Source organism: Hypanus sabinus, chromosome 6 (assembly GCF_030144855.1).
Source record: "Hypanus sabinus isolate sHypSab1 chromosome 6, sHypSab1.hap1, whole genome shotgun sequence".
Taxonomy (NCBI): Eukaryota; Metazoa; Chordata; class Chondrichthyes; order Myliobatiformes; family Dasyatidae; genus Hypanus; species Hypanus sabinus.
The window spans coordinates 139,020,991-139,142,886 of NC_082711.1; the positions used below are offsets into that span (position 1 = coordinate 139,020,991).

Below are 121,896 nucleotides of genomic sequence, written 5' to 3' on the forward strand. Positions count from 1 at the left end.
GTTTGTAGTTGGGGTGACTCAGGTCCCCATTGATCCTTCAGGCCCTTTTTATGCACCTGCCTCTGAAAATGTCCTGAATAGTGGGAAGTTCACATCTACAGATGTGCTGGGCTGTCCACTCCACTTTCTGCAGGCCTGTGATTGAGGGAAGTACAGTCCCCATACCAGGCAGTGATGCAGTCAATTAGGGTGTTCTTAATTGTGCCCCTGAAGAAAGTCCTTAGGATTTGGGGACTCATTCCAAACTTCTTCAACATTCTTCTTCAAAACTCTCTTCTGAAGGTTCACTGTGTGAACAAAGATTTTTGTATTTCCCAGTTACAGCTTCTGTGTGACTCAGTTTTAGTTCAGTCACAACAAAATGTGTCCTGATTTCTACACTGTCTCCATTTATTGGTATTGGTTTACAATGGTCACGTGTCCCAAGATACAGTGAAACGTTTGTTTTGCTCAATGCTTATACAGATCAAATCATTACACAATGCATGCACGAATAAGGTAAAACAATAACGCAGAATAAAGTGTAAAGCTACCAAAGGAGTGCAGTGCAGGTAAACGATAAAGTTCAGGGTCATATTGAGGTAGATTGTGAGGCATCTTAGTGTATAAAAGATCGATTCAGGAGTCTAATTATGGTGAGATAGAAGCTATTCTTGATCCTGATGGTATGTGCTTTTAGGCTTTCGTGTCTACTGTCCGATGGGAGGGGGAGATGAGAGGATCGGGTGGGGTCTTTGATAGTGTTGCGTGCTTTACTGAGGCAGGAAGTCTTATCACCAAACAGGCCTTCACCTCCCTCCCCACTTACCTCAGGATCGCTCTCTCCATGATTCCCTTGTCCATCCGTCCCTTCTGGCACTTATGCCGCCTACAAGTGGCCAAAATGCCACATCTGCTCATTCCCCTCCTCCCTCACCTCTATTCAGTGCCCACAAACAGTCTTTCAAGGTGAAGCGCTTTACCTGCAAATCTGCTGGGGTCGTCTATTGTATCCGGTGCTGTCGAAAGGCCTCTTCTACATTGATGAGACCTGTGGCAAATTGGGGGGCTGCTTCATCGAGCACCTCCACTCCATCCACCACAAGTTCAATTTCCCAGTGGCCAAACATTTTAATTCAGATTCACATTCCCGACAAGTCAGCCCACGACCTCCTTTTGATCTACAAATAAAGCCACTCTCAGGGTGGAGAAACAACACCTTATATTCCACTTGGATAGCATCCCCCCTTCCTCTTATTTCCTACTCTGGCCACTTACTGTTCCCTGTTCCCTCCTCCTTTTTCTCCTATGGTCAACTCTCCTCTCCTAATAGATACATTCCTCTCCAACCCTTTACCTTTCCCACAGTCAGGAACAGTTATTACCTGTCAACCATCAGGGTCCTGAAGCAGCATGGATAACTTCATTTCTGCACTGATTCCATAACCTATCGATTCACTTTCAAAGTTTCTACAATTCCTGTTCTCAGTATTAATTGTTTATTGTACTGTTAGTTGTATTTGCACAGTTTGTCTTTTGCACCTTGGCTGTTTGTCAGTCTTTGTCTGTATCTAGCTTTTTATTGATTATATTGAAGCTGTAGTTAATCAGTTATTGTTGTCTTTCTGATGAAGAAACTTAAAACACTAGGTGAAGAGAACGAGATTCTCTTGGATTCCTATCCTGGTTTGGTGTGTGAATAAAGGCTTCTATAGTTCCAAATTGAAGCCTCCGTGTGGCTCAGTTTTAGTCAGTCATTACAGGTGAAATGTCTCAGATTTCACAGTTAGACAGGCCTTTGTAAATTCAGCTTTCTCACAACACATTTATTTAAAGCCCTTGATCGTATTTTTGACGATGAAGAAGTTGAGAATTTCTAGTTTTAGATGTGAACATCCCCATCACAATCATGGACATACAGAGAGTAAAGGAGGGGGCTTAGGACACAGCCCTGAGGGACACCTGTGCTGAGGGTCAGGAGGCAGAGGTGAGGGAGCCCACTCTTGCCTGGGATGTTCATCAGAATCACAATTAGGTTCAATATCACCAGCGTATGTTGAGAAACTTGTCTTTGTGGCAACAGTACAATGAAGTACATGATAATAGAGAAAGAAAAACTGAAGTACAGTAAGTACAGAGGCCCAGGTTCTGGAGGTTTCAATCAGAACTGTAGGAATGATGGTGTTAAACGCTGGGTTGTAGTCAAAAAACCTTGTCTTCTCCTACGTCATTTTGATCGGACTGAATCAGACTGGCCTGCACCTGGTTGTTGGTTTAACTAGCCACAAAGTATAAGTTGGAAGTTCAGTTGTGTACAGCTTTTACTTCCAGGAGACGGGTTCTCATTTTAGTTAATTCATGATTATGCTATCCATAATTTCACAACTCCAGAATAATCCCCAACGCCAGCAGATCTGAACCTGAGCTATTTCGGTCGGCTGTAGAGCTGCTGCCTCACAGGCCCGGTGAAGCAGGTTCAATACTGAGTGTTGTGTCGATGTGCATGATCGCACTGTGATTACCTGGATTTCCCCAAGATTCTCCAGTTTCCCTCCCACATCCCAAAAACGTGCAGGTGGGTTGCTAGATTAACTACTGTGATTTGTCCCTCTTGTGAAAGTAAGCGGTAGAATCTAGCGGGAGGTGATGGGAATGCGGGATGAGTAAATTACAGGAAAGCAATGGGGAGTGAGAGTGTTTTGTGGACTGGCATTGACTCAGGTGGTTAAATGTTATGTTGAAATATGGAGCAGGATTGTTGAGAGACTCTTGTGCAGTACATGGATTCCTCCTTCCCTCAGCACCAATTGCTTTGAATATCCTGCACAACCATGGCCCCACTCTGCCCTGTATTTGCTGAACACTGTGCTGCTGGTTACAAAATTGATCCTTCAGCAGCACAACCCCCTTCAGTAAAAAGTTAAGGAATCCCAGTTGTGTGAAAGAATTGCTTATCTGAATTTCTCCGTAGCTGTCGTGCAGCTAAAACCCTGCAGCAAAAACGCCTGGGCCCGGTCTCCACCTTCTTTTGCACTTTATTGTGTACTCTTAATAACTTTTCTGTGGACTGCCTCAGTGCACTGTGTGAACAGTCTGAAAAACTAGTTTTCCACTCATCTGGTACACGTGACAATAATAAACCAATTCAAATTGTACAGGCACGGGATCCCGGAGACGTGATGGACCCTCACCCACCACCTGAAGGCATTGCAATTTGCAGGACTCAATACAGCCTTAGGTAATTTGCTCACTCTCTCTTTTGTTTTTGCCTAGTTTCATTTGTCGAATATTCTGAATCACTGGGCACGTCCCCATATGCCAGACTACACAACAATAGCAGCACAGTACGCAAAGCACTTTGAACTCCTTTTTATTCCAACCTATCAGAGATCGTCCTTTGACCCACCCATTTTCCCTCCCCCAGTGCTGTACTGACCAGACTGATTTACTTCTCTAAAAAACACAAAATGCTGGCAGAACTCAGTAGGCCAGACAGCATCTATGGGAGGAGGTAATAACGACGTTTCGGGCCGAAACCCTTCATCAAGAGGCTTCTGCCAGCATTTTGTGTTTTTTATTTATTTCCAGCATCTGCAGATTCACTCATGTTGATTTACTTCACTCTCAGTTCTGTTGAAGGATCCCAGACACAACACATTGTTTTCCTTTCCGCAGATGCTATCTGACCTTCAGAGCATTTCCATCATTTTCTGCCTTTCTTTACAAAAGTTTCAGGTCACAACACCACCCACTTCACAGTCGGGTTTTGCACTGAGCATTACAATCTCAGTAAAAACCGAGTCTCTCCTCGGCAAGGTTTCAGGTCAAAACATAAATAGCTCTATCTATTTGCTTATATAGGAAAGAGTAAACATACGTATTTTACCCATGAGAAAAGAGAATTTTCCAAAGCTATTTAACATGGAGTTAGTGTCATGATGATTTATTAACAGTATACATATATTACTGCTGGTTTTGCAGGCATTTTCGCTCCAGGGTTTTTGCTGTACAACAGGAACAGTGAAATTCAGATTAGTGTTTCTTTCATACAAAATGGATTCCTCATCTATTTCCTGATCGTAGTCTTTAACAAGGAGGTGGTGCTACTGTAGGATAGCAAGGTCAATTGTAAGCAGCAGTACAAAGATAATCAAATAAAGGGAGATAACAGTGCAGGGCCACAGTTATGCAGGATATTCAGTCCAATTAGCAGTGTGGGAAGGAGGAGATTATGTAAGAAAGCAGATACAACAAATGGGAGCAGGAATAGGCCACAGAATCCACTGTCGTTTGCCGAGCTGAAATCTAGTTTCCTATCCAAAAACTTCTCCAGTTTCACGTTGATAAACTTAATGGCTGATCAGTCACAGCACTCCAGCGTAGAGAATATCAAAGGCTGAAGCCACTATGAGTTAAGTAATTCCTCCTGACCCCAGTTCTAGCCGTCTGATCCACAATTACAAAGAGATCCACCCTGCATCCATAGCCAAGTTTTTTCAGAATCTCCTGTGTTTTAATGAAGCATAGAAGGTGACGTGATTTAGGGAGCATAACAATATTTTACAGCCTTTGGAAGGAAGGAAGAGATTATAATTGGAACTAAAATCAATAGCTAACTAAAAATATATTTTTAAACAGAATTTGCTTCTCTCCTGCTGAATGTGAATAAAAACATCTTTTGTCGAATGTTAGGGCGTATTTTGGAGATACAATATAGCAAATATTAATTCGATAGCAACCATCCTTCAGATCTCTCTCTCGCTATCGAAGGCAAAGGCTGCCTTTATTTAGGTGAGTGTCCTAAATAAAGACTTTTATATCAATGACCTGAGTCCCTTTGGAGACTTTGTTCATAGTTACAACACTGAGTAACATCATTTAAGCAATCGGATACAGTCCTCACTATGGGGAGGATCACAGGGAAACAGAACAATAGAAGAAACACAGGAAAACTAAGTTTCACAGAAACTGATCTGCAGGCATCTTTATTGTTCTTTCCTCTGTTACCCCAGCATCAAGTAGCAACTCTCAAGTAGGGTTCTCAGTAGTTGAGATTAATAGGATTTGGCTATTCTCACAATCAGGGGAGAAGGAGGTCTTGTAGAATTAGGTAGCATGTCTGCAGGGTTAGTGCTTTGTCCAGGGTGTCAGATGTGGGAACCCTGGGAGACCTCCCATCTCCCTGACGGCCACATCTGCACCAGGTGCACAGAGATGCAGCTCCTTGGAGACCGTGTTAGGGATCTGGAGCTGCAACTTGATGACCTACTGCTTATTAGGGAAAGTGAAGAGGTGATAGACAGGAGCTACAGGGAGGTATTCATCCCTAGGCTACATGGGTCAGAAAACTGGGTGACTGTCAGGAGAGGAAAGGGAAATGCCCGGATAGTGGAGAGCACCCCTGTGGCTGCCCCCCTCAGCAACAAGTATATCGTTTTGGTTGAAGTTGAGGGGGATGACCTGACAGGAGACGGCCACGGTGACCAGGTCATGGCACGGAGTCTGGCGCTGTTGTGTAGGAGGGAAGGAGGGAGAAGAAGAATGCGGTAGTCATAGGGGATTCCATAGTCAGGGGAACAGACAGGAAATTCTGTGAGCCTGATAGAGATACCCGCCTGGTGTGTTGCCTCCCAGGTGCCAGGGTATGGGATGTCTCGGATCGGGTTCAGAATATTCTGAAGGGAGAGGGCGAGCTACCAGCTGTCTTGATATATGTTGGTAGCAATGACATAGATAGGAAAAGGGAGGAGGTCCTGAAGAGAGATTTCTGGGAGTTAGGAAGGAGGCTGAGAAGCAGGACCTCCAGGGTAGTAATCTCAGGATTGCCACCTGTGCCACGTGCTAGTGAGAGCAAGAATAGAAGGATCAGGCAGATGAATGTGTGGCTGAGAGACTGGTGCAGGGGGCAGGGCTTCAGATTCTTGGATCATTGGGATCTCTTCTGCGGGAAGTATGACCTGTTGAAAAAGGACGGGTTACACCTGAACCCGAAGGGGACCAATATCCTGGCAGGAAGGTTTAATAGAGCTGTTAGTGAGGGTTTAAACTAATTTGGCAGTGGGATGGGAACCAGAACGATAGAGCAGAGGAGAGGGAAAACAGAAATAAGTCTAAGATAGTGAGCAATAAAGATGTCAGGAAGGACAGGTAAGTGATGGGGCAATTTTGCAGCCATTGGGATGAGTTGCAGTGCAATCAAAGCAAAAAGTACCAAATACTGGACTTAAGGTGTTATACTTAAATGCACGCAGTATAAGGAATAAGGTGGATGATCTTGTTGTACAGTTACAGATTGGCAGGTATGATATTGTGGACATCACTGAGACGTGGCTAAAGGATGCATGTCTCTGGGAGCTGAATGTCCAAGGACACACGGTGTATCAGAAGGATAGGCAGGTGGCAGAGGGGGTGGCGTGGGTTTATTGGTAAGCAATGATATTAAATCATTAGAAAGAGGTGACATAGGATCTGAAGGTACAGAATCTTTATGGGTTGAGCTAAGAAATCGCAGGGGTATAAGGACCCTAATGGCAGTTATCTACAGGCCTCCTAACAGCTGCAGTGATGTGGACTACAAATTACAACAGAAAATAGAAAAGGCTTGCCAGAAGGGCAGTGTTATGATAATTGAGGGGGATTTTAATATGCGAGTAGATTGGGAAAATCAGGTCGGCACGACCTCAAGGGGGAGAATTTGTAGCATGTCTACAAGACGGCTTTTTAGAACCTAGATGTTGAGCCCACTAGGGGATCGGCTGTACTGGATTGGGTATTGAGTAATGAACAAGAGGTGACTAGAGAGATTGAGGTGAAGGAACCCTTAGGAGGCAGTGATCATAACATGATTGAGTGTGAAATTTGAGAAAGAGAATCCAAAATCCGCGGTATTTCAGTGGAGTAAAGGAAATTACAATGGCATGAGAGAGGAACTGGCCAATGTTGACTGGAAAGGGACACTAGCAGGAAGGACGGCAGAGCAGCAGTGGCTGGAGTTTATGCGAGAAGTGAGGAAGGTGCAAGACAGATATATTCCAAAGAAGAAGAAATTTTTGAATGGAAAAAGGATGCAACCGTGGCTAGCATGAGAAGTCAAAGCCAAAGTAAAAGCAAAAGAGAGGGCATACAAGAAAGCAAAAATTACTTGGAAGATGGGAGATTGGGAAGTTTTTAAAAGCTTACAAAAGGAAACTAAGAAGGTCATTAAGAGGGAAAAGATGAACTATGAAAGGAAGCTAGCAAATAATATGAAAGAGGATACTAAAAGCTTTTTCAAGTATATGAAGATTAAAACACAGGTTAGAGTAGATATTGGACTGATAGAAAATGATGCTGGAGAAATTGTAATGGGAGATAAGGAGATGGTAAGTCAAGTCAAGTCAAGTCACTTTTATTGTCATTTTGAGTCACTTTTATTGTCATTTTGACCATTACTGCTGGTACAGTACATAGTAAAAATGAGACAACGTTTTTCAGGACCTTGGTGTACAAAAACTAGACTGAACTATGTAAAAAACAACACAAAGAGAAAAAAAACAACTGCACTAGACTACAGACTTACCCAGGACTGCATAAAGTGCACAAAAACAGTGCAGGCATTACAATAAATAATAAACAGGACAATAGGGCAGAAAGGTGTCAGTTCAGGCTCTAGGTATTGAGGAGTCTGATGGCTTCAGGGAAGAAACTGTTACATAGTCTGGTCGTGAGAGCCCGAATGCTTTGGTGCCTTTTCCCAGAATGCAGGAGAAACTGAACGAGTATTTTACATCAGTCTTCACTGAGGAAGACATCAGCAGTACACCGGACACTCAAGAGTGTCAGGGAAGAGAAGTGTGTGCAGTCCAATTATGACAGAGAAATTCCTTAGGAAGCTGACTAGTCTAAGGGTAGTTAAATCTCCCAGACCAGATGGAATGCACCCTCATGTTCTGAAGGAAGTAGCTGTGGAGATTGCAGATGCATTAGCAATGATCTTTCAAAAGTCAATAGATTCTGGCCTGGTTCCGGAGGACTGGAAGATTGCAAATGTTACTCCGCTATTTAAGAAAGGGGCAAGGAAGCAAAAAGGAAATTACAGACCTGTTAGCTTGACATCAGTGGTTGGGAAGTTGTTGGAGTTGATTGTCAAGGATGAGGTTAAGGAGTACCTGGAGGCATATGACAAGATTGGCAGAACTCAGCATGGTTTGCTTAAAGGAGAATCCTGCCCGACAAACCTAGTGCAATTTTTTGAGGAAATTACAAGTAGGCTAGACAAGGGAGATGTAGTGGATGTTGTCTATTTGGATTTTCAGAAGGCCTTTGACAAGGTGCTGCACATGAGCTGCTGAACAAGATAAGAGGCCGTGGAATTGTGGGAAAGTTACATATGTGGATAGAGCATTGGCTGATTGGCAGGTAACAGAAAGTGGGAATAAAGGGATCCCATTCTGGTTGACTGCCGGTTACCAGTGGTGTTCCACAGGGGTCCGTGTTGGGGCCGCTTCTTTTTATGTTTTGATTTTATGATTTATGATTTATGATTTATGATTTTATGATTTGGATTATGGAATAGATGGCTTTGTGGCTAAGTTTGCTGATCATATGTAGAGGGGCTGGTAGTGTTGAGGGAACAGAGAGTCTGCAGAGAGACTTGGATAGACTGGGGGAATGGGCAAAGAAGTGGCGAATGAAATACAATGTTGGAAAGTGTATTGTCATGCACTTTGGTAGAAGAAATAAACAGGCAGACTATTATTTAAATGGGGAGAGAATTCGAAGTTCTGAGATGCAATGGGACTTGGGAGTCCTTGTGCAGGATACCCTTAAGGTTAACCTCCAGGTTGAGTCGGTGGTGAAGAAGGTGAATACAATGTTGGTATTCATTTCTAGAGGAACAGAGTATAGGAGCAGGGATGTGACGTTGAGGCTCTATAAGGCACTGGTAAGACCTTGCTTGGAATACTGTGTGCGGTTTTGGGCTCCTTATTTAAGAAAGGATGTGCTGATGTTGGAGAGGGTTCGGAGAAAATTCACTAGAATGATTCCAGGAATGAAAGGGTTAACATATAGGAACATTTGACCGTTCTTGGATTGTACTCCTTGGAGTTTAGAAGTCTGGGGGGACCTCATAGAGACATTTTGAAAGTTGAAAGGTATGGACAGAGTGGATGTGGCAAAGCTGTTTCAAATGGTAGGGGAATCTAGTACGAGAGGACATGACTAAGGATTGAAGAGCGCTCATTCTGAACAGAGACGTGAAGAAATCTTTTTAGACAGAGGGTGGTGAATCTGTGGAATTTGTTACCACGGGCGGCAGTGGAGGCCAAGTCATTGGGTGTATTTAAGGCAGAGATTGATAGTATCTGAATAGCCAGGGCATCAAAAGTTATGGTGAGAAGGCGGCGGAGTGGGACTAAATGGGAGAATGTATCAGCTCATGATAAAATGGCGGAGAAGACTTGATGGGCCAAATGGCCGACTTCTTCCCCTTTTGTTTTATGGTCTTATGATGCAGGGTTTTGACCTAAAAAGCTGATAGCTTTTTTCCTCCCACAGCTGCTGCACGACCCACTGAGCTCCTTCAGCATATTGTTAGATCCACCCAACGTACACTTCCCCAGGACTGACTTTAAACAGGTCACAATCTGCCTCTTCACAGATCACAAGAACTGATTGATGCAGAGTTGAGTTCTCGTTACATTTGACAGTATTCTGCCAAAGGCAGAACCGGTTATCTTATTTATTATTCAAAACATCAGTCATTCATTGCAATTCACCGTGAAATTTTCTGAAACTTTACTTACAGATTTTAAATTTCTGGTTTATCTAAAAATTAGGTGAAAGTTGGTTTTGAGTTCAAACAATTTTCAAAAACGTTTAAGCTAAAAAAGTAGTAAGCAGACAGCTCAAATCTGATTGATTTTAAATGGAAACATAAGTATTGCAAATGTGAACGTGTTCTTTACCCTTCACATGCGTGTACACCCACACATGACTCCTTCCTTTTAAAAGGAACATCTGTTTAAAGCTTGCCCTGAGTAAAGCTGTTCTGCTCTCCTTTAAAAATAACTAAAATAAACAGATTTAGCTTCTGAGAATGAACCTGTTCCTTGTAAGGAGGTTGTGAGCACACTCTGGAGGTAATTAATGGGAATGTGAGGAGATTGAATTGGAGTGCGGGGTGGGTGTAAATGGGTGGTCAATGGTTGGTGTGGAGTTTGTGGGTGGAAGGGCATTTTCTGTGCTCTGTACTCTAAACTGACCTTTCTGTTGAATGCATAAAATTGAAGGGAGAAACAGCATTTTGTAAAAGTAAAGACATTCTCAACTCCACCTCTATCTTACAATAAACGTTGATTTTATGTCACTGTGTTAAAGGATTCAACTCTGATATCATATCACATCAGCTTTATGCACGTGGCTGGCCCAAGAGATTGTTTTCATTAATGTTGCTGATTTGTGTTTGGCTGCTTTTATAATCTCATTGGCCTCCTTTACTTCCCAATGAAACTTAGTTAAAGCAAAACCTTTGGAACTGCACTGTAAAGGAACATTTCTACAACACTCAGACTTATGAACAGATAAAGTCAATCCAGACCAAGGGCTCCCAACCTTTTTTTATGCTATGGACCAAAACCATTAAGCAAAGGGTCTGTGGACTGCAGTTTGGGAAGCCCTAATCTAGACAAAAGTTTTATTTCTTTTCAATAATGTTTGGTTTTGTTTGCAGAGGAATAATGGAGTATGGTTAAGTTACTAGACAATCATCCAGAATCTGGATCATTAATCCATAGGATCTTGACTCCCACCTTGGCAGCTTGTGAATATCAATTTTAAAAATAAATCCAGTTAAAAAAAAACATATTTTGTCCCAATGGTGATAACCAGCAAACAGCTGGATTGTTGTGAAATTTCTTTCAGTTCACTTATGTCTTAAATGAAGGAAATTTGCTACCCTCATATATCAATGTTCTTGATTCATGACCGGTTTGTGATCAGTGGTAAGTGAGACGAGGCAATATATAGTGACACTGTGGAAGATACCTACATCGCTAAATGTTAGTTTGTTTATTGTTATCTAGTGCCTGTAGACTTTGACCTCACCTTTAGACAACTTGCAAGAAGATTCTCCCCAAGCATTCATGACATTACTGCAGTTTTGCACCCCCTCATTCTGGTCATGGCTCACACTGGAATAGTATGGGTGTGAACCCGGGTTATATTCTCATAGTATTCGAGTCTAATTTGGAGAAGTGTTTCCTATTTCACTCACCTGGTTCTCAATAGAGTGTTTCTGTCGCCTGAACAAACTTGCACTCAACATTAAGGAACTGATTATGGACTTCAGGATGGGGAAGTTCAGGGAACACACGCCAGTCTTCATCGAGGGATCAGCAGAGGAAAAGGTGAGCAGTTTCAGGTTCCTGGGTGTCAACATCTCTGAACATCTAACTGGGTCCAACATATGGACGCAATGACAAAGAAGGCATGACAGTGGCATGGAGTTTGATGGGACTTGGTATGTCACCAAAGACTCTCACAAATTTCTACAGGTGCACCATGGAGGGAATTCTAACTGGTTACATCACCGTCTGGTATGGAGGGGCCACTGCACAGGATCATATAAAGGTGCAGGAGGTTGCAAACTCAGCCAGCTCCATCATGGGCACTAGCCTCCCCAGCAACCAGGACATCTTCAAAAGGCGGTGCCTCAAAAAGACAGCATCCATCATTAAGGACTCCAATTACCCAGGGCGTGCCCTCTTCTCATTGTTACCATCAGGGAAGAGGTATAGGAGACTGAAGGCACACACTCAGCGATTCAGGAACAGCTTCTTCCCCTCTGCCATCTGATTTCTGAATTGAACCTATAAACATTACCTCACTATTTTAATTTTGCTCCGCTTTTGCACTGCCTTCTTACATATATATATATATCTTGCTGTGATTTATAGTTTTAAAATATTGGATTGTACTACAGCTGCAAAACAACAAACTTCACAACATAGGCTATCGATATTCTGATTCTGCCAAAAACGAGTGTGCACTTTACTGTCTGGGTGGTGGACATATTTAAGCGAGCATGAAAATAAATGATAAATTGATTGTTTCTGTCTCAATCTGTTGCTGGTTCAAGTTGTTTGCAAGATTGGCATGCAAGTCAATAAAATAATACTATCATATCCATAACTACAGTTCTCAGGTAATTGCAGAAACAAATCTCCATACAGCAGCAACTAATTTTGAATAGAGAGGTCGATAGATATTTTATTGATCCCAAAGGAAATTACAGTGTCACAGTAGCATTACAAGTGTGCAGATATACTTGAAGAGAAGTAAGAAAGAATAAAAAAATGTTATCTCAAACAGTCTAACAGGAGGGGTCATTACTTCTCTGGCTGTAAGTTGACTCACTATAGGACCTAATGGCCGAGGGTAAGAATGACCTCATATTGCTTTCTTTGAATTGTCCAAGCCTATTCATTAAAGTGCTCCTCTGTTCAGCCTTCAGCCAAGGTAGCATGAAGAGGGTGAGAAACAGTGTCTAGGATTGCCAGGGTTTTTTGTAGGGTCCTTTGTTTTACCACAGCCTCCAGTGAGTCCAGTTTGACTCCTATAACAGAGCCAGCCTTTCTAATCAGTTTATTGAGCCTGTTGGCATCACCCGTGTTGATGCCATTGCCCCAGCACACCACCGCATAGAAGATTGTCTCTTACTGGATTTTTCATTGCATTTTTTCTACTTTTCATGTGAGTTGCATGAGACACAACAGTTGTCAGCATGTCACAGCTCAGGGAACTAAGTATGAACCTGACCCCGACCGCACTCTGTACGTTATCTGGGTGAGCTGGTCCCTCCCCTGAATGCCCTGCTTTCTTCCCAGATCTTATCAATGTACTGTCTGGCTGTTCACATTAACTCTCTGTGTAGGGAGGAACAAAAGAATTAGAGGGGAGTGTAGACTTGTGATAAAGAACGAAAATAGGGATATATAAGAGAGAAACTGGACTGATGAAAATGCTTTGCTGGGAGCTGGCCTGGTCCCAAAAGGCTGAATGACCTTTTGTGCTGTAATAAGTGAGAATATCTGCTGTCTTACGACTTGCCTCAATTATTCTGCCATGGTTGTCTCCAACACTTCTGAGCCTTTCTGAGCTTTGGACTGGGAGCCTATCTTGAAAACAGGAAGACACAAAAGGCTACAGGCATTGGAACCTGGATTGAAGCCAGAATGTTGCAAGAACTTGGCACGTCATCTCCTCTCTCCCATTGGACAGTAGGTACTGAAGTCTAAAAGAACAGACCACCAGGCTCAAAGACAGCTTCTATCCTATTGTTATCGGATTCTTGAATGGATCTCTTGTACAATAAGGTGGACCCTTGGCCTCTTTAAGATCCTGCATTTTGTTGTTTACCTGCCCTTTCTCTGTAGCTTTTACACTTTATTCTGCATTGTGATTGTTTTACCTTATTCAAGTGCAATGCACTCTGTAATGATTTGATCTGTATGAGCACTGTTCACGATAGGATTTTCACTGTATCTTGGGACACGTGACCATTGTAAACCAATACCAATAAATGGAGACAGTGTAGGAATCAGGACACACTCTGTTGACTGAACTAATAACTGTAACTGGGAAATATAAAAATCTTTATTCACACAGTGAACCTTCAGAAGTGAGAGTCCAAGAGAATCCAAAGGAATCTCACATCAGAGGAAAGAGGACGAACTACAAGGTGAGAGGCGAAGCCAGGTGCATGGAAAGGTAAAGGGTTGGAGAAGAAGGAATCTGATAGGAGAGTAGAGTGGACCATGGGAGAAAGGGAAGAAGGATGGACTCCAGGGGAGGTGATAGGCAGATGAGGAGAAGTAGCAAGAGGCCAGACTGGGGAATGGAAGAAGAGGGAAGGGAGAGGGAAAAAAAATTCCAGAAGGAAAATTCACTGTTCATGCCATCAGGTTGAGGCTACCTAGATGGCCTCTCCACCCTGAGAGTGGCCTTATCATGGCAAAAGAGGAGGCCATGGACCGACTGGTGATGTGGATAGGGATTAAAATGGTTGGCCACCAGGAAATTCTGATTTTCAGAATCAGAATCACTTTATTGCCAGTATATGAAAAAACCAGAATTGATCGTGATTCGGTGCCAAGGATAAAACACAGGACAATGCCATAACAGACAACACAATAGCAACCAGCGACTTACATGACAATAGTGCAGGTAGCCCTGAGCAAACAACAATTAGCAGAACACCCACATGCACAAATGTCAATAATCAAACTTAAATAAATGCAAACATAGGAACAGACTCGATCGTCAACAGACAAGGTGAGCAGGAAGAACCATTTAACGGATGTTGTGCAGGGAGTTAGGATATTACACCTGAGTGAGTTTTGTTGAGAAGCCGGACAGCTACAGGAAAGAAACTTTGGAGGGGACGTGTAGTCCTGGTGGTGTTGGACTTGTAGCATCTCCCTGATGGCAATTTGGTGAATAGGTGACTGCTGGGCTGGATAGAATCAACGGAATTTTTCCAGCTCTTTACTTTGCACTGGCAATGAACAGGTGGTTTAATGTTGGAAGCTGACAGCCAATGATCTTTGCTGAGTGGAATACTCTTTGAAATCTGGGTTTGGAGAGGGAGGAGGCAGTAGGAACTCAAATGGTGACAGAGGTGGTCACAACACTCTCAAAGATGGCAGAGTAAAAATTCATCAGGATTCACCCTGAGATCTTAAGTTTCCTAAGCTGGTGCAGGAAGAACAATCTCTGCTGGGCTTTCCCATTGATGAGTGTAATGTTCTTGTCCCACTTTAATGTATTGGTAATGGTAGACCTGAGAAATCTGAATGACAGCCTGACCATAATTTCCAGGTAGGGGACTGTTGGTGAAAGTCAATCCTCATTTCCACTTCACCTTTGATGGATGGAGCAGAGGTGCTCGACAAGGTGATACCCCAGCTTATCTACTGTAGAGGAGGCAGCACTGGGAGCACAGGTTGCTTTAGGTGACCCCAACAGATTTTCAACCAAAATGTTGCCTCACCTGGAAGGACTATTTGGGACCCCGAATGGAGTTGGGGGAAGAGGTGAATGGGCAGGTGTAGCATTTCCGTCATTTGCAGGGTTAAGTGGCAGGAGGAAGATCAGTGGGGAGGGATGAATGGACAAAGGAAACATTGATGGAGTGGTCCTGCAGAAAGCAGATGTGTTTGATGGTAGGATCCGGTGAATATGACAAAGTTTGCGGAGAATGATGTCTTAGATCCGGAGGTTCATGGGTGGTATGTAAGGACAAGAAGAACTCTATCGTTATTAAGGTGGCAGAAAGATGGGGTGAGCGCAAACATCCAGGAAACGGAGGAGATATGGGTGAGGGCAGCATCAATGGTGGAAGAAGGGAAACCCCATTTGTTGAAGAAGGACGATATCTCTGATGTCCTGGAAAGGGACAGCCATGTCTTGGGACAGATGTGGCGAAGATAAAGGAACTGAGCAAAGGGAGTAGCATTTTTATTGGAGACAGGGTGGGAAGAGGTGTAGTCAAGATAGCCATGGGAATCGGTAGGTTTATAAAAGATGCTGGTAGTCAGTTTGTCCCTAGAGATGGAGACCGAGATCTAGAAAGGGGAGAGAAGTGTCAGAATTAGAATGAGTGAATTTAAGGGCAGAAAGGAAGTTAGAGGAAAAGTTGATTAAATTGATGAGGTTGGCTTGAGTGCATGAAGCAGCACCAACACAGTCTTCAATGCTTCCCTAAAACTAACACATTATTCTCTAAAACTTCTGCCGCCTTCAATAGCATCCCACCACCATACACATCCTCTCTGCTTTCCACAGGGACCGCTCCCTCCGTGAATCCATGATGCATCCATCCCTCCCCGCTAACCCCTGCATCTGGCACGTATCCCTGCAAGTGACAGATAAGCTACATTTGCCCATTTATATCCTCCCTCACCTCCATTCAGCACCCCAAACACTCCTTCCAGGTGAGGCAACACTTCCCTTGTGGATCCATTGGGATTTGCCATTATATCCTGTGCTCCCTATATTGATGTCTTTACAATGGAGAGACACCTCTGCTCCATCAACCAAAACTGGAAATTCCTGGTGGCCAACCATTTTAATTCCTATCTCTATTCCTGTTCTGATATGTTGGTCCACAATGAGGCCACTCTCAGGGTGGAGGAGAGACACTTCATATCCTGTCTAGGTAGCCTCCAACCTGATGGCAAGAACAATGATTTATCCTTCCAGTAATTTTTTTCCTTCTCCCTTCCATCTTCTTCTATTCCCCACACTTACCTCCATCTTCCCTATCTCCCATGGTCCACTCACCTCTCCTACCAGATTCTTCTCCAGCACTTTACCTTTCCCTCCCACCTGGTTTCACCTGTCACCTTCCACCTTCAGTCCTGATGAAAGGTCTCGGCCCGAAATGTCGACAGTGCTCCTCCCTGTAGCTGCGGCCTGGCCTGCTACATTCCACAAGAATTTTGAGTGAGACCTTCCAGCTAGCCTCCTTCCCATCCCCCCACCTTTTTATTCTGGCGCCTTCACCTTTCCTTTCCTGTTCTGAAGAAGGGTCTTGGCCTGAAACGTCAATTGTTTATTCATTTCCACAGATGCTGCCTGACCTGCTGACATTTTGTGTGTGTTGCTCTGGATATCCAGCATCTGCAGAATGTCTTGTGTTTAGACCTCCTTATGAAGTGTTTAGGGACTGGACATCCATGGTAAAAGTGAGGCGGTCTAGGCTAGAGAATTGAAAGTTGTTGAGGAGATGGAGAGCATGTGCTGTGTCGTGGATGGAGGTGGGAAGGGACTGAACCAAAGGAGATAGAATGGAGTCAAGGTATGAGGGCACAAGTTTAGTGGGGCAGGAGCAGGCAGAGACAATGGGCCTCCCCGGACAGTTAGGTTTGTGGATTTTGCATAGGGGGTAGAAACAGGCAGTGCTGAGTAAGGGAATCTTGAGTTTGGTGGCAGTGGATGGGAGTTCTCCAGAGATGATGAGGTTAGTGACAGTGTCAGAGCCAATTTTCTGATGGTCTGGAGCCCTTTTCAAAGAATAAGTAAGAGGAGATGTCTGAGTGTGGCCGCCTGCCCTCAGCAAGGTAGATGTCAGACCGCCACACTACGACAGCACCCTCTTTGTCGGCGGGTTTGATGCTAAGGTTGGGATTGACGCAAACAGTGGAGGGCAGTGTGATAAGAGAACAATTGCAACTAGATGGGGTTGGGGAGTGTGAAGAAGATAAGCAGGAAGATAAAGTGCAGGAACACCATTGCTTTATTTAAAATTGTTTTAAAGTTAATTTATTTGATGTTGAATCTTAAATAAAAGGTAAAAGGAACACAGTATTGAGAGATACAGTTCATATCTGCGTTTAAATCTGAACCCCCACCTGTACAAAAGAGGTAGTTATACCAAAGGAATAAACTGATTTTTGCAGTAAAAATCCTCCAGCATTTTTGTGGCTTTAAACATTTAATCTCCCTGCTTGTATCCAGTTTGACAGATTTAAATTACTTATTTGATTAAATCAATAGAAAACAAGCTATCAGTGGCTCATAACAGTTGGAACTAATTAAGTGAGTAAGTGATAATCACTCCGGAAAGGATGTATTAGTAATTATGGAAATTTGGCCCAATGTACAAAGTGTTAAAGGGACTCAGCAAGTCAGGCAGCATCTGACTTACAATAAACATAAGAAAGTCTGTAGGTGCCGGAAATCCAAAGCAAAATACACAAAATACTGGAAAACTCAGTGGGTCAGGCAACATCTATGGAAATCAAAGGTTCATTTATTATCAAAGTGTACAACTTTGAAATTCTCCAGTTCTCCGGGTAGCCATGAAACCAAGAAAGAACAGAAAGGCAGCACGATCATCAGCCCCCAAATCCCCCGTCCCACACAAAAAAAATTAACAAAACAGATTAGGCACATTGACCCCAAATCCCCCTCACTGGCTCTCCACTCTGCCTTGCATCACCTGGACATTACCTACATTAGGCTGTTGTCTATTGACTACAGCTCAACATTCAATACAATTGTACCCTCAGTTCTAATCAACAAACTCTAAAACCTGGGCCTCTGTACCTCCCTATGCAACTGGATCCTTGACTTCCTCACTGGGAGACCACAGTCTAGGGATACCTCAAACACATCTACAAATCTGTGGATGACCCAACTGTTGTTGGCAGAATTTCAGATGATAACAAAGAGGTTTACAGGAGTGAGGCAGATTAGCTGGTTAAGTGGTGTCGCAACAACAACCTTGTCAATAACACCAAAGAACTGATTGTAGACTGCAGGAAGAGGAAGTCAACAGAACAAACATCAGTTCTCATTGAGGGATCAGCAGTACAAAAGGTGAGCAGTTTTAACTTCCCGGGTGTCAACATCTCTGAAGATCTATCTGGGGCATAACATGTTGATGCAATTACAAAGAGGGCACAACAGCAGCTATATTTCATTAGGAGTTTGAGGAAACTTGGTATCGAAAGTCCCTCTAAAATGTGTGTGTGTGTGCACACACATCTTTTGCTACTAGCGCACAAAGGAATTTAAATTGCGCGCAAAAGGTTAAGAATATTTGTTAAGTATATTTCAAAATTACAACTTAACAGGTTAAGTATATTTCAAGATCGTACACAATCCGGTTGCTGATGCGGACGGTGTTGACAATGTGGAGTTTGCAATGATTTGTCTGCAGATTTCAGAACGGGCCTATTTGTACTGTCTTTATTGAAGAAATTATTCAGTGCCAATATCAAAGGCTGTAATAAATCGAGTCAAGAAAAAAAGAAAAGCTTACAAAAGATTCAGAGAACTAGGTAATGTTAGAAATCTAGAAGATTATAAGGCTAATAGGAAGGAGTTTAAGAAGGAAATTAGGAGAACCAGAAGGAGCCATGAAAAGGCCTTGGTGGGCAGGATTAATGAAAACCCCAAGGCATTCTAAAAGTATGTGAAGAGCAAGAGGATAAGTTATGAAAGAATAGGATCTATCAAGTGTGACAGTGGGAAAGTATGTATGGAACCGGAGGAAATAGCAGAGGTACTTAATGAATACTTTACTTCAGTATTCGCTATGGAAAAGGACCTTGGTGATTGTAGTGATGACTTTCAGCAGACTGAAAAGCTTGAGCATGAAGGTATTAAGAAAGAGCATGTGCTGGAGCTTTTGGAAAGCATCAAGTTGGATAAGTCACTGGGACCGGATGAGATGTACTCCAGGCTTCTGTGGGAGGCAAGGGAGGAGATTGCTGAGCTTCTGGCGATGATCATTGCATCATCACTAGGGATGGGAGAGGTTCTGGAGGATTGGAGGGTTGAGGATGTTGTTTCCATTATTCAAGAAAGGGAGTAGAGATAGCCCAGGAAATTATAGACCAGTGAGTCTTACCTCAGTGGTTGGTAAGTTGATGGAGAAGATCCTGAGAGACAGGATTTATGAACATTTGGAGAGGTATAATATGATTAGGAATAGTCATTATGGCTTTGTCAAGGGCAGGTCGTGCCTTACGAGCCTGATTGAATTTTTTGAGGATGTGACTAAACACATTCATGAAGAAAGAGCAGTAGATGTAGTGTATATGGATTTCAGCAAGGCATTTGACAAGGTATCCCATGCAAGGCTTATTGAGACAGTAAGTAGACATGGGATCCAAGGGGACATTGCTTTGTGTACCCAGAACTGGCTTGCCCATAGAAGGCAAGAAGTGGTTGTAGATGGGTCATATTCTGCATAGATGTCAGTGACCAGTGGGGTGCCTCAGGGATCTGATCTGGGACCCTTACTCTTCGTGATTTTTATAAATGACCTGGATGAGGAAGTGGAGGGATAGCTTTGTAAGTTTGCTGATGACACAAAGGTTGGGGGTGTTGTGGATAGTGTGGAGGGCTGTTAGAGGTTACAGAGGGACATTGATAGGATGCAAAACTGGGCTGAGAAGTGGTAGATGGAGTTCAATCCAGATAAGTGTGAAGTGGTTCATCTTGGCAGGTCAAATATGATGGCAGAATATAGCATTAATGGCAAGACTCTTGGCAGTGTGGAGGATCAGTGAGATCTTGGGGTCGAGTCCATAGGACGCTCAAAGCAGCTGCGCAGGTTGACTCTGTGGTTAAGAAAGTGTATGGTATATTGGCCTTCATTGATTGTGGAATTGAATTTAGGAGCCGAGAGGTAATGTTGCAGCTATACAGGACCCTGGTCAGACCACACTTGGAGTACCGTGCTCAGTTCTGGCCACCTCACTACAGGAAGGATGTGGAAACTATAGAAAGGGTGCAGAGGAGAGTTACAAGAATGTTGCCTGGATTGGGGAGCATGCCTTATGAGAATAGGTTGAGTGAACTCAGCCTTTTCTCCTTGGAGCGTCGGAGGATGAGAGGTGACCTGATACAGCTGTATAAGATGATGAGAGGCATTGATTGTGTGGATAGTCAGAGGCTTTTTCCCAAGGCTGAAATGGTTGCCACAAGAGGACACAGGTTTAAGGTGCAGGGGAGCAGGTACAGAGGAGATGTCAGGGGTAAATTTTTTAACTCAAAGAGTGGTGAGTGCGTGGAATGGGCTGCTGGCAACAGTGGTGGTGGTGGATACGATAGGGTCTTTTAAGAGACTTCTAGATAGGTACATGGAGCTTAGTAAAATAGAGGGCTATAGGTAAGCCTAGTAATTTCCAAAGGTAGGGACATGTTCGGCACAACTTTGTGGGCGGAAGGGCCTGTATTGTGCTGTAGGTTTTCTATGTTTCTATGTTGTAGTCACCGGCAAAAAATTACATAGCACAGGATTTTTACGCACTCCAGTCATCACAAGTTAGAGGGACTATTGCTTGGTATGTCCCCAAAATTTCTAAAGACATACCTTGGAGTGTTCTAACTGGTCGCAACACCGTCTGGTCTGGAAGGGCCGCTTCACAGGTCTGGAGAAAGCTGTGGAAAATCGTAAACTCTGCCAGGTACATCATGGGTGTTAGACTCTCCAGCATCAAGGATACTTTCAAAAGGCGATGACTTAAAAAGGGTGGCATCTATCATTAAGGACCGCCGTCACGCAAGACACATTCTCTTATTGCTACCATCAAAGAGGAGGTACAGAAGTCTGAAGACACATACCTTATGTTTCAAAAACAGCTTCTTCCCCTCCGCCATCAGATTTCTGAATGGGAAATGAACCCAAGTTACTAACTCAGTAATTTTTATATAATTTAAATTTTTATATATTCTTTATTCGTAGTTGTTAAAATGTATTATGTAATGCACTGTAGTGCTACCGCAAAACAACAAATTTCACAACAGATGCCGGTGATACTAAAGCTGATCCTGATTCACAGTGTTTACTTGAACTTCAACAGGATGTTGGTGAGACCACATGGGAAACACTGAGTATTTTTATTTCCTTACTTAAAGGGTATTTTTGCTACAGAGGGAGTGTAGTGAAGATTCATCAAACTAGTTAATGTGATGGCAGATCTTTCAGATGAAGCCAGAGAGTAGGCCAAGCCTTATATCTCTCAAAATAAGCACAAGATGTTATATCTTGCTTTCATTCCCAGGTCGGTGAGTCACAGGCAAAGCCCTCCCCATCATTGAGCACGTTTGCATGGAGAGCTGCCACAAGAAAACAGCATCCATCATCAAGGACCCCCACCATCCAGGCCATGCTCTGCTTTTGCTGCTGCATTTGGACAGGGAGTACAGAAACCTTAGGTCTCACACCACTAGTTTCAAGGACAGTTGTTACACTACAAGGAGGAATAAGCCAGAAATCCTTGAGCCAGTCTTCATTAGGATACTGGAGATGGAGAGGGTTAGTAACTTCATATTCTTTGGTGCTATTATTTCAGAGGATCTGTCCTGGGACCAGCACAAAGAACCATCACGAAGAAGGTACAATAGCACCTCTAACTTCTTAGATGTTTGCGTAGATCTGGCATGTTCCCTAAATCTTTGAAAAACATCTGTGGATGCACAGTGGAGAGTATCCTAACTGGCTGCCTCATGGCCTGGGGTGGAGAAACCGAAGTCCAGCAGTGAAAAGTCTGTACAGAGTGCTGGATGCAGCCCAGTCCATCACAGACAAATCCCTCCGCACCACCGAACACATCTGCAAGGAACGCTGCCACAAGAAAGCAGCATCTGTCATCAAGGACCCCACCATTCAGCCCATGCTCTTTTCTCACCACTACCATTGGGCAGGGAGTACAAGAATCTTAGGTCCCACACCACCAGGTTCAGGAACAGGTATTACCTTACAACCATTGGGCTCCTGAACTGACATGGATAACTTCACCCACCTCAACTGTGAACTGATTCTGCAACCTACAGACTCATTTTCAAGGACTCTACATGTTCTCAGTATCATTTTTATTTGTTCAATTTGTCTTTTGCATGTTGGTTCTTTGTCGATCTTTGTTTATGTATAGTTTTTCATAAATACCATTGTATTTCTGTAACCGCCTGCAAGAAGTGAACCTCAAGGTAGCCTATGGTAGCATGTACCAAATTTATTTTGCTTTAACTTCAATTTTGATTCTCTTAGTTTGGGTAAATGGTTCCGGACTGAAAAACTTACTCTTTACATAAATGCTGCCTGACCTGATCTGGATCAGATGGCATGACTATCAAAGTTTTTGACAATCTTCTATAGATGTGTATTAGAGAGTATCATGGCCTGATCATGAAAACATCAATGTGATTGTTTGGAAAAGCCTCCAAAAATTAATGGCTACAGCCTAGTCCATCATGGGTAAAGCCCTCCTTACGACTGAGCATATCTACACAAAGAGCCTTTGCCTCCAGTTCCTGCTCACTTCTTGCTGCTGTTATCAGGAAGAAGATACAGGAGCCTCACAATTTGTACCTCCAGGTTCCGGAACAGTTGTTACCCCTAAACCGTAATAACCATAATAACCAAAGGGGGTAACTTCACCCCATTGCTGAACTGCTTCCACAACCTATGGACTCACTTTGAAAGGCTCTTCATCTCATGTCTTGATATTTATTTATCTATTTATTTATTTATCAATTTGCCATTTATTTATTTGCTGACTATTTATTTATTTACTTGTTATTTTCTCTTTCTTTTTGGATTTGCAGTTCGTTGTTTTTGTTTTTGCACATTGGCTGCTCTCCGCCCCGTTGGTGTGATTCTATTGCGATTCTTGAATTTACTGCGATCTTTGAACCTTAAGCTTACCTTACCTAGCATTTAGTTTCAAACAAGCCAGGTCGGACCTGTTCAGTACAATGAAAACAGGATAAATTAGTAAGTAAAAACAAAATTAGTAAGTAAAAACTGGAGATCTGAAATAATAAAAGCAGGAAATATTGGAAACTGAACACACATATGATTTCTGAATTTCAACAAAACGGATGAAAAGAGCACACAATGTCTGTGAGAGTGGAGAAGGAGGCTGGATGGTGCTGATGAAGGCTCACCTACTTCAGCTAACCTGTGTGCTGGAGCTGGGGCACACTACCGCTGGTGCTGGAAATCAGAAATGTACTGCAGACCAAGACAGCATCTGCGAGGTGAGGTACAGGAGATTCTGTAGATACTGTTTTATCTATTGATTGATACGGCTTGGAACAGTCTCTTCTGCCCACAAGAACCTCACCGCCCAGCAACCATCTCTTTAACCTTAGTCTAATCACAGGACAGTTTACATTCACCAAATACCCTACTAACTGGAATGCCTTCGGAACGTGGGAGGAAACGGAACTCGGCAGGAAACCCATGTGCTCACGGAAGGACGTACAAACTTCTTACAAAAGGCGTCAGAATTGAACTCCAACCTCTACACTCCCATTCTACCTCACGACTGTCTTCAGCAACACACACACAAAATTCCCTCCATAGTTCCTGACTGACCTGCTGAGTTCCTCCAGCAACTTGTGCACTCCCCATAAAACGTCAACAGTACTGTAGGTGATCTTTCATTAGAACTTGCCAGTACAGACACAAACTGGAAATGTCACTGTGTTCAAAGTTCAAAGTAAATTTATTATTGAAGTATGTATACGTCACCAAATACAACCTTGAGATTCATTTTCTTGCAGGAACTCACGGTAAGTGCAAAGATACACAACAGTATCAATGTAAAACCACAGACAAACAACCATTGTGTAAAGGACAATAAACATTGCAAATAAATAAGTAAGCAAGCAACTAATATCAAAAACATGAGAGGAAGAGTTTTTAAAAGTGAGTTCATAGGTTATAGGAACAATTCGGTGTTGGGGTGACTGAAGTTATCACCTCTGGTTCAAGAACCTGATGGTTGAGGGTAATAACTGTCCTTGAACCTGGTGGTGTAGGTCCTGAGGCTCCTGTACCCTCTTCTTGATGGCATCTGGATGGTAGGGGGTCCTTGATGATGAATGCTTCTTTCCTGCGACAGTGCCCCTTGTTGATGTGCTCAATAGTGGGGAGGGTTTTACCTGTGATGGACCAGGCTATATCCACTACCTTTTGTAGCTTCTCTGTTCAAGAGCATTGGTGTTTCCACACCAAGCCATGATGTAACCAGTCAGAATACTCTCCACTGCATATCTATAGAAGTTTGTCAAATTTTTAGGTGACATGAAAGAAAGTAGAGACATTTATCTGCTGGACTCAGGACCACTCCTCTGAAATTATAATGCTGAGGAATTTTAAGTTACTGACCCTCTTCACCTATGACCCCCTGATGAGGACTGGCTCATGGACCTCTGGTTTCCTCATCTTTAGTCAATAATCAGTTCTTTGGTTTTGTTTACATTGAATGAGAGGTTTTTGGTGAAGAAATTGAGGATCCAATTACACAAAGAAGTACTGATGCCTAAATCTTGGAGCTAACGATTAGCTTTAAGGAGATGATTGTATTGAACGCAGAGGTGTAGTCAATGAAAAGCATCTTCCCTGTCCAGGTGTTCCAGGGTTGAGTGGAGAGCCAATAAAATGGCATCTGCTGTTGACCTGTTGTGACAGTAGGCAACTTGATGCAGATAAAAGTCGGACTCAGGCAAGATGTGATATGTTTCATCACCAACTCTCAAAGGACATGGATGTGAGTGCTACTGGACGATAAACTTTGAGGTAGGTTACAACATTCTTTTTGGGCACTGGTATAGTTGAAACCTGGTTGAAGGACTCTTCCTCTCAGATGGTCAGAACGAGATGTTAAATTTATCAGTGAACTTCCTAGTCAGAGCTCAAGTCAACACAGATCTTCGGTACTCAGCCAAGTACCCCATCTGGGACAGACTGCCATATAAATCACCAGCATCAGCCTACCCAGCATCAAGTAAATATGTACAAAAAGGTATTGGGAAAAGGCCAGCAATATCATGAAGGATCCCATCCACTCTGCTGATGGACTGTTTGTCCCACTCCCATTGGAAAAAGACGTTATGCGGCATCCATGACAGGATCATCAGGCTGAAAAAAAGTTATTTCCCCCAACCCATCAGGCTGATCAACACCGCCACCCATTAATCAGCCGCACCAACCAAACCCCCATCACCACTACTTTATCATTTCCTGTCAGTCATCTGATGTACAGATACTCCTCTACCTAACCTCACTTCATGTACAATCAGTCTATGTATATAAACTAATCTTATATATTTATATGTTTTTATTGTGTTATTCATGTTTGTTGTGTTTAATTTTTTAGTTATTCATTTACAGGATGTGGCCATCGCCAGCTAAGCCCGCATTTATTGCCCATCCCTAATTGCCCTTGAGAAGGTGGTAATGAGCTGCCTTCTTGAACTACTGCAGTCCCTGAGGTGTCTGCCAGATCATATCCAGAGTAACAATCATTGTATTCTCCCTTACACTTCTCTACTGACAAATGACCATAGACAATCTTAAATCTTGACAACGATTAAATTCATTGCAGTGTTCTTACAATGAATGTACCTACGAGTTGGGTGAGATACTGCTACTCAAATTTAAATTGGACTCTGTTGCAACTGGACAAGGGACAAGTTGCATGAAATGGAAGAATTAGTGACAAGTATTGGGAAGCTTGGCTTGGACTTGCATATTCATGAGACAGTACTACCTAATCACTCTGTCCGCCAGAGAAAGCAGGATCTCCCAGTGGCCACACATTTTAATTCCACGTCCCATTCCCATTCTGATATGTCTATCCATGGCCTCCTCTACTGTCAAGATGAAGCCACACTCAGGTTGGAGGAACAACACCTTAGATTCTGTCTTGGTAGCCTCCAACCTGATGGCATGAACATTGATTACTCTGTTAATGCCCCTCCTCCCCTTTATCCCATCCCTGAGTTATTACCCCCCTTTTTTTTGCCCTCTCTCTGCCCAGCACTCTTTGCCTGTTCTCCATCTCCCTCTAGTGCTCCCTTCCTCCTTTCTTTCTCCCGAGGCCTCCCGTCCCATGATCCTTTCCCTTCTCCAGCTCTGTATCCCTTTTGTCAATCACCTTTTCAGCTCTTAGCTTCACCCCACCCCCTCCTGTCTTCTCCTATCATTTCGGATTTCCCCCTCCTCCTCCTACTTTCAAATCTCTTACTATCTTTCCTTTCAATTTGTCCTGATGAAGGGTCTCAGCCTGAAACGTCGACAGTGCTTCTTCCTATAGATGCTGCCTGGCCTGCTGCGTTCCACCAGCATCTTGTGTGTGTTACTACCTAATTTGCATTTGGTTTCCACACACAACGCCCAGTTGTGGTCACAACCTTCAGCTTCAATTGCTTGTTTCTTTAATTCTGTTGGGGCTGTGAGAGTTAGTGAGGACGAATGTACCAGACCCAACTCTATTATGAAGCAATCCAGTTTATTGTATGTAAAACCATATTAATACTGGCAATGGTTATCACAAATATAGTAGTGTTAAAGATTGTAATCAAGTAGGCTGACAATTGTTTAAATACACTGCTGGTGAAGTAGTTTGCACACATAGTTCACAAAAGTGCCACCTGAAACAAACCACATAATTACCTCTGGTAGGGTATTAGTAGGGAAATGTGAGCTTCATATCTGCCTGGGATACTTGGCCAAATGCAAAGGATACAAGCTGGAAGAGGTCACCAGGATTGTTTAATGAAACTTCCTGTTTGCAAGTGTAAGGAGAACAAAGTAATTGTTGCTTTTGGATCTGATGCAGCACGGAAAAAAAGCTCAAAGGTAATGAACAAATAATAAATTTAAAAACACAATAAATATAAATACATAAGATAGCTATGCACAGAGATAGACTGTATGTCAACAAAGTGACCCTGGACTGTACATAGGCGACTGATAGGAAATAATAAAGTAGTGGTGGAGTCTTACTGCTTGGGGAAATTAACTGTTTTTGAGTCAGGCTGTCCTGGCATGCATGCTCAGTAGCCCCTTCCCTGATAGAAGTGGAACAAAGAGTGAATGAGTGAGGTGTGTGGGATCCTTCATGGTGTTACTGGCCCTTTTCCAGCACCTATGTCCTTGATGGCTGGTAGACTGGTGCCAGTGATGTGTTGGGCAGTTTTGACTACCCATTGTTGAGCCTTCCTGTCTGCCGCAGTGCAGTTTCCATACTGAACGGTGATAATGGTTGTTAAGATGCTCCCTACTGGGCATCTGTAAAATGACGTGAGTATGGATGTGTAAAGTCCAGCTCTCTTCAGCCTCCTCAGGAAGTAGAGACATTGGTGAGCTTTCTTGACTGAGAATGATATGTTCTGGGACCATAAGAGTTTGGGTAACAGGAATGTATCTTCAAGGACATTAAGATTCACAGCTAGGAACATGGTAAGGGGATGACAGTTATAAGACATAGGAGCAGAATTAGTCCATTTGGCTCATTGAGACTGCTCCAGCATTCTATCATTGCTGATTTATTAACCTTCTCAAGCCCATTTTCCTGCCTGCAATCTTCGATGTAATCAAGAATCTATCAACCTCCACTTTAAATATTCCCAATGACTCGGCCTCCACAGCCGTCTGTGACAATGAATTCCACTACATTCCAGCTAAAGAAATTTCTCCTCATTTCAATGCATCTCACCAGCCCCATTCTTCTACACTCTGTCAGTTTATTCCAAATAGGCAACACCCATTGTATGAAGGAGCAGCCCCTAATGTCCCTTTTAAATAACTCGCCTCTGATCTTAAACCTCCACCCTCTTGCTGACTGCGCCCCCACCCTGTGGAAAAAAACCTACATGCTTTCACCCTGTCTATGCCCCTCAGGGAAACATAGAAATCTACAGCACATTACAGGCCTTCAGTCCACAATGTTGTGCTGACCATGTGACCTACTCTAAAAACTGCCTAGAATTTCCCTATCGCATAGTCCTCTATTCTTCTAAGCTCCATGTACCTACTTAAGAGTCTCTTAACAGTCTCTATTGTATCTGCCTCTACCACCTTCGCTAGCAGTGCATTCCACACAGCCAGCACTCCTGTGTAAAACACTTACCTCTGGCATCCCCTTTGTACCTACTTCCAAGCACCTTAAAACTATGTCCCCTCGTGTTAGCCATTTCAGCCCTGGGAAAAAGCCTCTGGCTACCCACATGATCAATGCCCTTCATCACCTTATACACTTTGATTAGGTCACTTCTCATTCTCTGTCGCTCCAAGGAGAAAAGGCCAAATTAACTCCGTCTATTCTCATAAGGTATGCTCTGCAATCCAGGCAACATCCTTGTAAATCTCCTCTGCACTCTCTCTATAGTATCCATATCATTCCTGTAATGAGGGGATCAGAATTGAACACAGTATTGCAATGGAGTCCGACCAAAGTCTTACATACAGTATCTGTAACATTACCTCATGGCTCTTGAACTCAATCCCATGGTTGATGAAGGACAACACAGCAAACGCCTTCTTAACAACACTGTCAATCTGCACAGCAAATTTGACTGTCCTATGGACATGGACTCCAAGATCTCGCTCATCTTCCACAATGCCAAGAGTCTTACCATTAATATTATATTCTGTCTACAAATTTGACCTACTGAAACGAACCACTTATCTGGGTTGTACTCCATCGGCAACTTCTCAGCCCAGTTCTGCATTGTATCAATGTCCCGCTGTATTCTCTGACAACCCTCCAGATTATCCACAACACCCTCAACTTTTGTAACATCAGCAAACTTACTAACCCACCCTTCGACTTCCTCATCTGGGTCATTTATAAAAATCACAAAGAGGAGGGGTCCCAGAACAGATCCGCGTGGATCACCGCTGGTCACCATACACCATGCAGAATACGAACCATCCACAAACGCCCTTTGCCTTCAGTGGGAAAACCAATTCTGGGTCCACAAAGCAAGGTCTCCTTGGATCCCATGCCTCATTACTTTCTGAAGAATAAACCTCGCATGGGGAACCTTATCAAATGCCTTACCAAAATTCATATACACTACATCCACTGCTCCACCTTCAGTGTGTTTTGTTACACCCTCATGATCAGATATACCTCAATTTCAAAGTTCAAATACATCTGTATGAAAGTATGGGCTGTATACTTTATATAACCTTGAAATTCATCTCCTCACAGGCAGCCAGAATGTAAAGAAACACAATAGAACCCATTAAAAAAGACCATCAAATACTCAATGCGCAAAGAAAAAGAACAAGTCATACAAACAATAATAAGTAAGCAAATAACATTCAGAACTAAAGTTCATGTAAGTGAGTTCACACCCACAAAGCCAGTCATCACTGTAGCTTGTCCAGGATCGTGTAGGTTGTATGTGACAGGTTCAGTTCAGCACAGGGATGAATAAACTCTGCTGAGCAGCGAGCTCAATGTTGGCTCATCCTTTGCCTCTGGCCCCAATACCCTGACCATTTCAATCTAGCTTGGCACTTAAATCAGTTTGTTTCTCACTCTCGGTCCCGGGCCCTGCTGCTTCGATATGCTTTTGGGCCCATACCCGACCTTTCCAATCTGTTCTGATACTTAAATCGGCCAAATATTGATTTTTTCTTCACTCTTGGGCCTGGGCTCCACCACTTCAACTCTGTGTCTCCTTGCCTCGGATCTGTCGGTTCGAATTGGCTCTAAGTCTGCTCCAAATATTGGCTCCATCCTAGTCCCCACCACCTTGACTCGGCTTGTACACACTGCGCTGCAACTATCTGGCACCTTCGAGACTTCACTTCACACCACAAGAATGCCAGGTTGACCAGGCTGGTTCAAAATCTCAGTTCAGAAAGGGAAGTTACAGGCTATTGATTGTGGTGACTGTTGTCCAGAATATCTGTGATTAATACAGTAGTTAGTAGATTCATTTGCTGCCAGTAAGGTGTCGCTGTGTTTCACCAGCGCCATCTTAAACCGCTAACTTCCTACGTTACTGAGAATGAAGTCCTAGTCTCCCCTTCTGTCTTAGGAAACATCTTGGTAAAGCTTTTTGGCATTTTGTAATACCTTTCCTTCAAAGGGGTGATCAAAACTGAACACAATGTGGTGAATGCAGCCTCACCAACAGTTTCTAGAACTGCAACATAACTTCCCAACTCCCCTACCCATTGCTCTGAGAAGAAATGCCAAATGCCTTCTTCAGCACCCTGCTGACCAGTGTTGCTATTTCCAGTGAACTTGTACCTTTTGGTGCCTCTATTCCATAACACTCATCAGGGCCCTGCCATTCACTGTATAAATCTGACCCTGGTTGGATACAAGAGGACCACAACCTTGTTGTGGTTAGGAGGCCTGGACTATGTTGGCTTTATGCTTTGGCTCTTGGTGGTGTCACCCTTGCCAGACAAGTCAAAGGTCAGTGGCAAGACTAAATCTGCTCTCAGGATGAGGCTTTTCATTCCAGGACGAAGGAGATGTCTTTCTTTTTTAAACAAAGGGGCTTCCCTTCTTCCACCATCAACTCTGCTCTCAAATGCATCTCTCCTATTTCCCACACATCTGCCCTCACCCCATCCACCCGCCATCCCACTTGGGATAGGGCTCCCCTTGTCCTCACCTACCACCCCACCAGCCTCCAGGTCCAAAGTATAATTCTCCGTAACTTCCGCCACCTCCAACGGGATCCCACTACATAGCACATCTTTCCCTCCCCACCTTTCTGTTTTCCGCAGGGATCGCTCCCTACGCGACTCCCCTGTCTACTCGTCCCCCCCATCCCTTCCCACCGATCTCCCTCCTGGCACTTATCCTTGTAAACGGAACAAGTGCTACACCTGCCCTTACACTTCCTCCCTCACCACCATTCAGGGCCAAAGACAGTCCATCCAGGTGAGGCAACACTTCACCTATGAGTCGGCTGGTGTGGTATATTGTGGCCGGTGCTCCCGGTGTGGCCTTTTATATATTGGTAAGACCTGATGCAGACTGGGAGACCATTTCGCTGAACACCACGCTCAGTCCGCCAGAGAAAGCAGGATCTCCCAGTGGCCACACATTTTAATTCCACGTCCCATTCCCATTCTGATATGTTTATCCATGGCCTTCTCTATTGTCAAAATGATCCAAACTCAGGTTGGAGGAACAACACCTTATATACCGTCTGGGTAGCCTCCAACCTGATGGCACGAACATTGACTTCTCTAACTTCTGTTAATGCCCCTCCTCCCCTTCTTACCCCATCTCTGACATATTTAGTTGTTTGCCTGTTTTTCATCTCCCTCTGGTGCTTCCCAACCCCCTCTCTTTCTCCCGAGGCCTCCTGTCCCATGATCCTTTCCCTTCTCCAGCTCTGTATCACTTTTGCCAATCACCTTTCCAGCTCTTGGCTTCATCCCACCCCCTCTGGTCTTCCCTATCATTTCACATTTCCCCTTCCCCCACTACTTTCAAATCTCTTACTATCTTTCCTTTCAGTTAGTCCTGATGAAGGATCTCGGCCTGAAACGTCAACAGTGCTTCTCCTTATAGATGCTGCCTGGCCTGCTGTGTTCCACCAGCATTTTGTGTGTATTGTTTAAATTTCCAGCATCTGCAGATTTCCTCGATTTGGGGGATCAGCTCAGCATTAACGACCTTGGCATGGTGTTGCACTTTGAGAGATTAAACGATCAGTGAACAGTTAACTGCAGGATGCTCAACAGCACTGACGTACAGAGCGATTTTGTGCTTGTTCAAAAGACAGGGTTGTAAAGAAGGCATACTCATGTTTGCCTTTGTCAGTCGATGGAGTGAAGTGAGACTCATTTTATGTATAAAATGTGTGAAATGTATGCAGCACACACAAAATGCTGGAGGAACTCAGCAGGGGAGGCAGCATCAATGGAAAAGAGTATAATTGACATTTTGAGCTGAGACCTTTCAAGGTTGCAGAAAAAATGATGAGAAGTCAACATTAGAAGGTGAGGGGAGGGAATGAAGAATCACAAAGTGATAGGTGAAACGAGGGGGAGGGGGTGAAGTGAAGAGCTGGAAAGTTGATTGGTGAAAGAGATACAGGGCTGGAGAAGGGGGAATCTAGTAGGAGAGGACAGAGGATCATGGAAGAAAGAAAAGGGGTAGGAGCAGCAGAGGGAAATAATGGGCTAGTAAGCAGATAAGATGAGAGAGGGAAAGGGAATGGGGAATGGTGAAGGGTGGGGTCAATACTGGAAGTTTGAGAAATCGAAGTTCATGTCATCAGGCTGGAGGCTACCCAGATGGAATCTAAGGTGTTGCTCTTCCAACCTGACTGTGGCCTCATCACAACAGTAGAGAAGGCCATGGACTGACATGTTGAAATGGGAATGGGAAGTGGAATTAAAATGCTTTATCTGGCGGATGAAGCATAGGTGCTCAGTGAAGTGGTTTCCCAATCTATGTTGGGTCTCACTGATACACAGGACACCACACCAGGAACAGTAGATGACCCCAACAGACTTACAGGTGAAGTGTCTGGAAAGACTGTTTGGGGCCCTGAATAGTAGTGAGGGAGGAGGTGTAGGGGCAGGTGTGGCACTTGTTCCCCTTACAAGGGAGATCAATGGGGAGGGATGAATAGGCAACGGAACATCATAGGGAGTGATCTCTGCGGAAAGCAGAAAGTGGGGAGGGAGGGACAGATATGTTTGGTGGTGGGATCTTTTGGAGAGGGCAGAAACTACAGAGAATTATGTGCTGGACGCAGAGGCCGGTGGGGTGGTAGCTGAGGACAAGAGGATCCCTATCCTTGAAGGGGTGCTGGGAGGGTGGAAGCATTGTGGTTGAGGGTAGTGCTATTGGTGGAGGAAAGGAAGCCCCTTTCTTTGAATAAGGAGGACATCTCCTTCGTTTTGGAATGACAGATGTGGTGGAGATGGAGGAATTGAGAGAAGGGGGTGGTGTTTTTACAAGTTATAGGGTGGGAAGAGGTGCAAGACCATAAGATATAAGAGCAGAAGTAGGCCATTTGGTCCAATGAGTCTGCTCCACCATTCAATCATGGGCTGATCCAATTCTTCCAGTCATCCCCACTCCCCTGTCTCCTCAACATACCCTTTGATCCCCCATCTAATCAAGAACCTATCTATCTCTGCCTTAAATACACCCAATGACTTGGCCTCCACAGCTGCTTGTGACAACCAATTCCACAGAGTTACCACCCTCTGGCTAAAGTAATTTCTCTGCATCTCAGTTCTAAAAGGATGGCCTTCAATCCTGAAGTCATGCCTTCTTGTCTTAGAATACACTACCATGGGAAATAGCTTTGCCATATCTAATCTGTTCAGGTCTTTTAACATTCAGAATGTTTCTATGAGATCCCCCCTCATTCCCTTGAACCACAGGGAATACATCCCAAGAGCTGACAATAGACAATAGACTAATAGGTGCAGGAGTAGGTCATTCGGCCCTTCTAGCCAGCACCGCCATTCACTGTGATCATGACTGATCATGCACAATCAGTACCCCGTTCCTGCCCTCTCCCCATATCCCTTGACCCCGCTATCTATAAGAGCTCTATCTAACTCTCTCTTGAATGCATCCAGAGACTTGGTCTCCACTGCCTTCTGGGGCAGAGCATTCCACATATCCACCACTCTCTGGGTGAAATATTTTTTCCATATCTCTGTTCTAAATGACCTACCCCTTATTCTTAAACTGTGGCCTCTAGTTCTGGACTCACCCATCAGCGGGAACATGCTTCCTGCCTCCAGCGTGTCCAATCCCTTAGTAATCTTATATGTTTCAATCAGATCCCCTCTCATCCTTCTAAATTCCAGTGTATACAAGCCCAGTCGCTCCAATCTTTCAACATATGACAGTCCTGCCATTCCGGGAATTAACCTTGTGAACCTCCGCTGCACTCCCTCAATAGCAAGATTGTCCTTCCTCAAATTTGGAGACCAAAACTACACACAATACTCCAGGTGGGGTCTCACCAGGGCCCTGTACAGCTGCAGAAGGACCTCTTTACTCCTATACTCAATTCCTCTTGTTATAAAGGCCAGCATGCCATTAGCTTTCTTCACTGCCTGCTGTACCTGCATGCTTGCTTTCATTGACTGATGTACAAGAACACCTAGATCTCGTTGTACTTCCCATTTTCCTAACTTGACTCCATTTAGATAGTAATCTGCCTTCCTGTTCTTGCCACCAAAGTGGATAACCTCACATTTATCCACATTAAACTGCACCTGCCATACATTTGCCCACTCACCCAACCTGTCCAAGTCACCCTGCATTCTCATAACATCCTCCTGACATTTCACACTGCCACCCAACTTTGAGTCATCGGCAAATTTGCTAATGTTACTCTTAATCCCTTCATCTAAATCATTAATATATATTGTAAACAGCTGTGGTCCCAGCACCGAACCTTGTGGTACCCCACTGGTTACAGCCTGCCATTCCAAAAGGGACCCGTTAATCGCTACTCTTTGTTTCCTGTCAGCCAGCCAATTTTCAATCTATGTCAGTACTCTGCCCCCAATACCATGTGCCCTAATTTTGCCCACTGATCTCCTATGTGGGACTTTATCAAAAGCTTTCTGGAAGTCCAGGTACACGACATCCACTGGTTCTCCCTTGTCCATTTTCATAGTTACATCCTCAAAAAACTCCAGAAGATTAGTCAAGCATGATTTTGCCTTCATAAATCCATGCTGACTCGGACTGATCCTTCTACTGCTATCCAAATGTGTCGTAATTTCCTCTTTTATAATTGACTCCAGCATCTTTCCCACCACTGACGTCAGGCTAACCGGTCTATAATTCCCTGTTTTCTCTCTCCCTCCTTTCTTGAAAAGTGGGACATTACCCACCCTCCAATCAGCAGGAACTGTTCCTGAATCTATAGAACATTGGAAAATGATTACCGATGCGTCCACGATTTCTAGAGCCACCTCTTTAAGTACCCTGGGATGCAGACCATTGGGTCCCGGGGACTTATCAGCCTTCAAACTCAACAGTCTATCCAACACCGTTTCTTGCCTAATATAAATTTCCTTCAGTTCATCCTTTACCCTAGTTCCTTTGGCCACTATTACATAGATTCCCTAGTGAAGATAGATCCAAAGTACCTGTTCAACTCATCTGCCATTTCCTTGTTCCCCATAATAAATTCACCCGTTTGTGTCTTCAATGGCCCAACTTTGGTCTTAACTATGTTTTTGCTATTCACATATCTAAAGAAGCTTTTACTATCCTCCTTTATATTCTTGGGTAGTTTATCTTCGTACCTCATTTTTTCTTGGTGTATTGCCTTTTTTGTTATCTTCTGTTGCTCTTTAAAAGCTTCCCAGTCCTCCGGTTTCCCGCTCATCTTTGCTATGTTATACTTCTCTTTTATTTTTATACTGTCCTTTACTTCGCTCGTCAGCCCCTTACTCCCCTTAGGATCTTTCTTCCTCTTTGGAATGAACCGATCCTGCACCTTCTGCATTATTCCCAGAAATATCTGCCACTGTCTTCCCTGCTAGGGTATTGTTCCATTGAACTTTGGCAAGCTCCTCCCTCATAGTTCCATAGTTCCCTTTGTTCAACTGTAATACTGACACATCCGATTTTCCCTTCTCCTTCTCAAATTGTAGGTTAAAACATATCATATTATGGTCATATCATATCATAATCCATCTCGGAGGCACTCCACAAACTCCCTTTCTTGGGGTCCAGTTGTTCCTCATACGGTAACCCTTTCATTCCTGGAATTCATTCTTGAGAATCTTCTCTGAACCCTCTCCAATGTCAGTATATCCTTTCTAAAATAAGGAGCCCAAAACCACACACAGTAGTCCAGGTAGCTGTGAGTCAGTGGGTTTATCATAGATATCAATAGATACGTTGTCTCCAGAGACAGAGGCAGACAGATAGAGAAAGGTGAGGGAGGTGCCAGAAATGGACCAGGTAAATTTTAGGGCAGGGTGGAGGTTGGCCGATCAGACTGAGAACAACCATCAGTAGGAGAGAGATGAGTGTGAATGGATGAATATTTGGGAAATACTAGGCAGCTGGGCTGAGGGGTTCCAAGAGATTCTCTGACTCACAATTCAGCATAGAAGAGATGGTGCAGGTTGATATCTGCCCATCAGGCTTGTTCCAACTTGGACATGATTCTCAATCATTTGTGAGTGATTACCAGAGTTCCAAAACAATACTGTTGAAGTGAGTCTCTGATTCAAACTTCCTTGTGTATTGAATATACTGTTCACAATGTGCTTTGTCCCACTCCCATCTGTTTCACCTTGCGTCTAATATCACTCCATCAAAACCTAACTTACATATAAGGAACGTACTGACTAGACATGTTACAAGCCTCAGGTTGCTGCTTTCAACAGTTTTAGGTAACCAGCCTTTCTCATTAGTGTCATTTCTGATGGAAGGTAATCCAGCTGTGATGTTAAGTTTTCATAGAGAGACAGCACATAAATGGGCAATTTTGAGTTTGCACTAAACTTCAACAACTCAAACAAAATGCTGGAGGAATTCATCAGGTCAGACAGTATCAATGGAAAAGAGTACAGTTGACTTTTCAGGCCAAGACCCTTCCTCTTTTCCATAGATGCTGCCGGCCTGCTGAGTTCCTCCAGCATTTTGTGTGTTGCTTGGATTTCCAATATCTGAAAGATTTTTTCTTGTTTGTGACTGAATGTCATCAACCCATTTACACTAATCCCACATACTTAACAATTCTCCCTGGATTCTACCAGTCACCTACACAATAGCAGCAATGTAAAGTAACCAAGAAACCTATTAGCTGATGCGTCTTTGGGATGCAGGTGGAAACTCATTTGTTCTCAGGGAGAATGTGCAACCTTCTGGAGGTCAGATTCAAGCCTGGTTCTCAGGTGTTGTAAGTCAGCAACTGTTCTAGCTGTGCTACTGTAAAGTTTTCGAAATCTTCTTTCCAAAAATAAGAAGTTAAGAAAGAAGAGCAGCAGTAGATCATTTGGCCCTTCAAGTCTGTTTTATTATTCAATAAAATCATGGCTGATCTGACTGTGGACTCAGTTGCACCTACCTGCCCTTTCCCTGTAATCCTTAATTCCTGTCATGCAAAACTCTATCTAATAGTGTCTTAAGTAGATTAATTGAGGAAACCTCTTAGCTTCCCTGGGTAGAGACTTCACTCCTCCCTGGGAAAACTAGTTTCTCCTAATCTCTATCCTAAATCTACTCCCCAAATCTTGAGGCTGTGTCCCTAGATCTTGTCTCATCTACAGTGCAAACAACTTTCCTGCCTCTATCTCATCTACACCTTTCATAATTATACATGTGTCATTCTTTGAGTATAGTTCTGGATGACTCAGTCTCTCCTCATAGGTTAACCATCTGCTCTCTGGAATCAACCGTCCTCTAAATCCAGTAATTCTTTTCTGGAATAAGGAGACCAGAATTACACCTAGACATCTGGGTATGGCCTTGCCAGCACCCTGTACTGTTGCAGCACAAGGAAACATTTTTCCCTCAAGCTGCGGCAGCAAGTTTCTTTTGGTGTGCAGCATAGAACTGGGGTCTCAGGGTGAACAGCTAACAAAGAGGATTTTCTCTGAGTGCTGGAGGAGCTCAGCAGGTCAGCCAACATCTATGGAGGGGAATAAACAGTCAACGTTTCAGGCTGAGGACCCTCCATCAGGACTGGAAAGGAAGGGAGCAGAAGCCAGATTAAGAAGGTGGGAGAGTACAAGTTGGACCGTGAGGCAGCGGGAGTATTTAAAGAGAGCAGTTTGTGGAAGTAGGTTATTTTCTTCAGTAGTTTAACGGGGGCACGACTGCGCAAACGCGTGTAAGTCCGACCATGAGGGAGCGGGAGTATTTAAAGAGAACAGTAGACGGAGCAGGTGACAGAGTAGAGGGAGAAAGAGTAGGAAGGCTTTGTCTCCAGAGGCTTCGGCCAGCAGAGGCTGAGGATGAGCTTCACTCCAAGTGAGGTAAGGCTGGGTACGTTCCTTTCAAAGGAGAAAGTTTCAAAAGTTGAGGCAAGTATTGGGTAGGTCATGGCAGCTGAGATCGGCCCTGTGGTTTGTTCATCCTGCAGCATGTGGGAAATCAGGGATACTTCCAGTGTCCCTGACAACTATGTGTGCGGGAAGTGTGTCCAGCTGCAGCTTCTGGCAGACTGCATTGAGCGTCTGGAGCTGCGATTGGATTCATACTGGAGCATCCACGATGCTGAGAAAGTCGTGAATAGCACGTTTAGTGAGTTGGCCACACCGCAGGTAAAGGCTACACAGACAGAAAGAGAAAGGGTGGCCACTAAACAGCGTAGCAGTAGGCAGGTAGTGCAGGAGTCCCCTGAGGTCATCTCTCTCCTAAACAGATATACTGTTTTGGATACTGTTGGGGGAGATGTCTCATCAAGGGAAGGAAGCAGCAGCTGAGTTCATTGCACCATGGGTGGCTCTGCAGCACAGGAGGGAAGGAAAAGGAGTGGGGGAGCTATAGCGATAGGGGATTCGATTGTAAGGGGAATAGACAGGCGTTTCTGCGGCCGCAAACGAGACTCCAGGATGGTATGTTGCCTCCCTGGTGCAAGGGTCAAGGATGTCTCTGAGCAGCTGCAGGACATTCTGGAATGGAAGGGTGAACTGCCAGTGGTCGTGGTTGACATAGGTACCAACGATATAAGTAAAAAAAGGGGATGAGGTCCTACAAGGTGAATTTAGGGAGTTAGGAGATAAACTAAAAAGTAGGACCACAAAGGTAATAATCTCTGGATTACTACCAGTGCCACATGCTAGTCAGAGTAGAAATAGGAGGATATTTCAGATGAATACGTGGCTTGAAAAATGGTGCAAGGGGGAGGGATTCAAATTTCTGGGGCATTGGAACCAGTTCTGGGGGAGGTGGGACCGGTATAAACAGGACGCTGTTCAGTAGGATTTAAACTAATGTGGCAGGGGGATGGGAACAAGTGCAGAGAGACAGAGGGGTGTATAATGAGGGTAGAAGCAAAAAGTAGTGTGAAAAGTAAAAGTGGCAGGCAGGCAAATCCAGGGCAAAAAGCAAAAAGGGCCACTTTTCAACATAATTGTATAAGGGCTAAGAGTGTTGTAAAAACAAGCCTGAAGGCTTTGTGTGTCAATGCAAGGAGCATTCATAACAGGGTGGATGAATTGAATGTGCAGATAGTTATTAATGAATATGATATAGTTGGGATCACAGAGACATGGCTCCAGGGTGACCAAGGATGGGAGCTCAACATCCAGGGATATTCAATATTCAGGAGGGATAGACAGGAAAGAAAAGGAGGTGTGGTAGCATTGCTGGTTAGAGAGGAGATTAACGCAATAGAAAGGAAGGACATTTGCCTGGAGGATGTGGAATCGATATGGGTAGAGCTGCATAACACTAAGGGGCAGAAAACACTGGTGGGAGTTGAATACAGGCCACCTAACAGTAGTAGTGAGGTTGAGGATGGCATTAAACAGGAAATTAGAAATGCGTGCAATAAAGGAACAGTAGTTATAATGGGTGACTTCAATCTACCTATAGATTGGGTGAACCAAATTGGTAAGGGTGCTGAGGAAGAGGATTTCTTGGAATGTATGCAGGATGGTTTTCTGAACCAACATGTTGAGGAACCAACTAGAGAGCAGGCCATTCTAGATTGGGTATTGAGCAATGAGGAAGGGTTAGTTAGCAATCTTGTCATGCGAGGCCCCTTGGGTAAGAGTGACCATAATATGGTGGAATTCTTCATTAAGATGGAGAGTGACATAGTTATTTCAGAAACAAGGGTTCTGAACTTAAAGAAGGGTAACTTTGAAGGTATGAGATGTGAATTAGCTAAGATAGACTGGCAAATGATACTTAAAGGGTTGACGGTGGATATGCAATGGCAAGCATTTAAAGATCGCATGGATGAACTACAACAATTGTTCATCCCAGTTTGGCAAAAGAATAAACCAGGGAAGGTAGTGCACCCATGGCTGACAAGGGAAATTAGAGATAGTATCAAGTCCAAAGAAGAAACATATAAATTAGCAACAAAAAGTGGCACACTTGAGGACTGGGAGAAATTCAGAGACCAGCAGAGGAGGACAAAGGGCTTGATTAGGAAAGGGAAAAAAGATTATGAGAGAAAGCTGGTAGGGAACATAAAAACTGACTGTAAAAGCTTTTATAGATATGTGAAAAAGAAAAAGATGTAGGTCCCTTACAGTCAGAAACAGGTGAATTGATCATAGGGAACAAAGACATGACAGACCAATTGAATAACTACTTTGGTTCTGTCTTCACTAAGGAGGACATAAATAATTTTCCGGAAACAGTAAGGGACCGAGGGTTCAGTGAAATGGAGGAACTGAGGGAAATACATGTTAGTAGGGAAGTGGTGTTACATAAATTGAAGGGATTAAAGGCAGATAAATCCCCAGGGCCAGATGGTCTGCATCCCAGAGTGCTTAAGGAAGTAGCCCAAGAAATAGTGGATGCATTAGTGATAATTTTTCAAAACTCCTTAGATTCTGGATTAGTTCCTGAGGATTGGAGGGTGGCTAATGTAACCCCACTTTTTAAAAAAGGAGGGAGAGAAAAACCGGGGAATTATAGACCGGTGAGTCTGACATCAGTGGTGGGGAAAATGCTAGAGTCGGTTATCAAAGATGTGATAACAGCACATTTGGAAAGAGGTGAAATCATCGGACAAAGTCAGCATGGATTTGTGAAAGGGAAATCATGTCTGATGAATCTTACAGAATTTTTTGAAGATGTAACTAGTAGAGTGGATAGGGGAGAGCCAGTGGATGTGGTATATTTAGATTTTCAAAAGGCTTTTGACAAGGTCCCACACAGGAGATTAGTGTGCAAACTTAAAGCACACGGTATTGGGGGTATGGTATTGATGTGGATAGAGAATTGGTTGGCAGACAGGAAGCAAAGAGTGGGAGTAAACGGGACCTTTTCAGTATGGCAGGCAGTGACTAGTGGGGTACCGCAAGGCTCAGTGTTGGGACCCCAGTTGTTTACAATATATATTAATGATTTAGATGAGGGAAATAAATGCAGCATCTCCAAGTTTGCGGATGACACGAAGCTGTGAGGAGGATGCTAAGAGGATGCAGGGTGACTTGGATAGGTTAGGTGAGTGGGAAATTCATGGCAGGTGCAATTTAATGTGGATAAATGTGAGGTTATCCACTTTGGTTGCAAGAACAGGAAAACAGATTATTATCTGAATGGTAGCTGATTACGAAAAGGGGAGGTGCAACGAGACCTGGGTGTCATTGTATATCAGTCATTGAAGGTGGGCATGCAGGTACAGCACAGGCGGTGAAAAAGGCAAATGGTATGTTGGCATTCAAAGCAAAAGGATTTGAATACAGGAGCAGGGAGGTTCTACTGCAGTTGTACAACGCCTTGGTGAGACCGCACCTAGAGTATTGTGTGCAGTTTTGGTCCCCTAATCTGAGAAAAGACATTCTTGCCATAGAGGGAGTACAAAGAAGGTTCACCAGATTGATTCCTGGGATGGCAGGACTTTCATATGAAGAAAGACTGAATCGACTAGGCTTATACTCACTAGAATTTAGAAGATTGAGGGGGGATCTTATTGAAACGTATCCTAGATGCAGGAAGATTGTTTCCAATGTTGGGGAAGTCCAGAACAAGGAGTCACAGTTTAAGGATAAAGGGGAAGCCTTTTAGGACCGAGATGAGGAAAAACTTCTTCACACAGAGAGTGGTGAATCTGTGGAATTCTCTGCCACAGGAAACAGTTGAGGCCAGTTCATTGGCTATATTTGAGAGGAAGTTAGATATGGCCCTTGTGGCTAAAGGGATCGAGGGTATGGAGAGAAAGCAGGTACAGGGTTCTGAGTCGGATGATCAGCCATGATCATACTGAATGGCGGTGCAGGCTTGAAGGGCTGAATGGCCTACTCCTGCATCTATTTTCTATGTTTCTATGTTACAAGTTGGCAGGTGATCAAGCATAATCAAGGCTGAAATGGGTGTATCTTTGGACTAGTGGGGAGTTAGGATCATTGGGCATGGAGTAGGAATGTTTGAGATGAGGATGGGACCTGATCAGCCACAATCTTGAATGTGAGTTCAAATGTGAGGGGATACATGACCTGCTCTTCACTTTGCTCTTGGTTCTCATGCACTTCATGATCCAGTTGATCCAATGCCAGTTCTTTTTAGAAAGGCAATGTGTAAGAACGCAAAGAAAGTAATATTCTTAGAGTCTTAATCATAAACTCAGTCATATTAATAAGTTACAAAACTCCAGAACTTTTTTTCTAGCATTAATAACTAGATAATCCACTTGGAACAGGTTTCTCTGATATTTTAAAGTCTGATGTACAAAGCTCTAATTATAAAATGTATGTGACTTAGTAAATACTTGTATCTTTGAAGCTTATTTCAGTTGAGCAGGAAGGCATCAGTCCCCTGCACTTGGCTTTAAACCTTTTGGGAATAAAGCTGTGTGCTTGAATCTCTGTTGTCCTAGTGATACCTTCGGGCAGGGAGGTTCAGGAATTCAACAACCAACAATAAGGAAACGGCAACATATTTCCAACTCTGGATGGTGTGTAACTCAGATGGGAACTTGCATATAATGCTTCCCCTGCATTGTCACCCTTATTTTCCTTGGTAACTGAGGTCACAGATTTGGGATGTGCTTTCGGAGTAACCTGAGAGAGCAATAAATTGTGTAGATGATTGCACAGTAGCACTGTACACCAATGGAGGAATGCACAAGTGGTTTAGGTGAGTAGAATTACAATCAAATAGATTGATTTGTTCTGGATGGTGTTGAACTTCCGGAGAGCTGTTAGTGCTACATTCATCTAGGGAAGTGGAGAATATTCTATTATAATCCCGTCTTGTGCCTTCTAGATGGTGGAAAAGCTTTAGAATATCATGAGTCACTTACCACAGGATAGGCAAAGTCAGGTGACCTTTGAGGTGCAAATTGCCAGTCTCTGATGCCACAGATGTAAATGTGGCACCAGGGTCTTGAATGGTTTAGTTTAGCCTTGAACAGTTTTCAGGGGCAGAGATGGAGGGTGGGGTGACTAGTTATGGAGTTTATGGAAAGATCTAAAGCAATAATTTATACTTGCCTAATTTGTTGTTGTTCGTCCTTTGGAGTCAAAGACGACCACGACTTCTGTCAGGTGGAGAGTTTGTGACTGTGGGTCCGGAGGTGACTGGTGAGGCCAATCCGGGCCCTGAAAGCTCGCCCACATGTGGGACACGAGGGTAGGTGCTGCAGTGGAAGTGGAGGTAGTTCGAGCCTTGCGCGCAGCACGTTTCCTCTGAGCCTCTGTGTTGTGTCTTATTTCTGCTGCATACGCTCCTTTAGTGGTCCTGCTCCACTAGGTTGGGCGGTCCAGAGCAAGCGATTCCCAGTTACTGGGATTGATGTTGAGGTCTTTGAGGGACACTTTGAGGCAGTCTTTGAAATGTTTCTTCTGCCCTCCAACTGAGCGCTTGCCCTGGCTCAGCTCTCCATACAGTAGCTGTTTTGGTAGCTGACTGTCAGACATCCTGACGACATGGCCAGCCCATCTGGCTTGGGCTTTCTGTAGGAGGGTGTAGACGCTGTGGGTGCTAGCCCGCTCCAGGACCTCTGTGTCTGGGACTTTGTCCTGCCATCGTACGTGGAGAAGTCTGCAGAGACAGCTCAAATGGAAGTGGTTGAGCTGTTTAGCGTGTCTGCTGTAGACAGTCCAAGTCTTGCTGGCATAGAGGAGGGTGGTGAGAACCACTTAGGGTGTATGGGGTGTCAGGAAGAGGTAGTACCTCTGACGGGGAACACGTCGTACTCTTCTGAGTAGTTCGTCTGCATTGGTCCTCACCTGACACTCAGCTCTCACCAGTGGTTCCTTGTAGCTGTTTGCATGCAACAGCAGCCACACCCTGGGCAATGGCTTCGACTGGCCGGCAAAACCTGGTGAGGGTAGCCGATGGGCCTCAAACCCTCGGTGAGTTAGGGCTTGTCTACCTCCACATGCAAAGACTGAATTCGGCAGACTAGCCTAATATTCACAATATAACACCAGAAAGCCTCAATAGGACAACCAGTCCAAAGGAATAGGTAGGATCTATGATGAGTAGAATGGCATGTTACTAACTTATACAAGGGAGGCATAAAACACTACTGGAGACAAGAGATCGCAGATGATAAAATCTGGAGAATAAAAAATTGACTGCTGGAAAAACTCAGTGGGTCAGGCAGCATCAGTAAAGTGATACAGGCAATCAATGTCACTTTCCTCTGCAGATGCTGCCTGACCTACTGGATTCCTCCAGCAGCTATTTTTTTGTATGAAAAGTGACACCAACAAATGCAATCATGACCAGTGAGAGTGGCAGACGACAGTCCAATGAGCTAAAATAAGCTGGTCCAGACAGACAGCCTGTTGTGCAACGAGGAAGTTAAATGCGAAACGATTTTAACAGAAGTGAACTTTCTTTCGGTTCCTCTCTTTGTGAATTTCATTTGGAAATGTGATAGCCTCATACTGCCTACAGGATGTCCCTCTGACCACCCCTCCCCCCAAATCACCGAATGTCTAATGTTACTGATACATCATCAGGTTTCATCATTTCTCCATGAGAGTCACTGCAAGGGACTCCTCAGCACTGTTTATTGCAGGAAGTTCCTGGACATGCCAGTAGTTCTAAGAATTCCTCAGAAGTATCTGCTACAGGGATTCCCTGAAAGTATATCAATAGTCACCAGATAGCAGTGGAAATGTTACGACAGACACAGGAGAAGATTCTTCCAGGGAAACATTATGTTCCAGGGTTTCTGTGAATGTCACCAGTTGTACATTGTGTAGTTTTGAAAATTGTTTAGTTCCATGTAAACATTATAACAAATAATACAGTATATATCTATAATAAACATCAAATGGCGTCCTTGAAATATTATGATATTTAACAATACCCATTAAACAACCTGATAATTGCTTTTGGCATCAAAGTGGAATTTGCCACAGCAAAGGTGGATGGACAGGTGGCAGCAATGAAAGAGTTATCACCATTTATTTAATCAAAAGTTAATGTTAACTCAGAACTTCTCCCAGAATTTCTGCTAGTGAACACATTCCTCCAATATTAATAACGTGTATTTGTCTTTGTGTTTCATCTCTGCCTCTGCTGATCCGTGCTTATCAATTCATTATTCCAAATGATGTCTGGCTTAACTATGGCAACTTTAAGGCCAAGTTCCATCGCATTCCCCTGAACCTCCAACAAGGGGCTTGGGAAAGTTTTGCCCTTTTTCTTATTTGACCAGCACCTTGGCACTCACCAGGAATTCTGTGGAGGTTGGGCATCCACTTTTGGAGCATGGAACTTAGCGACAGGTACTGGAACAGTAACAGTTCCACATTTATCCTCCTGCATGGGGGGGGGGGGGGGAGCGTGAGAACTGTTCCTACAAGTGACCAAGCAACACACACAAAATGCTGGAGGAACTCTCATGTGACCTAACTATTTTATGGAGCAAAACTGGCTGCAAAAGAATGCAGCTTATGTGCAGGCTCATCATCTGAATGTCATGCAGTGTTTGAGAATATGTAACTGTGGTATAGCAATGGCGAACGATTTTGAAAGTGTGAGCCCAAATTGGCGATAATCTTCGAAAAATTTATCTCATGTGCCATGATAATTCTGAGCAGAGATTATCAGTGGTTAATGAATTAGTAACAATATTATTGACTTTAAGCGAAAAGGATAAGTTCTGTTGCTTATTTACATATATTAGTTGTCTTACTATTAAGAAATAAATGAAGCATTTTAGAAAACCTGTTCAAAATATTTTTAATATTTCAAAAAGACTATTGAAAGTATTTCCAAATAGTATTGTTATTGTACTTCATAAGAAATGTGAACATGAAATTACAAGCTTTGCTGCATACTTATAAAAGATTAAGGAAAGAAAAATAAACACACTTTATTCAGTGGGACTCCTGTTGCTGCACCAATGATGACAAATATTTTATATCCGGTTTGTATTTGGTCGTCTTAAGGGCTATGCATGTAGCACTAATTTCATCATTAAGTCCACTCCAATAATTAGGTTCCAAGTCCATCATTGAAAACAATGACTCACATAAATATGTTGATGAAAATAATGTTAATATTGCCATTGCAAGATCTTTCAGACAGTCAAAAGTTTCAGGAATGGAATTCCAGAGCTTCAGAATCTCATTGTCTGGATTTTTAAGTTTTGATCCAGTCACTAACCGATCTCTTTCAATATTTTCTAGTTCAACTCTTAAGTCAACAAATTTTTGCCTCCAAATTGAGCTGCTTTGTAAATCAATCAATTGCATTTCAAAATTAACCAAATCAATCCACTGTAGTATTTCCAAATTCAGTTTGTCTAATGTAACACAGTCTGCATACTTAATGAATTTTGCAGTTTCTTCAAACAACCTGAGCTGAGTGAATCTGAAAGAAAAGTGTTCAGCAGTTGAACCAATGATGCTCAAAAATTGTATCTGAAGGCTCTGAATGTCTGTCTTTTCAGGAATTTCAACGCCTGTCATATGTTTTTTTAGGTTAGGGAAATATTTAAAAGTGCCATTTTCCACATCACGTTTAAATACTTCCAATTTTATTTCAAAGGCTTTTATATTATCAAACATGACATCAAGCGTTTTGCCACATCCCTGTAATTTGGTGCTCAAATCATTTAAATGTGAGGAGAAATCTGCAAAAAACATCAATTTACAAATCCACACAATGTCATATAATTCTTGACAAGCAAATTTTTCATTTGTCAAAAATAGACGAATTTCATCCAGACACTCAACAAAGCATTTCAGGATAGAACCTTTACTAAGCCAACGAACACTATTGTACATAAGTAGCCCAGTGTACACTGACTGCACCTCGCTCAATAAATTCTGAAATCGTCTTTTATTAAAAGAATGTCCAGAAATAAAATTAATTACCTTGGTTACAATTTTCATCACTTCTTCAAGTTCTTTAAGGTGAGCTTCTGCACACAGAGCCTCCTCGTGTACTATGCAATGAAAGCCTACCAGTGGATGTCCAACATCATTTTCAAGCAGATCTACAAAACCTGCCTCTTTAGCAATCATGCTAGGTGCACCATCAGTTGTCACAGAAACTATTTTGGAAAGGTTAACTTGTCGACCAGACAATGCCTTTACTACTGCCTTACAGATTTCAACCCCTGTGGTGTGTTCAGGTAACATTATCAAGTTAACCAGTTCTTCGCGTATTTCATCGTCCCTACAAAATCTAGCAATGATGGCTAGCCTAGCTGGCGATTTAACATCAATGCTCACGTCAAGACAAATGGAAAGAAATTTACATGAACTAATATCTTTTGTTAGTTGTTCTGCTACGTTTGTTCCCATCATTAATATTCTTTCTTCTATTGTGTTACTGCTCACTGGCAAACCCTTAATGCGCTGAATGATTTTTTCCTTTTCTGGAAAACCATTAAAAAGGAAAGGAGCACACTCTAGCCATGATTCTTTTACATATTCTCCATCACTGAGTGGGTTTCCATGTTTAACAATAACCTTTGAAACCTCAAAACTAGCAGCAACTAAATTGGGACCATCTGAAATGAACGACTTCAAAATCTGTGACTGCATCTGTTTTTTGCAGATTTCTTGAGAAATGTGTTCTTTTTGTTCTTGCTCACTTTTATTGCAGAGTTGCTTATGAACAGTTTCATAATGCCGCTTTACAGAAGAAGTCCTGCACACCACTGTTTCAGAACAAAAGTTGCAGAATGCTTTATCACCCTTTTTAATCATGCCAAATCTTTCACTCCACCATTCTTGAAAATCTCTGCTGCTTCTCTCATCACTTGAATGCTTTTGTTTCCTTACTGGTGTATCTGACATTCTGAGCAAGCTGAAAAGGGTAAACACAATTTAAAAATATTTTACAAATAAACTTAAATAATAGTTTACCTTTATTGTGGGAAAATATTCATGGAGGCCAATGCTAACTGGCCCAACCATTTACAATCCAAATACTGATGAGTACACCAGGTCTGCGAGGATTTCAAAATGTTACTTGCTCTCCCCACCATCTAGCTGGCACCAAGTCAGTAGATGTTTTCTGTGAAAATATTTCACTGCTCTTGGATGTCAAAAAGTAATTTACTGTTTCATTTTGCAGTAATGATAATCATTATGTACCTTTTTATTATGGGTGGATTTTGAAGGATTGAAGGGTGCCACTATATGCCGCATGCCTCTCGAAGTCCAACCATACATCCCTGTTGTGAGAGGAGGAAAGGGGTAAGGCAGGCCAACAGGGCTCTGGTGCAGCTGTATAGGTCAAGCTCCTGTATAGTGGACACAAAGGATTACAGAAATATTGATGAACTCCAATCATACCATCGACTTTAGATGATGGAGATGGGAGAGCATCAATGGCCCATGCTCCACTGGAAGCTAAGGGCCCAAGAAGAAGAAGAAGACTGTATGTCGTGTACCAACAAAAACTTTCTTGCACACTACTTTGAGCATGCATGCCATAAGCTCATCACCCCTGCCATCCTGTGACCGCATAGATTTCTGTCAGGTTCTCCAGTTTCTTTCAACATCTAAAACATGTGCTGGTAGGTTAATCAGCTAATGCCAATTTAGCCCCATTGTGGATAAATGGCTAAAAGATTAAAAAGAAGTAGATGACCTTCCAAGAGAACAAGTTGCATGGCCACAGAATACAAATGATGAATTGGACTGATTGAGTTGGTCTTCTGGGAGTGATCATTGACTTGACATGATATCACAAGTGAAAATATGTGACTACTGCAACACAGAACTCTGTTTACTGAAATACGAGACTTTAACAATTTTAAGAATATTTCAGTAACATAACTTCAACACAACCCCCCCCCCAAAAATTACTTATTTTCACTCAGCCCACTTAATAAATTTCAATCATGCCCAAAAGCAGAAGGCTGATTTTGATACATTATAGACTTTACTGTAAAGGACTTAAGTTTTTATAACACTGCTCAAAATCCTCAGTTATTCCAAAGCCCTTTGCAGTCAATAATTCTATTTTAGGAAAACTAGGGAGTGATTTACAGTGGGCAGTAAGATCCACTTATGTTGCCATTAAATCATATCCTTACTAAATCCATACCTTTTTATAACAAATTTTATCTTGTCTTTTGCTAGAAGAATTCTTTCTAAACTTGGAATTCCATAGGTGGATGGCCTCCTAAATGGAATCCCTTCAGGTAAGCCATCAACACAAAGATCTTCAGAATTGGACTGGAAAAGTTTATATGGGATCACAACTGGTCCAGTAGCTAGAGTTGCTTCAGCTGAAAGATTACACAATGTAAAACTTAGATCCCATCACAACAGCTTTTTGCAATACCTGCTCTAAATTCCTGACATTCTACTTTGCAATGAACATATTTTAACAGTGGTGAATGGGAGGATTACCAAATTGCAGAATGTTATTTCTCAATAGAGAAGTGGGGAGATGTTTATTGGAATTGTAAGATATCCTAAAATTCTCATAACAGAGAATAAAGCAAGTCAAACAATCTTGAAAACTTTACTGGACTTACATTTTACTAATCCACAAGGTCTAAGCTTGTGGGGTTAGAAACCTGTAGTTAATGACTCTTGCATATAATAAGTGCCCTCAGATTTTCAATGCAAAAATAAATTTCTAAGTTACTGACTAGTGACAATGAGAAATACAATTAAACTCTATACGTGACTAAAACAAAACTGTAGGCTTTGCTCTTTGTGCTATTCATGTTCAATACCCTCCCAAGACCTTCGTACAGTAAAATTCCAATAAGCCAATATCCAAAAGTCTAGAAAATCTGTTAGTATACATTGCCAAATTCAGAAGGAAATTCCTGGAGTTTAACTGTTTTAAAGACTATGTATGGAAATAAATAATTTAATGTTCAACAAAGAAACAGCAAGCTTTGTCAAAAACAAGATAGGCAATTTGGTACTTTTAGTGCACAAAAAGTAGAAAAGCATTGCTAAAATACATCTAACTCAAATTTAAGCAAATAATTACATGATACAAGCAGACACATGCAGTGGAGTTAATTAACCATCATTACAGCCAACTCATCCAAACATGAATAGGATTTCAAATCCTTATTTCTAAAAAAAAATCAACACTTACCTGATAGGTACTTCATAAAAGATTTAAAATAGTTACCATATTTTCTTTCAAAGAGTTCTTCCACTTGCTTTCTTAAATCAGTAATCCTAGCATTGGATTGCTCTGTATTTAAGAAAAGGTCTCTAAATTAATGAGAAAAACTTCAATATTGTATATTCCTGGATGCAAATTGTAGTAACTAACATTCAGGTATAGTTAATTTTATTGATTATATATGGGAATGATGACAACAAGCAGAACTGAACTCAGGAATTTTTTAAACCTTAGTGTGTCAAACGTTGTACACTACACAACACTGCTAAATATATATCCACAGTGAACTTCAGGAAACAAACAAAAGAAATCAAATATCTGGTTTCAACACAAATATTTGACAATTAAATTTTGAAATTATTTTGTACAGGTTTCCCTCACTATCTGAAAGTAGAGCATTCCTATGAAACCTTTCGTAAGCTGAAATGGTGTAAAGCCAAGAAGCAATTACCACTAATTTATATGGGGAAAATTTTTGAGCATTCCCAGACGCAAAAAATTACCAACCAAATCATACCAAATAACACATAAAATCTAAAATAACACTAACATTTAGTAAAAGCAGGAATGATAATGATAAATACACAGCCAAAAGACAGTGAGCACACTGGAAGGTTCATACCATACAGCTCTTTGTAAGCACTCAAAACATCCCGCAGATCTGCCCTAAATCTATGTGCCCTTTCAAAATTAAAGTCATTTTTCTGCAATCATTGCATCAATCGTAGTGAAAATCTCATGAAGTTCAAAGCTATGGCAGCTTGCTACTGAGTGTAGTTTCCCGGGGAAGGAACTTGGTGACGCTACTCTCGCTGCTTGGGGTGAGCAGCTGCCTCTATAACAGCACACTTCAAAACAAACGCTGAATGCTATTTTTGCTTTTCGCCACTCTCGCTGCTTGGGGTGCGCGCTGCTTCTATAATGGCTCACTGCAAAACAAACACTGAACACTATTGTCGCTTTTTGCCTTTTTTCGTAAAAGTGAAAATCCTCTTCGGATTTCTTTCGGTTAGTGAAAATGGGTACTAATGTAGGTCTTTCATAAAAGCGAAGTGGCATAAAGCGAACTTTTGTAAAGCGGGGTTACCTGAACTTGTATTAGAGGTGTTAAATCAACATGGCAATCTCAACCTAATTTCTTTCCTTAAAATCACCCTAAATGTTTTAAACAGAAATTGCTGATACATCATCTCAGTTAAATTAATTTTCCTTGGAAAGCTGCTGGATTTAAAACTTAGTTGTCAGTGTAAAACAAATGTATATAATGCAAAACATGGGCAGCTTGTCAGTGAATTATGCCAATTCAATTTGGAAAAATCTAACCACATTTGCAAAAACTAATGTTTTGTTGTGTATACTTGGAAATTATGGCCCAAATAATAGGCTAAATGCTGTTGTGAGGCCTTCACTGCAATAATGGCTAGCCCAGTACCAGCCTTCAGAAATAGACCAAATATGCAACCCTGCAGACAAACACTGCATTCCCTGATATTCGTTTCTGCTCCATGACAAACTATTTCTTTAGTTTCTTCAAATAACTGAAATCTTCCATCCTCTATACCTTCTCATTATATCCATTCTTATGATATCAAAATACTGCAATGCTCTATTAAGATTTTATCACAGCATCCTTACTTAATGTCCTTTGCCTTCATTTTAAAATCAAGAATTATTATTTTTTTTCCATTTAGAGATACAACATGGTAACAGGCCCTACAATTAACATTATGTTAATGAGCCTGCAGCACCTCATTACTTCCATGTGTCCAATTAACTTAATAACCCACACATCTTTGAAATGTAGAAGGAAACACGTGGTCACAGGGAGAACATAAAAACTCCTTACAAACAGTGGTGGAACCATAGTCTGTGATAGCATTATGTTAACCACTACACTACTGTGCCAGCCCTATAGAGAATAAAAATTCACAATATTTACAGTTAAATATTAAAATGTACAATTTATTTAACCTCTGCATAATCACATAGTATCCAGCAGGTCCCATTTCTCAAGCTATTGATCCAAACCTTTTCTGGACATTGAAATGGCATTTTAACTCACCAAAATTGAATTCCCTACTTTTCCGCTTCACTGTGGCCCCAGCATCTGTTGCCTGTACAGTATTCTTTGGTCGCTTATTTGATGGGAAATATTCATCATCTGAAAACATAAAATACAGCTTCATAAATTTCCCAAAACCAAAAAACTTACCCCTCATACTCGTCCAAATAGCTCTTTGCAGAGTGCCTTTCAGCTTCAAGGATTCAACAACACTATTTTTGCTGATGCATTCATTATAGTAAAGACCACTGATAAGTTACAGACTGGCTCCGTTTATACAAGTTGGAAAATACACAAAATCACCTAATGTAGTTTTGCAATTGTGTTGATGAGGACCACCTAACGAGCGATTATTGACCAGATTCCCCTCACTAGTTATAATGATACAGAATAAGGATGCAAAAGTTCATTGCTCATTCTGATTCATCAGTGGATGTTACATTGTTTAACAGGATACCACTTTACAGGTATCAATGGAAGTGACTGCTTGTCAATTTTCCAAAGAGAATCTTTCAAGCGGTCTACCCCAGTGAAATTGGCAAAATTCAAAGATCAAAGCTCAAAGTAAATTTATTATCAAAGCACATATGTCACTATATACTACCCCGAGATTCATTTCCTTGTGAGCATATACAGTAAATGCAAGAAACACAACAGGATCAAAGAAAGACCCTACCCAACAAGACAGACAAACAACCAATGTGCAAAAATACAACACAAGCTGTGCAAATACCAAAAGCTAAAAAAACTTGTAGAGCGGGAGGCTAAGTGCACAACCTTGTGGTGCATATTAGCTGATGAAGATCATGGAGATATTGTTGTCAATCTGAACAGACTGGGGTCAACAAGTGAGGAAATCGAGGATCCAATTGCACAAATAGGTACTAAGGTCTTGAAGATTATTGATCAGTTTTGTGGGAATGAAAGCATTGAATGCTGAGCTGTAGCCAATAAAAAGTGTACTGACGTATGCATTTTTGCTGTTCAGAGGTTCCAGGGTTGAGTGAAGAGCCAATGACATGCCCTCTGCTGATGACCTGTTCTGATGGTTGGCAAACCGGAACAGATCCAAGCTGCTTCTCAGGCAGGAGTTGATGTTTCGTCACCAACCTCTCAAAACACTTCATCACAGTGGATATAAGTGCTACTGGATAGAATCAGAAACATAAGAACCTACAGCACATTACAGGCGCTTTGGCTCACAATGTTGTGTCGACCATGTAACCTACTCTAGAAACTGCCTAGAATCTCTCTACTGCATAGCCCTCTATTTATCTAAGCTCCATGTACCTATCTAAGAGTCTCTTAAAGGACCCTATTGTATCCGCCTCTACCACTGTCGCTGACAGTGCATTCCACATACCCACCACTCTGAGTGAAAAACTTGCGTCTGACATCCCCCTTGTACCTGCTTCCAAGCACCTTAAAACTATGCCCCCTCATGTTAGCAACTTCAGGCCTGGGAAAACCCTCTTGCTATCCATGTACTGATAGTCATTGAAGCAGGTGGGTACCTCAGACTGCTGCAGCAATAGGTTAAAGATATCAGTGAACACTCCAATCAGTTGATCAGCACAGGTCTTTCATATTTGGCCAGGTACTCCATCTGGGCTGGATCTTTTTTGTGAGTTCACCTTCCTGAAGGCTGCTTGCACATCGGCCTCAGAGATTGAAATAACAACATCATCAAGGGCTGTCAGAATTTGTGAAAGTTTCTCCATGTTCTGATGGTCAAAGCAAGCACAGAAGGCATTAAGCTCATCTGGGAGCAAAGACTTGTTGTCATCCAAGTTGCTTGGTTTCACATTGTAAGAGATCTCACATTTAAGCCTTGCCATAGCCTTCGAGCATCCTTCTGTGTTTCAGGTTTGATCTAGAATTGCCAATTCGCATGTCAGATGGCTTTCCGGAGATTGTATCTGGACATCTTGTATCCTGCTTGGTTGCCAGACCTGAATGCCACTGATCTGGCATTCAGCAGATAACAGATCTCATGGTTCATCCAAAACTTCTGATTGGGGAAGATGCTAAATGATATGACTTATCTATGATTGCTTTTATAAAGGTCATGACAACTATGGTGTATTCTTTCAGATTCTTTGATGAGTTCTTGAACACGGCCCAATCAATTGATTTGCAGCAACCACATAGCAGCACCTCTATCTCCACCTTGTTGCTGTTCTTATCTCCGGAGCCCTGCTCTTTAGCTTCTGCCTTATGCAGGTAGGAGAGGATCAGATCTCCTGAAATATGGTCTAGGTATGGAACAGTATGTGTTCCTTGTTGTAGTATAGGAGTGGTTGAGTGTGCTGGGACTTTGGTACAGCAGGGTATATCCCAATAATAAATGGGCAGAGATTTCAAAAAAGCCTGATGGAAGTGTCCAACTCTGGATTTGAAATGCACTGGGGTGAGCTGTTTCTTGTTTGGTGATGGCAGCATTCAATATTTTGAGTGCCTGATTAATGATGGCTTTTGGCAGTATGTAAGCTGAGGTCAGGATCACAGAGGAGACCCCTCTTGGTAAGTGGAATGGTTGGTACTTATGGTTAGATGTTTCAGGTTGCGGGAACAAGAATGTGACAGATTCATATTTTTGCCTTTTCTGAATCAGCAGTCCAGTCTATCCTGCACATCAGGTCTTACCAACATATTTAGTGTGTCCGCAGTGAGTGATGTCTCCATGAAACACAGAACACAGCAATTCCTCATTTCACTTCAATACAGTAATCTTGCCCTTAAATCCTCAATCTTGTTCTCCACTGATAGACATTTGCTGACAAGATGCTGGGTAGGGGAATTCCATTGCTTGGCATTTCAGTCAGGCTTGGAGTCCTCCCTTGTTCTTCTCTTCCAGCCAAGCTGACGTACCCTCATCCGCTTCAACATGCCGCGTGCTTGAGAGTTAAGTTTGCCAAATCCTTCAGAAGATCATGAAATATAGGCTACAGAGAGCAGTAAGAGTTATTCAGAAGAGGTACATTTAGAGGTTTTGTAAGCAGCCCGCACGACATTGCTGAGGTTCACTGGCACCTTCTTGAAGCACTTGTTCATCTTGGCAGCCTATGTCTGATTACTGAGATTTTTCCACGTTATCTCACTTAAGGGCCATCTTTGCAACAAGATTGATTCTAATACAGTTTAAAGGCTTTCACAGTGCTACTTTTACCCATACAAATACATTACCTACACCATTCCATAAAGAGCTACCTTCCAGATATCCGGCGAAATCAAAGCTAAGAAACTAGAAAAGTAGCCCTCTTCATTTAAAAAGCTTTTGATTTGTTATTTTCCAACTACGATTCTGCATTATGAACTACCAATTTTACACTTCAAATGCAATTTGCATAAATTTGAGGGACAAATATATCAGGTCAAGAATGTAGGGATAAACAAAATTGAAGGAAAAGAATAAGCAGTTCAGAAATTCAAGTTCACCAGCCATCTGTCCATCCCCTCCTATGGAGACACACACAATCACTTTAGATTATAATAGGAGAAACTAAAATTGAATACCAACTAAACATCCAAAAATGCTAGTTATTGTGATTTCTGTGGATTCTACCAAATAAGTTAAAGACCAATGCTTGCCTTCAAGAGTAACTTCTACTTCTGGGTAGTCACTAGCTTCAGAATGCTCTTGCTGCATTGGATCTAAAGAAAACAAAACAAATGTGCATCGTTTAAAGAAAAAAAGACTTAAGACCAATTCATGTTCTAAGTTATACACTGCACCTCACATAACCATAGGATGGTAGTAAGTATTCCACAATTTAGAAAAGCTTTTTACTCAGATAAGGTTACCCTATATGTCGTTACTTACGTGTTCAATAGTTCTATTCAGATTTTAAAAATAATTGGAAGTTAACTACAAATTTAATGGAAAATGCTTTTTTAACTTCTAAAACTTCTAAATTATCAATGAGCAAATCCCTCTGTAATATTGACTTCAGTTCTAGGAAGTTCTATAATGTATGGAACAATTTCTTTTAAAGCACTGACCCCCCCACCCTCCCCTTAGCACTACATATTGATCTGTTGTCTGCAGGCACATTATTCTCTCTCTCTCTCTCCCCCTCTCTTGCAGCAAAGCAAATACACCAGTTAAATCCATCCCCTGTGAGTGTGCTTTTATTTAATTGCTATGTAGTTGTACCACCAGCCATTTTACCCTCAGATATAATGATGGTCACTGCATCAATAATGTAACTCATTGAATTCGCTAGGTCCTAAAGAAAAGGCACAATCATTATGACAGTGAGTTTATCCCACACTATGTGAAATCATTAAAAGATCAATTCAATGCAAAAGTCAGTTGATTTGTCACTTTAAAGTTTGCATTACTTTCTCAAAATATTCAGTTTCAGAGCAGCCTCTCACTCATACACTGTCTTTAAAAATACCGATTGTTTCAGTGAGTGATGCACGTTAAATATATTTGATTTTGCTTTTTGTAGAGTACATAATAATTACTTTAGTAGAGGTCACGGCAGGCTCTGCAACCATTTTATATTTGTTAAGGACTGTAGTGTTCTCGCTCAGGTGTAAGAGAACACTGAACTAAACACTGAGGTAAACTGTAGTCAATGAAAACAGGATTGCAGTAAGATTAACCGTTTACTGTTCACTCTTCCACATTAATGTATGGTGAAAACTGTTGATAAAACAATACAAAATGTATACAGTATTTGTTTCCTTCTTGATATCACGTTTACATCGTAAATACTTGCAAAAGTAAAACTACAACTACATTAAAGTGCAGCATAGTCAGAATCTACCTACGCTATTGACTGCTTTAAATACACTTCAACACAAACTATCCGCAACTCTTTAGCTAACGAAAACATAAACCTTATCAACCGTCATTACTTTTAACAGAACCAGCGTTAACATTTTTAATTCAACACATCAATTATCTCATGAACTTATGGCGTTGCTTCACTGATGTTTCTAGTGCGTAGAAAGAAAACTTTTCTTGAGCTGATCCTGCACATGTGAGCCCCCTCCTTCCCATTTCTCCAAACCGGTATTTTCCCACAAGACGGGGCGAAACCAGGTGTGACGTCATCGCATGCCGCGATATATCACAGACAACGAATTTACTTTAAACAATCCTAACTTTAACTAAAAAATGTTAACAAACGAATTACTAAAGCGAAAATATTATAAACTAAACAAATGCCATAAAGGCAACACACTCCCCGCTTGACCTTCATAAGGTCACAATGAACATAATACAAAACTTCAGTCTCTAAATCAGTCCTTAGGTAGAAGTAGAATGACTTCTGTAACTGGCCTTTGGTAAATTTTCACATCACCTTGGTCGGTAGTTTTCAACTCAACCTTCCTGACATGTCCATCCCTACTAGGGAATGTGGCAGTGATTCTGGCCATTGGCCAGCTGTTGCGGGAGATTTGCTTGTCCCTGAGCAGGACTAAATCTCCAACTTGAAGATTCTTGCAGGGTTCTGTCCACTTTTGTCTGTGTTGCAACAAAGGTAGATATTCCTGTCTCCAACGAGACCAGAACCGATTTGCCAGAGCCTGGACCTGTCTCCATTGCTTTGTGTACAAATCCTTATCAGAGAAGTCCCCTGGTGGAGGGGGGGCTCCTGCCTTCTGCGTAAGGAGCATTGATGGCGAGTGTATGAAGGGGTTTTCCGGGTCAGAAGACACAGGTAGGAGTGGTCGTGCATTTATAATGGCTGTGACCTCTGCCATTAGTGTGCACAGTACCTTGTGGGTCAATCGGGTGCGTTGCTGCATCTCAGGTTTCTTTTTCAGGGTTTTTTGCAAGGACGTGAACCGCTCGACTGCCTGCTCTTTTTTGTTTGGCAAGCACTGGCGTGGTTCTCTGAAAGGTAGTGGGGCGACCCCATTATTTGCTTCATCTCTGAAGACCTTGGTGTCCATTATTTTTAAGAAAATGGCGTCTTGAGCTGATGGAGCAAGTTTATTATCATGCTCAGTTTGAGCGAAGACTGACTGACCCAGCGTCTCGTCAGTTACTTTACATTTGTTAAAGCCTTGTCGTGCTTCCTTAATACACATGACACTTGTGCGGGGTTGAAAAATTGAATGGCGGCCAGGCTCTAGCACATTGGTCTTGAATGTGTTAACCGTCGGTTTGTGTACATTGCCAGGGCACACCCCTCCTATCACCACCCAGCCCAGATCCAGGCATTGCGCAAAGGGGGCGTCATGTGGTCCATTGACCTGCTGCCTAACCTTGTGCACCCGGAGAACATCTCTTCCTAATAGCAGGAGTATTTCTGCTTTTGGATCCAGTTCTGGGATGTGCTTGACAATGTGGTGGAGATGTGGCTGGTGTAGCACTGCACTTGGCGTCGGGATCTTAGTGCGGTTATTCAAAATTTCATTGCACTCTAAGAGTGGAGGGAGACAGATGACGACTTTACCATCCAGGGACTCGAGCTGGAAGCCTTCTGTCTTCCTTCCATAAGTTTCCACGCTGCCTGAGCAAGTTCTAAGGTAGTATGGGAACTGATTACTCTCAATGTGGAACAAGTTAAAGAACTCTGGACTGACTACTGAGCGGTTGCTCTGATCGTCCAGAATTACAGAGGCTTTGATGGCCTTGTCTTCGGCTCCCTTAGGGTATACCTTAGTGAGGCAGATCTTTGAACAAGAACGGCTTGACTGAGCTTGACTGCAAACTTCTGTACAGCTCGAGCTGACAACAGTTGTCCTGGAGTGAGCCTCTCCCTCACCGCCGTCCTGTTGTGGGGGTGAAGGAGCTCTGTTGGTTTGCGGTAACGGGCCGGGATGCATGGTCCCATCGTGATTAGTGCTATTACATTCCGGGCACTTCACAGCGATTGAACACTCTCTAGCAAGGTGAGAGGTAGAGGAACAGCATTTAAAACATATTTTTTTCTCCTTGAGAAGGGCCATCCTCTCTTCAAGGGGTTTGCATTTTTTGAGGGGGTGGGATTTGTTATGCAATGGACAATTCTTGCTAGGGTCGTTGTTAGTTGTAAAGGCTTCAGTCTTAAGCACTGAGACAGGTTTATTAATGTTGAAATTATTCGAAGTGGATTTATCTGGCTTGGTGTAAATTGTACTGCTTCCTGGACCCATGAGGCTAGGGTCGTTTCGCTTCTTCGCCTCCTTGCACACAAACCTCGTGAAATACTCGAAGGGAGGAAATCGACCATTGTTCTCTTCCTTGTACTCTGCGCCAACGGACACCCACCTTTCCTGCAGCCCAAATGGAAGTTTGTCCATGATTTGTCTAATCCCGTATGTAGGTATAATAGACCAGTTGAGTAGTCATCTTCTTTGGCGCCTTGAATCTCCATGAGTAAATCTCCGAGCTCTCTTAACTTAGTGTGGTCCTTGGCTGACACCTTAGGAAAATTTTCCAGACGTTGGTATAGTGCCGCTTCAATAATTTCGGGGGCCGCATAGCCCTCCCGAAGTCTCTCCCATGCTTTGCTTAAGGCTAGCTTGGGGTTGTTGATGTACACTGAGCGTATGCATCTCACCTGTTCGCATGATTCTTTTCCCAGCCATTTCGCCATAAGATCCAACTCTTGGGTTGCTCTGAGCTGGACTCCGTCGATAGCGTTGGTGAATGTGGAATACCATGCACAGTAATTTTCAGTTTTATCGTCAAACTGGTATAGTCCTGAAGTGACGAGATCTCGTTGTGCTAAATACTGTGCCATGGGTTCAACTGCAAGTGGCATGCAGACTGTGGGAATATGTCGGCGGGTATATGACTGAAGGCGTACATCTGTTATGGGATTTGCTGTTCTGAATTCGGCCTGTGCCTCTCTTCTCGCCAAATCTGGTAAGTTTGGTGTCGAGAAGTATTTGTCATCGGCCCTTTCATTCTTGAATTCATTGCGGAGTTGCAAGGGTAAATTGTCTTCCTCGGATGGATGTGATGCAATCGGGCCTCTCTGAGACTCCTCATGAAATGGGATGTTATCAAATAAGTACGGAGAGGAAGAACGAATCTTCCAGTCTATTTGAGATCGGACATAGTCGCTTGTGCGTTCCAATCTGATCTTTTCTGAAGTAGATGTCAACTAGATCATACATTTCTTCAGCATCTTCTATGAACTCTGCTTCTCGGTGTAGTGTCAGCACATCTAACTCTGATGCTAACCTTGCCCTTTCCAACTGGTTTTCGGCTTCTCTGGTAGCCTTTTCCATTTCTCTGGCAGCTGCTTCCTTCTGATTTTCGGCTTCTCTGGCAGCTGCTTCCATTTTCAATTTTGCTTCTTGTTTGGCGTAGAACACTCGCACCTTGGCGGCTTCTGCCTTAGCTCTTGCATGGGCAGCCTTACTTGATGATGCACTGCTGCCCCTGTTGCTGGATGGCAACGACTTGATGCTGGATCGAGTTGTCATTGCAGCACTTGAAACACCTGATAATGCTGCCTTTTCTCTGTAGTGTTCTCGCTCAGGTGTAAGAGAACGCTGAACTAAACACCGAGGTAAATTGTAGTCAATGAAAACAGGATTGCAGTAAGATTAACCGTTTACTGTTCATTCTTCCACATTAACGTATGGTGACAACTGTTGACAAAACAATACAAAATGTATACAGTATTTGTTTCCTTCTTGATATCACGTTTACATCGTAAATACTTGCAAAAGTAAAACTACAACAACTACATTACATTAAAGTGCAGCATACAGTCAGAATCTACCTACGCCATTGACTGCTTTAAATACACTTCAACACAAACTATCCACAACTCTTTAACTAACGAAAACATAAACCTTATCAACTGTCATTACTTTTAACAGAATCAGCGTTAACATTTTTAATTCAACACATCGATTATCTCATGAACTTACGGCGTTGCTTCACTGACGTTTCTAGTGCGTAGAAAGAAAACTTTTCTTGTGCTGATCCTGCACATGTGAGCCCCCTCCTTCCCGTTTCTCCAAACCGGTATTTTCCCACAAGACGTGGCGAAACCGGGTGTGACGTCATCGCATGCCGCGATATATCACAGACAACGAATTTACTTTAAACAATCCTAACTTTAACTAAAAAATGTTAACAAACGAATTACTAAAGCGAAAATATTAGAAACTAAACAAATGCCACAAAGGCAACACAAGGACTCAAAGCAATAGATGCAAACAAAACTTTACCAATTAAAGTAATTCTTATATAATATGTTTATGGGGTGTTTGGGGTGTCCAGGAAGGGCTAGCACCTCTGGTGAAGGGACTTGTCATGTCCAGTCTGGGGCAGCTCACTCATCTTTGGTCCCCACAGGACATTCAGCTCTCACCTGTGACTCCACATAGCAGTTTGCATGTCACAGTGGCGACACCCCAGAACACTGCTTCAACAGGCGGGATAAACCAGCAGAGGGCAGCTGGTGGCCTCATACCCCAGTGAGTTAGGGACATACCTGCCTCAGCATGAGAAATCAGCCCCAGCGGACATGATGGATGAGATCTACAGGGAAATCCAGCAGCTAGGGTCTGTAACGCTGTGTAGTGAGCAAAGGACATGAGAATGCAAAAAGACATCATGGTTATCCACTGCAACCCAGGAAGACCCCACCCAGTATATGACACTTGTTCATACTATTGGACTCCCTCCTGGCACTTATCCTTGTAAACGGAACAAGTGCTACACCTGCTCTTACACTTTCTCCCTCACCACCATTCAGGGCCCCAGTCCTTCCAGGTGAGGCGACACTTCACCTGTGAGTCGGCCGGTGTGGTATACTGCGTCCGGTGCTCCCAGTGTGGCCTGTTATATATTGTGAGACCCGATGCAGACAGGGAGACTGTTTTGCTGAACACCTACGCTCTGTCTGCCTGAGAAAGCAGGATCTCCCAGTGACCACACATTTTAATTTCATGTCCCATTCCCATTCCAATATGTCTATTCATGGCCTCCTCTACTGTCAGGATGAAGCCACACTCAGGTTGGAGGAACAACACCTTATATTCTGTCTGGGTAGCCTCCAACCTGATGGCATGAACATTGACTTCTCTAACTTCTGTTAATGCTCCTCCTCCCCTTCTTACCCCATCCCTGATTTATTTATTTACCCCCTTTTTTTGTCTGTCTGCCCACCACTCTGCCTGTTCTCCATCTCCCTCTGGTGTTCCCCTCCACTTTCTTTCTCCCTAGGCCTCCCATCCCATCATCCTTTCCCTTCTCCAGCTCTGTATTCCTTTTGCCAATCACCCTTCCAGCTCTTAGCTTCATCCCTCCCCTTCCTGTCTTCTCCTATCATTTCAGACTTCCCCCTCCCCCTCCTTATTTCAAATCTCTTACTATCTTTTCTTTCAGTCAGTCCTGACGAAGAGTCTCAGCCCGGAACATTGACAGTGCTTCTTCTTCTCGATGTTGCCTGGCCTGCTGCGTCCCACCAGCATTTTGTGTGTGTTGCTTGAATTTCCAGCATCTGCAGATTTCCTCGTGTTAACACTTCAAGTTAGTGTCTGTGGAGCGGAAATCTCTTCCTAGTAGGGTCATGTCCCAGGGGTAGATAACAGGAGGTATCCAAGAGCTTTTAATTCCAAGATGTGAAAATTGGTATGTCACAAAATGCAGGATAAAAGTTGTCACCATTAATGACATCAAGCAGTGCTTACACATCAATAATATAGTCAACACCCCAACATCTGCTCTGGCTTCTGCCAAGTCTATCTTGCTCTGGATAGCATCACAGCCCAGGTCCAAACATGAAATAAAGAACTTAATTCTAGAGTGACTACTCTTGACATCATGGCAGTGTTTAGACAAGTGGCAAAGTGACATCGAAGTGTCTTGGTAAGATAAATTAACAGTATCAATGGGAACACCTTCCATAAATGAAGATGGTTTAGTTGTCAGAGGTCAGTCATTCCAACCAAGGACCTCACTACAGGAGTTCCTCAAACCAGTGTCAGAGCTCCAACTAGCTTCAGATATTTCATTAATGACCTTCCACACTGTCAGGTAGATGTCAGTGTTGCAGTTTCTCTCAAAACAGCTTCTCCAAGGGCACAAATTCTGGAGCAGAAGACTTTGGTACTATTGCTGGAATGTTATCAGAGCCCATAGTGATATACCGTGCCTTTAGCAGTTTCTTGATATCACAAGGAGTAAAGCAAATTGGCTGAGAACTGGCATCTGTAATGCTGGAGGCTGAGATGGGTCATCCAATTGCAATTTCTGGCTGGAGATTCTTGCAAATACTTCAGTTTCCTCTTTCGCACTAATGCGCTGGGCTCCCATATCATTGATAATATGTCTCAAGCCCTCCCACACTCATCATTGAATGCGGGTTGATCCTCTGGTTTGTAGGTGATTGTGGAGCAGGGCTAGGCCATAAAGGGTTCAGATGTGATTGAGTATAAATCTGCTGCTGGCCCTTAATGTCTCATGGGTACCCACTGATGAACTGCTAGACATTTGTAGTCTTCCCCTGTTTAGCATGGTTGTATTTCCACACGACATGTAGTTTCACTGTAAAACTGGATTTCAGCTCCACAGGACTGTGGAGTGGTCAATACTGTGTTGACAAATGTATCTACAAAAGGTAGGTTTGGTGAGGATGACATGAAGTAGGAGTTTCCTTCTTGTTGGTTCCCTCAAGAACCAACCTAACAATGATGTATTTTAACATTTTGGTTAAAACAAACTGGTCAGTAATGGAGCTACCAAGCTATCCTGGCAATGCACGTTGAAGTCTCCCATCCACAGTATATTCAGCACCTTAAATGGCATTCAAAGTGGAGTAGTACTGATTCAGCAGCAGGAGGAGGATGATAGGCTACAGTCTGAAGGATTCTTTGACTAGGTTTAACCAAATGCTGTGACATTTCATGAGATCACGTGCCATTATTGAGGAATCCAAGGGCAGCTCCCTCCTGTATCCCACTATACCCACCACCTCTAGTGGATCTCTCGGTGGTGTAACTGTCACAACCACGAATTTTGCAGCGCAGTAGATATGGCAATTGTGCTTGTGAATATGCATGTGTCAGCTAAATATTATTTAATTGTGATAGCATTTAATTCCGTACTTGTCATCATAGTGGCTGTCGAGACTTGGACAGAACACAGCAAAGCTTTGCTGCCTGTCTGTATTCGGACTTGCCTAGGAAATTGGACTATCCAGTCAACGGACTCTGAAGATTAGCGGTATTCTTTTTATTCTTAGTTGCTCTTTTCAGCTGCAGTGTAGGCTTTGTTTTCCATTTGAGTTTTAGTTAACAGCCCTGTTTGGCCTAGCATTTACTGTTTTCTTTTCCCTTTAACACAGTTCGCATTAAAGTCTGTGAACTATCATCCTGCTTCAGTGTCTCTCACTCTGCACTTGGGCTATATCCAAACCTGGTGACAGTAACAGGACATACCCAGGGATGGAGATGGTGGTACCTGGATTTTTGATCGTAAGCGATGATTTAATGAGTCTGATTAGTCTGGAAAACAGTTTTCCCATTTTGGCACACGCTCCAAGATACTGGTGAGAAGGAATTCATGAGTTCAGATCTCAATACTCAGAACTGCTAACCTCAGATGGCAACTCTTCTCCTGTTGGCAGATGATACTTTGAATTACTTTTGAATATACTTTTGTACTCCTTAATGTACTCCTTATTTAAATTCGAGGTGCAGTTCTACTGCTAAGTTTTGTACATCATGCTGCAAGTAAATAGGAATCTTTCCTGAATTACGTATAAGCTTATATAATACAACTTCCGCAACACAAATATCAGTATTGATGATGTAATTATGTAAATTAAACCTTTTGAACAAATGAAGACGAAAATTTAATCGAAGGAAGGTAGTGTTTATGAATTGTCGGTTGGACTAGACAAATAAACTGACAATCAGCAAAATACTGCATACAGATGCAGTTTCCTAATAATCTGTATCCTCAATCCAAATCATTCAATAGTAAAAATCCTCTGTATATAAATCGGAGTTATTATGTCTACTACATCTACTTACTATAATTACTAACCATTGACAAGGACGTAGTACTCTATAATGAAATACTACACACAATAGTCTGATCAGAGATAGTCAGTATGACTTTGTCAAGGGCAAATTGTGCATGACTAGACTGATTGAATTTCTTGAGGATGTAACAAAACAAATTGATGAAGGCAGAGCACTGGATGTAGTGCCTATGGATTTCAGTAAGGCATTTGATAAGGTTCCCTATGCAAAACAAATTCAGAAAGTAAGGAGGCATGGGATCCAAGGAGACATTGCTTTGTGGATCCAGAATTGGCTTGCCCACAGATGGCAAAGGATGGTTGAAGATGGTTCATATTCTGCATGGATATTGGTAACCAGTGGTGTTCCGCAGGGATCTGTTCTGGGATCCCTCCTCTTTGCAACTTTTATAAATAACCTGGATGAGGAAGTCGAAGGGTGGGTTAGTAAGTTTGCTGATGACACAAAAGTTGGGGGTGTTGTGGATAGTGTGGAGAGTTGTCAGAGGTTACAGCGGGATATCGATAGGATGCAGAACTGGGCTGAGAAGTGGCAGATGGAGTTCAACCCAGATAAGTGTGAAGTGGTTCATTTTGGTAGGTCAAATTTGAAGACAGATGATATCATTAATGGTAAGACTTTTGGCAGTGTGGAGAATCAGCGATCTCTTGGGGTCCATGATCACAGGACGCTCAAAGCTGCTGCACAGGTTGCAGGGTTGTTAAGAAGGTGTATGGTGTGTTGGCCTTCATCAATCTTGGGGTTGAGTTCAAGAGCCATGAGGTAATGTTAAAGTTATATAAGACCTTGGTTAGACCCCACTTGGAGTACTGTGTTCTGTTCTGGTCAACTCACTACAGGAAGGATGTGGATACTACAGAGGAGATTTACACAGATGTGGCATAGATTAGATAGCATACCTTAAGAGAATAGTTTGAGTGAACTTGCTGGTGAGAAGGAATTCATGAATTCAGATCTCAATACTCAAAACTGGAAACTCCAGATGCTTGTACATGAAACACCAATCTCACCAATACAATTTTACCAAGACACCAGCAGAAATTAATTCATAAGGTTTGCTTTAAAAAAATGTCAAAGAATCAAACTACGAGTCCACAACATTTGTAATTTTTATGATATCAAATTGCTAATCATTATTAATAGTCTACCAATGATTGCAGCAATTTACTAGTGTAGAAATTTACACTTTTATTTCTATGCATTAAAAGTTAACCACATTGCCAGTTCAAAAACTTCTGCATTAATATTCTGTTATTTCTCTGGGACTATGACAGGTGAATTTAAAGTTCTGAGGGGGCTTAAGTCAAAAATGGAAGGTTACTCCCTTCATACCATCAGTCGAAAACTCCTCTTCAGTCTCTTCACTTGATGCTTTGGCTTCATTCGGCAACTCTTCTGTTGGCAGATGATACTTTGAATTACTTTTGAATATACTTTTGTACTCAATGTACAATACCATTTAAAATTGAGGTGCAGTTCTACTGCAAAGTTTTATACATCATGATGCAAGTAAACAGAAATTTTTCCTGTATTATGTATAAGCTTATGTAATACAACTTTCATAATACAAATATCAGTATGAATGATGTAATTAGGTAAATTAAAACTTATGAATAAAGAGGATAATTTAATTGATGGAAGGTAGATTTTTTTATGAATTGTTGGTTGGACTAAACAAATAAACTGACAATCAGCAAAATACTGCATACAGATGCAGTTTCCTAATAATCTGTATCCTCAATCCAAATCATTCAATAGTAAAAATCCTCTGTATATAAATCTAAGTTATTATATCTATTACATCTACTTACTATAATCACTAACCAATTAACAAGGATGTAGTACTCTATAATGAAATACTACACACAATAATATGATTAGAAACAGGCAGTAGGACTTTGCTAATGGTAGGTTGTGCCTTATGAGCCAGATTGAATTCTTTTGATGATGTAACAAAACACATTGATGAAGGCAAAGCACTGGATGCAGTGTCTATGGATTTCAGTAAAGCATTTGATAAGGTTCCCCATGCAAAGCTCATTCAGAAAGTAAAGAGGCATGGGATCCAAGGGGACATTGCCTTGTGGATCCAGAATTGGCTTGTTCACAGATGGCAAAGGGTGGTTGAAGGTAGTTCATATTCTGCATGAATACGGTGTTCCGCAGGGAACTGTTCTAGGATCTCTCCTCTTTGCGACTTTTATAAATGAACTGGATGAGGAAGTCGAAGGATGGGTTAGTAAGTTTGCTGATGGCACAAAAGTTGGGGGTGTTGAGGATAGTGTGAAGGGTTGTCAGAGGTTACAGCGGGACATCAATAGGATGCAGAACTGGGCAGAGAAGTGGCAGATGGAGTTCAACCCAGATGTGTGAAGTGGTTTACTTTGGTAGGTTAAATTTGAAGACAGAATATAATATTAATGGTAAGACTCTTGGCGGTGTGGAGAATCAGTGAGATCTTGCGGTCCATGTCCATAGGACACTGAAAGCTGCTGCATAGGTTGACAGTGTTGTTAAGAGGGTGTATGGTGTGTTGGCCTTCATCAACCAGGGACTGAGTTCAAGAGCCGTGAGGTAATGTTAAAGTTATATAAGACTTTAGTTAGACTCCACTTGGAGTAACATGTTCAGTTCTGGTCACCTCACTACAGGAAGGATGTAGATACTACAGAGAGAGTGCAGAGGAGATTTACACAGATGTTGCCTAGATTGGAGAGCATGCCTTATGAAAATAGGTTGAGTGAACTTGGCCTTTTCTCCTTGGAGTGACAGAGGATGAGAAGTGACCTGATAGAGGTATATAAGATGATGAGAGGCATTATGTGGATAGCCAGAGGCTTTTTCCCAGGGCTGAAATGGCTAACACAAGGGGGCATAGTTTTAAGGTGTTGGAAGTAGGTACAAGGAGGATGTCAGAGGCAAGTTTTTCACTTAGAGATAGGTGGGTGTATTGAATGCACTGCCACCGATGCAATAAGGTCTTTTAAGAGACTCTTAGATAGGTACGTGAAACTTAGAAAAATAGAGGGCTATGCAGTAGGGAAATTCTAGGCAGTTTCTAAAGTAGCTTACATGGTTGGCACAACATCGTGGGCCAAAGGGCCTATATTGTGCTGTAGATTCTATGTTCTAATAAAACATATTTCAGCTTTTAGCCATTCCGATTTATTCGACTGTGTGTTCCATTTCATCATTGTCATGCATTTAACCGCAGCATCTAAATCTGCAATCCAAACAATTCTGCAAAATGAGTGACAACTATTACTACCGCAACACAGACAAGATGCTGCAGGAACTCAGCAGGTCAGGCAGTATCTATGGAAATCAATCAACAGTTGACACTTTGGACCAAGACCCTTCTTCAGGAACAAAACAGAAAGGGAAAGATGCCAGAATAAAAAGGTGGGTGCAAAGGGGAGAGCACTGCTGCTGCTGCTGCTTTGCCTTTCTTCTATTCACCATTTCTCTTGACCCTTGCAGCTGTAGCAGGAAATGGCCGAGCAGCCCATCATATTGTTCACCAAGTACTGGTCGTCCGCCAAGTATTCCATACAAATCAGAAGGTAAATTTTATTGAGATTGCACAAAAGTGGGACTGGAAAATGGGTGAAAGATGAGTGTGTAATACAAGAAGTAACAAAACAGAGCAGCACCGAACTCTTTCTTCCAGAAAGCAGCTCTCTAGGGTCAGTAGCTAGCAGTTGGACTATTGTTCATTAAAAAAAAATCAGCTTTAAGAATTTTGGTGATAGAAAGACAGACTCGAGAGTAAACAGTGAAGCACTATTTTCCCTGAAAATCAGTGCTTCACATCATGAATTATTCATCAGTACAATCTCAAAATGCTTCCAGCATCTTGCGCTGGATATTATTTTTTGATTCCTATATCCACCAGTTAACGGTCCCCAGGACATCTGAATCATTGGATCCAAGCTCATTTGTCACATATTTTCACTCTTTCCTTAATTTCCAATCTAATAATTTCTTTTTTTTTGCTTTTAATTTTAGTGGAACATTTTGGCAAAATATTTTATTGGATTAGCTTGATAATTTCACTGCAAGCACCACAGCACCATCTGGTGTGATTAAGTAACAGGTATACAGATAAACTGCACATTTTCAAAATGAATGGCACAACACAACAAAGTAAATTCAAGCAGGCTCAAAGGAGCAGGGACACTGCAGCATAGAACAATAGAGTACAGTACAGACTCTTCGGTCCATGATGTTGTGCTGACAATTTAATTTACTGCCAGACCAATCTAACGCTTCCCTGACGCATAGCCCTCCATTTCTCTTTCCTCCATGTGCCCATCTAAGGGCGTCTGAAGTCACTCTACTGCATCAGTCCTACTAACATGTTCCATGCACTTACCACCCTCTCTGCAAAACACCTATCCCTAACATCACTCCTATACTTAACTCAAAACATTTAAAAATTAGTAATATGGCATATTAGCCATTTCTGTCCTGGGAAAAATGTGCTGGCTCTCCACTCTATCTCATGTCTTTTATCATCTTCTATATCTCTATCAAGTCACTTCTCATACTCATTCGCTCCATAGAGAAAAGCTTTAGCTCGTTCAACCTTTCTTCTCAAGTCATCCTTTCTCTAATGCAGGCAATGTCCTCGTAAATCTCCTCTGCACCCTCTCTAAACCCATGAACAGAAAAGCCTACAAAAGGTGCTGGACACAGCCCAGTCCATCACAGTCAAAGCCCTCCCTGCCACTGAGCATATCTACAAGGAACGCTGCCACAAGAAAGAAGCATCCATCAAGGACCTCCACCATCCAGGCCATGCTCTCTTCTCACTGCCTCCATTAGGAAGGAAGAATAGGAGCCTTAGTTCCCACACCATCAGGTTCAGGAACAGCTATACCTTTGAACCATCAGGCTCCTAAACCAGCATGAAAAATTCACTCACCCCAACTCTGAATTAATTCCAAAACCTCTGGATCATTTTCAATGACTCTATAACTCATGTTTTCTGTATCAGATATTTATTTTATATTTACAGTTTGTCTTATTTTGCAAAATGGTTGTTAGTGTTTGTGCGTAGTTTTTCACTAATTCTATTATATTTCTCTGTTCTATTGTGAATGCTACAAGAAAATGAATCTCAAGGTAGTATAGGGTGACATATATAAATTTTGGAAATATATTTACCTTGAACTTTGAAAGCTTCCACGTCCTTCCTATAATGAGGTGCCTGGAACTGAACAGAATTATCCAGGTGTGGTTTGACCAGGGTTCTACAGAGCTGCAACATTACCTCGCAACTTTTGAACTCAATCCCTGACTAATGATGGCCAATACATAATACATCTTCTTAACCGCCCTATCAATTTGCGCGGCAACTTTGAAGGATCTATGGATGTGGCCACCAAGATCCCTCTGTTCTTCCACATTGCTAAGAATCCTGCCATTAAATCTGCAATCTGCTTTCAAATTCAAACTTCCAAAGTGTATCACTTCACACTTTTCCGGATTGAACTCCATCTACCACTTCTCAGCCCAGCTCTGCATCCTATCAATATCCTGTTGTACCCTATAACTTTTTACACTATCCACACCATCAAGCTTTGCACCATCTGCAAGTGTACTAAACCACCCTTCTACTTCCTCATTCAAGTCATTTATAAAAATCACAAGGAGCAGAGGCCCCAGAACAGATTCCTGTCAAACTCAATTGGTCACCAACCTCCAGACAGAATACACTCTATCTACTACCACTCTCTGCCTTCTGTTGGTAAGCCAATTCTGAATCCACATAGTCAGGTTTCTTGGATCCCATGCCTCCTGACTTACTAAATGACTCTAAATGACTCTACCATGAGGAACCTTATCCAACACCTTGTAAAAATCCATATACACCACATCCACTGCTCTGTCTTCAGATTCAGATTTATTATCACTGGCACGTGACGTGAAATTTGTTAACTTAGTAGCAGCAGTTGAATGCTATACCATAATCTATCAAAGAGAGAAAAAAAAGTGTAAATTCTGGTGTTTAAGCCGAGAATTTGGTTCTAAATCTTAGTCCTAAAATTGGGGGGGGTCCAGCTTATACAGAGGGTGCCAACATTGGAAAAATGAATACATGGAAGACAGGTCGCACTTATAGGCTGTTTTTGAATCAAATTCGTTCCACTGTCGACGCATGAATTCTTTGAATGGTTTGTTTATGCTCAAATCTAGTGGCCGGAGTACGGACATCAAACCACCGTGGATGACTGCAATGTCCATATTTTCAGCTTTCAATGCTGCTTTTGTCTCACTTGACATGTGCGCCTTTGAACATGTCCCAGACAAGTAGCAACTTTTCCTTCCTGAAACTTTCGGGACGTCGATGCCACACCTCTTTAACCCACTTCAAGCAACCCGCTTCATCCATCCAGCAGCGTTCTTGAACGTAAACAACACCCCACAGGAATTTTCTGAGCAATCTCTGTTTTTTGTCTCAACACAAGATAACGTCTATTCATAAATCGGGTGCACCAACTTCGCATAGCTTTGAAATTTTCGCTGTCCTCACGGTGTTTTTTGGCCCGTTTCAACACTTGAACTCGAATAATTTCTCTGATAACAATGTATCTAAATGATTGTTGGTGATTCACTTTTTCTCCCAGTTCTGGCCACTGGCATGTTTTCCCGCGGTTTGCATATTTCACCTTTGGCATTTCTCTCAGCGAGTCCTCTGCCTTTCTCTCCACTCTCTCACCTGTTTCTTGTTTACACTAAACTTCTTAGTAGCTGCAGAATTATTTGTTCCTTTAGCAAAATCAACAACCTTCAGCTTGAAGCCAACATCATATTGCATTTGTTTTAATCTTTTGTACATGGTGGTTGCAAACTCAATACTGAGTACACATTCTGATCCCGCCACCCCATGTTAGGTTTTAATGAGATTACGATGGGCGCTAAATGGTTTCATGGAGGTTACATTTCAAAGGATTCTTTACCATTGGGAATCTAATCCAAAACTTCCCTCCCTGATTTATTTATTAAGAATTCACTCATAACGCTCTACAACGTGTAGGCCTATTTTCTTAGCAGGTACTGGTTACACAAAATTTCCAGGTTCCGGATCCAGCAAAGCTGAGTACCAGCATGTGAGATCTTGTGATCTTTCCTTGTTAAATCAAAAACCTCTACAAAAGGGGTTAGCTTATACAAAGGTAACATGAAAAAGTCACTTTTTTAACCTCGAAAATGGGAGGGGGGGGGGGGTTGGCTTAAACACCAGAATTTACGGTAAAATAAAACATAATAATAAACAAGTAAATCAATTACATACATTGAATAGATTTTTTAAAAAGTGCAAAAACAGAAGTACTGTATAGTTAAAAAAAAGTGAGGTAGGGTCCAATGCTCCAATGCCCATTTAGGAATCGGATGGCAGAGGGGAAGAAGCTGATCCTGAATCGCTGAGTGTGTGCCTTCAGGCTTCTGTACCTCCTACCTGATGGTAACAGTGTTTTGTAATGGGCTCATGAGGCACAACCTGCTCCTCAAAAAAAACAGGCTGTCTGTTCCTAATCACACTATGCTTCTCTAAAATGTACATAAATCTGATCTCTAAGAATCCTCTCCAGTAGTCCGCCCACCAATGAAATAAGACTCGCTATCTATAATTCCTTGGATTATCCTTATTACCTTTCTTGAACAAAGGAATATCATTGGCCATCCCTTAATCTTCGAGTACTACTCCTGTGGCCAGGGAGTACGCCAAGATCATTGTCAAAAACTCTGCATTCTCTTTCCTCACTTTCCGTAGCAACATTGGGTGTATCTTGTCTGGCCACATGGATTTATATATCCTAATGTTTTTCAAAGGTTCCAGCATATCCTCTTTCTTAACATCAACAAGTCCTGGTATATTAACCTGTTCTACACTGTCCTCACATTTGTCAGGGTCCCTCTCACTGGAATACTGAAGCAAAATATTCAAAGTTATATTTAATGTCAGAGAAATGTATACAATATATATCCTGAAATTCTTTTTCTTCACAACCATCCATGAAAACAGAGGAGTGCCCCAAAGAATGAATGACAGTTAAATGTTAGAACCCCAAAGCCCACCCCCACCCCCAGCTCTAAGGATCTCCCTTAACTCCTCCATCTCCAGGCATGTTTCCTCTTTTATCCCTGATCAGTCTTATTCTCACTCCTACTCTTCTGTTCTTCACATATGTGTATAACGCCGTGGGTTTTTTTTCCTAGTCCTACTTGGCAAGGTCTCACATCCCTTCCTAGCTCTCCTGAGAACCTTTTTGAGTTCCTTCCTGGCTACTTTAACTTACAGTAGCCGAATCTGATCTTTACTTCCTGAACCTTAAGGCATCCTTTCTGTTTTAATTGGACAAATCTATCCAGAATCCCATTCAAATTCTCCTTAAGCCTCCACATTTATATCATAGAAAAGTACAGCACAGAAACAGGCTCTTTGACCCATCTGGTCCATGCCATATCATATAAACTGTCTACTCACATTTCTGCCGGGCATTTTTCTGAGTACATCTGTTCCCAATTTACGCCTCCCAACTTCCTGCATAATAGCATCATAATTCACCTTCCATTCAATTAAATACTTTCCCATACAGTCTGCTCCTACTGCTGTTCAATGCTATGGTAAAGATCAGGGAATTGTGCTCACTGTTTCCAAAAACCTCACCCACTGAGATGTCTGTCACCATAACTAGGTTTATTTCCTAGTATTAGATCCAGTATGACTGCTCCTCCAGTTGGCCTGTCCACAAATTGTGCTGGGAGTCCTTGCTGGAATTCCCAAGCTTGGTTGTGGTAGGAAGATAACTCATCCTATAAACACCCAGTGATACAGAAACACCAATTTGAAAGAATGGCTCAGGACAAATTCTGCTAGGATTGTAGTATTTTCCCTGGCGAACTTGTGTCCTTCTTTATCTTTATGTACGGAGATGAGTGACAGAGGACCATGTCTTGTTGTCTCGTGGATAGTTTTCTCCCCATCGGTCCTACATATCATTTGGGGCAGTCTCCACATGGTAATTGGTATATTATGCTTGTTCTCTCCATATGGGCTGTTGGATAAGAATTTTATTTCAGGCAACATGGAGACAAATTTGAGAAGCAGAGTGATGAATACAGTACGGAAGGTGTTATATTTGAATGCACATTGTAAATGAAATAAGGTAGACGAGCTTATAGTGCAGTTCAAAATTGGCAGGTACAATGTTGTGGGCATCACAGAGATGGGCCAAAAGAAGATAAAGCATCCTAAACACCCAAGGATACACAACCTATTGAAAAGATAGGCGGGGGGCAGAGGGGTCAGGTGGTTTTGCTCTGTTGGGAAACTATGAAATCAAATACGAAGAGTCTCGGCTTGAAATGTCGACAGTGCTTCTCCCTATAGATGCTGCCTGGCCTGCTGCATTCCACCAGCATTTTGTGTGTGTTGTATGAAATCAAATCTTTATCATGAAGGTGCTGAATTGTTGTGAGCATAGCTAGGAAACTACAAGGGTAAAAGGACCCGATGGGAGTTATATAAAGTAGCCAGGATGTGAAGTACATATTATAACGGGTGATTAAAAGGCATTTGAGAAAGGCAGTGTTAAAATGCTCATTGGATCTTCAATCTGCAGGCAGACTGGATAAATTTGTAGAATGCCTATGAGATGTTTGTTGTTAAGAACAGGTTGTGGTTGAACCCACCAACAATTGTGTATTTAGTTGTGCAATGAACTTGATTTCATTTAGGATGCTTAAGGTAAAGGAACCTTTAGGAGACGGTGATCAAAACATGATAGAATTCACTCTGCAGTTTGAAAGGGAGAAACTAAAATCAGATACACTGGTGGTGAAAAAGAAACTTAAAAGCATAAGAGTGGAGCTGGCCATAATTGATTGGAAGGGGACTCTAGCAGGAAATTGAGATATGCTGGAGTTTCTGTGAACAATTCAAAAGATGCAGGATCATTTCATCCCAAATTAGCAGCATTCTAAAGGGAGGGTGAGGCAAGCGTGGTTGACAAGGTATGTTAAAGATAGCATAAAAGCGAAAGAGAGTGCATATAATGTAACAAACATTAGTGATAAAGCAGAGGATTGGGAAGCTTTAACAAACTAACAAAAGACAACTAAAAAAGCAATAAGCCATCTGTGGCAATGAATTCCACAAATACATCACTCTCTGACTAAAGAAATTCCTCCTCATCTCTGTTCCAAAGAGACATCCTTGTATCTGAGGCTGTGCCCTCGGGTTCCAGACTCCTGCATTATAAGAAATATCTTCTCTACATCCATCCTATCTAGATCTTTCAATATTTGATTGGTTTCAATGAGATTCCCCCTTCATTGTTCTATATTCCCTTGAGTATAAGGCCTGCAGCTATCAAAAGCTCCTCATACATTAATCATTTCAATCCTGGGAACACTTTCATGAACCTCCTCTGAACCCTCGCCAATGTCAGTATATCCTTTCTTAGATAAGGGGCTCAAAACTGCTCATAATACTCCAGGTGCAGTCTGACCAATGCCTTAGAAAGCCTCAGCATTACATCCTTTTATATTCTGGTCCTCTTGAAATAAATGCTAACATGGATTTGCCTTCATTACCAATGACCCAATCTGCAATTTAACCTTTAGGAAATTCTGCACAAGGACTCCCAAGTCCCCCTGCACCTCTGATTTTTTAAAATTTTCTTCCCATTTAAAAAATAGTCAACATAATATTCTATCTGGCACTTCTCTGTCCATTCTCCCAATCTGTCCAAGACCTTCCTCAACACTACCTGTTCTTCTATGTATCTTCATAGTGTCTACAAAATTGGCCAAAGCTATGAATTCCTTCATTCAATCATTTAAATATAATGTGTAAAGAATTGGTCCCAACACTGAAGCCTGCAGCACATCACTAGTTACCTTCAGCTGACTAGAAAAGGCCCCTTTTAATCTGACACTTCGCATACTGCCATCTATCTATTCTAGTATTTTTCCCATAGTATTTTAGGCTCTTATTTCGTTAAGGAGCCTCATGTGCAGCACCTTGTCAAAGGCCTTCTGAAAATCCAAGTAAACAACACCCAATGACTGTCTACCCTGCCTATTATTTCCTCAAAGAATTCCAACAGATTGTGGATACAATAGGGTCTTTTAGAAGACTGCTGGATAGGTATATGTAGCTTAGAAAAATAGAGGGCTATGGGTAACCCAAGGTAATTTCTAAGTTAATTACATGTTTGGCACAGCATTGTGGGCTGAAGGGCCTGTACTGTGTTGTAGGTTTTCTATATTTCTATGTAGATTTGTTAGGCAAGAATTCCCCTTCAGAAAACCATGCTGACCTTGGTGTATTTTATCAGGTGTCTCCAAGTAGCCCAAAATCTCATCCTTAATAATAAGACTCCAGATTTTTACCAACCACTGAAGACAGGCTATCTGGCCTATAATTTTCTGTCTTTTGCCTCTTTCCCTTCATAGAGAGCAGAGTGACATTTGCAATTTTCCAGTCCTCTGAAACCAATCAAGAATATAATGTTTCTTGAAAGATCAATACTAATGCCTCCACAATCACTTCAGCTACAGCTTTTAGAACCCTCGGGTGTAGTCCATCTAGACCAGAAGACTTATCTACCTTCAGACCTTTCAGCTTCTCAAGCACCTTCTCCTTAGTAATAGCAACTACAGTCACTTCAGCCTCCTGACACTCTTGAATTTTTGGCATGGTGCTAGTATCTTCCACAGTGAAAACTGATTCAAAATACTTAAGTTCGTTCCTCCACCATTTCTTTACCCCCTCTACACTGGCATTTTCCAGCAGATCGATATCCACTCGTCTCTCTTTTACTCCTTATATATCTGCAAAAACTTCTGGTATCCTCTTTTATATTATTGGTTAGCTTACTTTTGTTTGATTGGACTGTATGATTGTTACTTTCTTTGAATTTTTTAATATAATAAATTATGCATGTATAATTGCTATGTTTTTGGTAGTGGCTGCAGTTTCAATGGTGGATATTGCATTATTTGAACAGGGGCCTTCTCACTGGTTAACTGTTATCTATGAAAATTCAATGCAATTAGCAATCTGGTATAAGACGACCAGACCATATTAGATCAGTCTCATTTTGCTTTCTTTGTCTCAGAGTTCTTTCCACTGCCACTAAGGTCTCTTTTGTCTCTGTTCTTTCTCTCCCACCCCTCATGCCTTTTTTTCCCTTGTTTCATTCCTGTAACACTTTATAAGCAATTAGAAACATTAAATTTTATGCCTCATTCTTGACTTAATGTGGATAAAAAAAAATCTGGAAGCAACAACTTTATATTTTATCTTATCTCTCCTTATTGCTTTTTTTCTGTGGTCTTCTGTTGGTTTTTAAAAGCTTCAAAATCCTCTAGCTTACAGTAATTTTTTGCTATATTTTATAACCTCTCTTGATTTTTTGATTCTTTCTCTGATTTCCCTCGTCAACAACAATGGCAGTCTCATTTTTCCTTTACAATATTTCTTCTTCTTTGGGATGAATTTACCCTGCATCTTCAGAATTGCTCCCAGAAACTCCTACCATTGAAGTTCTGCTGCCATCCTTTCCAATAACCTTTGGCCAGCTCCTCTCATGCCTCTGTAGTTCCCTTTACTTCACTGTAATACTGACATATCTGAGTTTAGCTTCACCCTTTCAAACTGTAAGGTGAATTCTATCATATTTTGATCACTGTCACCAAAGTGCTCCCCCACCTTATGTACCCTAATCCAATTTGGATCATTACATAACAACCATTCAGAAATGCCTTTTCCCTAGTGGGCTCAACTACAAACTGCTCTAAATAGCCATCTCATAGGCATTCTGAAAATTCCTTTTCTTTGATCCAGCACTAACCTGATTTTCCCAATAGAAGTTTAAAGTAATTATTAAAGAACATATACGTCACCATATAGAACCCTCAGATTCACTTTCTTCTGGGCAATTACAGTAAATATAAAGAAACAATAGTATCAATGAAAAGACTGCACCCAACAAGACAGACAAACACCAGGGTGCAAAAGACAACAAATACAAGTAGTAAAAAAAAAACAAAAAAATAAGCAATAAATATTGAGGACATGAGATGAAGAGTTCTCAAAAGTGAGTCCATAGGTTGAGGGAACAGTTCAGTGATGGGGTGAGTAAAGTTGAGTGAAGTTATCCACTCTGGTTCAAGAGCTTGATAGTTGACAGGTAATAACTGTTGCTGAACTTGCTGGTGTGGGACTTTACCCTTCAGTATCTCCTTTCTGATGGCAGCAGTGAGAAGAGAGCATGGCCTAGATGGTAGAGGTTCTTGATCATGGATGCTGCTTTCATGCGATAGTGCTCCATGTAGATGTGCTCAATGTGGGGAGGGCTTTACCCGTGATAGACTGGGCTGTATTCTGGTCAAGAGCATTGGTGCTTATATATCAGGCTGTGATACAACCAGTCAGTATACTCTCCACTGTGTATCTAAACAGGCTTGTCAGAGTTTTAGATGTGATGCCAAATCTTCTTAATCTTCTAGGTGGAGAGAGGTGCTGCTATGCTCTCATTGTAATAGCACTTGCATTCTGGACCCAGGACAGACTATCTGAAATAATAACAATTTAAATTTTCTGATCCTCTTTACCTCTGACCCCAATGTGCACTGGATCTTGGACCCCCGGTTTCCTCCTCCTGTAGTCAATAGCTCCTTGGTCTTGCTGACATGGTGTGAGAGGTTGTTATTGTGACACCAATCAGCCAGATTTTTGAACTCCCTTCGATATGCTGATTTGCCACCATCTTTGATTCAGTCAATGACAGCGGTGTTTTCAGCAAACTTAAGTAAGGCATTGGAACTGTGCTTATAAAATGAGTAGAGCTGGGAGCTAAGCACATACCGTTGTGGTACACCTGTGTTGAATCTATCTGCATACTAAAATCCCCCATGCCTATCACAACATTGTCCTTTATGCATGCCTCATCTATCTCCCATTGCGATTTGTACCCCACATTCTGACTACAATTTGGAGGCCTGAATGCAACTTCCATCAGTTCTTTTTACCCTTGCAATTTCTTAACGCTACTCACAAGATTTCTGTACCTTCTGATCCTATGTCACCTCCTTCTACAGATTTGACCAACCAAGCAACCCCACTGCCTCTGCCTACCTGCCTTTCCTTTTGATGCAATGTGATCTAGTTTTACCCAGGACTCAGTGATGGCTACAGCGCATACCTGCCAGGTTCTAACTAAATTACAAGATCATCTATCTTAGTCTATATTAGCATTTATTTTGAGAGGACTAGAACATAAAAGCAACAATATAATGCTGAAGCTATACAAGGTGTTACTCAGATTACATTTGCAGTACTGTGAGCAATTTTGGACCACAAATCTAAGGGAGGATGTGCTGGTACAGGAATAATCCAGAGGAGGCTTACAAGAATGACAACAGGGATACAATGGTTAATGTAAGAAAGGCATTTGATACCTCTGTGCCAGTATTCACTGGCGTTCTGTTCTGAAAGACTGGGGGTGGGAAACTCCTGAACGTACCAAGTATGGAAAAACCTGGATAGAGAGAATGAGGAGAGGATTTTCCCAATATTGGGAGGGTCCAGGATCAAAGGGCACAGCTTCAGGATAAACAGATTCCTCATAGAGCAGATGAGGATGAATTTCTTATCCATGAATGTGGTGCAATGTCCGGTTTAAGATGGTGCTACCGAAGACGTGCAACAGCTTACTGGTAGTTCGAAAGCAAAGGAATTAAATTAAAACCATTATTGACAACACTTTTTTTTTAAAAAAAAAGTAAATGTGGTAAACTATCACTGCAAACAATGAAATCTCAAGATTGTATAATTTATACATTCTTTGATAATAAATGCACTTTGCACTTTGTAGTTGTGGAATTCATTGCCACAGATGGCTGTGGAGGCCAAGTCACTGACTATATTTAAATTGGAGGTTGACAGGTTCTTGATTAGGAAGAGTGTCACAGGGAGAAGGTAGCTAAGAGATTAAAAAAAGGGAAAAATCAAGTCATGATTGAATGGGGGAAGGTGATTCGATGGGCTGAATAGTTTGTTTCTACTCCTATGTCTTATGCTTTACTTGATTTGCTCCCATACACCTCAAATCCAGAAATCTCTCTCCATATTTTAAAATATAACAGCTGCTTGAGAAGATGGACCTCCAGATCAAACACAAAACATAGCAAGAGATATAAATTTCAAGCTGACAGCAGTCAATAAGCCATCGCCATTCAATTAATGGAGGAAACTAAGAAAACTATCTGAGTGCCGCATCAATTGGGCCCAAAGAAATGTTGCTTACAAAGAACAAGGACACAGTGAATCCTCTGAAGAACCATGATACAAGAGAACACTGAAGATAAACAGCTGTGCCAGAGAAATTAGTCCTCCAATAGGAGAAAATATCAATGATGTTTTCATGTGCTTTGCTTCTGTGAACAGTGCATCGATGCCTAGTGGGACAGCTGATCATGTACCTTGCAAATTTTCATGCTTTAGTAAATTAGAAATCAAGTTTTCTTGACGTTCTTTTTGGTTATTGGAATGCATATGCTCCTAAAGACTAGCAATTCAAAAAATTACCAGCATACATGAGGAAAGAAAATTTTAAAAGGAAATTGCTCTCTCACTTTATTAATAAGATCAGCACATTGATGAAGCTAGCCGTAATCTCAAAAGTGTAAGAAAGATTTTAGTCACCACAGTTCAAACATATGGGTATATGTCACAAAGTTCTATATAATAAAAATGACAAAACATAGCTGGTAAGCTAGTTGCTCTTTAACATTATAACCACGATAAATGCATCAGGAGGGAGTTGGTTAATGGATACCACACTACAATCAGTATAATTAACAATGTGATTTAGCAGTGGATGCAGAAATGAAAATGGTATAACCATGAAGTTACTTAAACAAAATCAATCATTTAATTAAGAGGCATTGGGGAAAAACATGTCAGAGGTGACACAAGAGGCAGTGAAACCATGTCAAAACAGTTTCAAATGCTTGATTAATTATCAGCCACAATAAAGTATCAGCTAGAGCTTTAAAAGAGAAAGCAATTCATCCCTCAACTTTCCAGTGTTACAAAGGTGGAGAAACTCTGAGGGGCCGAAGGGTACAAAGTCGTCCCCTCCTTTTTGAGAATCGCAAGATTGCTATTATTTCAGGTCTGAGACCCAGGAAATGAGAGAGAGAGAGAGAGAGAGAGATACACACAGAATACACAACCAGGTGGAAAGTCTCCTGACATAAGTGGAACGGAACCACTGATTACTGCCATTGTCTCTTGGAGAAGGAATTGTGTATTGAGTACTGTACTATTCATTGAAACCCCTCAGGGGTGGTCAGGTTGAGGGATTGCATCATCCCAACCTGACTGACACCTGAGAACCCGTGAGTGAGGATAAAAGAGGGGTCTGAGGAACACCCCTTTAGATGCACCAGGAGAAACGCTAGAAATCCAGTGACAGCGTTTTATAGCGAAAGCCGGTGGGAGCTTGTGTGCGTCCTCTCTTGCCTGGGTGGCGGGCTCATCACGGAAGAACGGTTTAGCTAAAGGAGAGGTCACACTTGAACGGCCACACCAACGAGACCCCCACGGATCAAAATCATAAAGGAAGGTTGGGAAAAACCCGTAGCGGTAACTGTTCCCATTCTCCTATCTCCCTCTCTCTCCAACAATTGCAGCACAGCGACAAACGGTGATAGCCTGTGTGAACTGCGGCGAACTTTATATTTCCATCGGACAATTCATTATCCCCTAGACAACGATAGAGCTAATTTCTTCTTGATTATTATTATACCCGCACTTTTAAGTTTAGTATTGACGTATATTATCTGTATATTTGCATTGATACTATTTTTGTGTATTTTTACTAATACGGTTAAAAATAGTATCATCAGACTCCAACGGACGTCTCTATCTTTGCTGGTAAGTGACCCAGTTACGGGGTTCGTAACAACTTGGGGCCTCGTCTCGAGATTTGATACCAAATTGGAGGGCCAGTAAATCAGGCTTTTAAGTCCAAACTTGGATCTGGTTACGCGGGTAACCAGACGGGAAACCAGCAAAGATGGACATAGACAAATTTATAAAAAACCCAACTCCGGAGGCGCTAGAGGCTGCCACAAAGTCGGAATTAATAAATATTGTGAAAGGACTAAATCTCGCAGAGGTGAGGTTGTCAATGAAAAAGCGGGAGGTGCGGAGGGCCATAACTCAGTATTAAATTGTGAAGAATGTGTTTTCCGCTGAGGTATTGGAAAATATCCCTGAAAAGGTACCAGCTAGTGGGACGGCTCAGTTAGAGTTGAAAAAATTAAGGTTGGAACATGAAATTAAGTTAAAACAGCTGGAAGCAGCTGAAAAGGAGAAAGAAAGAGCTGAAAAGCAGAGGGAGCATTAAATTAAGTTAAAACAGCTGGAAGCAGCTGAAAAGGAGAAGGAAAGAGCTGAAAAGCAGAGGGAGTATGAGGAGAAGGAGAAACAGAAGAAACATGAGCTGGACATGGAGAAGTTCAGGCAAGAGCAAAGAGCTCAAGGACCAGACCGAGAGCAGAGATTTAATGTTAGTAGGGAGTTTAGGTTAGTACCTCCGTTCGAGGAGACGGATGTTGTTAGTTATTTCTTGCATTTTGAAAAGGTGGCAGTGAGTCAGAAGTGGCCCACAGATCAGTGGGTGGCGCTGTTACAAAGTGTGCTAAAAGGGAAGGCACAACGGGCAAATGCGGTGTTGTCCATGGAGGAGGAGGAGTCTGAGAATTATGAGGAAGTAAAAGAGGCCATTCTTCAGGCCTATGAATTGGTACCTGAGGCCTATAGACAAAATTTCAGAAATTTAAAGAAAGGGTGGAATCAGACTATGCAGAGTTTGCCTATGAGAAGGGTGTGCTCTTGGATCGTTGGTGTGCAGCAGAAATGGTGGAAGAAGATTTTTGGCGCTTAAGGGAGTTAATTCTGATTGAGGAATTTAAAGGTTGTGTTTCGGAAGATATCCGGATGTATTTGAACGAGAAGCCGAATAAGTCCATATCCAAATTTGCCAAGTTTGCAGATGAATATGTCCTAACCCACAAGACAAAGTTTTCCTCGAATAAGAGTTACCAGAAAGACCGTGGGAACGGTAGAGAAAGCCTGCCGGCTCAGACAGAGATTCAGCCAGGAGCTAGTGATAAAAATAAGGAGGAAGAAAGGCAAGACGGCAGGAGGGGTCCTGGCTTGACCTGTTTTAATTGTGGAAAGGTGGGTCATATTGCATCTAAGTGCTTTGCTCCGAGGAAGGAAACAGGAAAAGGGAAAGCAGCAGTCCCTACAGGGTGTACTGTGTTGATCAGTAAATCGATGAGAAAGCCCCAGGTAGATAGAATACGAGGGGGCATGAGAAGTTTATTTCAGAAGGGACCGTGTCTGTGAAAGAGGGAGAAACCCCAGTTCCAGTGTGGATCTGGAGAGACACTGGAACTGAGCAGTCATTGATTCTCAGTAAGGTACTAGATTTTGGTCCCGAGACTGGAGAGGTAGCTTTGAGAGGCATAGGAAAAGGGACAGAAGCTGTGCTTTTGCATAGGATCATTATAAATTGTGAGCTGGTACTTGGACCAATTGAAATAGGGGTGCCATCAGAATTTCTGTGAACTGTCGTAGATGTCCTTCTGGGTAACGATTTAGCTGGTGGTGAAGTTTGGTCGGCCATGGAGCTGACGAGCCAGCCTGTAAGTGTTGAGGACCCACTCCTAGATTCCAAGATCTATCCCGCATGCGCAATCACTCGCAGCATGTCGAGAAAGGCAGCTAAGAAAGAGACCAGTTTAATTCGGGCCAGTATCAATTTGGCTGAGATGTTTTTACCGACCCTGTACCAAGAGGGGTGAGAGGGTGGTAAAACAGAGAATAGGGAGGTGAAAGAGAGTAAAGGAGAGGAGGTAGACCTACCCTTAGCCAGGAGGAGATTTATAGAGGCACGGAGTAAAAATGAAAAACAGATAAGGCTGTTAGAAGTTCCCGGGTTGGACATGGATGATCTGTCTGGCTTGACAGAACTGTTTGAAGAAGTTGAAAATTTTAAAGGTGTTCCCGATAATGAAATGAGGGCAGTCCTAGATGAAAAGGATGCCATTACCTTGAAGTAGTCTGCTGGGTTGGCAGATGAGGTTGTTTCAGCCCACAGGGTTGAGTTTACTCCAGAAGGGAGTTGCCCGGAGAGTAGCGGTGAGGATCAGGGGAACTTAGAATTTGAAAAGGGGACGGGTATTGAAAGCCTGGAAGAGGCAGATGTCCCATTAGAGTGTGTTCAAGATGTGGATGCACGTGGTACTGAACCTAGTAATGGAACTCAGGAAAAGTCTGAGGTATTTGATTCCGTTAAAAAGGAATGCAGTCCTTGTGGGTCAGATGGACTTAGTTCAGTGAAGAAAGGGTTAACCTTGGTACTAGTGGGAAGTGAGAATTCCCAGTTGTTTGTGTTCGAAGGTGTGTTAAAAGTTAGTGAGGAGATAAAAGGTGGCGATGTGGATATTATTATTGAAGGAAAAGGGAAAAGTGTAGTTCCTAAATTGAATGAAGAAAATTTAAAGTCTGGATTGGTGTCAGAAGCAGTAACCAGGCTGAAGGGACAATGGCTTGTTAACAGGGTGCCTGCAAATCAATTACAGTTTGATTTGGAATGTAAAGGTGCCCCACCCGCTAATGTTATTCAAGGGTGTGCTGTGAAGAGGCAGAATTTGAAACATTGTTTGGACAAAGAGGGATCGCTTGCAGATATTAAACTGACAACTGATAGAATGAAGGGTCCTGAAGATAAAACTAACGACTTGCTTGAAAATAAAGAATTGTGTGGACGTTCAGAAAATGGGCTACGTTTGGAAAACATTGTTGATAAAATAACTCCTATGCAAGGAGCATGCAAAAGCCTATTCCACACTGGTACGCAAGCTAACCATTTGGGAGTTAACTGGAAAAGGGGCGAGGGTTGACGGGATGCCACTTTAATTAACAGGATCCGTTTTAAGAGATTTCGACAAAGCATGTAAATAATAAAGATAACACCATGGAAGATTGCCTGCTAAGTTTGAAAGTAAAATAAAGATTAGTATTTGCATGAACTTTTGTAATATACACGAAAGCTAAGATCACAACTCTGTAGTTTTGTTTTGCTGAAGAAAAGGAATAAAAATAGGTGGTTATTAAATAGGAGTCTGATGCTACAGGAATTTATTAAGGTACAAGTTATTAAGATATTAAAGGAAGTGACAATGTAATCGCTAACTGTTTAGATGCTGAATTGAATGTATAACAGTATTACTCTGTAGTGAAAAAAAACTCTTTTGTATTGTGTTAGATTCTGAAATTCTGTAAGACTCTGTATTAGTTAATTTTTACCTGTGGCAAAAATCCTTAGAAGGATGGGGGTGTTACGAAGGTGGAGCAACTCTGAGGGGCCAAAGGGTACAAAGTCGCCCCCTCCTTTTTGAGAATCTCAAGATCGCTATTATTTCGGGTCTGAGACCCAGGAAATGAGACAGAGAGACACAGAATACACAGCCAGGTGGAATGTCTCCTGACATAAGCCGAACAGAACCACTGATTACTGCCATTGTCTCTTGGAGAAGGAATTGTGTATTGAGTACTGTACTATTCATTGAAACCCCTCAGGGGACAACCAGAGTGGTCTGGTTGAGGGATTGCATTATCCCAACCTGACTGACATCTGAGACCCCGTGAGTGAGGATAAAAGAGGGGTCTGGGGAACACCCCTTTAGATGCACCAGGAGAAATGCTAGAAATCCAGTGACAACATTTTATAGCGAAAGCTGGTGGGAGCTCGTGTGCGTCCTCCCTTGCCTGGGTGGCAGGCTCATCACGGAAGAACGGTTTAGCTAAAGGAGAGGTCACACTTGAACGGCCACACCAACGAGACCCCCACGGATTGAAATCATAAAGGAAGGTTGGGAAAAACCTGTAGCGGTAACTGTTCCCATTCTCCTATCTCTCTCTCTCCAACAATTGCAGCACAGTGACAAACAAACGGCGGCAGCCTGTGTGAACTGCAGCGAACTTTATATTTCCATCAGATAATTCATTATCCCCTAGACAACGATAGAGCTTATTTCTTATTGATCATTATTAAACCCGCACTTTTAGGTTCAGTATTGACGACGCATATTATCTGTATATTTGCATTGATATTATTTTTGTGTATTTTTACTAATAAATACTGTTAAAAATAGTATCATCAGACTCCAACGGACGTCTCTATCTTTGCTGGTAAGTAACCCAGTTACGGGGTTCGTAACACCAGGAACAATGCAACTTAGAATCAGATATATATTGTCATTAATTCAGATGATGTGAAGTTTACTGTTTGCAGCAGCAGTAGAATGTAAAGATATAAAATCACTATGAATTACAAAAAAAAACAACTGGTGCAAAACAGGTAGTCTTCATGGATGGCATCTTCTTAAGATGGTGGAGAAGGTTGTGCCTGTGATGGAGCTCACTCAGTCGGAATAGTCTCCACTACATACTCAGAATCATAATCAGGTTTAATATCACTGGTATATGCTGTGAAATTTGTTGTTTTGCTGCAGCAGTACACCGCAATACATAATAATTTAAAAACCATACATTACAATAAGAAACATATATATAAATAAATAGTGGAAAAGAGCAAAAGAAAAAATATACATTGAAGATGTGTTCATAGGTTCATTGTCCATTCAGAAATCTGCTGGCAGAGTGGAAGAAGGTGTTCCTAAAATGCAACTGAGTGGCTTCAGGCTCCTGTAGCTCCTCCTTGATGGCAGCAATGAGAAATTAGCCTGTTCTGGGTGATAGGGGTCCTTAATAATGGATGCCACCTTTTTGAGACTTCACCTTTTGAAGATGTCATCGATGTTGGAGAGGCTAGTGCAATGATGGAGCAACTTTCTGCAGCTTTTTGCGATCTGTGCAGTGGCAATCCATACCAGACGGTGCTGCAAACAGAGTGTTTTCAATGGTACATCTGCAGAAATATGCGAAAGTCTTTGGTGACATACCAATTCTCCTCAAATATAGCCATAGCTGTGCGCAAAATTGCATCAATATATTGGGCCAGGGAAGATAGATCTTCAGAGATGCTGACACCCAGGAATTTTATAGTCATCTATAGAAATTTGCAAGTCTTGGATGACATTCCAAATTTCAACCTCTTAATGAAGTAATGCTGCTAGAGTGCCTTCTTCACAATTGCATCAATATGTTGAGCCCAGGATTGATCCTCTGACATGTTGACAACCAGGAACCTGAAGCTGCTCACCCTTTCCACCAGCGACTCCTCAGTTAGTACTTGTGTGTGTTCTCCCAGTTTTCCCTTCCTAAAGTTCACAATCAATTCTTGGTCTTATTGAGCACAGTTTGGTCTAGTTGAGTGAGAGATTGTTGTGCTGTCACTTAATCAGCCAATGTATCTCACTCTTGCATGCCTCTTCATCACCATCTGAGATTTTACCAAGAACAGTGGCGTCATCTGCGGCTTTATAGATGGCATTTGAACTAAGCTTACTCGCCACACAGTTACAAATATAGAGAAAGTTGAGCAGTAGGCTGAGCATGCATCGTTGAAGTGCATTTGTGTTGATATTCAGTGAGCAGATGTTATCATAAATCTCTGCTGTGGTTTCCTGATGAAGAAGATGAGGATTCAGTTGCAGAGAGAGGTACAGAAGCCTAGGTTTTGAAGCTTGATGAATAATACTAAGGGGATTATGGTATTGCACTCTGAGCTGTGATCAATAAAGAGCAGCCTGATTATGTTTACTATCTTCTGGGTGTTCTAAAGTAGAGTGGAAAGCCAGTGAGATTGTGTCCACTGTAGACCTGTTGTGGCAGTAGGTGAATTGCAGCAGTCCAAGTCCTTGCTCAGGCAGGAGTTAAAAATAGCCATAACCAACCTCCCGAAGCAGCTCATAATGGGCGATCTGAGAGCCAACAGGTGATAGTCATTGAGGCTGTTCACTTGCTCTTCCTGGACACTGGTATGATTGCTGGTAGATGGGAACCTCACAGTCCAGCCAGCTGGTTAGCACAGTTTTTCAGTACACAGCCAGGTACACCATCGGGGTCAGACATCTTGCAAGCAATCAATCTCTTGAAGGATGTTCTGACATCAGCTTCTAAGACAGAGACAAAGGGTCATGGGATGCTGTGTTCTCCCTTTCAAAGTGTGCATGAAAAGTGTTGAGCTCATTGGGAAATGAAGCACAACTTTATGCTGTTAAGTGTCACCTTATAGTAAGTAATGACATGCCACAGTTGTCATGCATCTGATTATGTTTCTAACTTATGCAGAATTGCCTTTTTGCTCTCATGATAGCCTTCTGCAGGTTGTACTTAGACGACTTCTGGGATGAAATTTTGTTTAAAGCAGAATATAATCATGCAATAATACTAGTTTAATTTCTTCTCACCAGTTTACCTCAAAAGATGGAAATAAGCAGTACCAGATAATTCATTTTGACAATAAATCACTGCTAAAATCTTCCCATCAGAATAATATAAATTAAATCAGCCACAAAACCTGTACAATTTATGCAAAAATACATTAAGGAAAAACAAATACCTTTGAAAGACTTTAATTCGGAAGGTCTTGTAGTATCAATGACGTCTGAAGTTGTCATACCTGGCCCTGCCATGAAAAGCATTTTTTAGCACCTCCATTGCCAGCTACTACAAACAGTATTTAAGCAAATTCTTTTAAAGATATGGTGTGCAGCCATAACACAAACAAAAATAGGCAGGTAACTCTACTGATCCTGTCTAACCTAGTCATAGAGATAAGCATCATGTTATCTGCATGGTTCAGACCGTTAATCTCAGTAAAGATGATCACATGCACATATGCTTGGCTAATTCAAAGAAAGGGTTGGGGACAATTATGGAGAATTCCTCTGCAACACCTGATGACCATAAGTCCAGGAGACCATTGTAACTAATTAATAGTCTAAATTTTCCACCTAGGTCTCATTCACTCTAATTATAACTAGAAACTCCTCCGACTCCTTTTGACAGCTTGCAACACGTCCTCACCCAAAACACAAACAGTTTGTTCAAAAGGTCAATGACATTTGATGAAAAAGATGCTTATCAAAATTCAACCTATTTCCTACTTCATAACTTGCACACTTTATGACCATAATTCTCCCTATCTCATCTTAGACTGAATAGACTACCCACATAGAAATACAATGGTTTGTTTTTAATTTCAAAAGCAGTCAAGAACAGCTTCAGCATTTACGTTTTCAAGATTTTAAAGATCAAGCTAGAATAGTAACAAGAGCCTTTAAGATAGGTGGAAACTTATCAATGCAGATTTTACAGAACTTTTCACATAATTTCTTTTGAAATCCCATGCCATGCTGTATTTTCTAATTGCAGGGCCAATGAGCTTTAAGTTACAAATCTACTTATAGGCTTCCAAGGTACAACTAGATTTTATCATTTATCATGCTGTTGTGGGGAAAAGCCAACAAAAAAAACCCCAGAAAACCCATTGAGAATCACAAGAATATAAGTAATGTTAACTTGAATTAACTTAACAACCATATTTAAGTGCAATTATACACAGCTTTGAAACCGGGAAAATAATTTTAATTTAAAAACTAAAGTATTACTAAGGACCCTTACCAAAAATGTAAACTATTCCACATAATTCTTTACATTTTTTTTTCTTGACAACCTCCTCAAATGGACACAAAACCTTCCCAGAGACATTAATCTGGACTTGATTACTGAAAAAATAGAACTGAGAAATTAATGAGACTGGGAGCACACTAAGTATCTTCCAGTGCTCCATTACTTTTAGATCAGTTCCCACTGAATGTAATGTAGTAAATCTAACTCCACTAAGGAAGGAGAGAGAAAATTTTGAACTCCAGATTAGTGATAGGAAAAAAATGCTAGAAAATTGTTAAGGAAATGTTAACAGGACACCAAGGAATTTATAGAATTAAGCAGAGTCAACATGAACCAATGAAAAGGAAAACATTTATAACAATTATGTTTAGACATAGATTAATAGGTGCAAAGTTTTGTTTTGAAGTTGGTTACCAGAGTAAATATAAATGAAAGACTATTAAAACTTTCAAACGTGTCACACAAAAGATTGTTGAACAAAACTGGGGCATACACAGGATAGGAACTGGTTAAAAGCCAGAAAACCAAAAGAAGAAACAGCTGGTTTGGGAATGGATCTGATTGGTGGTGGTGACAAGTATCCAAGTATGAGTCCCGGATATTTACAGTGTACAGCGATGATGTGAATGAGGAGACCAAAAGTATCCCGTCTCAGATGAGTACCAGTTAAAGGTTTTAAGGAGAACGCAGATGTAGACAGACTGGCCACTTTATTAGGTACACCTGCTCGTTCATGCAAATATCTAATCAGCCAATCATGTCATAGCAACTCAATACATAAAAGCATGCAGTCATGGTCAAGAGGTTCAGTTGTTGTTCAGATCAAACATCAGAATGAGGAAGAAATGTGATTTAAGTGACTTGGACCATTGAATGATTGTTGGTGCTAGATGGGATGATTTGAGTATCTCATAAATTGGTGATCTCCTGGGATTTTCATGCACAACATTCTTTAGAATTTACTGAGAATGGTGTAAAAACCAAAAAAAAACCATTAATTGAGCAGCAGTTCTGAGGGTGAAAACACATTGTTAATGAGAGAGGTAAGAGAATGGCCATCTGCTTCAAGCTGACAGGAACTCAAGTAACTACATGTTACTGGAGTTTCTGGGGGTAGTTAGGAAGCTGGAAGACAGATACATCGCAAAGATGAATAAGTATTCTCCAAGGCAGGATGAGACAACTGTGGTTGACAAAGATAGCATAAAAGCAAAAGAGAGGACATATAATATAGAAAAAATTAGAGGGAAGTTAATGGATTGGGAAGCTGTTAAAAACCAACAGAAAACAACTAATAAAGCTATAAGGAGAGTAAAAAATGAAATATGAAGGTAAGCTGGCCAATAATATAAAATGTTTTTTTTTCAGATATACAAGGAGTAAAAGAGAGCTGAGAGTGGATATAGAACCGCTAGAAAATTACACTGGACAGGTAGTAATGGGGGACAAAGAAATGGCAGACGTACTTAATAAATATTTTGCAATAGTCATCACTGTGGAAAACACCAGAGGTATGCTAGAAATTTGAGAGTATTGGGGGCAGAAGTGAGTGTAGTTGCTATTACTAAAGAAAAGCTTGGGAAGCTAAAAGATCAGAAGGTAGACAAGTCAGCTGAATTAGATGGATTACAGCCCAGGGCTCTGAAAGAGGTAGCTAAAGAGATTGTGGAGGCATTAGTAATGATCTTTCAAGAATCACTAGAGGTCTGGAAAATAGCAAATGTCATTCCACCCTTTAAGAAGGGAGAGAGGCAGAAGAAAGGAAATTATAGGCCAGTTAGTCTGACTTCAGTGATTGGGAAGATATTGCAGTCCATTATTAAGGATGTTATGGGGTAGTTGGAGGCACATCCTAAAATAGGCTGGTCAGCATGATTTCCTTAGGGGGAAATTGTGTTTGACAAATCTGTTGGAATTCTTTGAGGAAATAACAAACAGGATAGATAGAATCAGTGGGTGTTGCAATCATGGATTTTTCAGAGTCCTTTGACAGAGTACTGCAAATGAGACTGCTTAAAAAGAGCCCAAGGTATTACAGGAAAGATACTAGCATGTATAGAAAATTGGCTGACTGGAAGGAGGAAATGAGTCAGAATAAAGAGGACCTATTCTGGTTGGCTGCTGGTGACCAATGAGTTCCGCAGGGGTTGGGGTTGGGACCGCTTCTTTTCGTGTAATATGTCAATGATTTGCATGATGGAATTGATGGTTTTCTAGCCAAGTTTGTGGACAATACAAAGATACATTGAAAGGCAGTGTTGAGGATGCAGAGTCCGCAGAAGGACTTGGGCAAAGAAAGGGCAGATGGAACATAGCATAGGAAGTGTATGGTCATGCATTTTGGTAGAATAAATAAAGTGATGGATTATTTTATAAACAGGGAGAAAATTCAGAGGTACAAAGGAACTTGGGAGTCTTTGTGCAGGATTTCCTAAAGCAGTGGTTCCCAACCTGAGGTCCACAGACCACCAGTTAATGATACGGGTCCACGGCATAAAAAAAGTTCTGGAATCCTTGTCTAAAGTTTAACTTGCAGGTTGACTCAGTGGTAAAGAAGGTAAATGCAATGTTATTCACTTTGAGAGTACTAGAATGCCAGAGCAAGGATGTAATGCTGAGGCTTTATAAGGCATAGGTCATACTGTTCTTGGAGTACTGTGAGTAGTTTTAGGCCCAATATCAAAGAAAAAATGTGCTGACATTGAAGAGGGTCCAGAGGAGGTTTTCAAGAATGATTCTGGGAATGTAAGTGTCATTGTATGAGGAGCGTTTGATGGCTCTGTGGCTGTGCCTGTATTCACTGGACTTCAGAAGAAAGCTTTAATTGAAACCAATGGAATATTGAAAGGTCTAGATACAGTAGATGTGGAGAGAATGTTTATAGTGAGCAAGTCTAGAGCCAGAGAGTACAGCCTCAGAGTGGAGGAGCATCCTTTTAGAACAGAGATGAGGAGGAATTTCTTTAGCCAGAGGGTGGTGAATCTGTGGAATTCATTGCCACGGACGCCTGTGAAGGCAGTCATTGAGTATATTTAAACCAGACATTAGTAAGTTCTTGATTAGTCAGGGCATCAAGGGTTACCAGGGAGAAGGCAGGAGAATGGAGTTCAGGGGGATAATAAATCAGCCATGATGGAATGGCAGAGCAAACTTAATGGACTGAATGGCCTAATTCTGCTTACATGTCTTATAGTTCTAACAGTGGTGTGCAGAAGACCATCCCTAAGTACACATGTTGAACTTTGAAGTGAATGGACTACAGCAGCAGAAGACCACAAACATATACTCAATGGCTACTTTATTAGGTTCAGGTGGTATAGACAGGCCAAGGGAATGGGCAAGGAGTCTTCAGGTTAAATATCTTGCAAAAAATTTGAAAGCATCTAATTTGATTTAAGTGGAGAAATTCACAAAGGTTAGTGTTCAGAAGGATCAAAGTTATCCTCAAACAATCACGTAAAAGTTCACGTTGATATACAAAGCAATCAGGATAGCAACAGGCATTGTGGCCTTTATTACTAAAGAATTTTTACCCAGAAATAATGTATTATGAATATTATAGATGCCCCAAAAAGACTAAAACTTGAATACAGTAAATAAGAGAAAAGTGCAGATGCTGGAAATCCAAAGCAACACACACAAAATGTGGGAGGAACTCAGCAGGTCAGGCAACATCTATGGAACAGAGGAACAGTCAACGTTTTGGGCTGAGAGCCTTCTTCAGGACTGAGAGGGAAGGCGGAGATGCCCAAATTAAACTGTGGAGGGAGGGGAAAGAGACTGGATGGAAGGTGATAGGTAATGCTAGGTGGGTAGGAAAGATCACGGGTCAGAGAAGAAGGAATCTGATAGAAGAGGGCAGTGGGTCATAGGAGAAAAGGAAGGAAGAGGGGAACCAGGAGGAAGTAATAAGCAGGTGAGGAGTAGTAAAAGGTCAGAGGGGGGAACAGAGGAAGGAATATTGTGTCTAGGTCTAGTCTTCCTCAGCAGGAAAAGATATTCACTAAAACAACTGTATCCAAAAGTCCAGAAACCCCATATAATTCTACATCTGGCTCACTCAATAATCTGGAACACAAGATTGGGGTTAGAATGAAAGCTACGAGTGTGAGCCGGGCACACACTGGATTCTGGATTTGCAGCCAGAATGCATGTATCCTTCAGCTAGGTCAGCAATTATTAAAGGAGAAGCACTCAAATGTCTAGAAAATTTGGTAATACGCTATCCAATTTCTGAGGTGCTACATTAGTAGTTTTGCATTACTTATAAGAAGGAATGCAATAAAGATTAGAGATCCTTCAGAGGCTACAGATCCAAAATGCTAGAGGAGCTCAGCAAATCAGGCAGCATCTAAGGAAAGGAATCAACACACAATCTTTCCAGCTGAGACTCTTCATCAGGACTGGAAAGGAAGGGGAATTTGGGGAAAGGAGAAGGAGAAAAAAATGGAAGGTGATAGGTGAAACCAGGTGAAGGGAAAGGTGAATGGGTGGGAGAGAGTGATGAAGTGAGAAGCAGAGATGTGATAGGTGGACAAGGTAAAGGGCTAAAGAAGGAATCTGATAGGGGAGAAGAACGAACCATGGGATAAAAGGTTCTTTGACTTTTAGAAGGGTGAGATTGTTCGAGGAGAGATTAAGCAGATCATACCCAAATTCTAGCATTAAGAACAAAAAGTCACCTCAATAAAATTTAAGTTTTAAAAAGCATGTAAGAGAAGATGCAGGAATAATGCTTTTTCTTGGCTGAGTTGCCTAGAACCAAAGATTAGTTTCCAAATTAGGAGTTAGCCTTTTAGATTAAATACAAGAAATTTCTTGAGCCAGAGGGTAGTGAACCTTTGGAACACTCTTCCCAAGAGGCCTGTGAAGGCTTAATCATCAAATGCATTTTATTTATGTTTTACCTTCCACTCTTTGAACCTGCGTTCACCCAGGCAAACAGTATGCTTGTAACATATATCCATTCTAATCATTTTCTCCTTTCCACAGTTAAGTTGTATCTCATTCCTATAATTCCTCTAACATTCTACACCATAGCAATCTATACCTTTCTACTTTTGTAAATCATTTTATGTACAGACTTATATACCCTTGAAGTATATGCTTTGGTGAAATATGTTGTTGAAAATTTGGAGTCACTTGAATTTATGTAATAGACCATGCTGCCAAGTAGACTGTTCAAGTTTTTGAAATTGCAAGTTTTTAAACTGAAATGACTGATATTTTTCACTATGTTTCAATGAAATTGATTAAAACTATGAAGAATCTTTTGAATCACATGCCAAATAACTAATCTTTTATGGAGCAAGATTTCCATATTACCTTGAACACTGTATCGATAATAATCAGGGTCTTCTGTTTCAACTTTGACTGGGACCAGATCAATTGATGTACCTGAAATACATTTTGAAGAATGAAAATTCTATTACAAATCAGGAAAACATCAAAGTAAAAGCAGAGACTGAAGATATTTTCTTTCAATTCATTACTCTTAAAAGATCAACAATTAGCAAACTACTTCAGATATCAGAATCAAATGGAGGGAAGTGTCCTAATATTAATTATTCTGATGTGGTTCCTAGGAATGAGTGTAGTAGCTATTTATCATAGCTAATCCCAATGGATTCTTTATCAGCAATCAATACATGCACTTATAGATGAAAAACAGTCACAATACAAGCTAAATGGGATCATTTATGGTCATTCTACAAGCTGTTTTGTACCCAGTCTTCAGTTTAGAATATATTTGGCACATAACATTAATCTTGACTAGTAAACCATCACATTTAATAAGTACCATGTTTGATTTCAATATTAGTTCTTTTTGCCCCTAAATCAAAGTGATAAGTGTACACAAATTACCCAGTGATGCAATCAATAATACAAATGTGTTAACAAGCAGTTTATTAACTCTGAGGTTAATTTTTTGAGCTCAAGGGTGCAGTGTTTAAGTTACATGACTTTAATAGAATAGCAATTAAGCCTACTACCTAATGTAATGCATATTTAAATAAACTTCATTGCTCTTGGAAGTTGGCCTACCGTAAACAGTTGTAGTTAAAAGGCCATTAATCTATTGCTATGAATACATTTGTTGAGAGTTGGTAGCCAGGTACTCATTGTTTTCATTTTTAGCATTCTTTTCCATTTTGCTTTTTAAAAGTCAGGTTGAAAAATGCTCCATTGGTTCTAGAAATGGAATTCATTTTCTGTTCATACAATATGTAATAGACCACAAGCTTTTCCTTTATTGAGTCAGAGTCATAGAAAAGTACAACACAGAAACAGGTCCTTGAAATGCATTGATGATGATCTTTAATTTCTGCTTTAATTCACAAATTCACTCACTGTAACTCATAACTTCGATATTCATCAGATCTCCTAACCTCTACTTCACTAAGTTTGATAAAATGCCAGAACTTCATTGAGGATGTTAAGAAAGCAATGATTGACCATTTTAAGTGCTATGTTGGTATAGCATCTTTATGAATTAGCAGCAGCACTCAGATCACTCAGTCCCCAATCTTTTCGGCCACTCAAAAAGATCATGATTGATCAAACTGTAATCTCATTTCAATGCTGCTGTCTATCCACAGTTTCATTTGACATTTTTGTATCAAGTAGCTATTTGCCTTTGCTTGATCAGTGGCATTAATGGAAGATATGAATATCTTTGGGAATATTTCCAAAGCTGAATTCTCATGTTCTACTGAGAAAGGAAAAAAAATAGATTCATCCATTTTAAATGGGCAATTCATTTTTAAACACTGACTCCGTTCTAGATCTCCTTCAAGTGGAGCTATCTTTTCTACATACTGCCACTGGTATCATAAACATTTCATTCAAGTTGCTCCCTATGCTCCTGCTGATACAACCATAGCCTTATTAATCTTTCCTCATAAGACAGCCCACCCATTTCAATTATGTCCAGTAATCTCTGAACCCCTTCCAACACATTAATATCCTGATTAAATTAGGAGACCATAACTATCCCCATTAATTAATAAAAGTTATTTTTAATTACTTTTATTACCTGTGTATTAACCTTGTGAATTAAACACAAAAATACCATGTCAAAACGTTATAACTTACAAACATTTAATTTCCAGAGTAACCATATACGCAGCACATTATCAGTAGTATTCTGGAAATCTTAGTACTTTTTCATCTTCTATAACACTGGTTACTTCTTAACAGAATTACAAAAAAAGGATCAAAAATAATTTGATCAAAAAAGCCTTGTTGACTTTGCCCAATTACTTTGAATCTTTTAAGTGCCCTATAATCTCTTCAATAGCAACTTCTATTAAACTGTAGCTTCCTGCTCTGTCTTCCTTTCTCTTTGAATAATTGTTATTACTCAATGTCACACAAGTCTACAGGAGTTATAAGTGTTGAATAATTATCTGAAATTACCAAAAGCTGAAAAATGAGAGTAACAGAGCAACCTGGAAATCACGGAAACGCTGTAGGTTTCCATAAGACATCGGAAAACTACATAGCAAAAAACGAGCCCATAACAAGCTGAGAGAATAGAAGTTATGATGGGGATTAAGGATATGACATTGACCATTGTATGCCTTCACAGATGAAAATATTGTGGACATATGGGAGAAACAAGACCCATAAGAATGAAGAACAATTAATATTTGTAAAGAGACAGCAAAGGAAAAATTAAATAGGACTAACTGCTGAAAGAACTTCCCAAATCTGATGGCAATACCTTGAGCTTTAAGAGACTACAAGTATAATAAATACACTGCTTTTTATCTTCCAACAATTCCTTAAATTTTAGACTCGAGCAACAGACCTCAAGTGTTCAAATTAGCAAATGTAACTCTAGTATTTAAGAGAGGGACAGAAAATGAAGGTTAATTTTACTGACATAAAACAAGAAAATGGTCAAAATGCCCGGCAACTCAAACATCTGAATAAAGAAACATACACAATTCCTTTTGGAGACCCTCCTTTCTAAAAGGCAAAATATCCATTGTCTCTCTTCAGAGATGTAGCCTGAACTTCTGAGCATTTCCTCAAATATCCAGTGTCTCCAGACTTACAAAATGAATTACAATAATGATGACCCTAGAATTGGGTGATGAGAAGATCAATTAAATTATGGTTACTCCTGTGCAGAAATAATCATATAATATGCTCAACTGAATCCATACTCGATACTTTTACAATATTTTTGACCCTTTCAATGATAAAACTATTACTACATCATAAGTTTCCTAATTAATCTCATGTAAGTAGAAAACAAAGCTTTACTAAAAACATCATAGATAAGGACTACAGATAATACATTAGCACTCATATTTTTCTTTCAATGAAAAGCATATGTAATTTTAGAAAGTAACACTTACTCGGTTGGTTATCATCACATGGCTCAGTTTTCACCGTAACTGGAACAAAGCTACAAAACAGAACATTCAAATATATTCACTTTTGCCATGGTTTGTTATTCCTTTTCTGTAGGTACAGAAAATGTATGTTATTTTCCACATTTCTGCCTGCATTTACAGGAAAACAACTTACACCATGTTGCAACTTTAAAATGGACTGTATTATGGTATAAGAGGCCATTTAGCCCAGCCTTAGTTCTTTTAAACAGCTACAGCACTGTGTAAAAGTCTTTGGCACATATTATATATAGATCGGGTGCCTAAGACCTTTGCACTGTACTGTATTTGTCAACGTGGAGCAGAGAATGAGTTTGTAAATCTGGCGGGAAATTTGGAATGGTAAGGGTGGAGTGCTATGGAAGACGTCTGGGGCAAGTGGCAGAGAAGGTGTACAAGGGGCCGGGTTTGGCATAGGTGCAGACGCACCTAGCCCTGAGACACCAGGCAATGTCATTGGATACCAAACAATTGGTTTCCTGCTAATTACAGAATGTCTCTCTGTTGCTTCCAGCTTTCTCCCCTCTCACTTCCCTATTTCCCAACCATGATTCCCCACTCCCTGCCCCCTTTCAGTCCACAATAGGGACAAGTATCAGAATCAGGTTTATCATTACTCATTATGAAATATGTTTTGTTTCTGGCAGCAGTAAAGTGCAATACATAAAACTGTTACAGTACTAAGCAATACGCACGCGCATGCACACACCACACTCCCTCCAACTCTAATACTTTTCCAAATAAGTTATCCTTCAAATCTAACTGAACTTGCTTTTACCTAGTGTTGCACTCCAGACTGTAATAGTTCTTAGCATTAAAAAAAAACATAATTTAGGGTAACCTACTCTCCCACTGGCTTCTGACCATATGTTTGAAAGAGTTCTAGTCCTTCCATTACTCCTATATTAGACCTCTCTTTATACTGAAGCATACAAAAATCCCATATCCTTGCCCCACATGTTGTTGCATAATAATTTGTGGTGTAAACTCAGTTTCTCCATCATCCAGCACCTGCATTAGCCATAATATACAGTCGGCCCTCCTTACCTGCGAGGGATTGGTTCCGGGACCCCTCGCAGATACCGAAAAACGCGGATGCTCAAGTCCCTTATTTAATCTGTCTCAATGAGGTGGACCTTAGGACCCAGCAGAAACCCAGACCCTATTTAAACTGTCTCAATGCAGTGGATATTAGGACCCAGCGGCGGAGCTCTGAATCCGCAGTGTTTCTGTTCATGAAAATAATCACGATTGAAAATAAAGTGGAAATAATAAAGCGACCGGAAAGAGGTGAAACGCCATCGGTCACTGTAACAGCGTTAGGCTATGTCAGTCAACGATCAGAACAATTTTAAAGGATAAATTGAGAAAGGCCCTGCTCCAATAAAAGCTGCAATTATTACTAAGCAACGCAGTGGTTTAATTATTGGGTTTTGGGGTTTTGAGTTTTTGATCTATATTAACCCAGCATTGATGGACAGCACACTCGATAGCAGTCTGTCACTGGATCAAACTCGGGAACTTCAGTTCCCATGCCCGGCGCTGAAACATATGTTCTTAAGTGTTTTATGTGCATAGAAAGGTAAAATATATACTAAGTCAAACGTTTGACTAACTGACGCTAAATAATACTGGATGTACCTGTTCTGACTTACTTAGAACTTTCGATTTATAAAAAAATCCCAATCCACGATAACCCAGGCATATCCTCCCATATACTTTAAATCAACTCTAGGTTACTTATACTTCCTAATACAATGTAAATGCTTTGTAATATAGTTGTTAAAACTGCATTGTTTAGGAAAAAATTACAAGAAGAAAAGTCTGTACTTGCTTGAACAACAAGTGTTCGAAGAGCATTTCTGGGTTTTCTCGATTCATGGTTGGTTGAATTCGCGGATGCCGAACTCACAGATAAGGAGGGCCGACTGTACCTCCATTTAAGAGACAAGCTTTCTCTGTTGTGCCAGGAAGTGACAATTTTATGATTATATGCACCTAAAACTGGTACATAACTATTGCAAGCTAATGCAGAAAGTATATTCATCACAGCAAGTCTGTAAAAGTCACACTGCTTGAAGTGGCAGCTTCACGGCAGTGTAGCTGTTAGCGTGACGCTATTACAGCTGAGGACGCTGGAGTTCGGAGTTCAATCCTGTCGTCCTCTGTACATCCTTCCCATGGAATAAGTGGGCTTTCCCTTCCACAGTTCAAAAATGTACCAAGTAGGTTAACTGGTCATTGTAAATTAACCTGTGATTAGATCAGGGTTAAATTAGGGTTGTCAGGGGTTCCTGGGCAGTGCCGCTTGAATGGCGGGAAGAACAGTGTATCTCTGAATAAAAAAACAAACTTCTCTCAACAGTCATCAACTAGTTCTTCCAGAACTAAGGAGATGTTCTCCTTCAAGAAAGGGACTTCCCTTCCTCCAGCATCAATGCTGCCCTCAACCACATCAGTTCTCACCCCCGTTCTCTCACCACCCCCTCCAGATAGGATTCCTCTTGTCCTCACATACTATCCAACCAGCCTCCGTTTCTAGCACATAATTCTCCATACCTTCCGTGACCTCCAATGGGATCCCACCACCAAGCACATCTTTCCTTCCAACCACTCCACAGGAATCACTCCCTATGAGACTTCCTTGTCCATTTGTCCCTCCCCACTGATCTCCCTCCTGTAACTTATCCTTGTAAGCGGAACAAGCGCTGCACTTGCCCCTATCCCTCCTCCCTCACTACCATTCAAGGCCCCAAACAGTTCTTCCAGGTAAGGCAACACTTCACCTGAGAGTCTGTTGGGGTCATCTACTGTATCTGGTGCTCCTGGTGTGGCCTCCTGTATATCAGCGAGACTCGATATAGTTAGTGAGACCATTTTGCTGAGTACCTACGCTCTGTCTGTCAGAAAAAGGAGGACATCCCAGTGGCCACCCAATTTAATTCCACTGCCCATTCCAATATGACTGTCCATGGCCACCTCTACTACCGCGATGAGGCCACACTCAGTTTGTAGGAGCAACACTTTATATTCCATTTGGGTAGCCTCCAACATGATGGCATGAACATCGATTTCTTGAAATTTCAGTAATGCCCGCCCCCACTTCATCATTTCCATTTCCCCCTCTCACCTTATCTCCTTACCTGCCCATCACCTCCCTTTGGTGTTCCTCCCTCTTCCATGGCCTTCTGTCCTCTCCTATCAGATTCTCCCTTCTCCAGCCCCTTATCTCATTCACCAATTGGCTTCCCAGCTCTTTACTTCACCCCGCCTCCTTTCCCGGTTTCACCTATCACCTACTTTGTATTTTTCCTCCCCTCCCCCCCCCCCACCTTCTTACTCTGGCTTCTCATCTTTTTTCTCTATTGGAGTATAAAAGTTACATTGTTTGCTGTGTAACCAAAACTATGTAGTCAGCTTTGAACTTGCTATTTGCTATGCATGTATCCAATTTAGTAGGAGAATGAAACCTTAAGAATGTAGATGACAATGGTGCGTTAATGAGAGGTAGCTAAGAGATATAGATTAGAACAGGATTAAGTCAATGGGTAGAAACAATAGTGGCCGATGTACTTGTGATACGCAACTGTAGACTGATTGGATATGCTAATGCAACTAAACCAGGAGATTGCTATAAAAAAATGCTATGTACAAGGATCGGTGGGCAATCGGCGACTAGCTCAATGACTGTCTCAGCTTTGATTTGCAAATTAAAGTTTAATACTTCTTGAAGAATCTTCTGCGTCTCCTGGTCGTTTGTGGGGCACGAGAAACCATGACATCTCCAGCTCTGATGAAGATGCTCAGCACAAAACGTCAACTCTTTACTCTTTTCCATTGATGCTGCCTGGCATGCTGAGTTGCTTCAACATTCTATGTGTGTTGTTTGGATTTCCAGCAACTATTTATGATCGACTAGTCTAAGCCAGTTTTGGAGATTTCCTAATTCAAAACAAAGCATGCAAGCAATTCTCAACAGTGGGGAGCCTGAGCTGCAATGATTCATACATAGGGAACTCCTGTAGAGATACTTTTCAGTCATTACTAGTGAATGGCTGCAGAGAAAACTCAGGAGTAGAAAATAACATCAACAAATGGCAAATGCTTAATCAGTGGTACTAGCATGTTCCTTGTTAATCTTTTTAAGCAAAGGAAGAGGTTCAAGAGATAGAAGTAACTTATCCCAAATAAATTAGAATCTTGAAGCACAAAGTTGCAGGACATCAGAAAATAGTCAAAGAAAGTAAAAAACAAATACAGGCCCTTTGGCCCATCTCTTAATGAACCTACTCCCATCAACCTGCACCAGGTCCACCACCTTCCATACCCCTACAATCCATTTGCCTATCCAAACTTCCCTTAAATGATGAAATTGAGTTCACATGTACCGCTTGTGCTGGCAACACGTTCCAAACTCTCATGACCTTCTGAGTGAATGTTTCTCCTCATGTTCCCCTTAAACTTTTCACCTTTCACCCTTAACACATGATCTCTGGTTGTAGTCCCACCCAATCTCAGTGGAAAATGCTTACTTGCACTTACCCTATCCATGCCCCTCATAATTTTTATATACCTCTTCTCAGTCTTCTACATCCTAAGGAATAAAGTCCTACCCTATTCAATCTTTCATCATAACCCAGGTCCTCCAGACCTGGCAACATCTTTGTAATTTTTCTCTGTATCTTTCAACCTTATTTAAACCTTTCCAGTAGGTAGGTGACCAAAACTGCACACAATACCCCAAATTAGGCCCCACTAATATCTTATATAAAATGAACATAACGAACTTGCAAACAATGCATCTCTGAAGTGAGCAGGGAATACTTACTTTACACTTTGGTGTTCCAAGGATGAATTAGGAATCTCGCAGGCTTCTGTACAGAAGTGATCATAGAGTAAACTGGTAAAAAAAAATACAAACAATAATAGCTTCTCAGTAAAAAGAGAGGAGCAAGGTGAAGATCATAAGAATTAAGAACAGGGGTAGGCCATCCAGCCTGTCGAGCCTGCTCCACCATTTGATCTGGCTAAGGATTCGTCTCTGACTACCTGCCTTTTCCCCCATAACTCTCAATTTCCTATCACAGTCCAACACAGGCAGAGAAAGGACATTACCTGACACTGTAGGATTTAACTAAAGTTCCAGAGAGGCTGAGACAAGAGATCATAAATGAGGACAACAAATATGACCAAAAAAAAAGACAATGTGACAAAAACAGTGGAAGAGTAAAGCTCTAAAAACAGTTAATGTAACTAGTACCAATAAAGGAGTACTACTTTGGAGTAAGAACCTCAAAACAATAAATTTCATGGCACAAGTCAGCGATAACAAACTCATTCAGATAAACCTTCTTACTAAAAAAACATGATTAAAAGCAGACAAATCTCATGTTATATTATAGGTACATCCTATAACCAAGGGTTCTAAAAAGAGGTTTCTGCAGAAATTGTGATATATTGCTATTAATTTCCTAAAATTAACTAGATTCTACAATATTCACAAAAGGCCAAAAATGATTGTTACATAAAGTAATGGCTCATGAAAAGTCAAGAATATTTTTCATTGATATTAGATTGGTTTAAGGGTAGAAATCAGTACAAGTAAAATTGGCACTTTCACATAGTGGATGCTTCAGCAATTTAAAAATCTATATTTTTGATGATGTAAATGTATCCTGAACTAGTTAATTTTGTGGATTCTGAGGAATGAGATTATGTGAAGAGGGTGCAAATCTGAAGGTAATGTGAAAACATGAGGCCATTCATTTTGATATGGAAGCTGGGTATCCTTGAACATGGATGCACTGTAGGTTCAGCAATTCAGGTAGGCAAAGACTGCACTGGCCTTTTGGCAATGTGAATTCAGAAGACTGGGTGACAGACTAAAAATAAAGGAGAATAAAGAATGAAAAGGGTGGCACGATGGCCTTCAGCAATGCAAGTTGAATCCTACCCTGCAGTGCAGTCTGTCAGTTTATACATTCTTCCTATGACTGTGTTTCAGTTTTTTCCTGTATACAGTACTGAAGACTGCCTACTGTAAATTACTTCCTGTATAAGTAATTAGCAAAAGAATTGAAGGGAAGTTGCAGAACATCAAGACAGAATCCCACTCCCAACAGTAATTTTATGCCCGGGTAAATATTGAAAAAGAACACGCGCAGTCCACGGCGACCTTAGAGGAGTTTCAAGACCGTTGGGCTCCGTGGGGTGTAAATGCCATCGTGGATAGAGATGGCAACATTTTGGTGTAATGTCTATTGTCTATTTGTAGTTTAGTAATTGTGTTTGCCACTGTTTTGTATATATTGTATAGCACCAATATTTGTCATAAAGGATTTTGTATTAAAAAAAAGGCAGAATAAAGAGCAGGGAAATGAGGGTGTGGTAGAACAGTAGAATGGGATTCTCCTACTAGGAGCCAGCATGACCTGATTCACTGTATAGCATACACTGTGCCATACAGGATGCACAGTATAATAGCAAGCAAAGTAACCTGAATGGAAAGAAAAAAACAAATAGGTGTGGGAATGGGAAATTCCAGTAGATAAATCATAAATGGATCTAGTCAAGATGGTATGGAGCTGCAATGCCTGTCAAGGTTGGGGCTAGGACTCAGTTGCTTTATAGGTTCGTAGGGATGGTTTTGGGGATGTAGAGGTGAGGAGGGGTTAGAAGTTAGGGGCAGAAGCCGGTGGTGAGAGTCAAGGTTGGAGCGCTCCACAGTTGAAGGCAGGCAATCCTCAAGGGTTGGGTTGTAGGCACTGAGGATGAAGACAGTGATTCCCATGATCACTGGGCCCCACCAGGAATGGCAATCGATTACCTTCCAGGTCAAAGCTTCATATGGGCAGCAGACACAAGAGCATATGACAACCAGAGGGAAAACCAAATGAACGAGACAGGCAAATGCTGGAGTATAACAAGAGGGCTCTACTAAAGCAACACAAAGAAAATTCTATTTTTTATAACTTTCTGGAGAAATGGAAGAGAACCTTCAGAAGGAAATACCCACACATACAAAATAATTCCAAAATAAATTACAAATCTACCTCCAAGTGAAAATAGAAATACTATCTTTTGCACCTCCAAATAAGGCAATTAAATACAGCCCTATGGATTTATGCAGATTATATTGAACTTACAGCTAAATCATTAAAGTTTTGAGTACTGCAAGGACAGCAAAACCAACCTACCCCCCAGGAGGCATCTGTGTGTTCTCCTTCCTAGTTGGTCGTTCTGTTTCCACTACATGGAAAAATAGAAATGTTAATCTTTAAATGAGTGGCTTGCTTAGACAACAATCCCTAGTTCAATATTAATGTGAAAGACATGCACCAAATGTGGTACAAACATTTGTACCAGTTTGAATAAACTGGAATAATTGCCAGAGAAAACTGAGGCCCCTAACTTTGTTATTAAACAATCTATAAATCCAAAGAAAAGTTTTCCTGCAACTTAATATTATCACTTGATTTTGTTCTTTCAACTTACAGTATTTCACAAAGTCAATTTGAAAATCCTTTCGGTTTCCAATGAAAGATCTTCCTTGTTCTGTTCCCACCACAAATACATTTTTCTCATATACAGCAACACATGCCACTTCAGCTTTTAACTTCGCAATTTCCTGGCACTGAAGAGGAAATAAGTTGAATCAACTTTAAAGAGAAAATATACAAAAACATACATTAAAGAAAATGACTTTTGTTAAACATACCTTTGGTGCTCAGATATTATATTGAGGAAAAAATTGTAGCTTCGTACCTTATGATACTGGGTATCAAGTTTAAACTAGTATCACTGAAATTATTAGAGGATGCCATAGGTAGAACAGCATTAAAATGTCATATCCAAAAACACAACTAAATCCAAGGGCTAAACATATGTATAGATCTCCCCAGGTTAACAAAGGGGTCAGGCTCCTGAATAACCTCTCATTATGCATAAACATTTCCCGCAGGAGTGCAGTACTACAGTAAACTCAACCTTCAAAGGGGTTGGGTGTGTTCAGATACTGTAGCCATCTCTTTATCCCATCACTATCCCCTTTGCCTTAAGCCTCATCCTATATATCACTTAGTTTCTCCTATTTTAAATCCTTTTACCAATCTTCTCCCTTGTTCCTTCTACTTTTTCTTTGCCTGCTCTATTGAGTAAACAACCTTACAGGATATCTCTAGGTTAAGAACACAGGGCTTATTAACAACTATACATACAGATGAGCTTCCATAATATGAAATTCCCAAGTCCAATGTACGTATAGAACATGTATCCCTACATTGTATATATGCACATCGTACTTTGGAATTTAATAATATCAGCTTCCACTTGATCTCTTCACTTTTATGATCTCTCTTCCTTGTCAGTATTATATGCTTTTCATGCCATTTATTGCAATACAGCAGAGGCATGGCAACTAGATTGCATTTTTTAAAATATGTACACATTGTCCAACTTATGGAAATCTGTGCAAATGGAACCTGTTCATTGCCTGGGGACAGCTGTATGGATCCCATTCCAGTTCCAACAAACCATCTAATTATATTTCTCCAGAGATGCTACCCAATATTTTTTGTTTTTAATTTTAATTCAAACCATATTTAGAATTTTATTTTTACTTTGCAAAATACAGTAGGATCTTTGATAACCATTTCCAATAATAAAAAGTACAAGGCATAGTAAATTTGTGCAATTTAAGTCCACCTCCAATTCTTGAACAACTGGGGAAAACAGGAAACTGTCCATACTGAATATAAGTCACACAATTGAGAATATTTTCTTTCAAAGATGAGACAAAAGGTGGTAGAGGGAAGTTGTTCTGGATGTGTACAGATGACCAAAAACTGATGCATGGGTGGTAGTTAGTTTAACAAAGTATCTGGAATACAAATTAAATTTGAGGAAGTTCAAAACTTGGGTCAGACCCCATTCACAGCAATGTTTAGATCTGGGCAATAAATAAGGAAATATATAATGGCCTTGAAAGAGAGCATAAGCAATTTAAGCCACCTGGTGAATCCATGAGATTAAGTTCATCTATTAACCAATTTTGAAATTTATCAGACAAATACAGAGAAACTATTTTCTCAGACAGGGAAATCTAGAAGGAAACATCATTGTTTTAAAATTAAAGCAAGGTCACTACAAATCATATTATACAAATAGGCCACTGTTGCTGTATATCCTTCTTTCTAGAAATTGGTTTTGTTCAGGAGAGTTATTGAAACACAGGATGTGCAAGCAAACAATTTAAACTAGCTGACCATTTTACCCAGGTCTTCAACCTCCCTAGTCTTTCATGCGAGAAACTTCAGACAGTAGAATGTTTCCACCTGTTCAATTTAGTTTTCATAATTGCAAGCATCTCAAAGCACATTGTAATCTAAATGGAAACTCACCAAGGATTAATTAATCTATATAGATGCCTAATTAGCAATTTACATTACTAATTTTACTGCAAATTCTACAAAATTAATGAAATAAAAATTAATATAATTAATGGTGATCTAAACAGGAATCTGTACCTCAATAGTCCTTTAGTTTTGTGAACCCCAAAACAGTACTCAGTATTCCATCTGTAATCTTAGTTTTAAACAAGTCAAGTCACTTTTTATTGTCATTTCGATCATAACTGCTGGTACAGTACATAGTAAAAACGAAACGTTTTTCAGGACCATGGTTCTACATGAAACAATACAAAAACTACACTGAACTACGTAAAAACAACACAGAAAAAACTAGACTAGACTACAGACCTACCCAGGACTGCATAAAGTGCACAAAACAGTGCAGGCATTACAATAAATAATAAACAAGACAATAGGCACAGTAGAGGGCAAGTTGGTGTCAGTTCAGGCTCTAGGTATTGAGGAGTCTGATGGCTTCAGGGAAGAAACTGTTACATAGTCTGGTCGTGAGAGCCCGAATGCTTCAGTGCCTTTTCCCAGATGGTAGAAGGAAGAAGAGTTTATATGAGGGGTGCATGGGGTCCTTCATAATGCTGTTTGCTTTGCGGATGCAGCATGTAGTGGAAACGTGACACTTAAAATGACAAAATGTGATACTTAATTTAGCAATTACCTTTACATTAGCAAGATGTCTCAAATACAAAACATTTAGTTAACCCTCAACTTAATAAGATCCAACTACAGCACAACCTAATAAACTTCCACTACTGCATGTGGCAGCATTTCCCAGTATATTATCTCCAGCATAGGATGTAGACAAAAGGCAGGTAACAATAGGCCAGTTAGCTTAATGTCTGCAGTGAGGAAAATGTTTGAAGCTATCATTAGGAAGAAATAGTGCGACATCTGGATAGAAGTGGTTCCATCAGGCAGACACAGTAGGGATTCATGAAGGGCAAGTTCTATCTGGAATTCTTTGACAATATAATGATCACAGTGGACAGAGGGGAAGCAGGTGGATGCTATATACTTGGATTTTAAGAAAGCATTTGATAAGGTACTGCATAAAAGACTGGTGGGAACTCAAAGAAACATTTCAAATGTTGAAAGGCACGGACAGAGTGGATGTGGCAAAGTTGTTTCCCACGGTGGGGGAGTCTAGTACGAGAGGACATAACTTAAGGATTGAAGGGTGCCCATTGAGAACAAATGCCAAGGAATTTTTTTTAGCCAGAGGGTGGTGAATCTGTGGAATTTGTTGCCACGGGTGGCAGTGGAGGCCAAATCATTGGGTGAATTTAAGGCAGAGACTGCTAGGTATCTGAGTCGCCAGGGTATCAAAGGTTATTGTGAGAAGGCAGGGAGTGGGACTAAATGGGAGAATGGAACAGCTCATGATAAAATGGCGGAGCAGACTCAAGGGGCTGAATGGCCGACTTCTGCTCCTTTGTCTTATGGTCTTATAAGTATGCACTGTGTTGGGGGTAACATATTAGCCTGAAGAGAGGATTAGCTAACTAATAGAAGGCAGAGAGTTGTGATAAATGGGTATTTTTCTGGTTAATAGTCAGCAGCGAGCAGAGTGCTCAGTGCTAGGTTTGCAACTGTTCATGAACTGTTAATGATCTGGAAGAGGGGACCAAGTGTAGCGCAGTTAAGTTCGTTGATCAGACTAAACAGTGTAAAAGCAAACTGTGCAGAGGATCTGTAGAGATATAGCTAAGTTAAGTGAGTGGGCAAGTGCCTGGCAGATGGAAAACAACATTCATATATATGAGGTCATCCACTTTGAAAGGAAAAGTGGAAGATCAGATTATTAGTTAAACGGTGAAAAGACTGCAGCATTTTGTGCACAGGGGCTCAGAAGTGCTTGTGTGTGAATTGCAAAAAGTTGATTTGCAAGTGCAACAAGTTATGAAGAATGCTAATGGAAGGTTGGCCTTCATTACCTGAGGGATTAATTTCACTGTAGGAAGGTTATGCAGCCATTGTACAGGATACTGATGAGGATGCACCTGGAGAACTTAATGCAGTTCTAGTCTCCATACTTGAGGAAGAATTTACTGGCTTTGGAGGTGGTGCAGAGGAGGTTCATCAAGTTGACTTTTGAGGAAATTACCTTGTGGGGTCTTTTAAGAGACTCCTGGATAGGTACATGGAGCTTAGAAAAATAGAGGGCTAAGGGTAATTCTAGGTAATTTCTAAAGTAAGTACATCTTCGCCACAGCATTGTGGACTGAAGGGCCTGTATTCTGCTGTCGGTTTTCTATGTTTCTACTAAGAGAGAATGAGTTGCCTGGAACTATACTTGCTGGAATTTGGAAGAATGAGGGGGAATTTTAAAGAAACATAAAATTGTGAAAAATATAGATAGAGCTAGCAAAACTGTTCTCACTGGTAGGCAAAAATAAAACTAGGGGGCATAGCCTCAACATTTGGGGGAACAGATTTAGGATGGAGATGAGCAGAAACTACTTTTCCCAGAAAGGATTGAATTTATGGAATTCTCTGTGCAGAGAAGCAGCAGAGGCTACATCATCAAATATATTTAAGACACATATTGATTTTTGTATAGCAGGGGAATTAAGGGTATGGAGAAAAGACAGACAGGTGGGCCAAATCCATGGCCAGATCAGCCATGATCTGTTAAAAGACAGAGCAGACTTGACAGGCCAGATGGCCTTCTCCTGTTCCTGTTTCTTGTGTTCTTATTCCAGGAGCCCTAGGAACCTCCATTTTGCCCAGTCTCCAAATATGCTTGTTTTTTTAAAAAAGCAGTAACAATGCAAGTGAGTTTTATTACCTATCCCCAAGACTCCAACTCCATTGAGCCACCAGCTTCCATACAATTAAAATTAGTTCAAGTTTTATAACATAGTAAATTAACTATTTACCATCGACTCCAGTGCTGACACAAGGAATCTTACTTCCAGAAGATTTTCGACACCAGAGGGTTCTTCATTTATAACTGATGTAGTTGCAACTTGTGCCATATTTCCTGAAGGCAAGAGAGAGCCAAGAGCAAAGAGAAAAGTTATAGTAAGATACCGAAAGTCTTTGCACCAAATGTGAAAACCACAAAAAAAATTGCAAAATAATTCCAATTTTTCAATTATCGATTACTTAATCTGTTTGCTTTCTTTACTAATTTTCAAAATCTATTCCTAACCAGTTAATTATATTAAACCATGAAAAATGTCAATATTGTATTAACTTCAACATAAAATTTAAAATTAAATACAATGGATTCCGGTTAATTGAGCTATCAGTTAATTGGGGCAGCCAATTATTTGGGACAACTCTTAAAGAACAAAAATTGAAAAAATAGCCAGGATTGCCTTCATTTATTTGGGACACTTAATTGGGGCAGGATACCATTGCCAAACATTTTCCAACTAGTGCCAGTTGTATGCACTGCATAGTCGTTAGACAATGCACCATGCTTAAGAGCTAACAATGTTTAAACAGTGTTACTTTTGTGAGTTTGGGTTCATAAAGCTGTGATATTTGTCACTGTTAGGTGGTGAGAAATAAGTAGTAATACAATTCTGAACTGTTCTGCTCACTGCTGTTTAATGCATTCAGTTTTGGAGATGACAGTAATGGCCAGGAATGGAAGTTAAACTATTTCACTTCTTCAACAAGTTAGAAACTATGTAGAATCTGAAGATATCACCAATCATCTGTAATATTACAATGAAAGTAAAGATTTGGAGGATGCAATCATCAACAGCATTGCATAAAGGCAGTCCATTACCTACACAAAGTAACTGCACTGACTTTATTAATTTACAGTCAAAAGAAAATGGCAGAGATTAATTCCTCTACTGATAAGTATTAGGAGCTAATACACAGTTTTATGGTACTGTTGTAGTATTAGTAGTGTTCTAATTTGTTCTGTATTTCATTTAAATACATAATTTGTTACTCTGTTTATCTTTTCAACACCTTTTTAACTATTTCAATGAAATGTCATCTAATTAGGGTAGCTGCTTAACTGGGCCAAAACGTACTGGTCCCGATATGTACCAATTAACAGGAATCCACTGTACAGTTGTCCCTTGGTAACTAGAGGGATTGGTTCCAGGACCCCCCGCAGATACCAAAATCTGCGGATGCTCAAGTCCCTTATATAAAATGGCGTAGTATTTGCATATAGCCTACACACATCCTCCCGTATACTTTAATTCATCTTTAGGTTACTTATAATACCTAAAACTTGCTCTGGAAGGTAGCCTTTCTCTTCTATGGGTTTCTTGAGCTTTTCTGGGAACATTGAAGCTGCCTCGGCATCAGTTGATGCTGATTCTCCCATAATCCTTAAGCTCTTGAGGCTGTAGCGCTTCACATAGCTAGCCAGCCAACCCTTACTAGCCTTAAACTCCTTCCTCTCGCTCTCCTCAACCCCCTCACAATAGTGCTCATAGAGGCTAAGTGCTTTTTCACGTATAATTTTCCCATCAACAGGGATATGCTGCTGTGACATGTCCTCTAGCCACACACTTAATGCTTTCTCAGTCTTTGCAAGCACTTTATCACGAACCAGAGAGACCATTTTTGCCGTTGTAGGGGCAGTACGAACACTTTCACGAATTTCAGCTTCTTTCTGCTTCATTGTGCGAATGCTCGATTCGTTCTTACCGACCCTACGGCCCACTTCAGAAAACGACATACCACTTTTCAAAAGATCTAAGATTTTTATTTTCTCGGCAAGAGATAGCACTTTACGCTCCCTCTTAGCCTTTGAGGAAATGCTTTGACCACTTAATTGCTTTTTAGGAGCCATTTTTTCACAGAAACAAAGGGTGGACACGTAGCAAATGGAGAGAGACTGAGGATCTGTGAAATGGCAGGAGGCTACAGCAGGGTATGCCTACACATCACTTCATTCACGTGGATTCAGCATAGTGCTCAGCACACGGCAAATTCAAGTTTTGGTTTTTGGAGCTTTCTGGAAATTTTTTCTGTATATTTTTGATCCGTAGTTAGTTGAATCTGCGGATGCAGAACCTGTGGATACGGAGGGCCAACTGTACTGAAAATGCTCGACAAGTCAAACAGCATCTGTAGAGAGAGAAAGAGAGTTACTGCATCACAATGACCTTTAAGTATCTTGCTTGCTTTAGCAAACCTGCAGCCTACTGATAAATCTATACAGAAGAAAGGAGGTGCAACTGGGTTATCTATCTTCAATGTTGTATCATTTGTGCTAGGATCTACGTTTGTACAATCAATTAGTTATGCATTCTTAATGTCGTGTTTTATTCTTGCAAAGGCAAACTTATTCAGGAAGGTTACTCTCAAAATGTATTTCCTTCCAAATTCCAGGCTAGTGAGGCATATTTACTTTGCACATAAATAATACAAATAAATTAATACTTTGGAGACGATTTTCCACTACCCAGAGATTATTAAACTAATATTTCTTGCAACATGGCTCTGTGTGCAACTAGCCATGAAGACACTGGTTCCCAGTTCACTGATGTATTGAAATATAAGATCTCTCATGTAATTTGTTGACTACACTCAGCAGCTGTCAAGTGAAATACAGTTCCCAGAAACCTATCCATGACACTCAATATTTATTTCTCCCATTCACAAATATTCAAAAACACCCAGGAGTTATTGAAAAAAATAATTAAAATATCACACTAAAATCAAACACCAAAGAAGGTATAGGTGTTCTCCGCTTTACGAATGTTCACTTTACGCCACTTCGCTTTTACAAAATACCTACATTAGTAACCTGTTTTCGCATTACAAAGAGGATTTTTGCTTTAATGAGAATTTTTCCCGTATAAATTAATGGTTCTTCACTTTACGCCATTTCGGCTTAAGAAAGGTTTCATAGGAATGCTCTACCTTTGTAAAGGGCGGAGGAGATACCTGTAGTTAAATAGATTGTAGCTACTTGAAAACCTGGAGCGGTATGGTAGCATAGTGGTTACCACAATGCCTTACAGTTTCAGCAACCCAGGTTCAATTCCCACAGCTATAGATTCAGCTGGTAGATTTCTTTGTCTAAGGCATGTGAAATTTGTCCCATCAGACTGCACAAAAAATCTGCAGCTACAGCATGAGGAAGCTAGTAGCAACTGTCACAGACTATGACTTCTGCAGAAAGAAGCTCTACATTAAGCAGACTCACCAAGAAGTACCAAAATACCAGGTTGAAAGATCCACTTTCTGGCAGCGTGTGTCCGTAGAAGAACATGACTAACAATACAAACAAGCCCAATGTTCACTGAACTCACTCCATCATTTCACATGATAATGTCTGGACCTGTGCCTCAAGTCCAGTTTCCCACCCAGTCCCTGTACTTTATGATGTCTAATATTCCATCTTAGCTTTGAATTTACCCAACTAGCAAATAAGCAAAGTCCTTGTAGTAGAGTTCTGAAGATTTACAGGTCTCTGCATAAGGTAATTTCTATTCTCAATCCTATATAACCCATTCTTAAACTAAGTCTTCAGCTCAAGAATTAGCAGCTTGAGAATGTACCAAAACCTTGTACGTTTTTCGAACGTTTGCTAAATGACAGCTCGCTGTTACGAAAGACCTACATTAGTACCTGATTTCGCAAACCAAAGAGGATTTTCACTTTTATGAAAAAAAGACGCCTGCTTTATACGTGTGTTTACCCCAAGAAAGACTACCATGACCATGAAGCCTTGTGCGGGCAGTTGTGTGTGCATGTGTGTAAGTGCCGATTTTTTTCCCCAAATCGATTTCAACTCACTGTCTTCCTGCTTTTGATAAGTGAAACTAAAGCATACATAAAATATTTCTACTTTATATAAGCTGTATATTTATCATATAATTCCTGCTTTTACTATATGTCCGTGTTATTTTAGGTTTTATGTGTTATTTAGTATGATTTGGTAGGTTTTTGGGTCTGGGAACGCTCAAAAATTTTCCCATATAAATTACTGGTAATTGCTTCTTTGCTTTACGACATCTTGACTTACAAACGGTTTCATAGGAACGCTCTACCTTCGGATGGTGGGGGAAACCTGTATATCTTAAGTCTCTCTTATTTGTCCAAACTACACCAAGTGCAAGCTAATCTTATTCAACTTTCCTCTCATTGACTAATTGTAAGAAAGTGTGTCCAATCAAGTAATTTAAACTTTTTTATTCAAAACTACATAAGCTACAGCAAAGGTGTATCACTACTGCTAACTTCTGTACCCTAAACCCTTTGTGATAAAGGTCAACATACCAGTTACTTTAATTGTCTCCTCTACCTTCAATATTTTCCCTTAACCAACAATAGGATTTCTTCTACATTAACATTCAGCACATTCTCATGATTTGAAGATCTTTCCTGCCAAAGTTCATTACTTCATATTTCCCAAGTATATTTCATTTGCTACCTCATGTACCCTTCTAATTGCTTAAATCTACTTGGCCAATTTTACAACCCTTCCCCCTCCCATTTTCAGCATAGCTTGCTCTTCTGTGCGGGTTTACCAGTCAAACTTCGATGAAAGGGCAGAAGGTACTGTATCAAAGTTATTAATCTAAATTAATATGAACTCAATACTGATCACTGTTACCCTATTAATAATCTGTCTACCTGAAAAATGACACATTTATTCTTATTCTGTCGTAGTCTTCTATAAATGTTAAATATTATGAGGTTTTACTTTTTGTAAGAAATGTTTGCATTGTACTCTATCAAAATGAATTTTGAAAAAAACTGACTTATATTCCATTTATTAGTTTCCCATTATCCAACCTTTAAACTGGGTGTTCCCAACCGTTACTATGCCATGGAATCCTACCATTAATCAAGCAGTCCGTGGACCCCAGGTTGGGAAACAGCACTTTAAACTTCTATGTGGAAGTACACAAAGTTTGTCAATTATGACTTCCCTCTTAAAAAAGCAAATTTATGTAATATGAAGTGCCCTGATGCTACCCTTAATGCTGGACCACAGTATTTAGCTGTTAAGGTATTAGATCAACTAATCTACATTTCCTAAGCCCCCCACCACCACCCAATTTCTCCTCTAAGAAGTGTGACATTTTCCACTTATTAAATCAACCGCAGCTGCTCTACAGAACTTAGATTTTTACTATTTCTGCCTGTAATTCTGGCTTCAGAGATGGCAGTTATTGAGTCCACGGGATACGTAGTATTTCAATCTTTTAGTTTCTCCAGAACATTAATTACTGAGTCCCTCTGTCATTAGATCCTCAATTTGCTTCCTTCTCTATCACATTTGGGTATTCTGTAGTGAAAATACAATACATTCAAATTAATTAGCCGTTTCCCTTCACCCCCACCCACCCATTATAACTTTTCCCATTGTCTCTACGGTGATCATAGTTCATTGTGCTGCTCTTTAAGTATCTCTTGGTGATTTATTCCATCTTCTCCCTATGGTAATACTTAGCAATGCATAACAACTCAAAGACCTTTTCAATCTTTAGATTTACTACTTTTGTCAACATTGCAAGACTATCCTTTGCTAAACTTTTGAATTGAATTACCATCAACGGATTATTTGTGTTATGGATTTTTTAATAGAATGCACTTACACTGCTGCCAAAAATGGAGGCTGGTATGCCTTCACACTATATGCATGCTCATGTGGGTACGAGTCAGCCAGATTGCAAGCATTCAGGATTCTTCTCCTTACTAAATTCCTGGAGTAGTCTTGTCACAGTAAATGCTGTTTTTCCAGAGGGACAGGCAGTCAACAACATTAGCCCAAACCCAGGCACCCATTTGATTATATCACCAGTCAAGCGAGGGACCACTATTTGCAACAACTCTGCCGTGACAGATAATGACTGCTGAACTGAATGGTTATATTTGTTCCACCAGTGTTGGCCAAACCTCAGTTGTATGCCATATTCACGAACGATCATCCTACTGGTCTTCATCCAAAATATGCAATGAAGCATACATAAGAGCAAGCAATGCACTCAACATTTGCTAAACAAATGCTCCTCTACCACCCTGCCTCCACAGTACAACACCCTCACCTCAGGCAGACATTAAGCTGACACTGAGTACAGTAACCAATAAGAACGAAGCAGCACATATCTGCTACAATCTGGCAAGAGACTTTAATCAGGCTAGTTTGAAGAAACCTCTGCCTAACTTTCAACACATCGCCTGCAATACTGGAGGATTCAATGCATTCGACCAATTCTATACCACCATCATGAATACCTACTGCTGCATCCCTCACCTGCACTTTGGTTAATCTGATCACCTGGTTGTGTTTCTTCTGACTGTGTATACACAAGAGACTGGAGAGCATGGTACTGGTGAAGACAACAAGTGGAATATGAAATTGTAATCACTGTCAAAAAGTACTACAAATGTGCTGTCATGGACAAACCAAGGTAGAACATACAAGGTAAAGGTAGGGCACTGAGGAGTGCAGTAGAACAGAGGGATCTGGGAATACAGATACAAAATTCCCTAAAAGTGGAGTCACAGGTAAATAGGGTAGTAAAGAGAGATTTTGGTACATCGGCCTTTAAAAATCAAAGTACTGAGTGTAAGAGTTGGAATGTTATGGTGAGGTTGTATAAGGCATTGGTGAGGCCGAATTTGGAGTACTGTGTGCAGTTTTGGTCACCGAATTACAGGAAGGATATTAATAAGGTTGAAAGAGTTTACAAGGATGTTGCTGGGACTTGAGAAACTGAGTTACAGAGAAAGGTTGAACAGGTTAGGACTTTATTCCCTGGAGCATACAAGAATGAGGGAAGACTTGATAGAGGTATATAAAATTATGATGGGTGTAGATAGAGTGAATGCAAGCAGGCTTTTTCCACTGAGGCTAGGGGAGAAAAAAACCAGAGGACATGGGTTAAGGGTGAAAGGGGAAAAGTTTAAAGGGAACATTGGTGGGAGGGGCTTCTTCACACAGAGAGTGGTGGGAGTGTGGAGGGAGCTGCCAGATGAACTGGTAAATGCGGGCTCACTTTTAACATTTAAGAAAAACTTGGGGACAGGTACATGGATGAGAGGTGTATGGAGGGATACGGTCCAGGTGCAGGTCAGTGGGACTAGGCAGAAATATGGTTTGGCACAGCCAAGAAGAGCCAGAAGATCTCGAGTACAGAGGTGTGAAACATTAGAAACTGGTGAAGCCAAGGAACATTGCTATGTCTGCAGATTGTAGTACAATTCAAGTCTTTTAAACTTTCCAAAACAATAGCTAAAGAAGAACATATTTCATAGTCTAAATAGTATCACTTTTATTAAAGAGGTAAGCAAATTCTACCCGAAATGTCAGTTATCCCTTTATAACCATATAACCATATAACAATCACAGCACGGAAACAGGCCATCTTGGCCCTCCTAGTCCGTGCCGAACCCTTAATCTCACCTAGTCCCACCTACCCGCACTCAGCCCATAACCCTCCACTCCTTTCCTGTCCATATACCTATCCAATTTTACCTTAAATGACACAACTGAACTGGCCTCTACTACTTCTACAGGAAGCTCATTCCACACAGCTATCACTCTTTGAGTAAAGAAATACCCCCTTGTGTTTCCCTTAAACTTCTGCCCCCTAACTCTCAAATCATGTCCTCTAGTTTGAATCTCCTCTACTCTCAATGGAAACAGCCTGTTCACGTCAACTCTATCTATCCCTCTCAAAATTTTAAATACCTCGATCAAATCCCCCCTCAACCTTCTACGCTCCAATGAATAGAGACCTAACTTGTTCAACCTTTCTCTGTACCTTAATTGCTGAAACCCAGGTAACATCCTAGTAAATCGTCTCTGCACTCTCTCTAATTTATTGATATCTTTCCTATAATTCGGTGACCAGAACTGCACACAATATTCCAAATTTGGCCTTACCAATTCCTTGTACAACTTTAGCATTACATCCCAACTTCTGTACTCAATGCTTTGATTTATAAAGGCCAGCGTTCCAAAAGCCCTCTTCACCACCCTATCTACATGAGACTCCACTTTCAGGGAACTATGCACAGTTATTCCTAGATCTTTCTGTTCCTCTGCATTCCTCAATGCCCTACCATTTACTCTGTATGTTCTATTTGGATTATTCCTGCCAAAATGTAGAACCTCACACTTCTCAGCATTAAACTCCATCTGCCAACGTTCAGCCCATTCTTCTAACCGGCATAAATCTCCCTGCAAGCTTTGAAAATCCTTTTTTTGAAAAAGCTTTGTATCTACAGACTAAGGTTCAACCAGCTGAGCTTGTCCAGCAATTTGTTTTCAGCTCCACATGACATCTGCAGTCTCGTGTCATTTTTTGCAAATATGTTACTCAACAACCGTCTTCATAACCAATTTATATAACATTTATATATTGTTACCATTGATTCTTAAAAAAAAATATCTATAATGTACGGGTTCAATATTACCAATAGACTAATTACTGTTAAATTCGGATACAGTGCACTAAGTGTCCAGTACTAGCAGAACAATTAACATTATAAACAACCAAATGCAAAGAAATGAATATGGATGTAAAATTTTTTATCACATTACCACGAATCAATCTTCCATGTTTTATTAACCACTTCTTTAGCCTTTCAGCCTTACTAATTGACATCCTGCCTCCTACATACTGATTGGTTACGTCGGAATACCGAGCCTGCCCCGGGATTATCTATTGGACAAACCAGCTGTCGGTCAATCAAGGAACCACGCATAATACTGGAGGAACACAGCCGGTCAGGCAGCATCTACGGAAATGAATTAATAATCGATGTTTCGGGCCTTCAGGATAAAGAATTTGTTTAAAGCCTCACAACTTACTACCACATAATGCAAACGCTGGGCTTGCTGAGTTCCTCCAGCACTTTTTAATGCGCAAAGTTGCTTGCATTTATGACCTATTTGCCGCCAAACGATCGGAAGTACACCGGTATTAAACCAATACTGGAAGAAAGTAATTCAAACACATCCTATCCACCTCTAAATATTTCCCCCAAGCCTCATTTCAGCCGGGGAAGCCCGTCGTGCCGAGTTATTTTCGGTGGCAAGGATGTAATGACGGGGAGGGAGGGAGGGGAGCCGTGTATCCCTCCGCCTGCTGCAGTAGAGCCGCGAGTCGCACAGCCACAGCGCGGAGACGCGCGTCCGTTCATCGCGCCGCCTGCTCCATGCAAACAGGCGCCCGCTCAAACGTTTCGTGTGACTTACTACATTCTGTACCGTACGCACATGCAGCGGAGAGAGCAGGGACGGTTTGATCCCCACCCCCCAACAGCAGGCTGACAGGCTGGTGGTGAGCGGTGACGCGCAGCCGCGTGCACTCCCTCCGAATTCCCCTCAGCCGCCAATGGAAAATGCCAGAAAAAATAAATAATAGACTGCGGGTATTGTCAGTCACGGTGTCGTATTACCTCAACTCTAGATAAAATTCGTGTTTTAAAATAAACACAAAAAGCCAAAAGTCGACCTAGAGCTCAGCTGGCGGAGCCTAGTCCTGATGAGGGGTCTCGAACTGGAACGTCAGCCGTTTATTCCCCTCCATAGATGCTGCCTGACTCGTTGCACTTCGCCAGCATTATGTGTACGCGCTGCGAGCCCCGCCCCCATTCCCTTTGACCTATGCGAAGCCAGCGGCATGCCGGGAAATGTAGTCCAATTCGCCTCGTTCTGCGCTTTCAACTACATTGTCCTCATACCACAAAGCCTTGAATGCCATGTGGTAAGCAACTTGGCAGTTCATAGTATGTATTTAATTGAAAAATAAGATAAGAAAGTTTCGGCAACATCAGAATCAGGTTTATTTTCACAGGCATGTGAAGTGAAATTTGTTAGCAGCAGCAGTTCAATGCAGTACCTAATCTAGAAGAGAGAAATAATAATAATAATAATAATAATAATACATAAAACATAATAAGTAAACAAGTAAATCAATTATGTAAATTGAATAGATTTTTTAAAATATGCAAAAACAGAAATACTGTATATTAAAAAAAAGTGAGGTCGTGTCCAAAGCTTCAATGTCCATTTAGGAATCGGAGGGCAGAGGGGAAGAAGCTGTTCCTGAATCGCTGAGTGTGTGTCTTCAGGCTTCTGTATCTCCTACCTGATGGGAACAGTGAGAAAAGGGCATGCCCTGGGTGCTGGAGGTCCTCCATAATGGGCACTGCCTTACTGAGACACCACTCCCTAATACTCCCTGGGTACTTTGTAGGCTAGTACCCAAGATGGAGCTGACTAGATTTACAACCTTCTGCAGCTTCTTTCGGTCCTGTGCAGTAGCCCCTCCGTACCAAACAGACTGCAGCCTACCAGTGCAGCTTGTCTGAATGCTCTCATGGTGCTTAGGATTAAAAATGTCAGCTCTTGTTTTTTTAAAAAAAATTTAAATTGAATTTTCAAATGGTTACAGAAGGAAAAAAAAATTATCAACACTTCCCCCTCCCCTTAACCCCTCCCCCCAACATATCCCTGTAGAAAGAGAAAAAGAAAGAAAGAAAGAATGCCTGGATATTGGAAGATCCCCACATGCTCCATGGAGTTCATAATAGCTTTAGTATATATATTTCTTTCTTTCCCCAAATAACCAATAATTTTATCTTCGGAGCACCTATATATTTAATCCTATCTTTTGTAAATAAGGGCACCAAATTTTCAGAAATATTTCATATTTATCTCTTAAATTATAAGTAATTTTATAATTGGAATGCAGCTAAAAGCTATATCTATTTTCATTTTCTTAATGTATGTTAAAATTCTTTTTCTTTTCACCAGTCCATTAAGCACATTAACATTAAAACTTTAAAAATTCAGTAATTAGTCATTATTTTTAACAGGGTTACTCCAGTCTAATACTGTAGCGGTGTGCTACACGCAGCGCTAAAATTACGACACGGAGTGGGTAACTGCAGTCGAAGGAAAAAACTTTATTCGAAATCCTCAGCC

At 41.2% G+C, this 121,896-nt stretch overlaps 1 protein-coding gene and 1 long non-coding RNA gene across 13 annotated transcripts; one reads left to right on the top strand and one right to left on the bottom strand.

The window, feature by feature from the left end:
• Positions 1 to 46,071: 46,071 nt before the first annotated feature.
• On the bottom strand, positions 46,072 to 120,545 carry LOC132395893 (general transcription factor II-I-like). Of its 12 annotated transcripts, none has more exons than XM_059973048.1 (16): positions 120,366 to 120,545; positions 112,215 to 113,066; positions 110,897 to 111,000; positions 106,090 to 106,228; positions 105,792 to 105,843; positions 103,424 to 103,495; positions 98,560 to 98,609; positions 95,516 to 95,587; positions 89,118 to 89,183; positions 66,823 to 66,885; positions 56,119 to 56,181; positions 52,528 to 52,626; positions 50,469 to 50,534; positions 49,416 to 49,599; positions 48,458 to 48,606; positions 48,030 to 48,167 (listed from the first exon to the last, which is right to left on the bottom strand). In XM_059973048.1, the coding sequence occupies exons 2-15, from the start codon at positions 112,786 to 112,788 to the stop codon at positions 48,465 to 48,467; spliced, it is 1,746 nt and encodes a 581-aa protein (XP_059829031.1). In that variant the 5' UTR covers positions 112,789 to 113,066; positions 120,366 to 120,545; the 3' UTR covers positions 48,030 to 48,167; positions 48,458 to 48,464. The 12 variants fall into 12 exon arrangements, 11 of the variants coding, with proteins under 11 accessions (XP_059829029.1, XP_059829023.1, XP_059829026.1 ...); XM_059973050.1 differs by having other exon boundaries at positions 48,458 to 48,537; positions 120,366 to 120,543; XM_059973046.1 differs by lacking the exon at positions 48,458 to 48,606 and having other exon boundaries at positions 46,072 to 48,167; positions 112,644 to 113,066; positions 120,366 to 120,540.
• Positions 67,404 to 80,841, top strand: LOC132395895 (uncharacterized). The gene is made up of 3 exons (XR_009512781.1): positions 67,404 to 68,892; positions 68,971 to 69,053; positions 80,656 to 80,841. It is a non-coding gene; the product is annotated as an uncharacterized LOC132395895 (long non-coding RNA).
• Positions 120,546 to 121,896: the final 1,351 nt, after the last annotated feature.

What these genes read in the sequence shown, in the direction of transcription:
- LOC132395893 (XM_059973040.1), bottom strand. Translation starts at nt 112,788, where the DNA reads ATGGCTCCTAAAAAGCAATTAAGTGGTCAAAGCATTTCCTCAAAGGCT. An exon ending in TTGGAACACCAAAGTGTAAA is followed by an intron (nt 98,610 to 103,423) that starts GTAAGTATTCCC and finishes TCTGTTTTGTAG; the next exon opens with CTTTGTTCCAGTTACGGTGA. An exon ending in AAGTAGGGAATTCAATTTTG is followed by an intron (nt 50,535 to 52,527) that starts GTGAGTTAAAAT and finishes TCTTAAATACAG; the next exon opens with AGCAATCCAATGCTAGGATT.